This window comes from Carcharhinus amblyrhynchos, chromosome 14, assembly GCF_965287045.1.
Source record: "Carcharhinus amblyrhynchos chromosome 14, sCarAmb.v2.hapA, whole genome shotgun sequence".
NCBI lineage: Eukaryota > Metazoa > Chordata > Chondrichthyes > Carcharhiniformes > Carcharhinidae > Carcharhinus > Carcharhinus amblyrhynchos.
In genome coordinates this window covers 13,461,343-13,571,401 of record NC_137337.1, presented here as the reverse complement: position 1 = coordinate 13,571,401, position 110,059 = coordinate 13,461,343, and the positions used below count along the sequence as shown (strand labels likewise).

Genomic DNA, 110,059 nt, shown 5'->3' with positions numbered 1-110,059 from the left:
TGGCCATCAGTAGATTCTTAATTCCAGGTATTTTCTTTTATTGAATTCAAATTTTATCATCTGGCCTGGTGGCATTTGAACCCGGTTTCCGAGAGCATTATTTGAGTGTCTGGATTAATAGTCTAGGGATAACACCACAAGGCCATCACCTTACCCATTGTATTAAATGTCCCTTTGTGTGTTCTCAGATAATCAATAGAACCAGTATACATGCAATCTTAATTTATACTATTAATACTAATGAATATTAATCAATTGAATTATCTATGCTTAATCCATAGCAAGTTACCCCAAAGGCCCAGATTTCTTAGGAGCCTGAGCCATTCCAATGATGCAGCTAAGTGGTAGGGTTTTTTTTAACAAACCAAAAGAGAAAGTTATTGAGTAAATTGATTTGTACTGCTCCATATTTTCTAAGGACTCAACTGCAATGTTGCAACTATTGTTGTTGAAAATAGTGAATCATAGAATCTTATAGTGGAAAAGGAGGCCATTCGGTCCATTGAGTCTGCACTGATCACAATTCCGCCCAGGCCCTATCCACGTAACCGATCTAATCCCCTGACACTGAGGCCAATCCAACTAGCCCGCACATCTTTGTATTGTGGGAGGAAACCAGAGCATCCAGAGGAAACTCACGCAGACACGGGGAGAATGTGCAAACTCCACACAGATAGTGACCCGAGGCAGGAATTGAACCCAGGTCCCTGGCGCTGTGAGACAGCAGTGGTAGCCGCTGTGCCACCGTAGATAACTGCAGTAGCTTTTCCCCTATTAAAATCAATAATGGTCATGATTTTCCTGCATTTAAGTTGGTTTTCATGCTGTGGTCAATTAACCTTAGAATAATGGTCGAGATTTTCCAGCTCGGCCCACCATCAGGATCTTCTAGTCCCAGTGAACTTTTGGCTGGCCCATCGCATCTCCCACCACTGAGGGACCAGAATATCATGCCTACGGTGCTGGCTTGATCACAGCCTGACCTGTTACTCTAAGAATAACAGAGAAAACGGAGAGCCAAAATCCAAATGGATTCCAGGGCATTGCTTATCCATTAGCAATAATTGTTTTGATGATGACCTTCCTCAAGCATTTCCTCTACCTCAGTTCCCAAAGGAACAAAAACAGTTCTCACTCAATTGCTTATTTAGCAGCTATTCCCTGTCTTATGTTCTTGTACCACAGGATGCTGTGGAGGTTGAGTTCTTGAACTTTTTTTACTTATTATTGTCAAAGGTAGGCTTACATTAACACTGCAATGAAGTTACTATGAAAATCCACTAGTTGCCACACTCCAGCACCTGTTCGGATACAGTGAGGGAGAATTTAGCACGACCAATGCACCAAACCAGCATGTCCTTTGGATTGTGGGAGGAAACTGGAGCACCCAGAGGAAACCCACGTGGACACATGAGGACATGCAGTCTCTGCACAGACAGTAACCCGAGCTGGGAATCGAACCTGGGTCCCAGACACTGTGAAGCAGCAGTGCTAATCACTGTGCCAAAGTGCTGAGATTGACGTGTTTTGAGTCAATAGGGGAATTAAGGGTTAGAGAAAGAAGGTAAGAAAGGGGATTTATTGAGTGTTAGATCAGCCATGAACTTATTAATTAGCGGAGCAGGCTCAAAGGGCTAAATGGCCAGGGACCCGGGTTCGATTCCTGGCTTGGGTCACTGTCTGTGTGGAATCTGCTTGTTCTGCCCAAGTCCGCATGGGTTTCCACAGGTTGCATCATAAGGCCAGAAGAAATAGAAACAGGATTAGGCCATCCAGCCCTTTGAGCCTGCTCCGCCATTTCATAAGCTCCCTCCTCCTGTTCCTATTTCTTTTGGCCTTATGGTGCAATGTGTGGAGACAAAGTAAAATATTAATGGGGTCAAGTCTTTACATTCGGCCCAGAAGAAAGAGTTACAAATATTTGTTCATCAAATCAACCGCTTCAACCCAACCTATGGCAAGGAAGTTGAAGAATGGAGTGATTAGAATACCAAACAATTTCAGTGGGTTAGGAACAATGATTTTTAATTACTATCAGACTAATGTTCTACTGATATTGATTTTGCAATGCAGTTACTGCCAAAGTCAATTTTCTCCTGCTGTGGAGATAATTGAGGTACACGCCCATAATATGATGCTAACGATATGCTCCGAGATTGCAATTAAGCTGCCAGTGTAATTTACTGTGCATGTTGAGCAAAATAAACAGTGAGAGGAGTTTGTCAATAAGGCTGCAATTAAGGAACAGCTTTCTTCACTGAATGCCACCATACAGATGGATCCAGTATTTCTAGAGTGAACAATCTCTGGATTAGTCTGTGAGTTGGATGCTTTTCCTTGTCTTTCAGCTCCAATTATTTCTGTGCTGCCAACTGAACATTGATTATGTCACAGTGACCAACCTTTAGCACACAATGGGACAAATAATCCATCTCCTAACCAATGAATTTTAATAATAGGGAAAGAAACAGAGGAATAAAGGACAAGTAACAAAGGTATATTGGATACGGAAGAGAAAGAAAGATTGAATTAAGAGAGAGTATTAAGAGGAAGGATGTCACGGTGACACGGTGGGTAGTACTGCTGCCTCACAGTGCCTGGGACCCGGGTTGAATTGTGGCTAAGGGTGACTGCCTGCGTGGAGTTTGTACATTCTCCCTGTGTCCATGTGGGTTTCCTCCCACAATCTGAAGACATGAGGATTAGGTGGATTGGCCATGCTAAATTGCCCCTTCGTGTCCCAAGATATGTAATTTAGCTGCATTAGTCATGGTAAATGTGTGGGGTTAAAGGGATAGGGTGGGGGAGAGGGCCTGGGAAATGTATTTTGTCAGAGAGTTGGTACAGATTTAATGGGCTGAATGGCCTGTAGGGCTTCTGTGAAAAGAGACAAAAGTATGAAAAAGTATTAAAATGGTTACAATTTGAATTCTATGAACACCTCGAGGAACAATTCTTTACCTGTAGGAATGAAGCTTCACTGATTCAGTTCCTCACTTTCTGGAGCAGAGAGATTGAGTTTCCTGTGAGGAATGAGCGAATGGGAGCAGTCACTTTTTTGACAATCGAACTCTACAGTAAATATCGATGATCTTCTAACATTACTCATCATAGGGAGTGTAGGAAAAGTCATTGAATTGGCTGCATCTTTTCTCTGGTGAAACTTTGCCAATGATTAATGCGAAAGTAAGAGCAAGTTCACAGTGACTATCATTATCACTATGTAAAAATCTCATTGATTTGCAGCGAGGAAGAGATATGCCATGAACAGCAAATCACCACAATTTGCTGGATGATTGCACTATTCTGACATTAGCCTCACAATCAAGTTCACCCACAGGGAGGCAGTGGCCTCATGATATTATCACTGGACTATTAATCCAGAAACTCAACCAATGTTCTGAGGACCCGGGTTCAAATCTTGCCATGGTAGATGGTGGAATTTGAATTCATAGAACCCCACAGTGCAGAAAGAGGCCCTTTGGCCCATCGAGTCTGCACCGAACACAATCCCACCCAGGCCCTACCCCCATATCCCTACATATTATACCCACTAATCCCTCTAACCTCAGCTACCCTGGACACTAAGGGGCAATTTCTTAGCATGGCCAATCAACCTAACCCGCACATCTTTGGACTGTGGGAGGAAACCGGAGTACCTGGAGGGAACCCACGCAGACACGAGGAGAATGTGCAAACTCCACAGAGACAGTGACCTGAGTCAAGAATCGAACCCAGGACCCCGGAACTATGAAACAGCAGTGCTAGCCACTGTGCTACCGTGCCGCCCAAATAAAATATTCAATAAAAGAAAATATTAAGAATCTACTAATGATCATGAAATGATTGTTGATTGTTGGGAAAAAAACCATCTGGTTCACTAATGGGGAAGGAAATCTGCCGTCCTTACCTGGTCTGGCCTACATGTGATTCCAGAGCCACACCAATGCGTTGACTTGCAACTGCTCTCCAAGGGCAATTAGTGGTGGGCAATAAATGCTGGCCAGCCAGTGACACCCGTTTTCCATGAATGATTTAAAAACAATGTGTTTTGGGAAACTTGTGCCATAATTACAAATGAATCTTTCAAACTCTCTGGGTAGTGAATGCACCTGGCTTCAGCTCTTCAATCTAGCTGAGTGCCTTACTTGCACTATAATCACTGTGCGATATACCAATTAGAAAGCAGCAAATTTCAGAACCAGTTCGAAACAGTGAGGTCAATGTGTTAGATGGCCATGGATGATTGCCTGTATGCAGTTTGCACATTCTCCCCGTGTCTGCGTGAGTTTCCTCCCATAATCTGAAGATGTGCAGGGGTTAGGTGGATTGGCCATGCTAAATTGCCCCTTAGTGTTCCGGGATGTGTAGGTTAGCTGCATTAGTCAAAATTTCTCACATTTGTTAGCAATTCACCAACACCTGTGCAGGGGTAAATGGTGTGAGACAACTGAGCTGGGCAAAAAAAAGGCGGAATGTGGAAAGGTGTAAATGGAAAAGGGGGAGTCATAAGGAGGACACCAAAAATCTTCAAAGGGATATAGATAGGTTAAGCGAGTTGGCTGAAATTTGGGAAAATATGCGTCGACCGAATAGAAAAGTAGAATATTATTTAAAAAGGAGAGAGACTGCAGAATACTGCGGTATAGAGGGATCTGGGTGCCTTTGTACATGAATCACAAAAGGTTAACATGCAGGTACAGCAAGTAATTAGGAAGGCAAATGGATTATTGGCCTTTATGGGAGTATTAAAGAGAGGAAGCCTTGCTACAATTGTATAAGGCATGGTTGAGACTGCTGCTCGAACGCTGTGTGGAGTTTTGATCTCCTGACATAACTTCTAATATATTTGCAGTAGAAGCAATTCAGTGATTAATTAGGCTGATTCTCAGGTTGAAGCAGTTGTCTTATGAGGGAAGGTAGATTAGGGTGGGCTTGTAGTTACTGGAATTCAAAAAAATGAAACATGTAGGACTCTGAGGGGCTTGACATAGATGCTGAGAGGATGGAGAAATCTAGAATGAGGGGACACAGTATAAAAATAAGTGGTCACCCATTTAGAATGGAAACAAGGAACAATTTTTCCTCGGAGGGTCTTTAGTAATTCTCTTCCACTGAATATATTCAGGGCTGAGTTAGACAGATTTTTGTTTGACAAGAGTATCAATAGATATGGGGGCAAGCAGAGAGGTGGAATGGAGACCTAAATCAAATCAGCCATGATCTGATTGAATAGTGAAGTGAGGTCAAGAGGCCATTGAGCCTACTGCTACTCCTATTTCTTATGATCTGAAGACCTTATGTGTGAAGGGAGGGGACCTACAGCAGGAGGTCCCTTCACAGAATGTCTCTTCACAGCATTTGCCACATGCTGCTGAAGGACCATCAACTCAGTGAAAGATGTTCTTTGACCTGCCTGGAACTTGGTGGCCCTCCAATGCAAAGTGCTGTTGGTGACTGAGTGTTGCAATCTGACACATTGCAAGCTCCAGGGTTATACGCTGAAGGACACACTGAAGCTTGGGACGGCTTTCACAAAGGCACAGTGGGGAAAGTCCACTGTTCAGGCCTCCTGCCATGGTACACTGAGAGGCTGGAAATTGTAAATCTGCACAGGCTGTATGTTTGACGTTAATATATAAATATTAACTATAAATGAAGCAAGTGACATACTTGTACAATATTGAAAGAAATAGATACATTTTGAACTTTATGTCATGTCACTTTGAACGATTATGAAATGAACTGATAAATTTTATGAATAAAGTGTACTTTTAGAAAAAAATGTTTAACCTCCACATGCAGAGTTTGCCTAATCCTACTTGCTCGCTCTGTTACATTCCTTTATGATCACTTTATCTGCAACCACTAACCTAAGGGGGAAGTGGCACAATTAATGCTTAGTATGACGGATGGGGGTAGTTGCAGTCATTAGTAGTTTCAGCCAATTAGCATTGCCAACCTCTGGCATTGTTCTGAAATCTCCAGCAATTAAAGATTAATCTTTGTTATTACTGCAAGAAAAGCAGGAGAAAAAGGCATGAAACAAATGTGTTTTCCATCTCCTTTGTACATTTTTACTTATTATCTGTGAAAGTATTTGAGATGAGCGGAGGAGGACTGACTGGGTGAGGCAGTTGGAGGCAGGACATTGTGTAATGCTCCAGGAATGTGACCAAGTAGAACTGGTAACCCTACAACCTGTTGTTTGGAGATGTTGCTTTGGTTTTTGCCAGTTCAGTTACATTTTGCTGATTTTTTAAATGATTCTGCAGATGTTCACTTACTGTTTCAGTGAAAATATTCCATACATTTTGCTCGACACTTTTAGAGTTCCACTGCTTTTCCAGATCACCAACAACCCGTCCTGGGCCAACCCGTGCCCACATTATAGTTAAGAAGACTAGGGAAATTTGGCATGCCAGCCATGACTCTCACCAACTTCTATATATGCAACAGAGAAAGTATTCTTTCTGGATGTATCACAGCTTGATATGGCTCCTGCTCTGACCAAGACTGCAAGAAGCTACATAGTGTTATGAATGTAGCCCAGTTCATCACACAAACCAACCTTCCATCCATTGACTCTGTCTATGCTTCCGGCTGCCTCGGCAAAGCAGCCAGCATAATTAAGGTCCTTACGTATCCCAGACATTCTCTCTTCCACCTTTCTTTGTCAGGAAAAAAATACAAAAGTCTGAGGTCATGTACCAACCGATTCAAGAACAACTTCTTTCGTCCTGCCATCAGACTTTTGAATGGACCTCCAACACACTAAGTTGATCTTTCTCTACACCCTAGCTATGACTGTAACATTACATTCCATACTCACTCAGCTCCCTCTCTATGAACGGCATGCTTGTCTATATAGCACGCGAGAAACAATACTTTTCACTGCATATTAATACGTGACAATAATAAATCAAATCAAATCGAATCAAAGCTTTTATATTTCAGTCTCACAGTGTTTCTAAAGGTTTCTCTTAGTTGGCAACTTTCTGAGAGATGGCCAATGTGCATTTTTCTAGATAGGGAGCTGCCATATAACAGGACATCCCATCTGCTGTTTTCAACTTGTCACATAACATACATCTGCAAATCAACCCACTGCTGCAGTGCTCTCACATTTTAATATTAGGGGGGCAGCTGGGAGATTTGCCTGATCAACAATGAATAGGTTGTAAAATTTTCAAATATATTCATTTCCTTGAGAAACCCATTTCGTTCCCAATTTTTCACCTTGGTTATTCTCCTTGGCTTTCCCCTCATTGTTGAACTAAAGATGTGAATTTTGCAATTTCCTATCTTTGAATTGGATTGAAACTGAAAAACCAAGAAATTATATAGCAGGTCAGACAGCATCTCCAGAATTAAAACAATTCATGTTGATGACCATTCATGGAATTGAATCAGAATTGAACTGATTGACAGAATGTTTGGCCTTATAATGTTGAAAAATTATACTTATCCTTTTAATTTACATTTGCTAGGTATGTTGCAGATCTAGTTGGATTGGATTTAACATAACTTTCCAACTTAGGCAATTCAGATCTATATTTCTAATAACATTTTAAAGTTTATTTATTAGTCACAAGTAAGGCTTACGTTAACACTGCAATGAAGTTACAGTGAAATTCCCCTAGACGCCACACTCCGGCACCTGCTTGGGTCAATGCACCTAACCAGCATGTTTTTCAGACTGTGGGAGGAAACCGGAACACCCGAAGGATACCCACACTGACACAGGGAGAACGTGCAAACTCCACACAAGCCAGGAATCGAACCCAGGTTCCTGGCACTGTAAGGCAGTTGTGCTAACCACTGTGCCACCCCATTGGTTGCTGACTTGATTAACGTCTGCTCATCAGATTACAAAGCTGAAGTCAGGCTTGTCAAAACTTGCTTACTGAAGTAATACATTTGTCTATAATAAAATGGATATCTCTGCTGTTTGTATTTATGCTGCTCTCCTCTAGAATAAAAGAGACAGCTGGAGAATGGAGGTAATAATTATGGCAAGGAGACAGTGATGTGTATCATTATGTAATAGTGTTATCATCGGTCATGTGCAAAGAACTGAGAAGATGAGATAGAATAATCCATATAAGAAAAAGATGTACTTATCTAGAAGCTTAGAATAAAGTTTTGTGTCATGGTGATTTTGAAGAAACCTATGGAGTTAGACCTAAGTCACTAATAAGTGTTGGGAAATCTTCCCATTTCAGAACAATCCACAAGTGATCCTAAGAGAGATCCAGATAGTATTGAAAGTGGAAACTAAACCACAAATCAGCAATCACTCTGTTTTGATCTTAAGCATTATTTTTTTCCAACAGAAGTTTAAAAAGTCAATAAATCTAAGTTAATAAAGATTACGGCGTAAATATTTAAATAAAGTGAGAAAGATGTACCACTTTACTCAATAAATTCACTGTATACAAAAGACAATCATGGGAATTTGTATTGAATTTCTTTTAAATTTCACAATATAATGGCACAAGAATTATTCACTTGACGTGAAGATCCAGCAACTTGCACAGGTATTGATTTTATTTTCTACAGTTCTTTATAATACACACATCCCTCTATCTTCTGCCGTCCATCTCTGCCAAGACAATTTTGCTGGAAATGGCAATTTGAAAACTCCGTTTAAAAAAGATGTGTGTGTGCACATATTTCAAAAGTTCATTACTGGCTTACAAGTTTTTTCAACACATTCTGTTTTTATTTCAATTTCCAGCATACACAGTATCTTGCTTTTATTTCATTACAAGTTTATGATTCATGTTGGATGTTGAGAAGTCTGACACGCTGGGACTGTGAAGATTGTTGAGTATTGTGCACACTACAAATAATGCTACACAGAACCCCTACAGTGCAGAAGGAGGCCATTTGGCCCATTGAGTGTGCATCAACAACAATCCCACCCAGACACTATCCCTGAAAGACGACATATTTACTCTGTTAATCCCTCTAACATAAAACACCCCGGGACACTAAGGGGCAATTTAGCATGACCAAACAAACTAACCTGAATATCTTTGGATTGTGGGAGGAAACTGGAGCACCTGGAAGAAACCCAAGCAGACAAGGGGAGAATGTGCAAACTCCACATAGACAGTCACCCAAGTCGGGAATTGAACCTGGGTCCCTGGAGCTGTGAGGTAACAGTACTAATTATGGTGCCACCATCCCACCCATATATAATGCCATGACTTAAGATTCTGATTTTTTTTTGTTCCCTCTTTGTATGAATTGGGTTTTTACAATAGGAGAGAAATTTCTGGGTAGGGAATTTTTTGAAACATAGGAACTGGAATAGGCCATTCAGACCCTCAGTTAGATTATGGCTGATCTGTGGTCCACTCCGCGTACCTGCCCTATGCACATATCCCTTGATACTCCTGTTCAATTAAAAATTTGTCTAGCTAAACCTAACAATTGAACCAGCATCCACCACCCTTTGATGAAGAGAGTTCCAAATTTCTATCACCCGCTGGGTGTTGAACTGTTTTCTAACATAATAAAAAACAGAAAATCCTGGAAAAACTCAGCAAATCAGACAGTATCTGCGGAGAGACAATTAGAGCCAATGTTTCAAGTCTTCATGACCCTTCATCAGAACACTTTCTGTTTTTATTTCAGATCCCAGATGTGGAGGGGTTGAAAGGTTCAAAGAGTTCGGATTCAAAGATGTGCAGGTTAAGTTGATTGGACCTGCTCAATTGCCCTTTATTGTCAGGGAGATTAGCAGAGTAAATATGTGGGGTTATGTGGACACAGCCTGAGTGGTGCAGGTTGTTGGTGCAGGCTCAATGGGGCTGTGTGGCCCCTTTCTGCACTGTAGGGATTCTATGGTCCTATTCTAGCATCTGCAGTATTTTGCCTTTATCTTCATGTTTTCTAACATCTCCCCTGAATGCTTGGCCTTAGTTCTTATTTAAGTTGACAGCATAAAATGGTCCAATATTTTTTGAACAAAAACAAAAGGCGAATGGTGGCTGATTTTCACCAGGTTTCTGTCCCTCCATGCTTATGTTAAGAAAGTGCATCAATGACTCTACTTTCTCAGGAGGCTAAGGAACTTTGGCATATTCACTATGACTCCCACCAATTTTTACAGTTGCGCCATAGAAAGGATCATTTCAGGATGTTTCACAACTTGGTATGGCTCCTGCTCTGACCAAAACTAACTCTGTCTATACTTCCCATTGCCTTGGAAAAGCAGCCAGTATAATTAAGGCTCCACCTAACCCAAGCATGCTCTCTACCACCTTCTTCTGTCAGGAAGAAGGTCCAAAAGTCTTAAGTCACATACCAGCCAACTCAAGAACAGCTTCTTCCTTGCTGCCTTCAGACCTTTGAATGGACCTACCTTATATATTAAGCTGATCTTTCTCTACACCTTAGCTGTGACTATAACACCATATTCTGCACTCTCTCCTTTCCTTCTCCCCTATGTACTCTCTGAATGATATGCTTTGTCTGCAGAGCATGCAAGAGATGTTACATTTCACCGTATCCTAATATATGTAACAATAATAAATAAATCAAATAAATCAAATCAATAGAATCATAGAATCCCTCTGGGGCAGCATGATGGCTCAGTATTTAGCACTGCTGCCTCACAGCTCTAGGCACCCAGGTTCAATTCTTGCCTTGGGTCACTGTCTTGCGAGTCTGCACATTCTCCCTGTGTCTGCATGGGTTTCCTCTGGGTGTTCCAGTTTTCCCCCTCAGTCTAATGATGTGTTGATTTAGGTACATTGGACATGCTAAATTCTCCCTCAGTGGACCCAAACAGGCACAGGAGTGTGGCGATGAGGGGATATTCACACTAACTTCCTTGCAGTGCTAATGTAAGCCTACTTGTGATACTAATAAATAAACTTAAACTTGAAACTTAAAACTCTTCCTACAATTCCTGCTGCCTTGGAAAAGCAGCCAGCATAATCAAGGACCCCACACACCCTGGGCAAACTCTCTTCCATCTTTATCCATTAGGAAAGATACAAAAGTCTGAGATCACAGACCAACCAACTCAAGAACAGCTTCTTCCCTGCTGCCATCAGGGAATGGACCTACCCTATATTTAGTTGATCTTTCTCTACACCCTAGCTGTGATTGTAACACTACATCCTGCACCCTCTCCTTCGTTCTCCCTTATGTACTCTAGGAATAGTATGCTTTGTCTGTAAGTGTACAAGCAACAATACTTTTTGCTGTATACCAATACATGTGACAATAATAAACAAAGCAAATCAATAGAATCATAGAATCCCTACAGGGTAGCATGATGACACAATGGTTAGCACTTCCTCCTCATAGCGCCAAGGACCAGGATTCAATTCCCGGCTTGGGTCACTGTCTGTGTGGAGTCTGCACTTTCTCCACGTGTCTGCATGGGTTTCCTCTGGGTGTTCTGGTTTCTCCCCATAGTCCGAAAAATGTGCTGGTTAGGTGCATTGGATATACTAAATTCTCATTCATTGTACCTGAATGGACGCTGGACCATGGCAACTAGGGGATTTTCACAGTAGCCTGCAGTGTTAAGGTAAGTCTACTGTGACTAATATAAAAAAAATCAAGGACTTAGCTTCCACAGCTTCCTGGGGTAAAGAATCATAAGACCATAAGACAGGGAATAGGGTAGATATATTGGCCGTGCTAAATTCTCCCTCAGTGTACTCGAACAGGCGCCGGAACGTGACGATAAAGGGGGTTTTCACAGTAACTTCATTGCGCCGTTAATCTAAGCCGACTTGTGACACTAATAAATAAAATTTGACAATAATAAATAAAACCAAATCTCTCTTGAAATGCTTTGCCCTAATTTTTATTTGAGCTGAGCTGACAGGATGAATTGGTCCAATTTAAACACAACAAAAGGCGGACTGACAATGACTCTGTTCTCACCAGGTTGCTGTCAACCGAAAGAATTGTTGTTGCCCTCCCACAACGCTGCGCGCTAGCAAGCCCCAAGATGGCGGCGGTGAAAGTGGTCTATCTCCCGCTCTGTACCCAGGGTGCTGGGCGGCGCGCAGCTGCTGACGCTGACAATATGGCTGCCTTTGAGTTGGCAGAGCCGGAGCTGAGGAGGGGGGTGAGGCGGGAGTAAGTGAGGGACGGAGGGGGCAAGCAGAACAACAACCACAAACAAGCGGCTTGCGGCGGCGGCCCTGACACAGTGAGCCGGGTCTTCAGTCACTCCGTGCCTTGCGGTTGTCCCGGAGGCTGTGGGCCTGGAGCGGGGGGGGTGGCGGTTATAGAGGAAGCCAGGGACTCGGTTAACCCCATCGGCCGCCGCCGCCTCCAACAATTCCCGGTCTCCCCCACCCCACCGCTCTCAACCATGTCCTCTTGGTTCGGCGGCATCGGCACGGGCCTGGGCCATGTCGGGGGCAGCCTGTCCTCCCTGACCGGGCAGCTCTCCAGCTTCACCAAAGACATGTTGGCAGAAGGCGCCGAGGAAGTGCAAGGTGAGGAATCCGTCCCTTACACAGAAAATAAATGCTGCAGACCAGATGTGCCACAGTGGCATCTGCAAACTGTGGCATTACGTTTTATTATTAGTTTTCTGAATGCCTTTGAGCTCTCAGACATTTGTAGGCAATGCATTCTTCCATATGCTTCCACAACAGCTGTTTGGACAAGTGTCACTGCAAGCACTGTTTTTGCCTGCAGTTTTCCTGCTCTGGAGGAGACAGATGAATTTTTTTTAGGTGAATTATAAATTAGTGAGTTGGTGAAGTTAATCAAAGTCGGATTTTTAAAATTATTTTATTCATAAGTAAGACGTACATTAACACTACAATGATGTTGCTGTGAAATTTCCCCTAGTTGCCACACTCTGGCACCTGATCAGGTCAATGCACCTAACCAGCATGCCTTTCAAAGACAGGTTTGTGGGAGGAACCTGGATGAAACCCATGCAGACATGGGGAGAATGTCTGTGTGGAGTTTGCACAATGACCCAAACTGGGAATTGAACCTGGGTCCCTGGTGCTGTGAGGCAGCAGTGCTAACTGCTGTGCCATTCTGCTGCCCTATTATTGCCAATCTCTCATTGTCAAGACAACTGAGTGGGTGGCTCACTTGAAGAGGGCATCAGGGTTCATGGGGAGAATGTGCAAACTCTACACAGACAGTGACCCAAGCTGGGAATTGAACCTGGGTCCCTGGTGCTGTGAGGCAGCAGTGCGAACCACTGTGCCACTATGCTGTCCTATACGTCATTCCCTATTATGGGTGTTTTCTGTTCAGACGGGCATGACTTTGGTATATATTAGGTGTACCAGAAGATATTTACAAATATATACCTTGTCAATCTCAAGGAAAAACTGGAAAATGTGTTTGTATCCTTTTTATGTGGGGTTTGAGATTAGCAGTTATCTATAAAATTGTTTAGTACCTGGTAGTGTTTGATTGTTTCAGGTTTGTTTACCGATTATGAATTGCATTTTACAACGAGAACATGTTCGCTGTTGCCCTTGCCTCATTCAGCTCTTATTGAGAGTAATCTGTCTGCGTAGTGTTTTGCATATAAACATAAACACAATTTGAAACAATTTCTGGTGTAGAGTGATGCATCCTCAGATGTGATCAGACCGATGATACTAATAATACAAGCCATAGAATGCCTACAACACAGAAAGAGGCCCTTTGGCCCATCATTCAAATAAAAGTGTAAAGGTAAGCCCTGAAACTACAAGCTAGTCAGTTGAACCTCCATGGTATGGAAGCTTCTGGAAATGATAATGCAGGACAAAGCTGATAGTCACTTGGGCAAATGAAAGTTAATGATGGAAAGCCAGCACATAATTCTTAGGGGGACATTATGTTTAACTAATCTGCTGGAGAGATTTTTTGATGAGCCAACTGAGAGGATTGGTGAGGATAAGGTGTTGATGTGGTGTGCATGGACTTCCATAAGGCATTTGATCTACTGCCTCAGCAGAGTTGTGAGCAATGTTAGAGCTTGTGAAATAAAGAGGAACAGCAGAACCATGGGTATGAAATTGGCTGAGTGGCAGGAGATGAAGAGTATTGGTTAATGGATGTTTATTGGACTGGAAGAAGGTTTGCAAGAGTTCTCAGTGGCTGTATTAGATCCCCTGTTCTTCCTTATTTGTAATGATGACCAAGAACTTGGTGTAGAAGGCACAACTTCCAAATTTGCAGATGATACAGAGCTCAGAAATATTGTGGACTGTAAGGAGAATCAGTGTAGAACTTCAAAATAATGTATGTTGGTGGACAGTGTGGACAAGTAGCTGATGAAATTTAATGGAGAGCAGTGTGAAGCGATTCATTTCTGTAGATGGATTGCAGAGAGACAATATAGAATAAGAGTACAATTCTAAAGAACTGCAGGAGCAGAGGGACCATAGAATCACAGAAAAGTTATCGTGCAAGTTACAGCTTGTTCAGCACATTGTCTCTGCATTAGCCAAAAAAAGAGAAAAAAAGAAACCATTCATTTTAATTCCATTTCCCAGAATCAGGTTTGTAGTTTTGCAGGTTACAGGACTATAGATGCAGATCCAGGTACCTTTTAAATGGGTTGAGTGTTTCAGCCTCAACCACCAACCCAGACAATGAATTCTTGATGCCCATCACACTCTGGGTGTCAAAGGTTTCCTATATGTCTCCTCTATGGGGAGGCAAGGTCCAACACAGATGTCAGTGGGATGTATTTTACAGAGGGTGGTGGGGGCCTGGATTGCACTGCCAAGCAAGGTGGTTGAAGTGGACATGCTTGGGATCATTTAAGACTTAGCCAGATAGTCAAATGAACAGACTGGGAATAGAGGGATACAAACAAATGATCTAGCTGGGAGCATGAGCGGCACAGGCTTGGAGGGCCAAAGGGCATGATCCTATGCTGTATTGTTCTTTGTTCTAATCCTTCAACAACCACCTTAAATCTATCCCCCTGATAATTGACCTCTCAGCTCAGGGAAATAAGTCTTTCCTGTCTACTCTACCTCAGCCCTTCATAATTTTGTGCACTTCAATTAAGTCACCTCATCCTCCTCTGTTCTAAAGAAAACAATCATAGTCTTTCCAATCCAATAGTTCCCATAGCTGCAATTTCAAACCCTGACAACATTCTTGTAAATCTTCTCGGCATTCATTCCAGCGCAATTATGTGCTTCTTTAATGTGGTGACCAGAACTGTGTACACAGTTCCAGCTGTGACCTAACCAGTGTTTTTCCATCATTATGTCCCTGCTTTTGTATTCAATTCCTCATCCAATAAAGGAAAGTGTTCCATATTCTTTCTTGGCCACCTTCTGTCCTGCCATCTTCAAGGACCTGTGGACTCCAAGGTGTCTCATTTCCTCAAACCCCGTCAATAGTTTCCCTATTTCCTGAGCATTCCCTTCCTTTGTTTACCCCACCCCGACCCGACCCGCATTATCTCAGGACTTGGATGTACATGTGCTCAAGTTATTGACAGGACAGGTTGCAAGAGTGGTTAATTCTAAGCTTTATTATAGGAGCGTAGAGCACAAAAGCAAAAAACTTCTATTAAACTTGTATAGAGCAGGTGTTTGGCTTTGACTGGAGTGTTGCATTCAGTCCTGAGAGCAACATTTTAGAAGAGATGTGAAGGCATTAGAGAAAGTGGCTCCAGGAATGATGGACTTCAGTTGTGAAGATAGATTGGAAAAGTTAGAATTGCTCTACATGGAGAGGAAGAGGTTAAGAGGAGATTTTGTTATATCAAACAGATTCTATGCAGAAATGTAGATCCCAGTGGCTAAAGCACTTATTCATTTCCAACTGTGATGAGGTTGAAGTTTAGTGTGTACCAGGTATAAATTAAGACTTAAACATCTCTATTGTAGGCATTGATAAAATGTATTTCCTGATTGAAGTTGCCAGGAAAGGTTTAAAGCAGGCTTGTCCAATCTTTTCGCTCTGGGGCCACATGCATAATTTTTTTACTCAAAGGTCAGTTAGCAAATTTTGGACAGGTGGGGTTTGACAGTCACTGTCTTGTGGGCACATACCACATGCTATCTCTCTCACTTGCTCTCTTGCTCACAAAGGCACCCATTCAGTCACCATCTCCATCCTGATCCCACCTAAATGAAAAAGAATCTTGTTCCAATGTGAGTTTGCTCCCCAGGTCTGCCAAGACCTCACCTTCCCCAGCCTCCAATGTTCCTGTCTCCCAGGCTCCATTCCCAATGTGGCACTCGGTCCTCACCATTCTTTGGCTCTCTGGTCTGTCAGCAGCAAACGCAAGTGAGAAACTGTCTTGAATTGGTGGAGCAACTCCAACTGAAATTGGGGTCCAAGCAGAGAGGCTTTGTGGCCTGCATCTAGCTGGTTTAAAGACATCCAGTAGGTTCTTATCAATTCTACATGACCTTGTTTATACTTTCTGCCATTCAACCTGTTGCATCGGTGCAAACAGTTTTCCAAGGTACATGCAGAACCTTGTGCAATTTTGAAGCACGCGGATGTGTGTGCCAACAATCTCAGTGCATTTATATAAGCTCTGGATTTGTTTCTGAGGTGTGCAAGAGGTTTTAAGATTTTTGACTTGATTTATGTTGCCCAGAAGTGTTTACTGCTTGCTTGAGACTCCCATTTTCAGGTAGTGTCTCATAAATGCTTTGAGAGTTCGGGTGGTATTAAACTGTGGCAATGTTTCAACTGTTTATAACTTTCCAAAGTGGAAACTGCTTTGGAGTGGTTGCAGAATAAGTGAGGTTTAGTGGGAGATATTGAGGGCAATGATTCAAAAAAAAATCAAGAGCAAAGAAGCTCCTAGCATCTCGGGATGTTTGGCAGAACCAGATGTGATATTGAGAGATAATCTCAGACTAAACAATTGGTTCTCCACAATCATCAATTTAACTGATGCGATGAAGGAGCAGAAAATGCTCCCAAAGCTAGTGGTGTTTGCTGCCAAATAAACCTGTTGGACTTTAACCTGGTGTTGTAAGATTTCTTACTGCAATAAAAGGCTGACAGTGAGCATTCTTGAAATGAAGGTGATAACTCGCTAATTCAGAGAAGGACCAGGGAGAGTGGCTTTTGGGTACAGGCAGAAGTAGGATATAAATGGAAAAAAAGGTAAAGGTAGAGCACTTCGTGTAGGTGTGTGTGCTTGATCCTGGACCGGTAGACGGGCGCCGCAACAGCTCGGTGACTAGCACTGCTAGCTGTGCAGATACATGGATTTGGGCCTGTGTCTGTGGGAGTTTGCGCATTCTCCCTGTGGTTGCATGGGTTTCCTCCGGGCGCTCCGGTTTCCTCCCACACCCCAAAGATGTGCTGTTAGGCTGATTGGTTTTACCAAATTGACACTATTCTCCCCTGAATCTGGCTAAGTTAGGGGTTCCATTCATAGATATGCAGGGTAGAATAGGTGTAGGGTGATGCGGCGGCACGGGCTCGTTGGGCCGAAGGGCCTGTTTCCCGTGCTGGGTTGTTCTTTGTTCTTTTGTTCTTTGATCACCTTTGTTTATGTAGCCCAAAAATTTTTGTCCCAATGCAAAATCCATCCTTCCCCTCCCCCACCGGGCCATCTGTTACTTGTTGTTAAGTTGTACAACATCTTTGTTACCATTTTTCCCAGCTCCCTTTAATCTCTGTTCTAGTTGCTCCATCTGGTCTATTCACTTAAGTCTATTTCTGTGAGGGAGAATTCCACATTCTTATTACAGTTTGGATGAAGCTGTTTCCTCTGAATTCTGTTTGATTTGCTGGTGACTATCCTATATTGATGGTCTCTAGTTTCTCTTCTTTCACAAATGGAAACTCTGTGCCTGCTCTATTAAAGCCTTTCATGATTTTAAAGACTACTATTAAGCCATCCCTCAGCCTTCTCTTTTCAAGAGAAAAGAGACCCAAACCTATTCAGTGATTTTTACTTTTGCTTACAAAACTCTATTACCTGTGTTTTAATTCGAGCAAGTCCCATTTACCCATCATCCCTGTGCTCATTGACCTACATTGCCTCCTGGTAAAGAAGCTTCATCCTTGTTTTCAACTCCCTTCATGGTCTTGCGTTTCCTATCTCAGTAATCTACAACCCTCCCCTCTAGTCATGCTTAATTTATAATTGCTTCACCATTGGTGGCCGTACCGTCAGTTGTCTGGTCTGGGCCCTAAGCTCTAGAATTCCCACGTGACTCCCCTCTGCTTTGCTTTCCTCCTATAAGATGCTCCTTAAATCTTACCTCTTTGACCAAGCTTAATCTAATCGAATTGCTCATCCAACCTAATATTTCCTTACATGGTCCAGTGTCATTTTTATAATGCACCTGTGAAGCATCTTGGAGTGCTTTATAACGTTGAAGGCAATGTATTGTAAATTGTAGCCTGGATATGCGTCAGTTAATTTTTTTTGTTTCTGTTTGTATCTTCTATTCAAACCTTACTAATGGAGGTATGAAGCCTAGGTTATTTTGGAAATTATAATCAATGGAAATAATGCAGCAACGTGGAAACTTAATGCTAAAGTCAAAATTTAAAACCAAGCAGCATAAGGAGATTAAGTGATCAATAATGTTGTCATAGAAATACACTTTAAGAAATGTTTTAAAGGATGTGAGAGAGGGGGAGAGACTGAGGAGGATATTCTCTGGAATTAGGACCCAGGTAGCTGAAGGTCACTAATGATGTAATTCAAATTGGGAATGTGCAAGAGGCCAGGATTGGAGCAGCTCCGAGATTTTTGTGGATCATAAAGCTCAGGGAGGTTATTATGATAGTGAGGGGCAAGGCGATGGAAAGATTTGAAACGGATGAGAACTGTAAAATTGAGGCATTGCTAGACCCCGAGGCAGTGTAGGGCAACAGGTACAGGGCTGATCAGTAACCCATACTTGGTGAGAGTTAGGTCGGCCACAGCAGCAAAGTTTTTATTAAATTCTCAGGTTTATGGGTAATGCAAGATGGGTGGCTATCCAGGAGAGCATTGGGATAGTTAGGTCCATAGGTAACAAAGTCAGAGATAAATTGTCAAATAGGAGGCGGAGAGTGGGGGACAATGGATGCTATTCGGATTGGTGGATGGTGACTAGTGGAGTGCCCCAGGGGTCGGTGCTGGGGCCTCAGCTTTTTACCATTTATATAGATGATCTGGAGGAGGGAACCGAGTGTAGGGTGTTGAAATTTGCTGATGACACCAAGATTGGGGGAACGGCAAATTGTGCGGAGGGTGTGGAGAGTCTGCAGAAGGATCTAGATAGGCTGGGCGAATGGGCCAGGAAATGGCAAATGGAATTTAATGTTGGCAAGTGTGAGGTGGTCCACTTTGGTAGGAAGAATGGTAGGAAGGACTATTACTTACGTGGAGAAAAACTGCAGCAGGCGACGGTGCAGAGGGACCTCGGGGTCCTTGTGCATGAGTCGCAAAAACCCAGCTTGCAGGTGCAGCAGGTGGTCAGGAAGGCAAATGGGATTCTGGCCTTCATAGCGAGGGGGATTGAATATAAAAGTAGGGAGGTCTTGTTGCAGCTGTATAGGGCATCGGTGAGGCCGCAGCTGGAGTACTGTGTGCAGTTTTGGGCGCCGCACCTGCGCAAAGATATTTTGGCCTTGGAGGGAGTGCAGAGGAGGTTTACTAGGCTGATACCGGAGTTGAGGGGGTTGAGCTATGAGGAGAGGCTGAGTAAACTAGGCTTGTACTCGTTAGAGTTTAGAAGAATGAGGGGAGATCTCATTGAGACGTATAAGATGATGAATGGGATGGATAGGATAGAGGTGGAGAGACTCTTCCTGCTCAAAAAAGACAGTAGGACTAGGGGGCACAGCCTCAAGATAAAGGGGGGGCGGTTTAGAACAGAGTTGAGGAGGAACTTCTTCACTCAAAGGGTGGTGAATCTCTGGAATTCTCTGCCCGTTGAAGTGGTGGAGGCTGCCTCGCTAAATATTTTTAAGACACGGGTTGATGGGTTTTTGATAAGAGAGGGGATTAAGGGTTATGGGGAGAGGGCGGGAAAGTGGAACTGAGCCACGACAGATCAGCCATGATCTTATTGAATGGCGGGGCAGGCTCGAAGGGCTAGATGGCCTACTCCTGCTCCTATTTCTTATGTTCTTATAACGGTCTCCGTTGCGTGCGAGCTGAGACAGGAGCCGAAACAGGCAGTGTTACAGAAGTGGAAGTCAGTGTTGGTGATGGAACAGATTTGTGGTTAGAAGCTCATCTGAATGTCCTATAGGAGACCAAGGTTGTAAGTGGCTTGTTTGTGCAGCCCGACAGCAGTTTGTGAAAGTGCAGGAGATGGGTGTTATGAACAAGATGAGTTTACAGATTGTGTTAGAAGAGATTGTTGATAAAGATGTGAATTCAAGCCTTGGACAATAAAATAAAGCGGAGTCAACATCGTTTTGTGAAAAGGATATCATGTTTGACAAATTAACAAACATTCTTTGTGATGGCACAAGCAGGGTAGATATTGTGTATTTGAATTTTCAAAAGGCATTAGATAAGTTGCCACATAAAAGGTTACTGCACAAGATAAGAGCTGTGGTGTTGGAGAGAGATATCAGCACAGATAGAGGATTGGCTAACTAACAGGAAATACAGTCAGGATAAAAGGGTTAATTTCACCCTAGTAAACTATAACTAGTGGAGTGCTATAGGGAGCAGTGCTGGGCCTCAATTATTTGCAATTCAACAGGATGATTTGGATGAAGGGACATGTATTGTAACCAAATTTACTGATGATACAAAGGTAGCTAGGAAAGCAAGTTGTATAAAGGACAGAATGAGCCTGCAAAGGAATATATATGGATTCCTTTATATCCATATATAAAATCTTATATATGGATAAAATCTTGGCAGATGGAGGAAAATGTGGGAAGAAGGGGAGAAAATATTATTTAAGAGGAGAGAGATTGCAGAATGCAGTACAGAGGGATCAGGGTATTCTTATACATGAATCACATGCAAGTAATTAGATAGGCAGTTGAACTGTTGGCTTTATTGCAAAGGAGATGGAAGTCGTGCATCGGCATTGGTGAGACAGGTTGTGGAGTTCTGTATAATTTTGAACTCCTTATTTGATGAGGGGCATAGTTGCATTGCAAAAAGTTCAGAGAAGGCTGATTTCTGGGATGAAGGGGTTCCTGTGAGAAAGAAGAATGTGAGCTGATTTTTTTTATTCATTCGTGGGATGTGAGTGTTGCTGGCTGACAGGCATTTATTGTCCATTCCTAATTACCCTTGAACGAAGCAGCTTGCTATGGCATCGGGCATTTTTAGGAGTTAACCGCATTGTCATGGATCTGAAGTCACACTTAGACTGCACCAGGTAAGGATGGCAGATTTCCTTCTATAAAAGACATTTCTGAACCAGATGGGTTTTTATAACAATTGACAATTGGGTCATGATCACCATTAAATCCAGATCTCCCCCCTCCAGGTTGTTGAAACATACTAATGTTGAAGGGGCTTGACAGGCTTGGTGCTGAGGATGTTTTCTCTCCTGGGGGAATCTAGAACTTGGGGGCAAAATTTTAAAAATAAGAGATCTCCCATTTAAGAGAGCGATGAGGAGGAATTTCTTTCGGAGTCATGAGTGTTTGGAATTCTCCCTTCTAGAAAGCAGTAGAAGCTGGGTGATTGAATATATTCAGGGCTGAGTTAGACAGATTTTTGATTAACATGGGAGTGTGAGATATGGGAACAGACAGGAAAGTGGAGTCAAAGCCACAATCGGATCAGCCATTATTTTATTGAATGGCAGAGTAGTTTGCTCCTGCCCCTGTTTCTACTGGGGTACAAGAAGCTTGGCTTCGTGGGCTAGGGGAAGGGAGGAAAACAGCAGAGACAACTGAAGGGGTGAACTAGATCTTAGTAATCTAATGACAAAAAAATTTCAGGAGCTCTTCTGGCTGCTTTGAAGCTAAAGTAGAGGAGATAGGGAAGGTGGTTGCATTCCAAAATTGTGTAGTTTTGGATAAGGAAAATGGGACTTGATGTGTTATGATGGTGATCTTCAACCCAACAATCCACGATGCACTGATTTCACTGAGTTGATGATTGTAGCGTATATTGCAGTTTGAGCTCAGAGTTCAAAGGTGATAAAATCATCCAACTTAGTGTTTACGTGTTTGACGTTAGATGGAATGCTTACTGATGGTTGTAAAAGCTTTTGCTTTGGGGAGAAAAGTTGCTTCAATGACTGGTTTATTTTAGAGCCACGTAATATTTTAATACATTGGCTGGGTTTCCAAAGTGAGTTGTCATCTTGGAAATAAAGATTTATTTTTCAGTGTTAAGTAATAATATGTTCAGAATATTTGTCCTTTCAGTGTCTTAAAATGATTTGAGCAATGCAGCAACTGTTATGCAGGAAATGCACCAGATGTTCTGTGGCAAGGGCATCGTAACAAGCAACAAAGGAAAAGCACCAAATAGTTAGCTTCCCTTGGTGTAGAGATGAAAGTAGTGTGAGGACACCAGGATGACCCCCGACTCAATGTCATGGGATCTTTACATCCATATGAATTGCTGGAACAGAGAGATGGAACCTGCATTGGTTTTGGAGTTAAAAAGAATCAGGTGTTTCCATTGTGTTGTATTTGGGTTTTTTCAGTGCAATTTGCCTGAAATTGGCTAAGTCAGTGCAGAAGTTTGCATAATTTTAAGCACAAATTAAATTCAGTGCACATCAGGTTTTTGTGATCTATTTCACTAGTTTGACCAACATCACACTAGAAGTTGGTTCTGGCTACGAAACTGGCTATGCCCCCAGATCAACCTAATCACCATTGAGATTTTCTGTTACCCATGCCTATTTCCAGATATTAGAGGAGACTTCAAAAATTAAGCATAATTTAAATGGATGGACTTGAAAAGGTTATCTGCTGTTCACCAAAGTAGCTAGTAAACAATTCCATATCATTTTTACATTAATTTTCAGTTATTTATATTGCGCTACTCACAGGACACTTTGATTTAAAATGCTTAATTCTTGTGATAAATCTATTGACACCTGTATTAATCACACTGCACCTGGTTACCACTCCTAAATATAATCAAGGTATATTTTTAAATGCAAAATGAAAGCAAAGTATTACGTTCTGAAAAGCTGCATCAGTGTGATGGCTCAAGTTAGATTTCAGTGTTTGGTAGCAGCAAATGGAGCTAGAGGAAATAGTTCTCAAAACTAGGGCAATTTTCACTTGGATTACTGGTTGGACTGAAAGCTGAAATCCTTGACACTGTAATTTTTGTTTTGACTCGAAGCAGTAGTCCAATCAGGCTAAGGAGAGGATTTCTGGGAAGAAAGCAGGAAATATTGCCTGTGGCTTGTCAAATAATGGATAGCGACTAGAGTACGTTGGTGTATGTGTTGTGGATTTGTGGTTCTCTTGCTTGTTAAGTAGTTTACGCAGCTGAAAGCTCTTGTGTGCCTTTCTTGTTTGTTCATGTTGGTCTCACAGGAAATGTGCTGCATTTACATCCCCGAGCGGGAATCTTACGACTGTTATGCCAAGTTCTTGGTGCTGTTCCTTGCCTAGCATTTACTGCAGTGACTGTTTGATCCATTGTGATTCTGCCATACAGCATGATTAATTTTGTGATGCTTGATTTACCTAATGAGTGTAAACACATCAGCAGTTAACAGATGATCACTGCTGAAATCATTAACTGTAAACTGACAGTTTGCATTGCAGTCCCCCGTTAATCCCACGCAATTTGAATGTTTTTTTTAAAGCTCATCATTAGCGTTCAGAAACAAAACTATAAATCAAAAAACAGACTTGTTCGACCTGTTTGCTCGGGGAAGGGGGTGGTGCACATTTGCATATTTTCTTAATCAAGGGACGAAAGAGCAAATTTCAAAATGATGAGGTTTGGCACAAAAGTAAATTGAATTTAAAAACAAATTTGTGGCTTTAAGGAAAGAAACAACTGCTGACCGAAAGTACAGCAATGCCATAAATTGTTAAATTTAAAAAAAGTGAAAGAGGGTCATTGAATGTGGGTATGTGTTGGTGTATGGCAAGATACCCAAAACTGGGCATAAATTAGACTCCCACTCACCCCACAAACACAGTCTCTCACTCTCACCCAAGGTCAGTTCCATGACACTGAATTTCTACAGAATACTATTCTGTTGCAGGCATAGTATTAATCTGACTGCTCAGTTAAATTTCTGGTAAATGGTAACACCTAGGATTTTGATGGATGATAAATATTCAGCGTATTATTGTTGTACACTGTGGGAAGATTGTTAGATTTTCTCTGGTAGTAGGTGGTTTTTGCCTGGCACTTGTGTGATCTGAATGTTACTTGTTACTTGTCACTTCTCAACCCAAGCTTGAATGTGGTCCAGGTCTTGCTGGATTAAGGCATGGACTGCTTCAGTATCTGAGGGATCTCATATGGTACTAAACATTGCAATCAGCGAACGTTTGCTCTTATGATGGAGCGAAAGTCATTGATGAAGCAGCTGAAGATTTTTTTTTCGGAGGATTCTTTTAAAAAAGAGAGAAAATTACACAATACTGATCCTACGTAAGATGTGGTTATTGGAAACCTGAAAAGGAAGTAAAAAATACTCAGCTGGCTTGGCAGCATCTGTGGAGAGAGAAACAAAGTTAATGTTTCAGATCATGATCTTTTATCAGAGTTGATTCTTCTGTGGGTATTCTTCCTTCATCCTCCCCAAAAAAGTAATGAGTGTAATTCCCAACAAAAACATTTGAATTGAAGAGAAAATGGAGGCTGAATAAATAGCTCAGAATATGATAAGTGGCTACAGAGATAACCAGATAGTCAAATACTTCCTTGGAGATGTTTCCTGCACATGAGGAGAGTTGTTTGGATAACAGGAGACTAGGATTAACTCATGGGAATATGAAGATGGAAGAATATTTTGGAGTTCTTTTGTGATGATCCTTTGGGGAATAGTGAGTATTAATGCAGAACTTTCTCCCCCGAGGTGGTTGATGTACTGCATAGCAGGGTTTGCGAAAGGAAGAGGCTTGAAATGGCAGTATAACTATTCCTATGCATTATTTTTAAAATGAACCCTGGCATGATTCCAGTTGAGCTATGTTGATATTTTAATGTGGAGATGCCAGCATTAGACTGGAATATATTTTAAAACAAGTGTAGGTCATTTGTAAGTGGTAGGATTTTTTAGGAAATCATTAACGTTCACAAATTAAACTTCTTTAACGAATATAACAAAAGGATGACAGCAATGCAAATAGTCAGAGTTAATGCTTTTAACGTTGATCTCAGTTGAGTGCAATTATAAAAACGAAGGAATTGTGTAGTCCTGTGTCCACACAGGTGAATGAAGCCTGGTAAGTCTCGCCCTGTGGTTTTAGAACAAAGTTTCTCTTACCCTGCTGTTACTGATTATGAGCTGATCTCTCCTATAATGTGTGAAGTGCCTTTGCAGCACATTATCTGGGTGTATCGTAGTGTGATCTAGTGCTTTAGTCCTTTATTGTACAGACTGGATTCTCCAGTCTTTTAAATTATCTCTGTATGGTTCTTCCATCACATGGAAGGTAAACTGAGTGATCTAGTGAGACAGAGCTACGGTTAATCAGTGAGCTGGTTCAGTTTACATAAAATGTTTGATTGAGTGGACTGCAGGTTTGAGTGATATTCCAGATTGTCCTTTGTGATGCCAAAAATAATTCATTCTGCACACCTTTCCTCTGACATGGCTCAACCTTCACATCATAAATCAGCATTGCTGAACTGACAGGTTCTCACTTAGGAAGAGAGTTCCTCCACCCTCACATCCTGCATTCTCTGTTTCAAACTCAAATCTATCACAAATTAATGATTTCTCAACTTGAGATTCAATCAAAGAGCAAATTTGTGTTCTTCCTCCACCATTACCCCTAACTCAACCCACAGCCTGTGTAAATTGGCTCAAAGTTACGAAACCAGATATATTTTGGATTGGGGGAAACTGTTTGGCTAGGCATCCTGCTGCGTTCAGTGAGTGACACCAGTCTGACGTTCTGTGTGAACCTTTCTGGAATGTGCTAATGCCCTCTATTATATCTGAGAAACACATTTTTGTTTGTGACTTCCTTTAATGATGGACTGAACCTACATCCTGAACAATTTATAAGTTGTGCGATTTCATCCATTGTGTGCCCAAATTTAATTTAATTAGCACCATAATATGAATTTCAAGTCCCCTTTTTAGACAAAATTCTTGAAATTGAAATTGCCACTTATTCAAAATGTATACAGTATAAATAGTGTTGTGTGTTGCAGGCAACCATTTTGGGGATTCCACTTCTGATCTCGAAAGCGTAATTATGTTGGACTTAAGTGGAAGTGTATGTTTATAATTCAATTTGTTTATATCTTAGTCTTGAGTGCACAGGGCACCCAACTGTGATTGTGCAAGATGAGGCATATGTAGTCTAAGTGTAAAAGTCAGTTTTGAATAGTTGTAAATAATTGTGTGACTAATACAGGAATGCTGATACTGTGATGGCAAAGAATAACTGATTCATATTTGCAAACGTGGAGCGTTCACAGGTGATGTATAACCCTTGTGACTGGACTTAACTGAACTCACCTTGCGTGATATCTGTTCAATGTGAGTGATTCTTGTAATTCTGACAAGATTTGATTGAACCTTTGCAAAAAAAAGACATTTTTCTGAAATATTTGGATAAGCTGCCAGTCGGTAGCAAAAATTGGGTTAAATCCTCAATAATTCATCCCAGTTCTCAATTGTTAACCCACAAATTGTAGGCAAGACAATTTAATGATTATGCTGTAACGTAATGGATTGTATGTGAGGTGTTTTGAGGCATTTTTGAGAGGCATAATGAGGTGTTATATAGAAGAGTCTTTTATGTGTTAAACAGTCATTATCTATTTCAAACAGTCATTGAAGTATGCCCAGATTTAATTCTGGGGCTGGCTTTTGGCCTCCTTAGTAAAATGTGACTGAAATAACTTTTCAACCAGCTTCATTTGACCCTACAATACTTAATTTAGAAGTATATTGTGAACATCGAATCACCAATCAGTGCAGGAGAAGGGACAGAATTGGAAAATAACTAAAGTTTTGTCCTCCCCCTCTCCCCTCCCACCGCCCCCGTTTGCTTTATATTGTCCTTTATAAAGGAGGACTGAACACAATTGAACACAATTTATGTAACAGCTGCGTGTTCTCATTCCAGAATAGGTTACCGCTATTCGGATACTTTTGAATTACAAGCACTGGTGTTTTCTATAAAAATGCGGCATCTAATCTGCAAAGTTTCCATAATTGAGACAAATGGCCAGATTTGTGGTCGAGCGAGTTGAGGGAGAAATATTGGCCGGGACATCAGGAAAGCTCCCTGCTTTCCTTTGGTTTTCCATTTGATCACTTGGGAAGAATGGTTGGCTATGTCTTGTCTGAAAGACGGCACCTCTGAAGCACTCCCTGAATACTGTACTGACATATCAGCACGGATTACATGCCTGTTCCATAATGAGCCATGAACACACAATTTGATATGATAAATTTGAGGCTTTGGGAGCAGGAGCAAGGAACGAGCACATACTCTGCAGAGTAATATGGAGGAATTCAGATAAGAGGAAGGGTTATATAAGGAGGGGACTCATAAGAACATAAGGAATAGGAGCAGGAGTAGGCCATCTAGCCCTTCGAGCCTGCCCCGCCATTCAATAAGATCATGGCTGATCTGTCGTGGCTCAGTTCCACTTTCCCGCCCTCTCCCCATAACCCTTAATCCCCTCTCTTATCAAAAACCCATCAACCCGCGTCTTAAAAATATTTAGCGAGGCAGCCTCCACCACTTCAACGGGCAGAGAATTCCAGAGATTCACCACCCTTTGAGTGAAGAAGTTCCTCCTCAACTCCGTTCTAAACCGCCCCCCCTTTATCTTGAGGCTGTGCCCCCTAGTCCTACTGTCTTTTTTGAGCGGGAAGAGTCTCTCCACCTCTATCCTATCCATCCCATTCATCATCTTATACGTCTCAATGAGATCTCCCCTCATTCTTCTAAACTCTAACGAGTACAAGCCTAGTTTACTCAGCCTCTCCTCATAGCTCAACCCCCTCAACTCCGGTATCAGCCTAGTAAACCTCCTCTGTACTCCCTCCAAGGCCAAAATGTCTTTGCGCAGGTGCAGCGCCCAAAACTGCACACACTACTCCAGCTGCGGCCTCACCAATGCCCTATACAGCTGTAGCAAGACCTTCCTACTTTTATATTCAATCCCCCTCGCTATGAAGGCCAGAATCCCATTTGCCTTCCTGACCACCTGCTGCACCTGCAAGCTGGGTTTTTGCGACTCATGCACAAGGACCCCGAGGTCCCTCTGCACCGTCGCCTGCTGCAGTTTTTCTCCACGTAAGTAATAGTCCTTCCTACCATTCTTCCTACCAAAGTGGACCACCTCACACTTGCCAACATTAAATTCCATTTGCCATTTCCTGGCCCATTCGCCCAGCCTATCTAGATCCTTCTGCAGACTCTCCACACCCTCCGCACAATTTGCCGTTCCCCCAATTTTGGTGTCATCAGCAAATTTCGACACCCTACACTCGGTTCCCTCCTCCAGATCATCTATATAAATGGTAAAAAACTGAGGCCCCAGCACCGACCCCTGGGGCACTCCACTAGTCACCATCCGCCAATCCTGCTCTTTGAGAGATGCACTCCGGACTCAATGGGCTGAAGGAGCCATTCTGCACTATAAATATTCTGTGATTTTAAAAAATAAGAATATTTCATTTAAGCTGTAAAAGGAACAGCTGCATTTGGAGTTTTGGTTCCCACACATGATAAGCGAGCCCGCAGGTTGACGCATTGTGCTATTGTGACGTGCTGTCTGTGAGTACTGGGGTAAATTGGATTAAATTATAAATCTAACTAACTTATCAATTCTCTAGAACAACTCGCATCTGACCTTTTGAGAAATAATCTGGTGAGGTAAAGCCGCCATAGTACCTGATGACTATGGGCTGGTCTGACTGGTGGTGAATTAACCTGAGAATCACCTCACCACACCTCAGGGAAGGAGCAAGGCTGAGAAGGCAGGCCATTGTGAATAACCTCAGCCGGTATGTGAATTGAGCCTGCGCTGTTAGCATCGCTCTGCATCACAAACCAGCTGTCCAACCAACTGAGCAAACCAATCCCCAGAAATAATCCACACAGGCACAAGGGATTATTTTATATTCATTCATGGCATTTGTTGCCTATACCTAACTGCCTTTAAGTAGCCAAAGGGTGAGCCACCAATTTGAACTGGTGCAGTTCATGTGCTGCAGTCATACCCATTCATCTGATAGGGAGCGAGTTCCAGGATTATGAAGAAATGGTGACATTGTTTCAAGTCAGGATGATGTGTGGCTTAAAGGGGAACTTGTAACTGGTGGTGTTCTTATCTGAGTCCTGCTCATAACCTTAGAATCATAGAATTATACAGTGCAGAAATGGCCCTTCAGCCCATCAAGCCTGTACCGATACATTAGAAACACCTGAGCTCAGCCAGTACTTGGTCATAGCTGTAAATGTTATGATGTGCCAAGTGCTCATCCAGATACTTTTTAAAGGATGTGAGGCCACCCGCCTCCTCCATCTTCCCAGGCAGCGTCATCACCCTTTGGGTAAAAAGGTTTTTCCTCACGTCCCCTCTTAAACCTTCTGTCCCTCACCTTGAAGCTATGTTGTCTTGTGACTGATCCTTAAGGGGAATGGCTGCTCCTTATCCACTCTGTCCATGTCTCTCATAATCTTGTACGCCTTGATCAGTTTGCCCCTCAAGTCTTCTCTGCTCCAACAAAAACAACATAAGCTTATCCAACCTTTCTTCATAACTTAACTTAAATGTTCCATCCCAGGCAGCATCCTGATAAATCTCCTCTGAGCCCCGCAGCTTGTCTATTTCCTTGTCCATAACAAGCTGAAACTGTCCCATGTTGTGATTGCTATCATTAAAATGCTCCCCCACCACTACCTCGACCACTTATCCAGCTTTATTCCCCAGAATCAGGTCCAGCACAGCTCCCTCCCTTGTTGGGTCCTCCACATACTGATTTAAAATGTTCTCCAGTACGCATTTCAAGAAATTTACTCCAGCCAAGCCCTTAGCACTATGTATATCCCAGGTATTGTTGGGAAAGTTGAAATCACTTAATACAATAACCCTATTGTTATTGTTTTACACACCTCCACAAACTGAGCACATATTTGGTCCTCAATATCCCTCTGACTGGGGGTCTCTAATAAACATCTAACAATGTGGCTGCCCCTTCTTTATTACTAAGCTGTACCTACAAAGCTTTCATTTGATGGCCTCTCCTTACTGCAGTAACTGACCTCTCCTGTCTCCTCCCCTACCTCCTCCCCTGTCTCGCCTGAAGCTTCTATTAGCTTCCCCCCCCCCCCCGACCCAGTTTAACAAAACACATTTTTAGAATGAAGTATTTCTAATGTTGCATATTCTTGCTTTAATGTAATACTGTTCTATCAGCCAATGATAGCTTATTGTTAGGCCAACAATACAATCTCTTTGTGAAAATGAATGCCCATTGCTGTGCTGTGCTTGAATTTCAGATGCTGCCAGCGAATTACATGTATCAAATTCCAGACTGAAGGATATTGAAACAGCATACTCAGCACAAAAATCAGAGGTTGGTATGTCAATACTTTATGCTACAGACACTTAACCAATAAAACATTAAGAGGCACTATTTCAGCTACCATTTTGAATAAACTCCCAATTTTCCCTGTTTGTTATATTGACCATTCACTTTTGGTGCTTTGAGAACAGATTGATTTTGTATGTTAGATCCTGACTGAAATTAGTTTGGACTGTCTTATTTCAGATTGTCAGTACTTACAGGTGGATAGCCCTAATATTACACTGTTACACTGGAGCATCACCACTGACGTGCAGTAGCAGCATTGTCTACCATCTACAAGGTGCATTGCAGGAATTCATCAAGCACCTTATGCAGCACCTTCCAACCTATGACCACTACCACTTAGAAGGACGAGGGCAGCAGACACATGGAAATGTCAAGACCTGCAAGTTCCCCTCCAAGTCACTCACCTTCCTGACTTGGAAAAATATTGCCGTTCCTTCACTGTTGCTGGTACAAAATTCTAGAACTCCCTCCCTGGTAGCATTGTGGTTGTGCCAGTAGTCTATGGATTAGAGCTTTATTAGCACAGTAGGCAGCGTGTCAGTCTCATAATCTGAAGGTCGTGAGTTCGAGCCTCACACGGGGCACTCACTTTGCTGAATAGACTGGGCTTGTACTGATTAGAGTTTAGAAGGATGAGGGGAGATCTCATTGAGACGTATAAGGTGATGAAAGGGATGGATAGGGTAGAGGTGGAGAGGTTCTTCCCGCTCAAAGGACAGCAGGACTAGAGGGCACAGCCTCAAGATGGTGGGGGGGGGGAGCAGTTTAGTACGGAGTTGAGGAGGAACTTCTTCACTCAAAGGGTGGTGAATCTCTGGAATTCTCTGCCCATTGAAGTGGTTGAGGCTACCTCGCTAAGTATATTTAAGACGCGGGTAGATAGGTTTTTGGTAGGCAAGGGAATTCAGGGTTATGGGGAGAAAGCGGGAAAGTGGAACTGAGCCACTTCAGATCAGCCATGATCTTGTTGAATGGCGGGGCAGGCTCGAAGGGCTAGATGGCCTACTCCTGCTCCTATTATGTTCTTATGATTGCAGCCGTTCAAGAAAACAGCTCATTACCATCTTCTCAAGGGCGGTTTGAGATGGTCAGTAAATGCTGGCCTAGCCAGTGAAGCCCCATCCTTTGTTTCAAAAATTAGAAAATATCACATGATCAAGCTATAACTTTTGGGCTAAATCTAATGGTTAATTTTATTCACCAGCATGTTAATACAAAGGAAGAGAGAAGCACAGCAAACAAACTAAATGAATCCTCAACTTGTATCAAAACACGGCAAATCTGTAAAAGTTGATTCCAGAAATTTCCAGGCTATGGTTTGAGCTTTCAGCTGCGTTCCACTGGAATAGAGCGACCTTGTCCAGCCTGTTTTTTTTCTCCAGGGTGATTGCTGCTTAGACCTTTGAACTGTCATAAATGGTCTGCGATTGGTCCATGAAAAAAAATGGCATTGTATCACTTGTACATGTCATCTTCTTGAAGCTAATGAAGGAATATAAATCTCCACCCCCCAAACCTCTTAATGATTGTTTTAGTGAAGAAAGCTGTGGATGTGGATTTGAAGTCCCTTTACTTTTCTGCATGTGCTTCTTTTTAAGCATTTTATAATAGATTCATTTTTCCAATTTCAGTATGAACGGTTGAAGAAACTTTACTCAGACCTAGAAGAGAAAGAGGCAGCAGCAGAGCTCCAGATAAAGCACCTATCTTCAGAATACAGATGCCAGCTGCAGCAGAAAGAAGTAGGTCAAAGGCTTTATGCATTTTTCTGTGCCTTACAATGGAGCCTCTTGTTCCAAGGTCAAGGTAACTGTGCAGTGCATTGTGAGAAAAGGGCTACTGTAGCAAATTTAATTTTCTTTCTTTTTTTCCATTATTATTTTCCCTTTAGCCAATGATGTTGAAGTTTTTGTTTAGTGGGAGGAGCTTTTCCCTGTGATACTCGTCTGTCTTTGTTGCTTGTCAGAGTGATCATTTTTCGGGTGTGAACATAGACAAGAGAGTTCTGGCACGTTACCTGATGACGTGAAGCATTATGAATTTGACAGATCCTATGTTCACCCGGTGACTGGCTATCTCGGCTTTGGTTTGCTGACTGGTGATTGGTCTGGGCTGTTGCTTTTCCTTCCCCCAGTAAGCTGAATTGAGACTAGCTGCAGCATCCCTAACAGTTAATTAGCAAAAACTTCAGGTAAAACCTGGGACTTTTCAGGTTCTCTTGGACCTAATGCAGTTAGTTAATCAACAGCAAGGTAGCACGATGGTTAGCACCACTGCTTCACAGCGCCAAGGACCCGGGTTTAATTCCCGGCTTGGGTCACTGTGTGGAGTTTGTGTGGGTTTCCTCCGGGTGCTCCGATTTCCTCCCATATTTTGAAAGATGTATTGGTTAGGTGCATTGACCTGAATAGGCGCTGGACTGTGGCAACTAGGGGAATTTCACAGTAACTTCACTGCAGTGTTAATGCAAGCCTTACTTGTGACTAATAAATAAACTTTAGCTTTTTAATTGCTTTTGAGTTCCTACTTGTGGATTTTCTTTCTCTGGAATTGTATCAAAATCCAAATTCAAAGACACCTTTAGTTTTGTTTTCTTCTCTTTACCCCTGCCCTGAATAGCTCAGTCAGCCTGGTATGAATGAAGAAACAGTGAATTATTTCCTATTGCTATTTCTAAAGTAAAAAAAAATTCCCCAGCTTTTCAGAATTGTAGGTTTGTTTCCCATATAACAAGTGGCTTTATTTGCTTTTCTAAAAAATATGCTTTTTAAAGTGTACTTTTAAAAGAGACTACAATCCTATTATCTGGATCTGAACTGCTGAAGTGGATTGCATTGGAGACATGTGGTGAAATTCTCAAGAGGAAGGGTAATAGATTGTAAATGTTAGTTGAAACCCCATGTGTGTGTTCAGAGGATGAGCACACACAATCAGGAAATTGGACTGTATTCATAATTTATTGTGTTTGAATAGTTGATTTGTCACAGTCACTAGATTTTAATTACTAAAATCATTAGTTAATGAGCAGCCCCATGCCAGTTTAAAAACTCAACATTATCGCTGGCTATAATAGAACCTGAATTAACCAGGATTTAACCATTTTTTTGTTGTCTCAAGAGGGTATGTTTTGTAAGCACTGTTATGTAATTATGCTCTTGCATGGCAAGCAGCAGGTGTTTCAGAAAGTTAGTAACATTTTTTGATTTCTTCACCAATTTGTGCAGCTAGTAGTGCACAGAATGAAAGTAGGCCTTTTTAGATTTTTACATTCTTGTTGCATCTTTCAGTCCAAGATCATTGGAGCACATTGCCAACTCGATTGTTGATTAGGCTCAGTGAGGAGTCGCGACAAATGGAACCAGATAGTAAAGTGCAGTTTGTACTTTCCATCTATCAATCAGTTTTGCCTGTCCTGTCATTTGGACGTACCATGGAGAGTGATGTATTCAGGGACATAGACAGGAGGTCCTACTCCTGCTCTGAGTTTGTATGTACAGCTACGTATACACCTTTTAAAACTTGAAAGTGTCACTTGCAACCAAACCACCAAAGACTGTTACTAAATGTTTGGAAATATCAAAAAAAAACATTAATCCAGCGTAATATTCTAAAGATTAAATTTTGTACATGTTGGAGAGCTGCATAGGTTTCTTTGAGGTTGGCTTCCAAATGACAAACAGGCAATGAGGAATGAGAACCAAGTCAGTCCTCTTTGGCAGATTCAACAGTTTGGGAGCTAGGATAGGCAACTTTTGCTCTTGGATGCTGCTGTATTAATCTGGTTCATTAGCAGCAAGAGAGGCTTACCTGTTACTGAATGCTGGTACTTTTTAAAATTGGTTATCGATAATCTGCAAACTGCAATGCCTCTATCGGGTAGAGTGGTTGTGGCTGGAGAAGTAGTGAAGCTACCATGAGAGTAAACTCCATGATTTTAGTTAATTAAATTCCAGAAAGACTCCTGTGCATATTTGGAAGCAGGCAAGAGACATCCCTAACAGTTAGATTTGGAAAGTTGTAGGTCCCATTTACTCAACACTGACAAGGAACAAGGAACATTACAGCGCAGTACAGGCCCTTCGGCCCTCGATGTTGCGCCGACCAGTGGAATATATATATATTATACCACTGTAGTTATATTAATCTGGAGACGAGTGCAGATGATGGGAAAAGGGTGTTTTTGGCGGCAAAGTATTTTTTTAGTTGAAATTTATCAGTACAACTAGAGAACTGAAGAAACCAGCTTTATATACATCCCATACTAGGGCAGCACAGTGGTTAGCACTGCTGCCTCACAGCACCAGGGACCCGGGTTCAGTTCCTGCCTTGGATCACTCAGTGTGGAGTTTGCACGTTCTCCGTGTCTGCATGGGTTTCCTCCAGGTGCTCCAGTTTCCTTCCACAGTCCGAAAGACGTGCTGGTTAGGTGTATTGACCATAATAAATTCTCCCTCAGTGTACCCAGACAGGTGTCGGAGAGTGGCGGCCATGAAATTTTCACAGTAACTTTATTGCAGTATTAATGTAAGCTTACTTGTGATAGTAATAATAAATAAAATAAAGAAATAACATGAAATTTCTTAATTCTCATGTCAGTAGTCAGCTAATGTTGATCAGTTCTATCTTAGGCATGGTGATTCAGTTCAGATTTTGATTAAGGCAGTTTATAAATGTTGATAGTTGGCGACTGTAAAGGGAGTATTGTTGCCTCTGAAGGGGAAATGGCCGGGTTTTCTCTTGTTGACAATGATTGCTTTGAGACACTTCTCTGATCTGAATGTTACTTTCCTCTTGCAGTTTTGGTTTGGCTTTGAATTGATTTTTAATTCAGCCTATTGGATGTGACTGCCTGTCTGATTCACTTTTTTTTCAGGTTACGATAAGCCACTTGAAAGCCAGACAAAATTCCTTACAGGATCAAGTACAGAAGCTACAATCTGCTGCTCAGTCATCACAAGCTGGTGTTACCTCAAGTACAGCTTCTACTGCCTTCTTGCCTGTGGACATGTCTCACACGTCAACGTTTCACGGGGATACCATGGATTTCGGTGATGTCATCTGGTCCCAGCAAGAGATTAACAAGCTTTCCAAAGAAGTCTCCAGGTTGGAAGCTGATGTTGCCCATTGGAAAGCACTAGCACAGGTCAGTGAATACCATCGTGGAGGTAGCCCAGTAAGATGGAGTAATTGGATAATTATTGACGTTTTATGGGATTTTCCGTGCTGCTTTATTAATTCCTACAGTCAGTACATAACTGCCAATGCTCAACCAGCTTTGAGTTCTAAGTGATTTGTGTATTTTATATTCTCTCAGGTAAGCCTATTATTTGATATTTGGGAACAGTGGTAATAAGTGCTATTCCACACTGACCAACCGTAGTACAACTATACACAACAGATTTGGATGTAATTTTAATCCAAACATGTGACTTAATATAAAAATGATACAAAGAAATAAAAAGACAGGAAATAAATAGCCTCTGGAGACGCACTCTAGAAGTAAGGACAAACTTTAAAAACTCTTTGATGGGCAAGGCAATGCCTATCCCTAATTGTCTGTGAGCTGAGTGCCTGCTCAACCTTTTCAGAGAATGGTTAAGAGTCAACCAGATAGCTGTGGAGTAACAGACCAGACCAGGTAAGGGCCACAGATTTCCTTCCCTCAAGGACATTAGTGAACCAGACAATTGATAGTTTGATGATCACCATTACTGAGGCTAGCTTTGTTCCATATTTATGCTCCAAAGATGTGTGTGGATTGGTTGATTGGCCATGGTAAATTGCCCCTTAGTGTCAGGATTAGCAGGGTAAATGCATGGTGTTTTGGGAATAGGGCCTGGGTGGATTTGTAATTGGTGCAGGCTCAGTGGGCTGAATGGCCTCCTTCTGCACCGCAGGGATTCTATAAATTAGTTGCATGTAAATTCCACCATTAATCCACGTGATTTTACTAGCCTAGTGACATTGCCTTTACACCACTGACTCCCCGTGCAGTAAACATGGGGATATTTGACTGATTAGGTGGAATGATGTAGGATTTTGATGCCCTCTCCAAAATAGAAATGGTGTGTGATTTGACATTACTTTTTTTTATGATTGTTGTCTTTGGATGGTAACTGGTAGGGATAAATAATGAAGACTTTGGCATGAATAATCCAATGATTTTCTGTTCACTTGTGACATTCTGGAAGGATTTTATTTTTAGTTTTTCACTTCAATTTAAAATGGAATTCAAGAAGGTACAGTACACAAGCAAGACATTAAGCCATCATGTCTCTGCATTTATTGAAGCAAATAAAATCCAATATCACTGCTCCAGGCTCTCCCTTTAGCTCTGTATCTTCCGTCTCTTGAAGGATGGATGCTGTTTCAATCACTCGGTAGCAAAATACTCCATGTTCCAACAACCCTCAATGTGAGGACATTTCTTCTAACCACTCAATGATAACTTTAAATTGATAACCTCTTCTCAACCAAAATAAATGTTCTTTCATCCAGTCCAAATTATTCTCTGCTGTGATGGATATTTTCCCACCACTGTATATCTTAATTCTTAAGTTAGTGTATCATTCTGGAGTCTATGCTTTCTGTGGATTTAATGCACTGTCTATAGAGTTGCTGAGCTTGTGTCTGCTATGATGGAAAGAGCAGACTGAATGGTCACTGCTATATGTAATCCAGAACTTGTTGAATGCTTGTGCTGCAGACCACAATGTCATTTCAGGAAAAACGTTAACATCTTACAAACTTAATTTTCAGGCACCCAAGGGCCAAGGAGCAGTCAGCTCTGGTCAAGATGATAATTATAAATTGCAAAAGACAATTGAGGTAAGAACTTCTCAACAGCATTTCTCAGTAAGTTGTAAAGAATGGCCTAAGATCTAGCAGTCGTCATAATAAAACATCAAAGTACGAGTATGCCACTGTTGAAATCATCATGGTTCTTTTTGTGTCTCGGTATTTTTTTTCCTCCCTCTGTCTGGCACTGGTGTGCATGTGGGTGAAGTCATGGTTGCTGACTGTCACTTGGTACTTCACTCATGTGACTTTTCTCATTTTGATACTAATGAGAGCAACATCGCCAACAAATCCAATTTTATCCTCACCTGGCGCCCGCAGTTCCCAGTGATGGTCAGTGGCTGACACTGAGATGTGTGCTTCAGTTTACGTAGGTTTACAATCAGAATCCATTTAATATAAGAGAGCTGTTGATTTTGTCCATTGAAATGCATGCAGATGTCCCGTTGCATGAAAATGTAATGGTCTGTAAGCCTCGGCTCTTTGCTGAAGCTGTAGTATTGTGTATGGAATGCTGAATGAGACATTTAGCCCCACTTCCCAGTTAAATTGTAATCATTCAATTCATAATTGATGTTCTTCATAAGATATTTTGATTGCGGTAATAATTGGCTGATACAGCTCTAATGATATCCAGCTGGTTAATTATTATAGGAGGTGAAAAAGCAGCTTAGTCAGGAGATTGATGACCATCAGCACGAGCTGTCTGCTCTGCAGGACGCACATCGCCAGAAACTAACTAGTCTCACGCTCCGGCATAGGACTGAGCTTGCAGAATATGAAGAACGGATTGAGGAGTTGGAGCAGCAGTTGCAAGGTTAGAAGCAATCTAGAGCAGTGTACTTTTTAACTTGAGTTTAATTTTTCAGAGAAATGTTTGTGAATTAGAGCATTTTTCCTTATGTGAATGTTAAGTATTTTGCGTGATTGTGTGAATGCTGTAAATTATTTCTCCTCGTGACCCTGTTTTCTTTGAGCTACTTTATAATTGGCAATCGAGCTTCCAGTCGTGAAATTAGTGTATATTTCACTATGCTGATGGGTGGCACAGTGGTTAGCACTGCTGCCTCTCAGCACCAGAGACTGGATTCAGTTCCTGGCTTGGGTCACTAACTGTGTGGAGTCTGCATGGATTTCCTCCAGATGCTCCGGTTTCCTCCTACAGTTGAAAAGACATGCTGGTTAGGGACACTGACCGTGCTAAGTTCTCCCTCAGTGTACTCAAATAGGTGCCAGAGTGTGGCGACTAGGGGTTTTTCAAGGTAACTTCATTGCACTGTTAATATAACAGTAATAAATAAACTTTTAAACTTAAAAAAAATTATATTTTTAAGGTGGTAAAGATGAAATAGTTTAGTTTTGGGGCACAGCAGCTTTTAAAATTATAAGTTTTCCTTTTGGTGTAGTGAGACATTGGTAAATTCGTGTTTTCAGCATATACACTGTTTGCTAATGCCAACTGTTAAGCTTTTGCAGCCCGATAGAGACAGATTTGTGTTGCAATCGGTGCTTATTTAACTGACTTTAGTTGAATTAGATTAGTGAGAACACTTCAGTTTAGCCTCAGTTCTGAGGATTGCTCTTGCTCACCACCTGGAAGCTACGTGCTGCCAAGTGACCATATTAGAAAATTGGCTGAGGGCAGAACATAACGTAAGAAATAGGAGCAGGAGTAGGCCATCTAGCCCTTCGAGCCTGCCCCGCCATTCAATAAGATCATGGCTGATCTGAAGTGGATCAGCTCCACCTTCCCGCTTTCTCCCCATAACCCTTAATTCCCCTGTCTATCAGAAACCTACCTACCCGTGACTTAAATATATTCAGCAAGGTAGCCTCCACCACTTCAACGGGCAGAGAATTCCAGAGATTCACCACCCTTTGAGTGAAGAAGTTCCTCCTCAACTCCAATGTTCTTAGCTGTAATATTATTTTTACTCCACTTGCTATTTTGGGTCTCACTGTTCCAGATAACAGTTGGCAATCACCAATTTTAATAAATTGTCAAAGAATCAGTAGCTTCATTTATGGGAGCCTGTCTGTGATGACTTCAGCCAGGCTAATGAGGTTGGCTTGCTAGAGTATGAACCTTAAGTTAATTTGAGTTTGTTTTACTCGTTTGGCACATGAAAAGAACTACCTGATGAGTCTTGTTGGTACCTGAAAAGAACTGCCTGATGAGTCTTAATTGATGGTTAAATCAGGGTGCCTCATACTCCCTATTTAAAGCAGGTGTGTCAGACTCCCAGCCTGCGTTCAGCAGGGAATAACTGGAGAGCTGGCTGTGTACAGATGTATGGTGCAAATAAAGTAACTTGGTGACATGACTTTTGCCTCCATGAAGTTATTACACTGCCCTTTGGCTTAAAGCATTTACACTGCTAAATCTATTTTCCTTATCCCACACAAAAATGTAAAAGAATGATTCTTCAGCCTGTCTTTTACCAATGAAAGCTGAATAACAGTATGGACTGTTCCCTGTGGATTGAGGGGATGTCCTGCGTTGAATTTTCTTTCCTCAGACATCAACAGAACAACACTCTGCAGAGAGGGGATTTGCAGTTTAGGGTGCGAGAACAGAAATTTCAGGAAAAACCTTGCATTGATATAGTTCTGTTGGGGCATCCTCAAGTGTTTAATAGCCAATGAAGAGAAGTCACTTTTTTTTTGTAACCTAGGAAATTTAGCAACCAATTTTCACACAGCAATATTCTCAGAAAAGTGTTGTTAAAATATACATTACCTAATTTGTGGGGGAAGTGAAAATTACCTTCATGATTTTGTGTTGTGTGAGTTCATGCTAATGTAGACAGTTCCTATAGGAAATGTCTTTCATAGGCAACTGCAAGCCCCTGATACTGGTGATAATTTGCTAGATTTGGCAGCCCAGCAGATTCACAGAAGCTTCACTGAGTTACCAGTCTGAGTGAAGTGCCCTAGTTTTCCAATTGGCTTGTTGCTGACTGTGCAGAACTTAAGAGCTTGTTAAAGAAATGCATTTTTTTCCCCAAAAAAACACTTTTTGTATTGAAAAATGTTCCTTTCCGCTTTTGAAGTGTGGATGTGCTTTGGTCAAGTTAAAACAAAGTTTACATGGAATGTTTGCTGTGCACAAAGTCAAATTAGCATTACCTTCTTATGGACGGCACAGTGGTTAGCACTGCTGCTTCATAGCACCAGGGACCCAGGTTTGACTCCCAGTTTGGGTCACTGTCTGTGTGGAGTTTGCATGTTCTCCCAGTGTCTGTGTGGATTTCCTCCTGGAACTCAGGTTTCCTCCCACAGTCTGAAAGACGTGCTGGTTAGGTGGATTGACCCAAACAGGCACCAGAATGTGGTGATTAGAGGAATTTTACAGTAACTTCACTGCAGTGTTAATGTAAGCTTTACTTGTGACTAATAAATAAACTTTACTTCTTCCATGCAACTGTCACTTTTTTTAAAAAAAGTACACTGCATCTTTTAGCTGGAGCATGAGAAGTTCCAATCATCGTATCTACCAATAGAACAACAAGCAAACTTATCTAATTTTGTGATCTTAAGAACATAAGAACATAAGAAATAGGAGCAGGAGTAGGCCATCTAGCCCTTCGAGCCTGCCCCGCCATGCAATAAGATCATGGCTGATCTTGGCAATGCCTTTACTGCTGGATTAAGCAATCAAAGCAAAGATATGAAGTAGTAGTCCAGAAGAATGTCTGTCCAGATTCAGAAATTGTGTTTTGAATAAATTCACCGATTTTGTGCTTGTGGCTGAAGCAGGTGCTACATCCTCAGACCATTCAACACCCCCCGAGGAGAGAAGGACTCAACTGGTTGCCGGAGAGGAGCTGGAAAAGCAGATTAAGACCAAAAATGATGAACTGGCTCTTGGTTTGCTCCAAGAGAGGGAAAACGCTGAAGCAGAGATCAGTCGACTGAAGGAGGAGTGTGAGAGGCTGCAGGAGGAGTACGTGAAATCACAGCACTGTGTGATGGAGTTGCAGCAAACAGTGGAGGAACAGGAGAAACAACTGTCGGGGAAAGTGGCACTGGAGGAAGAAGTGCTCCGACTAAGGGAGGCTGCGACAGGTACAATATGCTATTCATTGTTGGTGCTTTGCTTTACACCCAAGAGCAGCATGCAACTGGAGGGGTAGGAAAGAATTCCTACAGCAGTTACTTTTTCCCTGCTGATCTCCCAGGTACACAAATGGAGCATATTTATTTGTGACAATACAGTGGCGTAGAACATTTTGATTTAAAAGACTGAGAGAAATCAGGGCAAGAGTTGGCCATGTAGCCCTGAAAATCAATTTGCCATTCAGAAAGATAGTTAATCTTCTATACACCACTTTCCTGCTCAATCCTTACAGTTCTTCATTCCTTGAGTGCCCAAAAATCTTACCAGTCTCAGTCCTGAATCAGTCCAACAACTGAACAAACACAGTTCTCTGGGATAGAAAGTTTCAAATATTCACAATATTTCTAAGAGAAGACATTTGTCCTTGTCTGTCCAAAATGGCTGACCTCTTATCCTGAGACTGACCTTTACTTTCCAGCCAAGGAAAATGGCCTTTCAGCATCTCGCCTGATGCAACCAGTTAAGAATTTTATCTGTTTCAATGAGATTATCTCAAGTTCTTCTTAATTTCAGACAATGTATGGGGGGGGACAGAGTTGTTCAGCTATGTTATATGCAGTGAATACTGTGTATCAATTTAGAAGAAGTGAATCAATACTTCACCTGAAATACTATAAAATCAAACTTTGGTGCAGAATGTAAAAGCACTTGACCAAGAGTAAGCCTCCATTATTTTCTGTTTTGCCAGCAAAGCATGTTTTAGTGATGTGTGTAATGGTCTCTCCCCACCACTTCAAACTCTGCCTCTCATGCCAGTGGAATAGGCAGCAGGATTTCAATTAAAGAGCCTAGGACTTGGGAGTATAGTCTAAAAATTAGAACTTAATCTTTCAGGAGTGAAATTTGGAAACACTTCTGTACTCAGGCTGGTAGGAGTAGCAAACTCTTACACAAATGGCAAATAACGCTTCATCACTTGTGAATTTTGAATCTAAGATTGATTAACAAAAAACAAAGATGATATACGGTAAAGGCGGGTTAATGGAGTTAGATCGGTGATCAGCAATGATCTCATTGAATGGCAGAATTGGCTGGAGGAGATGATGGTTGTCTTCTGTTCTTTTGGTGGTTCTTGTGCTCTGTGAGGGTATTGGCATCCATATTTCACCCCTTGAGAGGAAACCTGTAAAGTAAGTGGTCCCTTTGGATCATTTTTATCCTCTTCTCAATGTGCTGATTCATGAAGGGTATCATGAGACCTCTGGTACCTTGCTGTTCTTCTGTGGCTTTTTAGATCCATTACTGACTCATTGAGCTTGGGGAAAAATTACTATTACACTTAAATTTGATCTCACCAATATGAAGATATGTATTATTTCTGAAGGCTCACAACATAACAATCAGGAAAGGGAGCCCTGGGTCATTTTTCATTGACCTCTAAAGCTCTAAGAAGCTGAGATCAGTTATGCCATCTCTAACACCATTATCATTAATTAACTCATCATGGAATAGGGCTTCAGCCAGGACGCTTCTGGTCAGTAAACCTTTGTTCTGTGCAGCATCGCATCATCAAAAGGAACAATGGAAAGAATCCTGTCTTTTCTAATGCAGGTAGAAATTTCAAATGCTGCACTGGTTGGAGCAATGTGAGATGGTGCTTTGTTTCTTATTGCTATAAAGCTGACGAATGCTGGAGAATAGGACACAACCACTATAGGAACCAATGGCAGAATCTAACAAATTGACTGGTAAATAATGCTGTCAACATCACTTCAATGATGTGTCGTGAGGTTCACCTCAAACGAACATATATGTACTGCACCACTGCAGGTGTTTCTTATTGACTGAATGGATGAGATTTCAGCAGCAGGTGAGCTGAAGTAGCGATAGCCTGGTGATGTTATTCAGGCAGAAGTAGGCAGTGGGTAAGGAATAAATTTGTGGTCGGATATTCATCTTGTTGGGGGGGGGGGGGGGGGGGTGGCGGGGTGGCGGGGTGTCAAACACCAAACCAAGGCCCGACTCACTTCATGCTATTTCAGGGAGATTTTGGAAATAGTCATGTTTATGGCATGGACCAAAGACAATATTTAGTTGAAGGCCTGGGAAAGCTCTTTGGGAGACTCCAGAGGTAATAGTATAGGAGTGGGAAGAGAATCCATTGCAGATGATTCTCTAGTTATGATTCAATAGATAAGGGGGACCAGGTGATTTATATTTCACTCAGTTGGACATTGGAAGAAAAGCATTGGAGGAGGATGGTGTGGTTAACTATGTCGGAGGCATGGAGGTTAATCAAGAAAGTTGGGGTGAGGGAGTTTACCAAGGACATTGCATAAAAGTGTACATTAGAAACTGGATCCAGACTGCTTACTTTCTCAAGGATATTAACTTTCATTCCATTATTCTGGACCAGATTTAAACACAGCTCCAGAACTGAAAGGAAAATAAGCTAATCCAGTGGACATCACACCCAGTTCTTCACACTGTAGAATTCTAAAAGCTGTAGCTGGTAAATTATTCTTTTTCTAATAGTACCACAATGCTAATCTAAATAGCTGATTTACGTAAAACTGTAGCATCACTTTAGATGATACTTATATGGTACTTATTCAACTGAACTGGAACCACACTTTGCCCATCTGAATCCAGTACTTCTCTAACACTTGGAGTGTTTCATGGTTATGCACTATCAGATTCTTTTAAACTTCCTGTAAATCAGATAGCAAATTTTTGGTTAAATCTAAACCACTTGATTTATATTCCAATGACGGGCGAGATCAGTTAGGATTTCATTTTCCATGAAAAGGAAGAATTATAAAAAGAAAAGGTGGGCAAAGTATCTTAGATTAATCTTAAGTAATCTTGCAGATTACTGTTTGGATGAATTTAAATAGTTGTTTGAGCTTGGTCTTTTCATTGTGTCTAATTAAATGTGATTTTTGCTCAGGTAATTTTGAACATTCCATGAAGATGTGTTGATCTTCCAGGAAATTTGTAATAATGAATAAAGGTGGATTTTGTCCTTTATATCAGCGTTTTAACATATTTTCACGTTTCCTTTGACTACTGCAGGTGCAGAGAACGAATTGAAGAGACTGACGAACACGAGTGAAGTATGTATTGTATGCCTGCTGTCATCTTGAGTTTGTGTTGAATCTTTCTGACCTTTACTCAGTTTGTACGAAGATCTGAGAATTTATCAGGCTGTCTTGATAATTCCTGAGTAATATGTTCTGAATTATAGTTAGTATTATCTGTGGATGGGATACAGTGATGCACCATGAATCTATGTACCTTAATTAAAAATTAACTGTGAGGACTTCAAGTTGAATATAGACATCTAATAAAAAATGTTTTCAGTGGTTTATTCCTTTGTGATAAAGTGTGGCAAATGGAATTTAATGTTGGCAAGTGTGAGGTGGTCCACTTTGGTAGGAAGAATGGTAGGAAGGACTATTACTTACGTGGCGAAAAACTGCAGCAGGCGACGGTGCAGAGGGACCTCGGGGTCCTTGTGCATGAGTCGCAAAAACCCAGCTTGCAGGTGCAGCAGGTGGTCAGGAAGGCGAATGGGATGCTGGCCTTCATAGCGAGGGGGATTGAATATAAAAGTAGGGAGGTCTTGCTGCAGCTGTATAGGGCATTGGTGAGGCCGCAGCTGGAGTACTGTGTGCAGTTTTGGGCGCCGCACCTGCGCAAGGATATTTTGGCCCCGGAGGGAGTGCAGAGGAGGTTTACTAGGCTGATACCGGAGTTGAGGGGATTGAGCTATGAGGAGAGGCTGAATAAACTAGGCTTGTACTCGTTAGAGTTTAGAAGAATGAGGGGAGATCTCATTGAGACGTATAAGATGATGAATGGGATGGATAGGATAGAGGTGGAGAGACTCTTCCCGCTCAAAAAAGACAGTAGGACTAGGGGGCACAGCCTCAAGATAAAGGGGAGGCGGTTTAGAACGGAGTTGAGGAGGAACTTCTTCACTCAAAGGGTGGTGAATCTCTGGAATTCTCTGCCCGTTGAAGTGGTGGAGGCTGCCTCGCTAAATATTTTTAAGAAGCGGGTTGATGGGTTCTTGATAAGAGAGGGGATTAAGGGTTATGGGGAGAGGGCGGGAAAGTGGAACTGAGCCACAACAGATCAGCCATGATCTTATTGAATGGCGGGGCAGGCTCGAAGGGCTAGATGGCCTACTCCTGCTCCTATTTCTTATGTTGTTATGTTCTTATGTTCTTATGTATCAACGTAGACTAGCTGGGTTTAGTGATCACGCTTTGAGCATTCATTTGAAGAAATATTTCAATTGACAAACTCCAGTAATTAAAGCATATGAAATAATTAGTAAGTAAATCTTAAGCTGCACAATCATTTATAAGGAATGGTATGGGGAATGGTATCCTTGCTATTGTATTTGAGACACTGTATACTAATGCTATATTTCCCTTTATTGAGATGTAAATATAGAACTAAAATCTTGATTTTATAAGGTACCCAAAGAACTACTTTATTAGTTCCAAACCTGATACAGTAAATAAAAAACAGGCTTCCTTCAGTGAAGGGAGAAATGATGGATATCTGAAATATTATGCTAGTAATGTACTCATTCTTTGTATTCTTTATTCACACTACTTTCTCAGTTTGAGATAGATTTAATGTGAGTGCAGGCAAATGATCAGCAGTTCTGTCATTATGGTTTCATTTTTATGTATTAGAAGTATTAATACATGAAAAGATAATCTCCAAATATAAAAGCATGCAATAAACTTATTCGAATTTTCAGAATTATGTTCCAAATTTCTATGGAGTAGAAAATTTGCTGGTCTTTATTCTGGATGGATCATAGTTAGAGGAGCTTGTCTCACATGTTTTAATCCTGGATAAGGGTTACTATACACGTGGCACATTGTTTGTCAAAATAGAGTTCAGAAAGTAATGAAAAGAAGGGAGAAAATCAAAAACCGTTTAGAATTGATTGAAAAGTTGTTTATAGTTTAAAGCACTCTCATTTACAGTGTAACACTTGTCCAGGTTCTTAATTATTGTTTTGAATTCCTCTTAAGGATAAGAATAAAGATATTCAGGAGTTGAAAGCAAGCTTGCAGTTGCTGAACTATGAAAAGGAAGTGCTACAAAAAGAAAAGGTGGGGCATCGCATCTTGTTTTTTCATTTTGGAGGCTGCTATCTGGATGAATTTAAATAATTATTTGAGAGTAGTCTTTTCATTGGTAATATCTTATCCAGAAAATCAAGTTGACTAGGTGGTACACTGTAAGCCAGTCCTATCCAACCTTTCCACTTAAGGTTAGAGGCCACATTTCCATTTTTTCGTCACTAAAGGGCTCAATGAGCACATTTCAGAAAGACAAAGTTTGGCACCGTGTTAAATGTAAATTTCAAAATTACACACCTAACTTCCAATGGGTTCACTTCTCCCTCTTTTGCTGAGTTGTGGTGTCCTGTGCCGGTTGAAAATTACTTCTCTCAATTTTCAGAGAATGCTTGAACTGACTGTCAGCGATAATGCTCATTCTGGCAAATTCTCTTTCCAGCTTCACCAGCACAAATTTTCCAGAATCATTACATTGCCATGAGATTCATCTCTTTGACCAGAGACCATTCTCCCCCCTGCATTCTGCCTGGTAGCTTGCAGAAGATACCATATCTCTCTTTCTCTAGCTTCCTCTCTCAAACGACATGATGCTCTTCATTACTCCATTTCACTTTGAATTCAAGAGACCATCCAAAACACAATTATTTTGTAAAACCCGGCATCTGCCACTGGTAGCAACACCATTCTTTGGGCTTTGGACTGTGCCACCAACTTATTGGTCACAGTTTTAAACAATGAGTTTGCATGTCATGGTGATTTGTGTGGCTCATGGTGTCTATTATCTACCAATTCAGGCTAAAGCTCACCCTGTCAGTCGTCTAATAACCAGGCAGTGACCACCTTTTTTTTGGGAGGAAGCAAGTAATCCAGTTTTTTTGTTGAATCTGTGGTTTTGAGATAACATGGCTAACAATCAAAGATCAGAATTGTTAAACCTCTGCTAGATTGTTATCCTGTGCCTCAGTGAAATTAATTCAGAGCATTTAGGGTGGCACTTTGATTAGCACTGCTGCCTCACAGCTCCAGGGACAGAGCCTTGGGTGATTGTGTGGAGTTTGCACGTTCTTCCTTTGTGCAGGTTTCCTCCCACAGTCCAAAGATGCGGAAGTTAGGTTGATTGGACATGCTAAATTGCCACTTAGTGTCCAAGATGTGTAGGGTAGACAGACTAGCCATGGTAAATTTGTGGGATTGCGGGGGAGAGGGCCTGAATAAAATATTCTGTCAGCAAGTCAGTGCAGACTTGATGGGCAGAATGGCCTCTTCTGCACTGTAGCGATTCTATGATTCATTGTTATCAGTTAATTAGCTAAGCTGACACACTGATGGAACCTGGAAGGCGTTACCGGTACTTTGGAGTTGGAATGCTCCTCACTGGACTCCAGATAAACTTGCAAACCAGTACTGTAAATGGATTAACTGGTGCTGTCTGGATAAGCAGTATAAAATTTGCCGGTGCTCTGTCCTGGTACATAGACAATGGAATGCCATCAGTGTCCCTGTGTGCACTTTAGTGGCTTTCCAAGCCTTTATTGTCAAAAACCTGTAGCTAAATTTCCTGAGTTCACATAATTGCTTTTGGGACGCGAGTCCATATTTGTATATTAAGCAAACCAATTCTTGATGTGACTTGGTCTTTTGTGATCTGTAATGTATCTAATTTTTAGCACAGCACGTGTTTCTCCATTTCTTGAGCATGGAATATACAGAGACATGCAACCACATGAATCTTGTATGGCAAATGAATGGTCAGCATTCAACAGCACTGAGGCCTCCATTACATGTCTGCTGTTATACCATATTTACTTTTTTTATTCATTCAAGGGATGTAGGTATCGCTGGCTAGACCAGTATTTATTACCAATCCCTAATTACCCTTGAAGGTGGTGATGAGCTGACTTCTTGAACTGCTGCAGTCCATGTGCAGTAGGCACATCCACAGTGCTGTTAGGGAGAATTCCAGGATTTTGACCCAGTGACAGTGAAGGAATGGCGATATTTTTTCAATTTGAGATGGTGAGTGGCTTGGGGGGGGACATGTAGGTGGTGGTGTTCCCATGTGTCTGCTGCCCTTGTACTTGTAGATAGTAGTGGTCATGGGTTTGGAAGGTGCTGTCAAAGAGGCTTGGTGAGTTCCTGCAGTACATCTTGTAAATGATACATACTGCTACTGTGTGTCGGTGGTGGAGGGAGTGAATGTTTGTGGACAGGGTACTTGTCCTGGATTTGGGCAAGCTTCTTCAATGTTGTTGGAGCTGCACTCAAGGCAAGTGGGGAGTATTCCATTACACTGCTGACTTGTGCTTTGTAAATGGTGGACAGGCTTTGGGGAGTTGGGAGCTGAAATAGTCACCACAGGCTTCCTAGCCTCCAACCTTATTCACTGTGCTAATGAACTAAGATCAGTCTCATAAATTATGATGCTTCACGTGCATGTTATAGGTTGGTTGATTGAGATTAGTCTCTGGATAAAAACTTTATTGGAACTAGCTCTGTGCCCAGATAGTTATTTTTTCTTTCAGTACAAGCTGGCTAATATGTGATCAGTTCTGCATTAATAAGTGCCAATTGACAGAAGTTGTCTTTCTTTCCTCAATGCCAGGAGGCTATCCAAAAGGAACTTTCAGACCTGCAGCCTATTCAGGGGAATGACAATGCTCTTTTGGACCTGGGTAGCTTGACCATGGAATTGAATGAACTGAAGCATAATTTGTCGACTAAAGAAAGTGACTTGACAGAGGTCTCTAGGCAGAAAGACACATTAATGTCTGAGTTGGAAGAACTGGACAAGCAGAATCAAGAAGCTACTGAGGTTTGCATTGCACTATCAGTAGTACCTTCGTGATCGCTAGTTTATCCTTGTAGTTTCTAATTCCTTTAAATAAGAATTTAAAGCATTGCAGTTGTAACTTTCTAATTTCTAATAATTTCTACAAATGCTTCATTAAGTAGCTTTCCCTGCGTGATAGTTTTGAAAACAAAATTGGTCTCTTTTTGATTGGTTGCACTTTCCTCCAATCACCATTCTACATTGAACAAATGAGCAGATAAGCCACTCCAAACCACTTTTCAATGTTATAAAAAAAATGCAACCTACAGAAGAGTTGAATCTGTGTCTTTTTTTAAGTCATTATAGCACAGAAGTGAGCCATTAGGGCTATCAAAACCATCCGGCTGTCATGCAGCAATCCAGTCCATCATCTTATTTGCCTGCTCTAGCCCCAGGTTTATTTCCCTCAGGTGTTCTTCCAAAATTCTTTTTGAAATCATCCATCTTCTCCTGCTCCCACTGACTTTTGTAGTTGGTGTGTTTCAGGTCATTACCACCTGCTGCATTTTAAATAAAAACTTTCCTTGTGGATATCATAGAATCATAGAATCCTACAGTGAAGAAAGAGACTATTTGGACCATCGAGTCTGCACCGACAGCAATCCCACCAAGGCCCTACCCCCATAACCCTACTTATTTACCTACTAATCCCCAACACTAAGGGGTAATTTAGCATGACTAATCAATCTAGCCTGCATATCTTTGGTCTGTAAAGTATCCCCCCTAAATCAGAAAACCTTTACATCTGCATTTCTTGATCCTACCATCAGCTTAATGGAGCGGTTTTTTTCTGGCTACCTTGAAAAAAAACTTGTGATAACCTCACACCCCTCTATCAACTCTCCCCTCATCCACCTCTTGTGGGAAAAGGCCTTGCTTTTAGATTAACTGCTGAGATCTGAAAATCATTGTATGCTTGTTTGTGAAATATATTTTAAAACATTGAAATATGAATGTAAATGTGCACATTTTATCATTGAACATTTGTTTAAGAATTCACTTATTGAGAAAACATAAATGATTGTGTTTAAGATTATTTTGCGCAAGCCCTTATTTTGTAGTAATTGTCTTTGTTGCATTTTTCTGTCACCCAGTATTTTGTGGCTTGGGTGATTAGTCGCACAGACTTCTATTGGTTCTGCTCTTTATCCAAGCGCTGGGACGATGGAGCAATTTACACCAATGTTTTGGTTAATTCTGTCTATTTGCTCCATTTCTTTTCGTCCTTCCCCCACTCTGTAGAATTGTCTTCCTCCAGCTGGCACATACTTCATTTCATATGACCAAATGTTGGAAGCAATTTATACCATTGGCAAGTAGGTTTTTAACATGTTATGCATTAAACACATGCAACGGAAACATGCTCGTATAACATTGTACTTTCTTAACTTTCCCTGAAGCATCTGATCACATTGAAAGATTTGCTGGCGCAGCAGCGAAAAGATTCTGAAGGAAAGATCAAAGAATTGCAATTGGAATTGGAGACTGTTGCAGCTGATAAGGCACTGTTGGTACAGGAGGTGGAATCTCAAAGAGACAAGCTGAGTCAGAGTGCTTTTGCTCTTAATGAACTGCACATGAGCAAGCAGCAACTGGAAATGGAGGTCAAAGACCTCACGAAGAAACTAAACAAATCAAATTTGCAAAGCTCAGACTTGAAGGCTGAAAATATAAGTCTGTTGAACAAACTAGAGAATGCAGAATCTCAGCTGTCCGTTGGAGCCAAGGTGGAGTTAACACAAGCTGTTCAACAAGCTCCAAGCCATCGAGATCAGGAATTACTTCAAGGTAAAGAGAACGAAATTTCAGAACTCAGGAAACAGCTCTTGGAAACTAAGCATCTCAGTGATGAATTACAAACTAAACTTTATGATCTCAAAATCCAAAATAAACAGCTGGATGCTGAGAAGAGGGAAGCCGATGCAGCTCTAAATGAAGTTGAAGAACAACTTAAGGAAGCTATCACCAGCAAAAGTGAAATTTCCCAGGAGAACGCTGCTTTACTGGAGGCACTGCGAATGGAGAAAGCCCAGCTGGAGGCTGAATTGGACCAGGCTGAAAAACGGATAAGTGAAGAAGCAAAAAAATTTGAGCACACCATCAATGAACTAACAAAGGCCCGAAACTTAGATGCTACAGCTTTGCAGAAAGAGCATAACAGCCTGATCAAGTCAAATCAGGAGAAGGATTTCCAGATTGAGGAACTCAAGCGCAACGTACAACAGTTGGAAACCGACCATGAGGAGACCAGAGAAATGTTAAAATCTAGCCTGGAGGGTCAGCAACAGTTGACGGACCTTTTGAATGAAAAGGAGGTATTCATTGAAACGCTTAGGAAAAGAAGCTCAGAGTTACAACAAGAAATTGAAAAGAATGCCAAGGTTTTCAGAGAGTGTGAATCCTTGAAGCAAAATCTCGAGGAGAAAGACCGGCAATTAAGTACAATGAAGGAAGAAAATAACCATCTCAAGGAAGAAATGGATCGCTTCAGGGACCAGCAAAGCCGCCCTCAGGCTATTGCTGAACCCAAGACGCTTGATATAATAATAGAACTTGAGACAGAGATAACTGAGCTAAACAACAAAAAGAACATCCTTGAAGAGGAAATAAGACTTCACAAAAAGACAATTGAGGAGCAAAAGCAAAACGTTTTGCAGCTTCAGCGTTCTATACAGGCGCAAGGGAAAGAAGGGGATGAAGCAAAAACCCAGCGTGAAGAAATTACTTCAACATATGAAAAGTTAATTTCGGAGAAAGATCAGGAAATCCGCAGCCTCCAAGAATCCATTGATCAAATGAGAGCTCAGTTTCAGAGAGAACTCCAGGTTGCTCCTACAGATGCCCCTGTCATTCTGCAAGAAACCAAAGTACTAACAGTGAACGGAGAAAATGGAAATGAAAAGCATGATTTGTCCAAAGTGGAGATTAACAGATTGGTCAGTGGGTTAAAAGAGAAGGAAATGGAGATAAAAGTATTAAATGAAAAATATCTGTCTCTGAATAAGCAGTTGGATCAGCTACCCATTTTTAAAGATGAAGTGGGTCGACTAACTCAAATTATTCAACAGAAAAACTTGGAGATCCAAACTCTTCATGCGAGGGTGACACCTGGCTCGTATATGCAGGTTGGTGCAGATGTGGCCTATTTGCAGCAGCAATTGCAGGCTTACGCGAACGAGAGAGAGCAAATGTTAGCAGTATTAAATGAAAAGACGAGAGAGAACAGCCAACTGAAGACGGAATATCACAGAATAATGGACATTGTGGCTGCGAAGGAAGCTGCTCTTTTGAAATTGCAGGAAGAAAATCTGAAAATGGCCAATAACAATGAGAATGAAAGTCAAGACATGGTACGAGAAACTATCCAGAATTTGTCTCGGATTATCCGTGAGAAGGACATTGAAATAGATGCTCTTACTCAGAAGTGCCAAACTCTAGTAACCGTCCTGCAAACATCTGGAATGGGATCTGGTGGCGAGTCAGGCTTGGTGAGCAGTAACCAGTTTGAAGAGCTTTTGCAAGAACGTGACAAGCTAAAACAGCAGGTAAAGAAGATGGAGGAGTGGAAGCAACAAGTGATCACCACTGTTCAGAACATGCAGCACGAATCTGCACAGCTTCAGGACGAGCTCATTAAGCTTCAGGGCCGATTGTCGACTGATGGCGATTGCAACTCTCGGCTTCAAATAGACTACAACTGTCTAATTCACAGCTACGAGCAAAAGGAGAAGAGATTGAAAACCTTGAGTCAAGAACTAGCAGAGGTTCAGCAAAGCATTGGGCAGCTCAGCAGTACCAAGAACCTTATACTTGACAAGTTGGACGGAGTACCCCCAGAAGCTCAAGTGGTTGCAGCAACCACAGGAGTGTTGCACGCCCCAGTTCCTTCCAGTGGATGCTCATCAGATGGACACTTGGACCAAATTAAAAAGCTGCAACAAGAGGTAGAAAGTTTGAATAAAATATTGGAGGACAAGGAGGCCACAATAGTAGAACTTCAAAATAGCATTAAATTATCCAGCTCCCTGGCAGTGGTTGCTGAAATGGACAAGAAGAAGCAAGAGGATGCTGCTCTGGAAATCAAGCAAATGAGAGAAAGAAATGATGAATTGCAAAGATCGTTCCGGGAAAAAGATCTGCTCATCAAGTCTAAAGGTGATCAGTTGTCATCAGTGGCGGAAAGTTTGAGGAACAGGGACAGCGAGAATGAAGTCTTGAAGCAAGCTGTCACTAATCTGAAGGAGAGGATTTCATTTTTGGAAACGGACGTTCGTAAAGTCCAAGAGGAGAATGACCAAATAGTAGCTAAATCGAGAGAGAAGGAAACAGAATTCCGAGCCCTGCAGGAGACCAACATGCAGTTCTCTATGATGCTGAGAGAAAGAGAGTTTGAAACAAATTCCATGAGAGAAAAGGCTTCTGCATTAGAAAAGCTGCTAAAGGAGAAGGAAGCGGTGAGTTGAAAATCTTAATGAATGCCTGCAGTGTAGACTGAGCAGATGTTGAAAATTAATTTGCAGTGTGAGGTATGCTAAGTACAAATATATTGAGCCATTTCTATGTGCCTGGGCTGATTCTAATTTAGGCCAACATTGATAGCATAGAATAATTGTAACAAATTACATGATTAATAACTAACAAAGTTGATATTGTGACTCAATTTTTATTCTCAGCAATGCAAAGCCAAACTATATATCAATTGCAGACTAATGAGTCGTCAGACACAGACACTTTCTGGATAACTTAGAATTGATCTTTAAATTCTCATTGATGTTGTTTATTGGTTTTCTGCATTAGTAGTGGTAGCTGTTTCCATCCAGTCTTCAGGATTCTGTGGTGGGTTTATGAGAATTGTATGGAATCATAGAATCTCTATGCAGAATGAGGTCATTCGGCCCATCAAGTCCACACTGACTCTCTGACAACATCTTACCCAGGTCCCAGTAACCCCATTTAACCCCACTAATCCCCATTTAACCCCACTAATCCCCCTAATTTACAGCATTTTACCCAGGTCCATGCTCCCTCTATCCCAGTAATCCTATTTAACCCCACTAATCCCCCTTTCCTACACATCTTGGGACACTAATTGGCAATTTAGCGTAGCCAATTCACCTAATCCGCACACCTTTGGACTATGGGAAGAAACCGGAGCATCTGGAGGAAACCCACGTAGACATGGGGAGAATGTGCAGAGTCCACAAAGCCACCTGAGACCAGAATAGAACCCGGGTCCCTGGTGCTCTGAGGCAGCAGTGTTCACCACTGTGCCGTCATAACACTGAACATTCTTAACACTCTCGACATCCTTTGCTCCCAGTACGTACAAAGCTGCTCTTTTATCACCTTACATCTACCTGACTTAAATCACCTGACTCATAACTGCAAGAGTATGCGTTGGATATCTCTCTAATGACTTTTGTTACTTCATTCCAGTTACCCTTCAGCTCATGGCAAAAACACGTGATATGCAGAAGAGCTTGATATACACCTCCAACATGTCTAGTTCTTGGACCCAGGTAGCTGACAGGAAGCTGGCCTTGTCTGATGTGTGCAAAAACTAAACTGTACCAAGCATACATATAGCTTTGTTCACATGCCATTGCTAACCCAGATAGTTTTTTGCAAGAGATGTGTTAAATCTGTGAATGATATTTCTGAACCAAATCAACTAAGTCTTCTGCTGAAAGGTCACAGGCCAAAAACGTTTAAGTCCATTTATCTGTGCGCAAATGCTGCCTGACCTGCTGAGTATTTCCAGCATGTCTGTCATGTAAACACATATCCTGCTCTTGAGAAGTGTGCTCTTTGTTCCTTATGCCCAAGTAACCTGCTATGAAGCCAAAGGAAAATCTGGAATTTTTTTGTCAAAAATAAGGCATGTACTTCTTTATCATTTGAAAGAATTGCTGAATTTCTCACATGGCTTTCATTCTTGGAATTGTTTGTGCTCCCCTGCTGGGTAGCTCCAGTGATAACTAAAGGCACTGTCTATATTTTCTAACATTGACATAATTTCATTTTGGTCTAAAACTTGATCCAGGAATCATGTTACTCTTTGGGAAACCTGTATACTTATCCAGTAGAATGGTTTCCCTAGATTGGACATTTTCAGCTTGGCTGTTGATGTGGTTTCAAGTAGAGCCCTTTTTCTACCTCCCCCACATGCCACGTTGCCATTGAAGCTGTTCAGGGGTTTTTTTGTGATCATAGACCCAAAATGTTAAATGCTAGGGAAAAAGAAACCTTTGTTGCACCATAAGAGGGATATTTTAAAACATTGAAGAAATTTGAGAAGGGATATTGTCTTCTGTTGAAATACAGTACTTGAAACTAATCTCCCTTCTCTCCCATTAGGCCCCATCTTTCTCCTTAAAGTGTATTGTTACACATAAAAGAACGACATGAAATGTGGAAGTTCAATAATGATGTTAAAAAAAGTGAAACAACTCTTGAACTACAAAGTGGCTTTGTGCAAAATTACCACAGTTAGTTAAATGGTTTTTAAAGAGATTTGCCGGCTTCCATCTTGCTAGACTCGAGCTTCATTATAGAATTGATTAGTTCTGTTTCATAATTTGAAGGGGAAGACTGGTGAGTTAAATCAGCTGTTGAATGAAGTGAAATCAATGCAAGAGCAAGCTGGGACGTTTCAGCATGAGCGAGACCAAGTAATGCTGGCCCTCAAACAGAAACAGATGGAAAACTCTGCGTTAGTGAATGAGGTAAGATATTATTCAAATGGAGATTACATTTAAGTATTTTAAATGTTGTAAAACAAATTGGATACAGTGGAAAGGAATGAGCTGATTGCAACTCAGAAACTTGAGGTTAAATCTTGTCCAGATTGGTGGTTTTGAGTTGTGTTAATCTAGCGCAGATAAACACACGTTAACAGTGCAAAATTTAACTTTGAGTTTGACGCTAATCTGCCAGTGGTACTAACAGAATTAGCAATGTCTTACTTAAGCTCAAGCTACACAGCATCTGACGTGAACATGCTCGGTGCTTGCATTCCTTTCACATTTGAGTATTTTCTCATTGGGAGCCAGATTATGAACTGTCTACATTCTGACTCTCAACAAAGAAGCACAAACTTTTCATGTCTGAGATAGTCTTCCAGTAAAACAAAATATCCCATGGTCATTGAAGTAACATGCTGCAAAGACCCTAGTCCAGGTGATCTTTCATCCCTAGAGAGAGAGAATGGCAATCCTTCGAGCCAATTTGCTTTGTTTCAGTTTTGCTGTACGTCTGTGAGTTGTGCAACTGTGTTGTGCATGAAACTTAATGCCTTCTGGGCAAGAGCATTGACATTTCCCTGGACTCCAAATGACGTTGAGCATTTAGATCATTAGAATTTCCACTGACGTCAAATTTCTAACAGTGTACGTATGAAAGCTGACGATACTGCTTGATACACTAATGCTAAGAAAGAAGTGTCCAAGAATTGATCCTACAGAGACTTTAAAGTGATGGTGCACAGTGGGAGGAGAAGCCATTGCTGAAGATGATCTGGCTGCGATTTACTGGGTAAGAGTAGAATGAAGCATGGGCAGTGCCACTAAACCGGATAATGGTGGAGAGGTATTTGGGGGAAATTAGTAGTGGACCATGTCAATACTACTAAGAGATTGAGATGGGATAGTAACAGCGTTGGTTAGTGAAGATATTCATAACATCTCTGCTCAGGACTTTATTCGTAATGTGCAATGAGCAGAAGCCTCAGTGGGCGATGTGCCTGGGTCTTCGAGTGAAAATATCTTTTATATATTTTGGAGATGGCATGGTGGTTGACAGTGGGACAGTAGTTTGCAAGGTTTGGCACCTTGAACAGTGAAGTGATGATTGGAAAAGAAGGCAACGGTGCCTGACCAGAAGGAGCAAAGTACAACGGAAAAAGGGAAGGAAAATTGGGTGTTCAGCAATGTGAAATCTAGGAAGTTGGAGGTGAATCTTGAAAATAAAATATACTCCAGAAAGGGGATGGGTGGGGGAGCAGAAGAAGGGAGATTAAGATTGAAATTCAGGACTAGAATGGATGAGCAGGAGGCAGGTTTGGCTTATTTGGAAAGAGGATGGGGAGAATTTTGTTTCGGTCTTCACGGAGGAGGACGTGAATAATTTGCCGGATGTTAGAGATGGAAAGGTGGTAGGACTGGAGGGTCTCGATGACATTACTGTTACTAGAGAGGTGGTGCTCGACAGACTGGAGGGGCTGATTGTGGACAAGTCCCCAGGATCGGATGGAATGCATCCGAGGGTCCTGAAAGAAATGGCGGAGGTGATAGTGGATGCCTTGGTGGTTATTTTCCAGACGTAGCTGGATTCCGGGGAAGTGCCGGAAGATTGGAAAACGGCTAATGTTACGCCGTTGTTTAAGAAGGGTGCCAGGCAAAAGGCGGGGAATTATAGGCCTGTTAGTTTAACATCTGTTGTAGGTAAAATGTTAGAATCCGTCATCAAGGAGGAAATAGCGAGGCATCTTGAGGGGAACTGCTTGATAGAGCAGACGCAGCACGGTTTCGTTAAAGGGAAGTCGTGTCTGACAAATTTACTGGAGTTCTATGAGGATGTGTCTAGGGCGGTGGATAGAGGAGAGCCGGTGGATGTGGTCTTTCTTGATTTTCAGAAGGCGTTTGACAAGGTACCTCACAAGAGGTTATTGCAGAAGGTCAGGGGGCATGGAGTTGGGGGTAGGGTGTTAGCGTGGATAGAGGACTGGTTGTCAAATAGGAGGCAGAGAGTGGGGGTCAATGGGTGCTATTCGGATTGGCGGATGGTGACTAGTGGAGTGCCCCAGGGGTCGGTGCTGGGGCCTCAGCTATTTACCATTTATATAGATGATCTGGAGGAGGGAACCGAGTGTATGGTGTCGAAATTTGCTGATGACACCAAAATTGGGGGAAAGGCAAATTGTGCGGAGGGTGTGGAGAGTCTACAGAAGGATCTAGATAGGCTGGGCGAATGGGCCAGGAAATGGCAAATGGAATTTAATGTTGGCAAGTGCGAGGTGGTCCACTTTGGTAGGAATAATGGTAGGAAGGATTATTACTTACGTGGAGAAAAACTGCAGCAGGCGACGGTGCAGAGGGACCTCGGGGTCCTTGTGCATGAGTCGCAAAAACCCAGCTTGCAGGTGCAGCAGGTGGTCAGGAAGGCGAATGGGATGCTGGCCTTCATCGCGAGGGGGATTGAATATAAAAGTAGGGAGGTCTTGCTGCGGCTGTATAGGGCATTGGTGAGGCCGCAGCTGGAGTACTGTGTGCAGTTTTGGGCGCCGTACTTACGCAAGGATATTTTGGCCTTGGAGGGAGTGCAGAGGAGGTTTACTAGGCTGATGCCGGGGTTGAGCTATGAGGAGAGGCTGACTAAATTAGGCTTGTACTCGTTAGAGTTTAGAAGAATGAGGGGAGATCTCATTGAGACGTATAAGATGATGAATGGGATGGATAGGATAGAGGTGGAGAGACTCTTCCCGCTCAGAAAGGATAGCAGGACTAGGGGGCACAGCTTTAAGATAAAGGGGGGGTGGTTTAGAACAGAGTTGAGGAGGAACTTCTTCACTCAAAGGGTGGTGAATCTCTGGAATTCTCTGCTTCTTGAAGTGGTGGAGGCTACCTCGCTAAATATTTTTAAGACGCAGGTTGATGGGTTTTTGATAAGCGAGGGGATTAAGGGTCATGGGGAGAGGGTGGGAATGTGGAACTGAGCCACGACAGATCAGCCGTGATCTTATTGAATGGCGGGGCAGGCTCGAAGAGCTAGTTGGCCTACTCCTGCTCCTATTTCTTATGTTCTCATGTTCTTAGGACAGGAAACAATAGAGACATCTGCTTGGATTGCCCCTGTTTGGTGACAAAGCAACCTGTGAGCTTCAGGCACTTGTTTTTTATTTTCTTTTTATTAATGGCGATTTTATTATACAAGTGGCATGGTAGCACAGTGGTTAGCACTGCTGCTTCACGGCTCCAGGGACCTGGATTCGATTCCTGGCTTGGGTCACTGTGTGGAGTTTACACATTCTTCTCGTATCTGCGTGGGTTTCCTCCTGGTGTTCCGGTTTCCTCCCACAGTCCAAAGATGTGTGGGTTAGGTAGATTGGCCGTGCTAAAATTGCCCCTTAGTGTCCTGAGATGCGTAGGTTAGAGGGATATGGGATAGGGCTGGGTGGGATTGTGGTCGGTGCAGACTCGAGCTGAATGGCCTCTTTCTGTACTGTAGGGTTTCTATGATTTCTATGATAAGCGAAATACAGCACAGCAATAATAATCTCAATGTCATGCAGACAAGCAGAACTGATCCATGGGAATTAATATTGCGCAGTAAGTATGTCTTAAGACTAGTCGTTGATAAACTTTACATATGATATGAAGACTGGAAATCACTCTGGTAGTTAGGGTAGGCAATTCCTAAACCCCTTCCTGCACCAAATGTAATAGGCCAACTATGTTGCTTAAAAACCACAACAGAAAATACAATTCCTGAGAAAAGCCAACAGCTAATTTTATCAGTGTATCCACCATGCACATCTCCACCTTCTTAGCCATTTCGATCTCCGCCATCCTAGACTGGGGTAGATGGAGCGTGCTTTAACGAGGCAGCCGAGAAAAGAAACAATTAGTTATCTTTAAGTTAATTGAGATGGCTTGATAATGTTAGGCTTTGTAGGGAGCAGGCTGAAAATAATCACATCGTGATGCAGTTGTGCATTATCCAGCTAATGACTGCAGAAGATATAACAGTGGTTAGCATTGCATCTCACAGCTCGAGGGACCTGTATTCAATTCTGGTCTTGGGTGACTGTCTGTGTGGAGTTTGCACATTCTCCCTGCGTCTGTGTGGGTTTCCTCTGGGTGCTCCGGTTTCCTCCCACATCCAAAGATGTGAGAGTTAGCTGGATTGGCTTTCTAAATTGCCCCTTAGTAACGGGGGCTTAGTAATAGCCCCTGTTACTAAGGGGCAGAGTAAATAATTGGGGTTTCAGGGATAGTGCGTGGGTGGGAATATTGTCAGTGCAGGCCTGATGGGCTGAATGGCCTCCTTCTGCACTGGACATGCTCTAGGATTGTACCTGGGATGGATTCCACATCTTACAAGTAACATACCGTGCTTACTTTCTGTTCATTATTTGTTCATTATTGTACCTGGGATGGATTCTGTGTCAATTCAACGTGAGATCGAGGAAAACAAATAATGAACAGAAAATAAGCATGGTATGTTACTTGTAAGGCCCTTTCAGTCCCATAAGCCTGGCTAGTTGAGCACGAAACAACATGCAAAGTTTTGCATTGCACTGTAGCTGAAAATGTTTCAGGGTATCTTGCCCAATGAATTTGGTGAAGCAAGAGGCAGATTGTTAAATGAAAGATAACCTGGGTTCTCGCTAACCTCAGGACCAAGGAGTAAAAACAGAAAATGCTGCAAGCATTTGGGTCAGGCAGAGCCAGTGGAAAGAAACAGAAATGTTAACTTGGTTTTCCTCCACAGATGCTGCCAGACCTGCTGAGTGTTTCCAGCATTTTCTGTTTTTACTTCAGATTTCAGGAGCTGCAGCATTTTGATTTTGTATCAGGACAATAACGATTGGCTATTTAAGTTTGGTGAGTGCAGGCAAAAGAGTGGAGAACTAACTACATGTTTGCTATCACTTGCACTTTGTTAAAATAGAAACTTACTGTACTTAGTCTCGGTCTCCCCTAGCCTTGATGTTTTACTAAGTTCCCAATCTGTCTCGAATTCAATGCAGCCTGTTATCTTGGAGAGAGACCATTAGCAATCTTAATCCAATACAATGGAATGATGATGGTGACTTCTGTCCTTAATGCAGTTGCAGCACACACGTGATAAGGAGCAGCGCTTGAACCAGGATTTGCAGCGGTTGCGTCATCATTTAATTGAGATGGAAGAGTCCTACACCAAAGAGGCCTTGGCAGCCGAGGACCGAGAGGCCGAGCTGAGAAAGAGAACTAATTTCCTGGAGGAAAAGTTGGCATCATCATCATCTGCTGTGGAAAACGCCAGGTAAAAGCAAAGCCTTTTTTCTAAATAATAGATTCTGATGGTGATTATTAAAGATGTATGTGCACCACATGACATAAATTTGGGCTATGATTGGCTCCAAAATTAATCACTAATCTCAGTTATGGCATCATAGAATCATCATAGAAACCCTTCAGTGCAGAAAGAGGCCATCGAGCCTGGACCGACCACAATCCCACCCAGGCCCTACTCCCCCCACCCAGGCCCTACTCCCCCCCCCCCCCCCCCCCCCCCCCCCCCCCCCCATATCCCTACACATTTACCCGCTAATCCCTCTAACCTACGCATCTCAGGACACTAAGGGGCAATTTTAGTATGGCCAATCAACCTAACCTGCACATCTTTGGGAGGAAACTGGAGCACCCAGAGGAAACACATGCAGACACGGGGAGAATGTGCAAACTCCACACACAGTGAGCCAAGCCAGGCATTGAACCCAGGTCCCTGGAGCTGTGAAGCAGCAGTGCTAACCACTGTGCTACCGTGCCACCCTCATCTCATGTGAAAGACTGGGTTGACTAAAACCTTCTGCAAGGATGAAGATGATAAACCTGTTTGTCAGTCAGTCAGCAGCTGCCCAGTGTTCAGGACAGAGGGATAATTATTGTAATAAGTTTAAGGCAGGTAAATGATGTTGAGCTGCACAGGATTTCAGATTCAATTCTTGCTGTCCACTGAGTTAGCTGATTTTAGTGCACTTGTGAGTTCATTATAGTTGGCTCAATGGTCTCAGGCTAGGAAGAAGGGAAAGTTGAACTTCAGTTCGTAGCCCTGATCCTTAGGCGCTTAATCTCTGACAAATGGGTATGTAGAACAGAAAGAAATAAAGATTTTTGTATTCGTGATGGTGGCTAATCATGTCTGCCAGAAATGCCCAAGAGTGTTTTCACATGAAATGTGAAACCTGTCACTGTCTGTCCTCTCAAGAGGATATAGAGGGTCCCATGACGCTATAGTTGGGGAACGGGCCAATATTTATCATAGAAGCATAGAATCATGGAGGCCAATTGGTCCATCGCATCTGCACTGATCACAATCCCACTCAGGCCCAATGCCTGTGATTCCCAAGCATTTACCCTGCTAATCACCCTGACACTAAGAGGCAATTTAACATGGCCAGTTAAGTAACGTGCACATCTTTGGAGTGAGGAAGGAAACTGGAGCACCCGGCGGAAACCCACGCATCAGTCAACATCACTTAAAACAAATGATCTAGTCATATCTCATTGCTATTTTGGGAGCTAACACTGCGCACATTATCTGCCATGTTTCCTGCATCATAACAGTTCAAAGTCATTCAGTGGGTCTGAGACACTTTGGAACAACCCGTCGTTGTGAATAACATCGTATAAATGTTCATCTTTCATTTAAAATTTGTAATTAAGCACTGCATTAATCAACAATATTGGTAGTTGTGTTGGTCGCAGAAAGAACAACAGCAAAACTTGCATTTAACATCAAACATCAACAGCAATATTGGATATGAAAGGAGATTAGTGCTTGATGCCCAAAAGATTTGTCAAAGAGATAGGCTGAGCATAGGTCAAGACACGGAGAACTTCCTACTCTTCTTTCAGTAGCAATATTGATCTTTAACACCTGCCTACACTAGCTGGATAAGCTTCATAAACTTTTAACCACATTTCTGATAATGCAGCACTTCCTTTGTACTCAGATCCATGAGTTGAGCATGAACAAGCCCCTAGTTTGGTTCGATTGGTAACAAAATCATAAGGTGATAGAATTCAAGAATTGGATTCACCCAAGTGGGGAAAAAAGTCAAAATAATTTCAGTGTATATAAAATGGAAAAAGCTAACTGCCTTTATTTTACATTGGGAACTTGAATTAAATACATTGAAATATTGTCGATTGAGTGATTAAACACTGTCAGTATGAATGATGCTCCATTGAGTACACATCAGTCAAAGTCTGTGGGAATTAGCGCCATCAAGACTGTTGCGAACCTAGCTAAGGTACGGTGGCCAACTCTAGCCAATAAAAGGATACTTTGCTGTACCGATGTTGTTGAAGCTATGAGAGTGAAGGGAGGGTGGGTAGTGGACTGACGGGGTGGAGGTGAGGTCAAGGTCCTCAAACGTGCAACCTGCTGTCACCTGCCGGATTCACCCCCTGGGCATCTGCAGACCAGCCCCGATTGCAAGTCGCTAATGTGCCATGTTCAATGTATATGAAAAGAAAGGCCCTGCTGGGTACCAGCAATTCAATAAAGCCTGACTCAGGATGTGGGACACGAGGCGAATTGCAGGGCTATCCCGGGAAATCTGTGACAGTGAGTTACCCCTGAGCTAGGTTGTGTGTTTTGGTGATGACTGTCTCCAGGAAATAGGGAAAGAGTGGAGCTACTGTTACTAAATCCATTAAGTGAGAAATCCAACACAGTGAAGTTGGTAAGACCGTGAAATTGCATATGGACCACATTAAAGCGAGGAGTAACGTAAACGCATATCATCTTGTGAGCTAGGATTTGCTATATCTGCTGTTCCATGTGTAATTTATAATTTGTATGTACCATAATGTATGTTAATTCATGTTTGGTTTGTGTTAAGTTTTAAAGTTTATTTATTGTTGTTACAAGTGGACTTGCATTAACACTGCAAAGAGATTACTGTGAAAATCCCCGTCACCACACTCTGGCACCTGTTCGTGTACACTGAGGGAGAATTTAATATGGCCAATGCACCTAACCAACACATCTTTTCAGACTGTGGGAGGAAACTGGAGCACCTGGAGTAAACCCATGTAGACACGGGGAGAACGTGCAGACTCCGCACAGACAGTTACCCAAACTAGGAATCAAACCAAGGTCTCTGGCGCTGTGAAGCAGCAGTGCTAACTACTGTGCTATCATGCCGCAGTAATCCTGATTTTCTGTTAAAGTAAAAACTACAAAATGTGAAATCTTCTTGTTAATTTCTTCATTTGGTGGTTGTTTGGTAAATTTTAGTTATTTTGGTTTATGGTTCCTCCACGGGAACCGTCACACGTGTGACTGCAGTGTTGCCATTGTATAGACGTAAACAGCTTCTTCATGTGTGTTTCTGAACCAGTTTTTGAATCTTTGGAACTCACTTCCTCATAAGCCAGTGAAAAGAGGTGGGGGATGGTTTGCAGAGAAAGGGTTATCGGAGGGTGGGTGATCGGCAGGAGGTTCCACTAAGATTAGCCTTTAAAGGGCGAAACAGGCTATTCTGCTAAATAAAATGGCCGGTGGCAAAAGTTATATTTGGTGTATTAGAAAATCCGAATTACTTGAGCTGCATAGTTGTTCTCTCTTCCAGCCACCAAGCCAGCCTTCAAGTGGAATCCTTGCAGGAGCAACTTCAAACTGTCGCAAAACAGCGAGATGAGGCGATGATGCAATTGAATGTGTCTCAGGAACAAGTGAAGCAATATGCAATGTCCCTGACAAACCTGCAGATGGTGATAGAGCAGTTTCAACAGGGTAAGCAAATATCGAAAGTGACTTTTTTTTGGGGTGGATCTAGCCAGGCAGAAGTTTAATTAAGAAGTTTTACTTGATTACTTCCCAGCTTTCCTTTCCACTTTCCCATTTAATTATTTTAAGATCATCTCACACAGCAAACACTTTTTTTGTTTAAACGACTAAGACTGAAGTGCAAGATGCCTGTTGCACACTTAAATCTGACACTAGGGGGCAGAGGCAGTATGTACAGAGCGATTCTCCAATTTTATTATGTTCTCAAATTAAATAATCCTAACTCAGCATCTCCTATGATGACCTGGCCATAATGTGGAATTGCTGTGCCAGAGATGCAGATGTGACCCTGTTTCGTAGACTTGGAGTGCATTGGTACACTCTTTTAAACCAAAGATAGTTTACCAGCATATACAGAATAATCTATAAACTGCTGTTGTAAATAAATGCCTTATTAATCCCTTCACCGATGTAACCAGTGTTCAAAGTCCACTGACAATATTCAGTCCTTATACTGCCTTCTTGATAAGGGACATGAATGGTAAAATCATAAAAACTAATCGTGGAGCCAGAGTTGAAAAGCATTTGTTTCTGGCCACTGTTTCTGGAGACTAAAAAGTTTTCCAGAAAGAAATGCTTTTTAATGATATTTCCGAATGTAGACCATACAGCCAAGATCCAGCTCAGTAGTTGGAGTGGGTTGCTGAGAAGAACAGTTGAAGCCAGAACATGAGACTTCTTTTAGCCACAGTTTGATGTGGTAACAGGAAAAACAGATTTGGCACTTTGGAAGTGTAAGATCAAATAACCTGAAGAGAGCCTCCTTCAGCCCAAACTATTGCAGTGATTGGTATGGTTCAAATGCTGCATGTATATGGAGTTGTAAGGGAAACTGGAAGAGGGCAAGTAATGATAAAGAAGCAAAATACCTTTCAAAATAACTATCTGGTGATGTATTATGTGGAATTTGACCGAGCTATGGTATAAAACTACTAGTTGACACTAAATAAATACATCGACTTGTTTTATAAATGCTTTTATTGGAATGTAGCATTTCAGAATACCCTGATGTTTTAATGGACTATGAATTGAAAATGATCAAGCACCATTGCATGAGTAAACTGTGTCACTTCAGCTTGTCACACTTTATTCCTCACCACAAGGCCTCATCCAACACCTTTCTGTCCCTCCCTAATTTAGTGCCAGGTCATTGTCAGTTTAGATTTTATCGGGAATTGAGCCGAGTCATTTTGTTACAGTTTTGAGTGAAATTTATTTATTGCATTCTCTCCCCCCCCCCCCCCCCCCCCCCCCCAATCCCCGTAACCCCACGCATTTATCCCACTAACCTACACATCTTAGGACTCTAAGGGGCAATTTAGCATGGCCAATCCACCTAACCTGCACATCTTTGGATTGTGGGAGGAAACCCATGCAGACACAGGGAGAATGCGCAGATTCCGCACAGGCAGTGACCGAAAGCTGGAATTGAATCTGAGTCCCTGATGCTATGAGGCAGCAGCGCATGTGCATGCACACGCACACACCCCCCCCCACCCCAAAGATGTTGAGTGGGATGGGTAAACAGCAAGACTAAGTGCATAAAATCTATAAAGTGCAAGTTTAGATTGCTCAAACCATTTTAGACAAAAAAGAAAGCAAAGGATGACAAATTTATACAAATTATTGCTTAGGGCATATTTCTATATTGTAAAATGGGCCTTAAACTAATAAACAACTACTGACTAGGGAGAAAAAGCAGTGACTGCAGAAGCTCAGCAAATTAACATTTGCTATCTTTAAAAAGAGATGATAGAATAATCTTTTTTTAAAGAGGGTTTTAGGACTAGATATTGGCACGGCAAGTAGTTTGAGGCAGGAACGTTGGGTATCTTGCAAGACAAAATTGAATAACTGTATTAAATGTGGGGGGAATAAAGGACTGTGGAATGAGGGTATGAGAGTGAAATTTGTTTTGGATTGTTTAGAACAAAGGTGTGGTACCGATTTGAGTGCTGAATGATATCCATCATTTATTAAGCCTGTTACAGCCAGTTCACTTTACACTGAGAATCACTGCAAACAAGAACCTCGCTGGCTTTTTTCCGCCCTTTGCTTTACCCTCCATCACTAATTTATGGGATATTGAGGATAATGTAGCACATCCACTAACTCCCTAATTGTGATCAGATAACTCAAAGTAAACTAAAATTTGAATTTTTGATTTTCAATGCTTATAGTCAATCAGGCAGAAGTCATGCTGCATCTCATGCTACATTTGTGTGTCGTAACTTTACAGCTCATTTAACTTATCTATTTACATAAAGTCATAGGCAACGTGCCTCCACAGTGTGTGATTCACTGTGCAATTCCTTTTTATTTGTCTGCTGCACCCTGTATTACTGATTACTAAATCCTTTACATCTATAATTGTCTATTTTATTACTAATCATTGAATGCAAACAGGAACCTTTTGGTAACTAGTAGTACATATTGTAAATGCTTGTATTTATTGTTAGCTTATATTTGTTAAATTAATATTTAATTAAATGTCTGATAGAGCCAAGGTGAAAAGTCAACTTTTAAAAATTCCACCCAAGCCTATTTCTGCTTCTGAATTTGTGCTCAGTTACCCAATATGTCTTTCCATCCTCATCATTTTAGCACTGTTGATAAAATACAGTGGCCAAATTTTCCAGTCTTGTGCACCCCGCTACTGTTGCCAGCAGGACTGTAGAATCCCCGTTGTGGGTGAAGCTGGAGATTTCCAGCCAGTGTCTTTATTAAATAGCCCATTTGTCCCTCAAGGTTATTTTAAAATGATCCTTCATTACTTAATGGGTTTCCGTTACGATTTTTTTTCTCTCGCTGCCTGCTATAACAACTCACTTTGGATCTTTAATTTTATTTCAATAGTAGGCAAATGACCTTGATTAGGATGCAGTAACATGGTGGTCTTATTGCTCATAATCCAAAAACATGAGAACAAAGAAAATTACAGCACATGAAGAGGCTCTTTGGCCCTCAAAGCCTGCACTGATCATGCTGCCTGACTGAACTAAAATCCCCTACCCTTTTGGGGACCATAATCACTCTATTCCCATCCTATTCATGTATTTGTCCAGACACCCCTTGAAGTCACAAAGTGAGTTCAAATCCTACTACAGTAGTTGGGAATTTAAATTTAGTTAATTAATTAAATCTGTAATGAAATCAGTAATGGAGACCATTAAGCACTAGGTTGTTGTAAAAATCTAGCTGGTTCATTAATATCCATGATAGGGAGAAGTAAACCTAACATTCTTACCTGGTCTGGCCTATAGGTGACTCCAGATCCCACAGTAACCTGGTTTACTCTTAGCTGTTTTCTGACGTGGTCTTACAGGCTAGTCAGTTGTATTAAAAAGTTGAAATGGAAAGCTTTGAGCCACGTGAACGTCAGTGGTTCTACATCATGCTTCCCAAAGTCAAGTTTGAATGAACAATTAGTGTTGGCTGTTCCAGCAACCCCAATTTTGTGTGAATGAGTTTAAAAAAAATGAAGTAGTAAATTTCAGGTTACTTATGGAGACGAACATTATTAATTTTATTTGATTTAATTAGCACTTGTATTTTGTTTTGTGACAATTCATATGTCTGTGTAGAGGAGAAAGCAATGTATGCAACTGAGTTGGAGAAATATCAGAAGGACATTGCAGAGTGGAAGAAGAAAGCATCAAGTCTGGAGAAAACAGTCACAGAATTAGAGGTAAGGAGAACATTTCCTTTAGTTTTCTAGCCAGGGATGCAAGTCAGTGGATAGTGAATCTTTCTGTAATTTGCCAGTCAAAAAAACTCTTTACCACTGTGCGGTTTTACATCGGTGATATCCTAGGGTCCTATATTGTATTGGTTATTTTAAGAACATAAGAAATAGGAGCAGGAGTGGGCCATCTAGCCCTTCAAGCTTGCCCCGCCATTCAATAAGATCATGGCTGATCTGTCATGGCTGAGTTCCACTTTCCCGCCCTCTCCCCATAACCCTTAATCCCCTCTCTTATCAAAAACCCATCAACCCGCGTCTTAAAAATATTTAGCGAGGCAGCCTCCACCACTTCAACGGGCAGAGAATTCCAAAGATTCACCACCCTTTGAGTGAAGAAGTTCCTCCTCAACTCCGTTCTAAACTGCCCCCCCTTTATCTTGAGGCTGTGCCCCCTAGTCCTACTGTCTTTTTTTTTTGAGCGGGAAGAGTCTCTCCACCTCTATCCTATCCATCCCATTCATCATCTTATACATCTCAATGAGATCTCCCCTCATTCTTCTAAACTCTAACGAGTACAAGCCTAGTTTATTCAGCCTGTCCTCATAGCTCAACCCCCTCAACTCCAGTATCAGCCTAGTAAACCTCCTCTGCACTCCCTCCAAGGCCAAAATATCTTTGCGCAGGTGCGGCGCCCAAAACTGCACACAGTACTCCAGCTGCGGCCTCACCAATGCCCTATACAGCTGCAGCAAGACCTCTCTACTTTTATATTCAATCCCCCTCGCAATGAAGGCCAGCATCCCATTCGCCTTCCTGACCACCTGCTGCACCTGCAAGCTGGGTTTTTGCGACTCATGCACAAGGACCCCGAGGTCCCTCTGCACCGTCGCCTGCTGCAGTTTTTCTCCACGTAAGTAATAGTCCTTCCTACCATTATTCCTACCAAAGTGGACCACCTCACACTTGCCAATATTAAATTCCATTTGCCATTTCCTGGCCCATTCACCCAGCCTATCTAGATCCTTCTGCAGACTCTCCACACCCTCCGCGCAATTTGCCTTTCCCCCAATTTTGGTGTCATCAGCAAATTTCGACACCCTACACTCGGTTCCCTCCTCCAGATCATCTATATAAATGGTAAAAAGCTGAGGCCCCAGCACCGACCCCTGGGGTACTCCACTAGTCACCATCCGCCAATCCGAATAGCACCCGTTGACCCCCACTCTCTGCCTCCTATTTGACAACCAATCCTCTATCCACGCTAACACCCTACCCCCAACTCCATGTCCCCCGACCTTCTGCAATAACCTCTTGTGAGGTACTTTGTCAAACGCCTTCTGAAAATCCAGAAAGACCACATCCACCGGCTCCTCTATCCACTGCCCTCGACATATCCTCATAGAACTCCAGTAAATTTGTCAGACACGACTTCCCTTTAATTTTACTTTGCTTTGATAGCTTGGGGCCCTAATTTTACCATTTTGATTCTAAGCACTGGGTGGTTTTGAAACTGGAAGTATTTCAGAAGTGATATTTCAGCCCGCTCTGAGGCACCCCATACGCATTCAGCCTGCAAAAATATCAGCGAATCCAAATCACGTTGCAGAAGCCTGTGGGAGGGGCTTAACGTGCCCAAAATCCTGCAGCTCTGATCGTATCCTTCAATTGCACATGCCAAAAAAAAGGGATAGAGTGCTGCTCTCCGCCACATCCCTCCCCGGGCTGGATAATGTCTCCCCGTGGCCGCCACGGACGTTGCCCCACGCCCCAACGTTACTGACCCCCTTATTTTCACCCCCCTCCCCCCACCGATCTCCAGACAGAGTGGTAGCACCTCCCCCTCCCCTGATCTCAGGCAGAATGGCAATGGACCCTCCTTCCTGCTACCTAACCCACCAACCTGTGGCTTCTCTGCACTATGTGACAGCTTTTGAATTTTTGGGGCAGCTGAATTTAGTTCTCTGAAATATATGTATTTCGAAGATTTCAACAGCTTGGTTCTCTGCTTATTGCAGTTTTGCTGTTAAACTAGCTGAATGGTTTCCTGACTGCTGCTCTGATGCTACTTCTGAAAAGTATCTGTACTAAAAGTCTAGAATGTTTTTAATTAGCTTTAGATCTCTGGGATGAAGCCATCTATCTAAATAGGGTGAGAAGTCTTGACATCTGCTAAAAGCCTGAATTATCTCAATCAAGTTGACAGTAATCAGAAAAAGCAGCGTGCTTAGCATCAATTACTTGGAGACATAAAGTACCTGCATGAAATTTGGGCCAACTGTTATAGTAATAATAACTTAGAAAATATACAAACTCCATTAGAAAATGTTCAGCCAAAATGAACAAAAGTGATCCTGCATCATGCTTGTTTTCAATCACTTCCAGTATATTTTTTGGTTTTAAGTACCGTAAGTGTTCACTTAAAGTTGTTTCTGAACATTGTAACTTTAAGTGAAATATGGATTCCCTTAGGCGTTAACATTAAAAGTGGGATAGGTTGTGTAGGACTTCCTTTGTCAGAAAGAAAACATTTAAAACACCCTGCATTTAAGTTAAAATATTAACATTGTTACATTACTATGTTGGTGAGTGGAATAACTTTTAAAGCAAAATTAAATTTAAAAACTTAGGAATTATTTGAGGTTTATACTTGCACTACTTTCTGCTCGCCACCAATCCCACTTGCTGAACTTTTAATTTCCTGATCGTCCTGGTCGCTGTAGGTCCTTCCCCTCCCTGACTCTCTGACTTGCAGCCTCTCCCAATCCTGACCATCTGACTTGAGGTCATTCCCGTGATAATCCCACTCCCTGACTGGCCCTCTCCTTGTTTCATCTCCTGAACCTATGTCTCTGTTCAAAATCCGGATCTAATCTGGATTTCAGAAGTTGTTGTTGTGTGTCAAGGTGATGCAAAAATAGGGAGCTGGGATCTTATAATCCATATTTTTTTTTAAATGCACCTGCTTGCTCTTTCTCTGTCTTGAACCCTCGCTGCAGATGAATGGAGAAAGACAGGAAGAGCAACTTAAATGGCGATTTGCGAAAAAAGGATTATGAAAGACTCAGTTTAGCACCTCTGCACCATTGGGACTTTCACCTTAAAAACTAGAGCTCCGGCAGATCAGAGCTGGGGTTTGAACTAGAATACAGGTTCAGGAGTGAAAAAAGATAAGTTGAGGAGCAGGAAGGTGGGTCTGGCACAAATCGGAGATCCAGGAGGAGAAAAGGACACGAGTTTGAGGGTTAGGCATGGGGAGAAGCCTTAAGCTGAAGGATCGGGCGTGGGGAAAGCTCACATGTTGAAAGATCAAGCAGAGGCCACGAGTCTGAGGGTTGGACCTGGAGAAAATGACAGGGTCTGGTACAGGTAGAGGCCACAAGTCACATAGTCGAGCATAGAGAGGCCACAGGTTGGTGGGTTAGGTAGCAGGGGAGGCTGCTCCAAAGTGGCACCCATAGAGCATTGTGGGAACCAATGCGAAAACAAATCCCTCAATGCTCGACAAGCTGATTAGGCCACATCCTCCATTAAACTACCGACATTAAAACGAAACAACATTAAATGGGGACTTGGTAATATGTTGCAATTTTGTTTGCGTTTGGATTCCACGTAGAGGGAATTTAATTGATGATCATACAACTTTTCCTACCGACACTTCGGCATATCTGCAGCACCAATTCTCACACCCATGAGAAATTATTCTTTTCTTCCACCCGTGTTTTACGATTGATTATAAACTGCTTTTCTTTTGTTACAGGAACATTTAAAGGAAGCAAATGATGCTCTAGATTCTGCATCAAGACTAACTGAACAGTTGGATCTTAAAGAGGAGCAATTGGAAAATCTTAACAAACAAGGTAATGCATTGCTTTGTGAGTGTAACTGGTTCATTTAAAAGGTAATAACAAGAGTTTGGTATTTCACCATCTTCCCCTCAAACTCATATGTGATTTTAGCCATTTTGGTGCTGAGTGAACTCCAAGATGGTATTATAGGAAACGTGGGCATTGATTTGATTTATTATTGTCACATGTATTAGTATACAGTGAAAAATTTTGTTTGTTCTGCACTACACAGATGCAGCATACCGTACATAGAGAAGGAATTGAGACAGTGGAGAACATAGTGTTACAGTCATAGCTAGAGAAAAATCAACTTAATGTGACATGGTAACAACAACGCATTTACAGATTTTGAAGGGGGAAAGTGGAGGTTGGAAGGAGACAGTAGTTTGCAGAGGGATTCAGGATTGAGTTTTGAGGAGCTGGGTGGTGATAGCAAATTTGAAGGAAAATGAGACAAATTCTGAGAAAGCCATTAATGATATCAGCTTAAGTGGGAGTCTCATGTACAACATGAGTTTCATGTACAACAGAAATAATTATAATCTTAAATGAGGACTATGGAGGAGGAGGTCAAGGGGAATAATATTGTCTATAGCCTTACAGGGCCGTCAACTTTGTACCATTAACGAACATTTGAGTTACGTGGACTTGTACCCATCAGTATCTAAAGATACAGTTATCTGTGCGCATTTATATCTTGTAGCACTCTCTGACTTGGTAAATCCTAAGAAGAAATATTTGCTAGTTGAGTAAAACCGCACGCTGTATGCTTATTTTGTTACCTAAACTCATGAAAATATTTCATACGGATTCCTACGCAGGCTCGCGTAACACTCATTTCACTTACTGTTTTAGATTGTGTTTTACAAACAAAATCTGCATATGGATCTTTTAGACTGTTGGAGCAACTTGGGCAACATGCAATTAAAATGTGATTAGGCACATTGACCCAAACAGGGGTCAGAATGTGGCAACCAGGGGAATTTCACAGTAACATCATTGTAATATTGTAATGTAAGCTTACTTGTGACTAATAAATAAATTTTAACTTTTACTTTAAACGATCCTTTTTTTGATGATGAATAAACACTACGGTGCAGTTATTGGAAGAGTTCATTGGTGACTTGGAGTCAAATGATCAACAGATGAGGCCAGAATGATTTGAGTGCAGAAAGAAGTTTTTCTCCAATAGAATAATGAGTGAGAGGACTAGCCTCTGTTCAGGTGGTTCTTGCTGTGTCAGTTAACATTGAAAACAAAAATCTGGACACGTATCTGATTAGTAACAAGGTTTAAGATGAGGGTAACCGCTGATGCTGATAGTTAAGCGCTGTGTGGGTCATGATTGCAATCTAAGATGTAGGAGCCATAAGAATCCCATGCTAAGAAAGAATTAGTCTAAGATAGATAATGCAGTATAAAACTAAATAGCTATTCAGGATGTTGCTTCATTAATCTTGTTGACAGGGTGATGCTTTCTTTAGGTGACTGTGCTGGTTAGAGTCTGTGATGCAGCAAATTATTGCATGGTCTCTGAAAGGGATGTATTTGATGAGCCAATTGTTCTCTATACATTCAAAGCTTCTCTGTGCTCTTACAAAGAGTGATAAGGCTGACAAAGTGGTTAGCACTATTGCCTCACAGCACCAGGGACCCTGGTTCAATTGCCAGCTTGGGTCACTATCTGTGCAGAGTCTGCACGTTCTCCTCCTGTCTGTATAGGTTTCCTCCGGGTGCTCTGGTTTCCTCCATAGTCTGAAAGATGTGCTGGTTAGGTGCATTGGCTATGCTAAATTCTCCCTCAGTGTAACCAAATATGAGCTAGAATGTGGTGACTAGGAGACACAGGAACTTCATTGCAGTGTTAATGTAAGCCTGTTTGTGACACTAATAAATGAACTGAACTGAGGGGACTTAATGTAACCTTTCATGTACGCCAGTGTGTAAAAACTTCAACTACATTTGACTGCTATTGGAAAGTTAAATTGGTGTTATAAGTGATGTGGATTTGGTTTTGGATTGCTGGAAACAATCTGCTGTGCCGCAAGGTATCTGAAATGTTTTCAAATATTTAGAGGAGTTTTAATTGTAAGCATGTCTTTCCTGATTCAGTGCATAATTTAGAATGAAGTTAAGGATCCATCATAGAAGTCACTATTTTTTGATCTTTTGGATTACCTCTCTGCACCAAAATTTGGGTATTTTTTTTACCTGTGATCTGCAATGGTTGCATTAAGAGTTGATCTTCACTGGAGAGGGTGATGCAACAGCAGTGTGACAGTTCAAAGTTATGCTGCAGCAGAGGCAAAAGCTTTCCACATACAAGCTACAAATCACTTTCTGGTGTATGAATGAAGATAGAGGTAAGCACCATTAAAGGATGAACGGGAAGATAGTGGAACAAAACATGGTGAAATGCATTTATGACTGAGAACTTTACATGAGTTCCTAAAATAGGAAAAAGTTGATTTTGACTAGCACCAGCTGTTTTGCTGTTTAATACAATATTTTTTGGTACAAAAGTAGGTGAGCCAGCAAAGCTGAGTTCAAGATTGCAGCAAATTCTCCATGCTAAAATGATCCAAAGCTAAGTTAAAATGTATGGATACTTTAAGGGAATGACACAATTACTAGTTTTGTAATTTTGCAAAAACCAGCAACGTCTTGATCACATTAATGTCGAATGGGTCAATGGCATTTGTCCACATCTTTGAACATGATTGAATACATATAGCTTCACTTTTTTAGTGATAAATGTAGATGTTTTATGTGTTGAGGCACCCTATTTGCCAGCAATGTTTCCTGCATAACTTCATTCTTTCTTTCTACTTAATTTATTGGCTTATGTTCTGACCTTTGATTACTCAGTGGTAAAGTATTTGTTGAAACACAAACAGTTGACTAGCCAAAGAAAAGCTGAGCGGGTTTGGCGGGGTGGTCAGGCAGGAGAGGAAAATATCGATTGAGAGTCAGAGTCAAAGCCAAGCTAAATATGGAGCTCAGAATGGAGCTGCTTGTCTTGTTTAATTTGTATTGAACTAAGCCAGTCTAGTAAACTAAACCTTATCAAATATACTCCAAACAAAGTGGTATTTCTCCCTTACCCCTTGCTGTTTACGGTTGACATGCATTTTGGTTTTCAGCACAAGTGAGAGCCTTTCTATATTTTTCTCAATTTCTTACCTAACGTATATTCATTAATATTGCTGAAGCTTTGCATGCATTTTTGTTTTGGTTACTCAGACCAGCAAGTTCCTGTGGTTTATTTTTCTATTTTGGGGCATTGGTTTTTTACTTAAGGGTTGTGGGCATTGCTGGTGAGGTCAGCATTTGTTATTGAGCCTTAATTACCCTTGAGAACATAATGGTGGGCAGCTTAAAAAGTACCTGGATCTTCACCTTAAGTGCTGTCAGTTGCAGGGCTTTGGGCCATCTGCAGGAGGATGGGATTAGAAAGGGCACTTGGCTGTCTTTGGGTCAGCATGGACAAGATGGGCCAAATGGCCCCCTTCTATGCTGTATCATTTCTGTGGTTCTATGCCTTCTCGAATCACTGTTGTCCAGTTGGTGGAGGTTCAGTGTCAGTTCTCTAGAGGGAATTCCAGGATGTCTACCTAGCAGTGGTGAAGGAATGATGATTTTATCCCAATTCGGCATGGCCAGTGATTTGAAGGGGAAGTTGCAAGCAGTGATGTTCCCATGGGTCTCTTGTCCTAGATGGTGAAGATCACAGGTTTGGAACTTGTTGTCAAATGAAGGTTGGTAAGTTGCTGCAGTGCACTTTGTAGATGGTGTGGGAAGCGTACTCATCCATGCAAGAGGTGACTATTCTATTACACTCCTTATGCCTTGGAGATGGTGGACAAGCTTTGTGAAGTCCTTTAGGGAAGAAAATCTGCCATCCTAACCTGGTCTGACCTACGTGTGACTCCAGAGCTGCAGCAATGTTGTTGACTCTCAACTGCCCTCTAAAATGGCCTAGCAAGCCATTCAGTTCAAGGGTGACGAGGGATGGGCAATAAATGCCGGCCAGCCAGCGACATCCATGTCCCACAAATTAATTTTTAAAAAGCCAGGCATTGAGTTTAGCGCCACAGAATATCCAGCTTTTGACTTGTCTTTGAACCACAGTATTTGTAACTGATCAGGTTAAGTTTTTTAAGGTGATTAATATCAGCAGATAAAAAGCACTGAAGAAACTTAGAGGCTAAAAGAGACAGATCCTCAGAGCATTGCCACCTCTTTATGTAAACATGGACTATTCTTTGAATGGTGATGTTTTAGATGTATAACTTTTAGTTGTGTTAAAGCGATAAATGTCAGATAAGTGGAAAAATGTGTGTTTGAGAAATTGGGAAGCACCCCGAAGAAAATTACTATTCAAAGGATAGTCCACGGAAGTCAAAGTATGAAAATGCTAAATAATGGGCTACTTTTCCTGGGTTTCTTGTAAGTCCCTGATCAAAGGCGTTAAAAGCACCTTTATAACAAAATAATTTCTTGGTGGACTTGCCAGATCCAGAGAGGGCAGTTAATTATGCTTTGAATTCTTTATGTGCGTCTCAGAATCAGCAGGTGATAATCAATCTAGATTTGTGTTGGAAGCATCCCAAGGGTGCCATGTTACCATGGAGGTGAACATTATGGATTAGTTTTAATTTGCTTTTTAGTTTAATTTATCTGTGTGTGTCCACTCATAGAAACAAGCAGCTCAGCTTTGTGTAATTTGCTGTTCACTGAGTGTTGAGGGAGCAAAAGATTCGGGCTGGCACGTTGAGCAGAGAAAATACTAACTTTTACATATTTAAAAAAAAAAATTTATTACGTTGAATCTTTGACGGCTCCAGATGGCATCAAGCAGCTAGGTCGGGATGCATCTGTAACACTGGATTTCAGTTTCCGAGGCACATTGGTCTTCCGTGTAACTTGTGATTGCCAGATTTTCAGGCGTGTCAGTGTATAAATTAAATCAATTTAAATCTGTGCTTATATGCATGTTCTTTGAATAAAAATGAGGGTAGGTGATGCATTGAAACTTAACTGGGGAGGCTTTGAAAATCCCCATTACCCATTGCTTTTGAACATTACTTCCAAGTCCCACATGTCTTGATTTGAACCTTCTCCCACTGTTAAAACCCCAGAGGGCATTCCTCTGACTTTGGCTTTGTGCATATTTATTCTTTGCCCAACATTGGCAATCCTGTCTTCGTTCCAGAATCCCTTCCTAAATCTCTCTACCTTGCTGTTCTCCTTTTAAGACTCTTGTTTAAACCATTTCTGACTACACGTTGTCACTGTTCAAGATTTCCCTTCCTTAAACACTTTTTTTTTGTCGAATTATGTTGCTGTGAAGAGCCTCAGGATGTTTTTCTATGCTAAAGTTGCTATATGTGTACAAATTAATATTGCTAAAGTTACAGAAGCAGTACTACCAGGAGAGTTAGTGTATGCATAAGATGTAGATCAGTTTGATAAAGTTGCTATTAAAAAGTCGACTGATTCAGTAGTAATGCTAAAGCTTTATCAGTTAGTTTAGGAACCAGACAAATAATTAAATACCAGGGAAGTCCTTTGAGAAATTTAACTGGGCACATCAAGTATTAAGTGGGCCGGATAGACATGAGAATCAGAATATGGGCAAAGTGCATTGGTTTTCAATACTGAAGATAACAGCAAAGTGACAGTGATTCCAGATCAGAGTGCTGGCAAAACTGATTCCACAGGGATAAATGCAGTAATTGTCTTGGTTAGAATTAAAGCATTCAAGGCTCGTGGAATGACTGGACTCTTGCCATTTACTCCAGAGTGCTTAAGAAATGGGAGGTGAATTATGCAAACCACTAATAGTTTTTATAGGACCTGGACTAGTTCCAGTGTAATGAAGGAAGGCATGCATTGTGATCCTAATGTTTGAGGAGGGAACAAAACCAAACGCCTGGAGTTATAGGTTTGTAAGTTTCAAGGGAGTTTCTGGAATGCATTTATAGAGGTGTCATCTCTGTGATTATGGTAGAACTGACAGTTATTGGAGGATCCCAGCATAACTTGGATAAACAGAAGCAGCAGTAGAAAATGCTGAAAAATCTCAGCAGGTCTGACAGCATCTGTGGAGAAAGAATAGAGTTAATGGGCCTGATTGTTCCAAAAAAAACACTAAGCGCCAAATTGGTGAATCGTAAATCACGATTGTTTTTTCAGTGGGGGTTCAGACTCTAATCTCCCACAGAGGCCACAATTGAGAATATAATTTAAAATCTCAGGGCATACAGGGCTGAACTGAGTTAAAAAATGGAAGCTTTGCCTCCCTAACCTGATTGAATTCTTTCAGACTGAGGCCAAATTAGCAATGTTTATATTTTAAAATCCTCATTCCCATTGTCAGATCTATGGCCCAATCCTTGAAAAATTTCACTGGCACGCGACTGCATTGCTGGAAATGTTGAAACCAAACAAAGTGGAGTGGAGGAGATTTGGGTTACATGTAGGACTGGAGCACATGGGATGTTCTGGGCTGCTCTTTATTAAATGGCATTCCTTCTTCATAACAAATGACTATCTTCTAACCCAAAGGAAATCTCCCTCCATGATTCTTTTGTATTTCCTTTATAGTGTTGGCTCAGCAGGACATGTTGGACGACGCTCAGAAAAAACTATTGAACCTGGTCAACAACAGTGAAGGTAGAATTGACAAGTAAGCACTGATGTTCTTTTGATGTTCAATGTATGAACTTTTTTTATTGAAAGGAATAGATTGTTTGCAGTCCTAAGTCCCTGCAGTGCTCCAGCAGCATCGCAAATGAATAATTTTGAGTCACGTCATCCAATAAAAGGAGATTTCTAGTTATTCAGAATTGAATTAATTCAACAAGCTATCAGGAAACATTTGACGTTCAGTGATGCATATTTGAGCAGCAGTTACAGCCTATTCTATACCTTGTTTCCTGACCATTATGATCATCTTTTGCCTTTTCGTTGTGGCTCTTGATCTGTCTTGCCTTCCAGCCTGCCACAAACTGCCTCTATTTTTCTCCTTTCCTCCCCTTCTCTGCTTGAACTTATTACATCTCTAACTTCATTCCAGTACTGACAAAAGGTCATTGACCTGAAATGTTAGTTTTATTTTTCTCTCTCTGCAGATGCTGCTTGACTTGCTGGGTATTTCCTGCATTCTCAGTATTTAACTTTTGTAACATCTAGAGTTTTGCCTGCGCTTTTTGTCCTAGGAACATTTATTTATTTAATGAATGCGAAGTCCCTAAGCCAAGCAGTTTCTTCTGGTCCTGCGGTGTTCAGTGCGGATAGGCCTCTGCTGAGTCTCTGGATTGGATACTCTTCTATGATGTTGTGTATAGTCTGCTTTCTCCCACAGGCACATAGGGGGCTGGCAGTCATGCACCATCTGTGGAGGTTGGCCAAGTAGGGACTGTGGGCAGTCCTGAATCTGTTCAGGGTGGATCACTCTTTCCTTGGAACCAGACAACTGTGGGGTTGGGTTTGAGACCAGGTACTTGTTTCTTGTGTTCAATGATTCCCATTCATTTGTCCAGGTGGAATTTGCATTGCAGTCCTGTGAGGGAGAGTTTTTCTGGATGGGCCTCCTTGAAGGGAATTGTACCTGGGGGCAAGACGTGAACTGAACAGATCAGCACGAAGTGGCAGATAGAGCCGTTGCAAACTTCTATCATTTTGTGGGTTTTGTAAGTCGGTGGATATGTGGAGAAGTGATGTTTGCCACAACAGAGAGCTAAGCGAGTGGTGTTGAGCGTAGTGTTCCAGTAATGATACATGTGGTAGAATTCAGCTGGATGTCAACTGTGTGTGCGTGCGTGTTCTCTTGGAAAGGTCAGTCCCCTGTCTGAGGTCAATTTGAGGTATGGTGGATGTGGATGGTGCTTTGCCCTGGAACATATGAATTTGTTAGCTAATCTTCTGTTCAATTTTAGTTTGAAACTCTCATTTTGGTGGGGCCCTTCACTCATGTCAAGCTTTTTTAGATGATTAAAGCCGAACACTGAACTCTGAAATCATCTGAACCCTACTGACCCCACCATGGTATTTTTTGTGCTTCCAACACAATCTATAACCCTCAGCTTGACTAAAAGCACATATTATGGTGACCAGTAACTCTTTGCTAAGTAGCAATTCTCAATGAATGAGTTTGGCCATGTTTTTTCAGTGGAATGGTTCACTAGAGATCGTCAGACCCAAGCCCAAATCTGTGCCTGTTGGATGTCTGCATGCACATATTTTTCAGTAATCCATTGAATGGTACTCATGTAAAGGATCCTTAACTGTTCCCTTCAATCTCTCTCTAATCTGTGGGTTATCAAGCCATTTTAGTTTATCTTAGCTAAACCAGGCCTGGGCCAGAGGAGTGAACTTAAGATTAACTTGATTTGCATTGCTCAGTCCCACATCGTTTGGTGCATGTTCTCATTGAAACAAGATCGCTTTACAATATGAGCAAATTAGTGATCTGATAAAAAAACATTATTTTGCTGCTTTTCCAGTATCCTGATGGTCCTGACTTACTGACATGTGATTTTGTAGTTAACTGCCCTCTGTGTTATCTGATTCAAGCAGCCAGTCTCTCAGTGATTGCCAATTACGATTAACCTATGGGGATCAGTACATTCAAGCTAAATTCTGATGTCACCCAATATTTGCGCATTCATATTTTAAAGCAAAGATCAAGAGTAGTCATTATGTGTGAATTCAGGCTCATTTCTAGATTGGACACTCTTCCCACCATTGCACACCCTACATTTCACACTGGTGATTGTGAGGCCAGTTGTGCCTCCTGTTGTTGCCTCATTTGAGATCAGTTAACTCCTAACAACTTGCAGAGATGTTAAAATGGTCAGCAGTTAGCCTCACATTCTACATAACTGGAGAATATCTGCTATAAGTTGATTCTCTGTGTTCAAAAGCAAATATTGAAGAGTGAATGAAGCAGATAATCATTAAACAACATTTTGATCACTTTAATTAGAAACTTTCAATGTTCTTGCCCTGAATTCATCAATTCAATTTACAGTGTCTTGGAATGTGTTTTTTAAGAAGTCCCATTTTAGGTCTTGCTACTCTGCATGCCAACCAATCCAAGTATAGTAATTTATTGTGTTCACACTACTAAGCCATTCCTTTTTTTGAAGGGTCCTGATGCGAAATTTGTTCGTGGGTTACTTCCATACTCCAAAGAACAAACGTAATGAAGCAATGCGGCTGCTGGGAAGTGTTCTGGGGCTAAAGAGAGAAGAGATTAGTCAGGTATGACAAAATGGTCACCGCTATTTCCACAGCAGTTAGTACAATTGCAAGGACTTTCTAATAATTTGCTTTTTTGAAGCTAAAAATCCCATCTCGGTTACTGTCCTCTCCATGTTTTCTTGTAAAATGTTTCCTGCTAAAATAATGCAAACTGTGACCTTTTTAACTTTAATTTTCATTGTATTCCAAGTCTTCAGTACTTCAGTATTTTCTATTTTTCTCCTCTTCCTATGAATGTCAAGTTTGTGAAAAGTCTGATTCATTTTACTTCTCTTTGAATTTGGAATTATCCATAAACCAACCTAAGCAGGTACTAAAAATACTATCAGCAACACCATAACTACATTTCAATTTGGCAAACAGAGGAGCTGTGGCTTCAGTCTTTGCTGAGAATCAGGCGGCAGTTCTTGAGCAGTATGTACTGATATTGTGTCAGAATTTAAAAGGATTTAAACAACAAAACTTTTTTTTTCTTTTCCACACAGCAGAAATCAAGACATTACAATGCCTAGGCAGTAATACACAGTTCCAAACAAATCACATTTCATTGGAGAGAGTAGCATCCATTGTCTTCCTTTTCTCCAGTTCTTTTAGCCAAATATGCGTTTCACTCCTGCCGCCAAATCACAGGACGGCATGGTGGCACAGTAGTTAGCACTGCTGCCTTAGTGCCAGGGACCCAGGTTCGATTCCCAGCTTGGGTTACTGTCTGTATAGAGTCTGCACATTCTCTCCATGTCTGTGTAGGTTTTCTCCCACAGTCCAAAAGACATGCTGGTTAGATGCATTGGTCGTGCTAAATTTTCCCTCAGCACACCCGAACAGGTGCCGGAGTGTGATGACAAGAGGATTTTAACAGTAGCTTCATTGTGGTGTTAATGTAAGCCTATTTGTGACAGTGATAAATAAACTTTTAAAAAAAAGTTCATAAGAACATAAGAGATAGGAGCAGGAGTAGGCCATCTAGCCCTTCGAGCCTGCTCCGCCATTCAATAAGGTCATGGCTGATTTGAAGTGGATCAGTTCCACTTCCCCGCTCTCTCCCCATAACCCTTAATTCTCTTGTCTGTCAAAAACTTATCTACCCGTGACTTAAATATATTTAGCGAGGTCGCCTCCACCACTTCAACAAGCAGAGAATTCCAGAGATTCACCACCCTTTGAGTGAAGAAGTTCCTCCTCAACTCCGATCTAAACTGCCCCCCCTTATCTTGAGGCTGTGCCCTCTAGTCCTGCTATCCTTTCTAAGCGGGAAGAATCTCTCTACCTCTACCCTATCCATCCCTTTCATTATCTTATACGTCTCTATAAGATCCCCCCTCATCCTTCCAAACTCCAACGAGTACAGACCCAGTCTATTTAGTCTCTCTTCATAGTCCAACCCCCTCGTCTCTGGTATCAGCCTAGTGAACCTCCTCTGCACTCCCTCCAAGGCCAAAATATCCTTGCGCAAGTACGGCGACCAAAACTGCACACAGTACTCCAGCTGCGGCCTCACCAGTGCCCTGTACAGTTGCAGCAAGACCTCCCTGCTTTTATATTCTATCCCCCTCACTATAAAGGCCAGCATTCCATTCGCCTTCTTGATCACCTGCTGCACCTGCAGACTAGGTTTTTGCGACTCATGCACAAGGACCCCCAGGTCCCTCTGCACTGTAGCATGCTGCAGCTTTTTGCCCTTTAAATAGTAATCCCTCCTTCTATTATTTCTGCCAAAGTGGATAACCTCACACTTGCTAACATTATACTCCATCTGCCAGGTCCTCGCCCACTCGCTTAGCCTATCCAGATCCCTCTGCAGACTCCACACCCTCCGTGCAATTTGCTTTTTCACTCATCTTCGTGTCATCAGCAAATTTCGTCACCCTACACTCAGCCCCATCCTTCAGATCATCTGTATAAATGGTAAATAGCTGAGGCCCCAGCACAGATCCCTGTGGCACTCCACTAGTCACCAACCGCCAATCAGAATAGCACCCATTGATATCAACTCTCTGCCTCCTATTAGACAACCAATCCTCTATCCACACTAACACCTTACCCCCAACTCCATGCACCCTAACCTTCTGAAGCAACCTTTTGTGAGGCACCTTATCTAAACGCCTTTTGAAAATCTAGAAACACCACATCCACCGGTTCCCCTCTGTCTACCACACTAGTCACATCCTCATAGAAATCCAATAAATTCGTCAAACACGACTTCCCCTTAACGAATCCGTGCTGCATTAAACTTTTTTAAAAAGTTCATTAAACTTTTTTTAAAAAAATGTTTATAATTGCTGATGTAGCTCATAAGTTTGTTGTTAATCACCAGCCCTTCCTTGAGACTCTGTTCGTATCGTGGTTCTGCTCACACATGCAATCTACACTTCAGAATTACTGTGTTTCCAGAACTGCCTTGAGTTACCGCAACTTTAAAATTACTCAGATTACTGCATTCTCAAAAAAAAGTTCTATCCCCTCAACAATATTTTAACAAATAAATCTGTAAAATCAGAGTTATCCAACATAGTAAGGAGGCAAAACTCTTCACACTGATTCCTCGATAACAGGATGTATTAGTGCTATGACCAGATCTTATAATTCTTGGGCAAACCAAATCCCTGGGATAACCTGGCTTCTGGGCTGTATCTGTTTTTGGTATTCTGAAAATGAAAAGAAAAGACACTGATCTCAACAGCAAGAAACTCGGTAACATGTTTGGGATTTTAAAAACTAAACTTAAAAGATGTTTTAATGAGAAGAAAGGAAAACTTAAGCACACAAGATTATTGCTACACTGTTAAAATTAGTCTTAAAAAACACTCCCTTACTATTTGGTCAGACTCACAAGTATACACCATCCAGGCAAAAATCTCTTGGGTAATATTACTCCTGTAGCTTTAATAAGATAAACCATATAACCTCTCAGGCTCACTTTCACTCTGCGGTGGAAATCCAAGAAATCTTAAGAAACAAGACTGCATCCAAAACCTTTCTGGCATGTTTGGATGACTGATTTGAACTTGCCTTCTTTCAGTCCTGAGTTGTTTCCTCACACAGGCAACCCCAAATCCTCTCAACACCTCTTAAATATTCTTGTCCCCTTGTATCCACAATTCCATTGTCCACAGCACTACTTTGAATTCAACTTTTCCGGTATAAATCAAAATCTTCCATATCCTTTCTATTGCCCTCCTTTTTGAGACCAAATAAAATTCAATAACCTTCCCTTGTTTATTTATGAAACCGTTGCCAGCTGTAGAGGTATTTTACTTCCCTTTGAAACTTAACAACTGAAAACAACACATCTTATATCTCCTAATGCAAATTTCAAAGCCTAGCCTAATTACTTATAAACCACTTTATAAAACAGGAAAGCCTCATTACAAATGCATGTTCTAGTGACTTTACTTCTTTTCCATCAACTCCTCCAGACAAATAGTTTTCATCTTTTTCCAGCTTAACTAAAACATTTACACCAACGCATAGCCTTCTTTAAAGAATAACACAGTATTCCCCAAACATCTGTTTAAAAATAACATCCATTCTCACATCAATCCACAGCTCCACATTTTGTAGTCATCCACATTGGATATATCCTCTCTCATTCCTCAATAATTTAAGTGTAATTTATTCATATACACGTTACTAAATACTTGTTTAAAATAAGGAGAGAACTTCTTCCATGCTCCTACAATTGACAATGAGATAAATTAAAAGTTAAGCCTTGCATCAGGTAAAGTTGATGGTTACATTTTCTGTAGTTCAGCTGTGAAAGTTTTACGTTAAAAATATAACTTGTGTGCTATGTCTTTGCTAGCTCTTGGATGGTGAGCATCGTGGTGTTACTGGATGGGTAACCAGTTGGCTTGGTGTTAACCGAGCTAGTGGAACCCAAAGTTTCCCAAGCACACCCCAGAGGCCAAACCAGCGTACAATCTTCAACAGTGTAAGTTCAGCCCTCTTTTCATACGTTCTCGTTCATTGCTAATTTAAAAAATGCACAATATAGGAACCAAAGGATTCACTAGATCAATTCAGCCTAATCTGGAGAACGAAATCCAGTTCTGGACACTGTGCTTTAGAAAGGATGTGACGTTGTTGGAGAAGGTGCAGAAAAGATTCACGTGGCTCCAGGAATGAGGAACTTCAATTAAGTAGAAAGATTTGAGAAGTTGGGTCCGTTTGCTTTCTTGCGCTCTTGGAGTTAGACATAGCCTGTGACCATTCCTCATTCAGAATTTTCCTTTTTATAGGACAGTATGAAATTCATATGAGTCATATTATTGTGTTTATGGGGGTTTCATGTTATATGACAATCAAGGTGGTGCATTCAGCTAATACAAGGGAACAATTTTAATAAGTGTCACATGTTTGCACACCGCATTATTTTCCAGTACCTATTCAATTATGAAGTGTCAACTTGACTTGGTGACAAGCTTTAAGTCTAATTTCAGACACTTGAACAGAAAATCCAGACTGATACTGCAGCATGCAGTGCAGAGGCAGTCTGTTGTTGAAGCTGCAATAATCAGGTAAGAAGTGACCCTCACAGGTGGATCACAATAGATCTCCCTGCATTTTCTACTTTGGAGATGTTATACAGTTGCAGGTCATTGTAGTAGTGCATTCCATATTGTAATAAATCTTAACTTTCTTGGCACTCTCCAAAGAACAGTAAGAATCTTTGCCACGGTGTCCTGGCCGACATTTATCCCGCATGGAATATCGCTAAAAGTAGGATTATTATTTTGTTACTACCTTACTTGCTGGGAGTGCGAATTTGTGCCTATTCATCTCCAGTGACTACACTTTGGAAGTATTTAGCTGTGAAAGCACTTTGGAATATCTAAATTGATTAAACACTCGATATAAACGCAAGTCTTTTCATTTCTATAACATAGAGAGTCACAGAATCCCTGCAGTGCAGAAGGAGGCCATTTGGCCCATCGAGTCTGCACTGACCACAAACCCACCCGGGCCTGATTCCCATAACCCCACATATTTACCCTGCTAATCTCCTGACACTTGGGTCAATTTAGCATGGCTAACCAACCTAACCCATACAACTTTGGCCTGTGGGAGGAAACCAGAGCACCTGGAGGAAACCCACGTAAACGCGGGGAGAATGTGCGAACTCCACACGGTGACCTGAGGCTGGAATTGAACCCGGGTCCCTGGCACTGTGAGACAGCAATGCCAATCACTGTGCCACCATGCTGCCCAAATTGTATAAGCACAAATTTTTTGTTGAACTTTCCACCATTGTAGTTTGATTGTATTTATCTGTGACACTCAGATCCACTTGTTTATTTTTCTGGACTCTTTGACTGCATTTTTCAAGATTAGCATTTTCCCACAGCTGATGAAGTAGTTACTCATTTATCTCCGAATCCTTATAGCTGGATCTTCAAGATAAGTGACAGTGTTCCTCATTGAAAACCCATCTTGGATCCACTGGAATTTCTTTTTAGCATCTGCAGTAATCACCAGTCCAAGCAATAGATTCCACGATGACTTGATGGAGCCCTCTGCTGAATGTTGTCAGGGGCAGTCTTCAATGATGTGCGTCATTGATTTGAGTTCACCACAACTGAAGTCCGAGTTCCCTGTAATACCCCACATGTGCCAATACTGGAAATGGACCACTAACCTAATGCTGCTCCCTTTTTCTGAGTTGTTGCATCTCTTTTCTTCTCTTTTTATCCCTTGTTTCATCTCTTCACTTACCTCCTGCTCTTCTCCCTACTACCACAGATCTGCTGCTCAGGAAATTCCAGGGAAATGTTGTGTGCATCTGGCTGAATTTTTTTTAAAGCTAAGACTTAGTACAATTTAGAATGCGCTGCCATAATGAATTGGGATTGTATAATGACTCTTAACAGAAAATGCAGAAAACCAATGGAAAGAGCTGGTGCTGAGCCATTGTTGGGTGAAATAGGAGAGCTGATTATCAATCTGGTTAAAAGGATGGATCTTAAGTTTTTCAAGGGAAAGAGAGAGAGATGTGCAAGAGTATCAGAGAATTCACAAAAGTAAGACAAAGGCAAAATTACAAGTATGGAAAGAGTTTAAATTTATGTGATGTCTTTCTTAGCATGACAATGTCCCAGGATTATTTGCTACCATTGAATCATAGGATCCCTACAGTGCAGGAGGCAATTTGGCCCATCGAACCTGCATCACAACAATCTCACCCAGGCCCTATCCCCATAACCCCAAGTATTGACTCTGCTAATCCCCCTGTCATTAAGGGCCAATTTAGCATGGCCAATCCTCCTAACCAGCACATCCTTGGAGTGAAATACTTTTTATAATTTACTCATTATTATGTGGATATCCAAGTCAAACCTGATGTTTAGGAAGGAATTATGTTAATGCATCAAGAAAAATATTAAGCGACGCAGGGACAGAACGAAAATTGGATTAAAGTAGATAACTGAGATTTGAAGTTAATGCACAAATATAGTGGGCCAGATGGCCTCCTGCATAATCCAATTCTCCGGTTGTTGTGATTCTGATATGTGGCCCTCTGTTACAAATCAAAGTAAGTCTTCAGGTGGGCAAACTGGTTAAAAGTGATCGGCATTGTATGTTTTATTGGAGGTTTTAGTGATGATGAAGTACGTTATCATATCAGGTAATTCGCTGCGATTTTCCTGACAGTCTTTCTCAGAAATGTTTGTGAAGTTCCTGGAAGTGGAATCTCGACCTTCCCTGCCTCCTCCAAAGCTTCCAGTTTACGATATGCACTCAGTTGGAGCCACCTCTGGAAGCAGCCAACCATCCAGTAGCTTTTCTGGACATTCTGCAGGTACAGGTCTCCATAGTGTTACATTTTGTATTTCTTCTACATTTTAATATTAATTGCAGAAGGGTATAGATCCTCCAGTAACTGCAAGTATCAATGTTGGGTAATACTTGGACTTTGTTTCGTATGGGACTGGAGGAACAATGAGAATCAAGACTCCTCCGTCGGCCCTAGTCCATCTTCTTTTGCCGCAGCCCAGCAGGTGTCCCATTCTTATAAGTCCAAGTTCCAATGTACTTCGGATGTGGAGATGCTGACGTTGGGCTGGGGTAAACGCAGTAAGAAGTCTCTCAACACCAGGTTAAAGTCTAACAGGTTTGTTTGGTAGCAAACGCCGTTAGCTTTCGGGGCTTTGCCCCTTCGTCAGGTGAGCGGGGAGTTCTGATCACAAACAGGGTATATCAAGGCACACACTCAGTTTACAGAATATTGATTAGAATGCAAGTCTTTACAGCTGATCAAGTCTTAAAGCTGGGGACAAGCTAAGTGGAGATAGCATTAAGCATAGGTCAAAGAGATGTGTATTGTCTCCAGACAGGACAATAAGTGAGATGTTGCAAGCCCAGGCAAGTCATGGGGGTTACAAATAGTGTGACATGAATCTAAGATCCCGATTTGAGGCTGTCCTCGTGTGCAGAACTTGGCTATCAATTTCTGCTCAGCGCCTGCGCTGTAATATGTTGTGAAGGCCACCTTGGAGAACGTTTACCTGAAGATCAGAGGCCGAATGCCCGTGACTGCTGAAGTGTTTGCCAACGGGAAGAGAACAGTCTTGCCTGGTGATTGTCGAGCAGTGTTCATTCATCCATTGTCGTAGCATTTGCATGGTCTCACCAGTGTATCATGCCTTGGGACATCCTTTCCTGCAGTGTGTCAGATAGACAACATTGGTTGAGTTGCAAGAGTATGTACTGTGTACCTGGTGGATGGCGTTGACATGATGGCATCCGTGTTGATGATCCGGCATGTCTTGCAGAGGTTGCTGAGGCAGGGTTGTGTGGTGTTGTGGTCAGTGTTCTCCTGAAGGCCGCATAGTTTTTTGCGGACAATGGTCTGCTTGAGGTTGTGTGGTTGTTTGAAGACAAGAAGTGGGAGTATGGGGGTGGCCTTGGCGAGATGTTCATCTTCATCAATGACATGTTGAAGACTCCGGAGAAGATGTTGTAGCTTCCCTGCACCGGGGAAGTACTGGACGACGAAGGATACTCTGTCCACCGTGTCCTGTGTTTGTCTTCTGAGGAGGTCGGTGCAGTTTTTCACTGTGGCGCGTCGGAACTGTCGATCGATGAGTTGAGCGCCACATCCTGTTCTTATGTTCATATCATATTATTTGTAACCCCCATGACTGGCCTGCAACATCTTACTTACTGTCCTGCCTGGAGACAATACACATCTCTTTAACCTATGCTTAATGATATCTCCACTTACATCGTCTGTACCTTTAAAACTTGATTAACTGTAAAGACTCGCATTCTAATCTGTATTCTGTAAACTGAGTGTGTGCCTTTATATGCCCTGTTTGTGATCAGAACTCCCCACTCACCTGATGAAGGGGCAAAGCCCCAAAAGCGTTTGCTACCAAATAAACCTGTTGGACTTTAAACTGATGTTGAGACTTCTTCCAATGTATTTCAGCAGGATGTCTTTGACCAGTCCCATAAACATCTTTAGCCCGATTTTAAACATACAAAATAAACAGCACTGGTGTCCTCTAGAGAAGAAGAATTTCTATGCTTCTCAATTCTCTTAAAGTTTTATTAAACCTTGGTTAGATTGCAATGGGTACCTTGAATAATTTTGATCTCTATTATAAAAATGGGGTGGAGGGGCACTGGGGAAAACTAAGGATTTACAGGCATGACACCATAACTGAGAGATTATACTTAGTGGGAAGAAATGCCTCTTTCCTAGAAAAGGGAAGTCTAAAGAGTGATATGATAGAGGTTTTATAAATTGAGGGAATTTGATGTTGCATGGAAGAGGTAGATCCAAAGAAAAAGTTTCCACTTGTGGGAGAGATCTGAACTAGGAGCATGAGTATAAAATAATCAACCATCAATCCACTCGAATTCAGGAGATTCTTCTAGTAGGAATTTGGAACTCACCACTTCGTGGAGTGGTTGAAGCAAATAATGCAGATGCATCTAAGGGGAAGCTAAGCAATTATGAGAGTGAAAAGAATAGAATAGATAGGATTTGGTGAAGAGAGGTGGAAGGAGGCTCCTGTGAGCTGAATGTCAGTTTCTGTACTCTGTATCCTATGCAATATGGGCACGCTCTGAAACAAGCCCTTGAAATTCATCAGCGTTCATTATAGCATGCATGTATATTTGAGAAGGAAAGATTTCCAGGTATTGGGGAAAAGAGCAGGGACTCTTACAAAGAACTGGCACAGACAGTAAGTGGGATTTTCCCATCCTGCCAGCCACAGGAATCGTAGCAGGCAGGGCACGGACCATGCAAAGGTCCGTTGACCTCAGGCGGGATTTTCCGGTCTTGGAGCGAGCGCGGCCAGAAAATCCCACCCAGTGAGTTTGAATGGCCGTCTCTGCCATTTCATTCTGTGCTTTCTTTCAAATGATTGAATTCCTCCTCTATTCAGTTGAACAACTGTTACAGCGAAATGACTTGCCATGTAAATCCAGATGTTATTGTGTCCTTACAGTGCAGAAGATGAATGCAGAGAACTTTGTTTTTAACTTTGTGTATATGGATGATATCTGCTGATAAAACGCAGCCATTTATTAGAATGTTTAATTCCTAAACAGAAAGTTTTTAGACAAGCCCTGGGAGCTTTCACTTTGACCTTTTCCTTGTTATATTGGCCAGCCTGCATTAACTGGACTTGTGCCACTTCGGAGCGCAGAGTTCAGAGTCAGTATACAGTCACTTAAGTGTTTGAAAATATTTGTAGAGTAATGAATGTTCATATTACTGTAATCCCAATTAGTGAATAGCAGCAGCTGAATAGACAGTACAAATTATTTCTGCATTCAGTATCTTATTTAATTGGCATAGTAATTATTATCATGAATAATGTTTTGAATTTTATTTGCAGGTCTGTCAGGAGAAGGGCCAGTGAAAAAATCTGACTCCAATCCTTTCTTGGCTCCACGATCTGCCGCCATCCCTCTCATCACATCGACAGCCACTAGTGGCGCTGGGACCCCCCATCTTCTCATGAAACCAATCTCCAACGCCCTTCCCACCTTCACTCCTCTGCCAGTATCCCAAGATTCCAGTGCTGGGGCTGTACTTAAAGACCTCCTGAAGCAGTGAAAAAAAAACTGGAGCAACCTACTACAGCACTTTAAAGTGAAATGACACTATAGACTACTCTAGCACAGAGAGGCCTTCTGCAGTGTGCGCAAAGTCTCCCAAGCGTTATTTATATCTTGTAAATGCGCTTCTTTCAGTTAGACAAGCTAAGCCCATGAAGGTTGCAAGGACGCCAGCCGACAACCCACTTGGGGAAGGATTGGCTCAAAATGTAGAACGTTTGCCAACTCTCAAAAAACATAATTCTAGTACTAAGCACACAAGGTGAGCTTAGGATATCTGGCACTTAACAGTGATCGAAGTTGGGTAATCACAGTTCAAAATAAATGTACAGATGCTGCTGAGTTTCAGTATCCCTTCACAATCCTAATGGGATTTCTATAATTGCAAGCTGTACACACGAATAGATTTCCATATAATCCTCTCTTGGGGGGAGAAAATAAAATCTCTTCAATAGAGTTCCAAAGAAATACAATTGCAGTGTTGCATACTTGAAGCCTACTATAACTGGACTGCCTCTTGTAAGTTGTTGTACTATTGTATGTGGTACCTGCCATGGTAGTAAATGGTTTCTCTTGCTCTTTGTTGCTGCATTTAATCACATGACCAGACTAGTACCAGTGGTGGCCAAGTTTCACTATCATTCATTTTTTTGCCTTTATTTAGGGACGAGAATGAAGTGATTAACTCTACCTCCCTCACCCCTTACAAACTCCAGGAGGATCGAGAGATTTGGAGACAAAGCCCCTTAATTAAAACACAAGTCTGCTAAGCAGTTGTGAATCTAAATATAAATTAAAACATTGGCTTAATAAGGCAGTTTTTACTCTTCCTTGTTGTGAATGAATGAATTCCTTCCAAAATCCTTAGACGTATCCCACAATTATAAAGCCTTGTAGCCCATTAGCATTTTTTTGTTATAGTTTTGAATTGTCAGGAATTTGGCTGCAAGATACTTGTTTGAAATTAACGTTCTTATGTGATGGTGGAGTCATCTCAGCCCAAGATGTGCCTCCAAGGTTGCTCTTTTCTTCATTTGCTGAGTGGGTATGTTTTGAGCATTTCTAGTGGCCCGATGTTCAGAAGCACAAGAGATTTTTCAGTTGAAACCCAGAGGTACAAAAGATTTCGCTGAGCACTAAAATTGGAATAAATAACTTGGGTGGATACTTCAGCTGCATGAATAAACAGTAGCAATCTTAAATCATGCCTGGAGAGTATAACCTTAATGTGCTTGATGCAGGTTAGTGCCAAGAGATCTATAATTTGTGTGCAGATGATGTTGGTCTGATGATCTATCACATTTTGTATTATGTTTCTATTGAAATAATTTGTACGTTTCTGGACCTCAGACTGTGGAGTCACTCCAGGTCATTCTGTTGTACATTATCCGAGTTGCATCTCGCTGTATCAGTGAGAGAGACCACAATCACCAGCTTACAACAGAATCCTTTATATAAATTATTTGCTGTTTTCACAACTTATGTTCCATCTGAGATGCATCAACTGTTTGAGTTCTAAGTTATCCGTTGTTGAATTAATGGATCGGGTGTGTAATGTGGTTAGCCTAAACAGTACTGTCTCTTGGACACATTAAAGTTCAATACAGAAACTTAATTTTGTCAACAACATTCAGGTTTTTTAATTAACATGGGAGTTTGTATGTATGCGTCAAAATGCAAAACATGATCAAAACTGGAATCCTCACCCTTGGGGTTGGTTATTTTTTTCTGTATTTTGCAGCTGAGTTATTTAACATTTAAAAAAAGACCCTGATTTGAGAACATACATGATAAACTTCTCAGACTTCTGAAGAGCAATGAAGCTAAAGTAGAAATCTGCAAACTCAACTTCTCCCAAACTTATTTGTGACTCAAATAATGCAAACTAATTTTATTTTCCTTTTTGAGGTTCTAAGTTTATTTTTCTTCACTTTTCCTGAAATTGGTGACTTGTTTTTCTGGGTGTTATTCCATGGCTGTGAGAGGCTTTCTCTTATCTGGGTCACGTGTCTGTTGTATTATTATAAGTGAAGAACGTGACTTTGTAGGGTGGTTACACACCAGCAGTACCACAGCTCTCCCAGAACTGTTCACACATTCCACCTGAGGTTAGAATCCTGGTTGGGTTTGTAGATTGGAATTTTAAATCAAACTAGTGCAAGTGAAGAGCATCATCGGCCCCACAAAATTTGCACTACTTTTCTTAGATTAGATCATTGAAGATAAGACAAAATTAAATAAATGATTAAATGGTTAAAACTATTGTTTTAGAAATGTTAGTGTCAATGCAGCTACCCAGAAGGGTGATGTGATGCTTGATTTTATGTATAAGCCCAATTTGTTTGAGGTGGTGTCAACTTTGCATTGCATCTTAAGTCAGAAGAAAGATTTGCATTTCTAAAACACCTTGTATGACTTCAGGGCTTCCCATGAGATTTTACAGCCAATGTAATACTTTTCAACTGTACTCACTGTTGAATTTCAGAAAACAACTGTGGCTAATTTGTGCTCAGCAAGCTCCCACAAACAACAAATGATAAAGACTAGAGAATCTATTATTTGAGTTATTGATCAAAGGTTGTATGGTGGCCAGAACAGAGGGAATGATGATTCCCAGTTCTTTAAAATAGTGTCAATTTTATGTTCACTTTAGAAAGCAGACGGAACCTTGACTTGATGTTTCATCTGCACCTCTGGCAATGCTGCACTCCCTCACTAGTGCACTAGAATATCAGCCCAGATTTTTGTATTCCCAACATTTGGAGTGGAACTTGAATCCACAGCCTTCAGGTGAGAGACCTACTAACTGAATGTTGGCTAACACTTTGAAGATTTAAACTCCACTCCAGCATTTAATCTAAGCTAACTTTTCAGGGCATTGCTGGAAGAGTACTGTACTGTAGGAAGTGACATCTTTCAGATAAGATGTTAAACTTCTATTCTCTTGTTCATAGTTCTATTCAAAATAGTCAGAGGAGTTTTCAAGGTGTTCTAGCCAATATATATCCCTCATCCAAGCTGTGCACCCAAATCCTTTATCTCATTACTGTTTTTGGTGCACTGCTGTGTAAGCATTGGCTGTTGGATTTTCTACATTACCACAGTGAATCCAATTCAGAAAAGTATCCCATTGACTTAACACTTGAGATGTGCATAGATCATGAAAGGTGTTTTTCAGTGAATGTTGTTTAATTTCTTAGCTGCCAATGTTGATGTAACATATCCATCATTGAGCCTGTACACTTGAACTCTAAAATCTGTAAAGTTGAAACACTCAATCAGTGACCCATCCAGAAACTCTCTGGTAATTTTTGTTGAAGATGAGATGGTAAGCATGCTGGATGTTGCAACACTATTCTGTATTTTCATATAAAGCATTGCATTAGATGCTTTTAATTCCAGTGTAGCATAGGTCATGCTCAGAATAAATCTGTGTCTCAACAATGGAACTTAATTTCAGAAGGCTAGTTATATTATTTGATCTGTTTCTGCTCCAACTATTCTAGCAACTTCTCTGAGATTGCCATTGCTTTCGCTACACCTTCTGATCAGAAAGCATTGCATCTCATCTTGAAAGTTAGACATGCAGAAACTTGGACAGTGTATTCATGTTTGTCTGCGAGGCTGGAGAATTTAGATAAAGGATGACTTGTCAAGAATGTGCATGATGCAAAGAATATCTCCCTTGCTGGATCCACATTAGAAACCAGTGCTAACTCTCGAGACTGAAGTTACCTGTCTATTGACTGAGTGACTTCAGTTTAATATACGTGCTTTTTTACTCAAAAATACCCATCCTTTCTTTCTCATAATTTAGTATTATCTTCACTCTTAATGACCAACAAGAATAGCTGAGGCTTTAGAGAAACGAATGCTTCAGTTAAAATAAGGTACTGGATGCTTTAATGAAGGTGGGCATGGGAAGAATCCTCACAAAGCCAGCTTAAAGTCCAAAGGTTTATTTGGAATCACGAGCTTTTCTGAGTGCTGCTCCTTCATCAGGTGAGTGGAGCAGCGGTCCGAAAGCTCGTGATTCCAAGTAAACCTTTTGGAGTGGTGTTGTGAGACTTCTTACTGTGTCTACCCTAGTCCAACGCCGGCATCTCCACGTCATTTCTGAAGGGGGGAATTGAGGCGTGTTATTGAACAGAATTGAAACAGCTTTAGCAATGTGTAACTAAACTCTCAGGGCTGTATAGTGAAGTGAGTGAAGTTGGACCAGTGTTCAAATAATAGGCTGGGATGCTGCTTGAATTGAGTATTTACACTATGTTGAGTGCAATGCTGTTGTCAAGCCTTACAGCTGGGCATTTTTTTGAATGGATCAATGAATAAATTGCACTAAATAATGTAGTGCTGAGCCATGCAGAACCAAAAGACCCAGATTTAATTGGTGCCGGGTTGCACTTGGCCTCAATATTTCTGACCCTTAGTGAAAGTGTGCACGTTGGTCAGGTCATGATTGGGTTTAACTTGAAATTCCACTCTAGCCCCACATAATCTACTCATCTGCTGACATTGGTGCCAGTGCTGATACAAGAACAATGCCCACTCAGATATCTGAGACAATAACAGGGCATCAAAACGTTGATCAAGATTGAGCTGCAGTCATAATAGATAAGAGGAGGGTCAGTCAGAGTGTAAATCTCAAATATACAATTGTTTTGTTTTTCAGTGCATTTAGTAGGAAGGTGAATGTGTCTCTCAATTCTATTCTTTACACCTTTACATGTCACTATACTTTGTCTTTTCAGTTTCCCTGTTACAAATTAATATAGTTTTGTTCTTTGTAGTTTCTTTATGAATATGTTTGCAATACCTGTCATTGTCAGTAGTAAGCTGTTTTTATTATCCCTGATGATTGTACTTTACAGCAGAGTTTGTGCTTCCAGCAAATTAGAAAAACATTCATTTTGCCTCATCGATACAAAGGAATGTGAGACAACTACTTTGTGATTTTTTTTTAAAAAAACGTATATTTACTCTTCAACTGTTGAGCTATGTTTAATATTGTTACAATACAAGTTGTTGGAAATAAGTGTTAAAACGTTTGCTATGTTCATTCAAGTCAACCCTTCTCAATTTCTGTCTCTCAATTCTATTAAGCTCTATAATGTCAGTTTTGTTTTTACCCTGAGGTGCCTCTGTCTACATAGAGTGCGTATCAAACTAGCTAGTGTAAAAAGTCCAAAGAAATGTGTGCAATACCATGAATGCAGTGTTGCAGTTGCGGTGGGCATTGACTGGGGCACATGCTAAGCCAAATAATGTAATTGTTATGTGTAAGTTGAAGGCCAAATGATTGATGATGATTGGATTGAATTCAGGCAAAGACTGAGTAGGTAGAACACCCCTCTCACAATTGGCACAACTTGTATTTATATAGCACCTTTAATGCAGTAAAACATCCTAAGCCATTTCATAGGAGTGTTATTAAACACGATTTAATCCCAAACTTCATAAGGAAATATTGGGACTGGTGAGAAAATCCTTGGCCCAAGAGTTACATTTTAAGGAGCATCTAGAAGGAGAGAGAAGTGGAGGGGTGTAAAATGAGAATTTCAGAGCTTCAGGTTTGAAACAACTGAAGATAAGGATGCTACTGGTGGAGTGCTTAAAGTTGGTGATGTGGCAGAGGCCAGAATTAGAGGAAAGCAGAGGTCTCAGGGCTGTAGTTGTGGATACAATTTGAAAGTCTCATCTCAGGCAAATGTTGGGTTCAATTTCTATAGCCTGCATGCCCACAGCACAAGAGGCTTCGTATGGGAAATGGAAATCATCAGTGGTGTGGTAGAGGGATTTTTCTGAACTTTGTATTTAAAAGGGAAGGAAACTAGGGAATAATTAACAATGCAAAATAATTCCCACTTGTGCACTTTAATCGTAAAGCTCAAATGGCAGAAGCACTATGTTGAATCATCACAGCAGAGGGTCAATGGATTTAATCAAACACTAGTCATTTTAGCTGTTCAACAGATAGATGTACAGATTCATTTGGGTCCTGGGTGTTGAATTGAAGCAACCCGACATTTTAAAAGGTACTTACTACCTGAGTAACACCCAAACACATGAATTATTGCTTGTATTAATTTGACTGAGACCAGTTGGGCAGCTGTTTTTAAAAAAAAAAGCCTTGCTTTTAATGTTAATAAGACATCAATCACCTTTTACCTTGCTTCCACATTGAGCTTCCAGCAAACTTAGAAAGGAAAGGGCCAGTGACTATTTCGTACAAAAATACACGTATAGGACAGCGAGATTTTAAAATATTTATCATTTGATGTGCAGGTCAGGTATCCTGTATCCAAAACCCTCGGGGCCGAATGCATTTTGGATTTCAGATACTCCTGATTTTCAGATACTGCATAAGAACTTATATTGCCGTAACCCAAACTTAGACTTACTATAGTCTAAAAGTAAAGAAAATGGCCAGAAAAGTTAGATGTATCACTGAATAATAAATGCAGGATACTTGTGCATACAAACAACTAAACTTTCCCCACTAAAGATTGATGAGGTTCAAAAAAATGTTTTTTTGGATGCATTCAGTGTTCGGATTACAGATCATACTGACTTGACCTCGAATTGCACCTGGCTTCTGTGTAGCATTTCCAGCAGTTTAAGTTCAATGTTGATCCATATAAATGAAATTGTGGGAAGGTTACTTTTTTAAATTGTTTATACAAGTATATTTAACTCCACCTCCAAAGCTTGTTCAGCACTCAGCCATTACAGCGTATATCATACTTACAAAGACTGTTTGTGTTAAAATTTATTCAATATGTTAATTCCTCTTTAGCTCTTTCTCGCAGAGCAACCTCTGTTTTGATACAAATTAGCCAGTATACCAATAGGCGTCTCCACGGTAGAAAAGTCTAGCAACAGCCTAATTGAAAGTGGTAGGTTTCCACTGGGAATGAGCACCTCAGACATCTGTTCAATAGTTAATAAGTTAATATAAAAATTAATTTAAAAGTTAATGAAATTGTGAAATGATTGAAGTTCGTAAGTGGGTTGTACTTCATTGTGCACCCTTCTGCTTCAGTGCATGTTGTTGGGACTTGAGAATGTGAAAGAGACACTGGTGGACGTTGGTGTTCAGGTTGACTTTGGAGAACTTTGTTCCCACAGTGACAGAACTCTTCCATTTTCCCAAGCAAATGCCTTGTTTCAACAAGCACAAAAAATTACCTTGTTAATTTGTGCTTCTGCAATACTAACCATCTTGACATATGCAAGCCATTGTATTTTGACCAGCTTACATACAGTATTAAATCTTAATTTAATGCTTTAAAAGGGATTAGACTTTATGCTTTTTTTGATCCGGTGGGCAAGGAATGCATTACCGTTGTAATCTTATGCACTGATAGCATAGTGCGATGAAACGTGAAACATTAAATTAGCTTGAGTGTTAGTGGTTTTATCACCGGATTGGATTGGAATTCCAGTGCTATTGTTTAATGCTAACATGCTAATCATTCATATTGGGGGATTGCGGGACGTGGACATTGATATTTTCAATAAATGATGTTTGTACATTACTGCCCCTTTTGTTGTTTTGCCCACTGTTTGACAAGTTCTTGGTGTGTGGTGCCATGGGCTATTTCTGATCATTGTGTTCTTGGAATGATGCATAATCTGTTCTAAGTGGTACCTAAAGCAACGTTTGTTGCCATTCTATGAAGAATGTATATAATATATTAAATATTAATTTGCATAGTATTGCCTGTATCTGCCTCTGTTTTCTGAATATTTTGATGCTGACAATATTTTTGTATAGAGCTGGAAGTTGGCTGTAGATACAGAATGACTGGGAGCTCTAATGGGCTAGTAGTGACATTTTAAAATGCAAATACAACAATGAAAACTTTAAAAAAAAATCGTTTGCTTTCTATCTTTTTATAGATCTTTTTCACTAAATTAAAATAATGAATGAAGTATTGTCTGTCCCTCGCTTTTCAGTTATTTCGAAAGCCTGTGATGGTGAGATGTCCTTTTATGGGAATAGCTTTTATCTGATTTAGAACCTGGCAAAGAAATACGGTGACCTAACTCGTCAGTCTGCAATTCTTTTGGGGGAAACAAACACTATATTTAGGAGACCAGGAATGTGTAAGACTGGGAAAGACCACCACGGCCCATCTCGCCAGCTGAAGATAAGCCTAGTCTTATGTAAATGTGCAGGAATGTCTCAAAATGATTGTGCATGTCACTAAACTCCCCCACCAAAGAACTAATACGTAGCATATGGTGGTGACAGGCTGTGTCAGGGTTGCTCAATGACGTATAAAATTAAATGCTTTTCACACACTCAATTAGACTTGTCTTACAATGTATAGTAATGAAAGATACCAGATGTGTTTTGATAAACTACCTGGAAAATTTTTTTTTTTAGTGTATATTCACACCCACACTTTTACTGTTTTGGGGAATTATGAGGGGGGAAATGGTGGAAGAATTCCTGAGCTGAATATCAGCCCATTGAACCACATTCACTGCTCCTCTAGCCAGCAAGTCTTGGCATTGAACTTGAACCTGGAGCTTCTGGCCCAGTAATAGGAGCGCTATTATTGTGCCATGAAGCCTGCTAGAAATTTGGTGAACCGCAGCGATAATCCTTTTGCTAAATATTTAGGATAGTCTATACTTTGAATGCATTTTGCTTCTCCTCACACATATGGTCCTTCCCCATGGGATTGTGGAACATGTTTAAGTCAGAAAATGTTGGCTGTTGTATATGGCATACAAGTAATGCACTGAAAACATGAATAATGCTTGCCGGAAATCATGTTGCTCCAGACACTATTTCGAGGTGTTCCGCACTTATTTGGTATTGAAAAATGATTACTTCCTTTAAATAACACAACTTCATATTTTATTTATTATTGGTACATGTATTACTATACAGTGAAAAGTATTATTTCTTGCATGTTATACAGACAAGGCTGTTGATAGAGAAGGAAAGGAGAGAGTGCATAATGTAGTGTTACAGTCATAGCTAGGGTACAGAGAAAGATCAACTTAGTGTGAGGTGGGTCCATTCAAAAATCTGATGACAGCAGGGAAGAAGCTGTTCTTGAGTCAGTTGGTACATGACCTCAGACTTTTGTATCTTTTTCCCGTTGGAAGAATGTGGAAGAGAGAATGTGTGGGGTCCTTGATTATGCTGGCTGCTTTTCCAAGGCAGCGGGAAGAAAATACAGACTCAGTGGATGGGAGGCTGGTTTGCGTGATGGACTGGTCTTCATTCATGGTTTCTTGCGGTCTTGAGCAGAGGAGGAGCCATACCAAGTTGTGATACAACCAGAAAATATGTTTTCTATTTACATCTCTCAGGTTTATTGTTGTGATTTTTTTCCCCATGATTTATGCTTATACCAGGGTTAGACAGCAAAATGCAGATCTATATGTTCATTTAAATCCATTTTGTCATTTTCTTTCCTTCAATGATGTGTAACTTTAAACAAGTATTTTGTCCCTGTCCTCACAGAAAACACACGGATTTCCAAGAATATTGAAAAAACCGATGTCAGAGCTTTGCAAGAACTTAAAACAGTCATGATCAAGAAAAAATACAAGTAACACTGATGGAACGAATACAGCGCTTGTGCTGTGGGTCTAGAGTGAAAATTGGGGGAAGTACGAGAGATGTTAGCAAGATTGGGTTGGCCTTTAGTTGTTCAGTGGGTGCCAGAATAAGCAAAACAGTGTGATAGTAGCTTTTACTTACTGAAGTGCACACGAATACATGGAAGTCATGTGTTTTTAAATTTAACATTTTCACAAATTTTTTTATCTTGCTTACTGGTCCTAATGGCACAGCATGACCCCCTTCATCATTTTCTGATCTTCCTATGGGGATTCCTGTTGATAGATGTGACCCTGTCCAGTGTCGGGTCACTTGAGTGTTCACTTCAATCACCCTCCCAGCAATCTTTAAGCCTGTTGTATACGAAAGTGGTCAACTCACTGAATGAAAAAGTTACCACACAGTGGATTGTTTAACCAATTTGTGGAGCTTCATTAAATAGGTACAAGAAAGAGATAGAAAATCTGGTGAACTGTTGCCATGACAATCTCTCCCTTCGATGTCAGTAAAAAGGAGATAGTCATGGACTACAGGAAGCATACTGGAGCCCCGTCTACATCAATGAAAATGAAGTGGAAATGGTCGAGAGCTTCAAGTATGAGTTGTCCAGGTCACCACTGATCTGTCCTGATTCTTCCATGCTGACATAATTGAGAAAGCCCACCAATGCCTCTACTTAGGATGCTAAGGAAATTTGGCATGTCTACCATGATTCTCTAATTTTTACAGCTACACCATAGAAAGCATCCTTCCAGGATGCATCACAGCTCCTGCCCTGAACAAGACTGCAAGAAACTGCAAAGGGTTATGAGTGAAGCCTAGTCCACTGCGCAAACCTTTGACTGTTTCCATTTTCTGCTGCCTCAGAAAAGTAGCCAACATAATCAAGGACTCCACGCACCCTGGGTATACTCTGTTCTACCAGGAAAAAGATTTTAAAAAGTCTTGATTGCATACCAACCGACTCAAGAACAGCTTCTTCCCTGCTGCCATCAGACTTTTGTTTGGACCTACCTTATATTAAGTTGATCTTTCTCAACACACTGACTATAATGTAAAACTACAGTTTACACCCTCTTCTTCCCCATGTACTCTACAAATGGAATGCTTTGTCTGTACAGCGTGCGAGAAGCACTATTTTTCATTATACCAATATAAGTGAAATTAATAAATCAAATGCAAGGCATTGCTTGCTTATGGTCCAGGATGGAAGAGGTTGAAAATCTCCCAAATGTCTCTGATTATATCACGTGTAGTCATTGGGGCACCCTACTCCGAGATGCATTGGTTTTCAATACATAACGGGGCCAAAAAAAATTGGATGTGTGTATCGTGGGACCTAGAGCTGGTCCCAGATTTTTCTGACAGTCTTGCAGCTGACATTGCAGCCTCAGACCTTGCAATGCCAAAATATTGCCCAGGGCTTATGACCCATGGTGTGACAACCCCTGGAATACAAACTGCTGTCCTGGACCTGATGACATGCATCCTAGAATCTCAACAGAAATGGCTGTCACGATGGTGGATGCATTAATTGTAATCTTCCAAAGTTCCCTATATTCTGGAAAGGTCTCAGCAATTTGGCAAATAAATGAAACACAGCTATTCAAGAAAGGAGAAAGACAGAATGTAGGAAACTATAGGCCAATTTTCATAGCAGGTCATTTAGAAAATCATAAATTCAGGCAGAGTTGCCATGGTTTTCTGAAAGGGAAATAGTGTTTAACAAATTTATTAGGGTTCTTTGAGGATGTAATAAGCAGGTGGATAAAGGGGAACCAGTAGATGTAGTGTATTTGGATTTCCAAAAGGCATTTGATAAGGTGCCATCTAAGTTACTGCACAAGAGCTCACAGTTATGGGGTGATATATTAGCATAGGTAGAGGATTCGCTAACTAAAAGGAGTCCAAATAAATGGGTCACTTCCAGGTTGGCAAACTTAACTAATGGAGTGTCACACGGATCAGACCTGGCGCCTCAACAATTTATGATTTGCTTTAATGACTGCATGAAAGGATAGACTGTATATTAGCCACATTTGCTGATGATACAAAGATGGGTAGGAAAATGAAATGCAAGGGGGATACAATGAGTCTGCAAAGAGATATAGATAGCTTAAGTGTGTGGGAATTTAATGTAGAAAATGTGAGGTTGTCTACTTTTTGCAGAAGAGTAGAAAAGCTGAATATTTAACTGGGAGAGATTGCAGAATAGTGCTGTACGAAAGGATCTGGGTGTCTTTGTACATGAATCACAAAGTTACCATGGAGGTACAGCAAGCAATGAAGAAGGCAAATGGAATGTTGTCCTTCGTTGCAAGGAGGGATGGAGTATAAAAGTCGGGAAGTCTTGCTATCACTGTACAGGGCATTGGTGAGAACTCACCTAGAGAACTATGTACAGTTTTGGTCTCCTAACCTGAGGGGGGTCTATGCTTTCATTGGAAGCATTCCAGAGAAGATTCACTAGTCCAATTCCTGGGATGAAGAAGTTATGTTGAAGTTTAGGAGAATGAGGGGTGATCTCACTGAAATATATAAGATGGTGAGGAGGCTTGACAGGTTAGATCAGGCTTCCAACAGAAGCTGTGTAGATGGGGCCAGGTGCTCAATCTTGGGACAGCTCTTTTCGGTGTGGGTTGCTAGGCAGATGTTAGAGGCAGACTTTGTTTTGTTGAATTGCAAAGCTATGTTACTTGTTCCAAAAGTCAGAGGTCTAAGTCACATGGTCCTCACCTCTCCACCTGCTCTTCAAAGGATGTTTCTTCATCTGGAATTCCACTGGGTCTCTGGTTAAACGTTCCAGCCAAAGGAATGCTCGAGGGGCCTTGTGTCTTAGTAGGTCCTCTGTTTCCTTGTCAGCCTGGGTTATCAAATGCAAATGACCTTTAAAGAAGCAAATTACTGTGGATGCTGGAATCTGAAACCAACAGAGAAAATTCTGGAAAATCTCAGCAGGTCTGGAAGTATGTGTAAGGAGAAAAAAGCTGATGTTTCGAGTCCAGACGAAGCTTTGACAAAGGGTCACCTGAACTTGAAACATCAGCAAATTATCTTTATTTGGTTCTCTTTGAAGTTGGACTGTGTGGTCTCCAGGCAATCATTAGTGACTCTTCAGAGATAACGAGATTGAGTTTTCCTGAAGCTGCAAAGTGGCTTCTTTTGTTCTGGAGTCACAGGTAGATATTATGTTCGCTATTTTAAGGATCATATTCAGCCAAAGTCCTGTTATAAAACTTAGAAATAACATTGAATATGTAGATAGGGTTATCCACTCATGCCACACCCCTATCAGGGGTTGCAAAATCCAAATCCTTGCATGATAGACACCAAGCACTGACAAGTAGCTGCCTCTGGTTCTGCACTCTGGCAGCCCTGCCCTGCTCCATCCTGATGGTTACATTAACACAATCTTGTGCTCTATCCCTGTGGCCTTACACCCTGTGCCAGCTCCCTTCCTTTAAAAGTGCTGAATCCCCTGCCAGCTGACACCACACTCAGCCCAACTGAGAGAAACAGGCAGAGGGACAAGCAGCGATGCCCGTGAACTCTATAGGCAGTTCAGTGATTCCACCACCCCTCCCCCATGCGTGGCTTTCCTGGCAGCAGAGACAGCTCGCCACTGGCCAGTGGCTGCATCCTGCCAAAGTCAATGGCCAGAAGTATTGCTTGCTGGCCCCACCACGAGAGGTCACCTTAGGTGAGACTGGGAGATCCATCATGTGGGAAAGGCTGGAAAAGTCCTTAAGTAACACCTTCCAAACACAACAGCTGGAAGTACAAGGATAGCAGATACATTGGAATGCCACCACCTGTAAGTTCCCCTCCAAGACACTCACCACCCAGACTTGGGAATATATCACTTACTTCACTGTCTCTGGTTAAAATCCTGAAATTCCCTCACAGCACTGTAGGTGTGCCTATATCGCATGGACTGCAGCAGTTTAAGAAGGAAGCTCACCACCACCTTCTCAAGGGCAATTAAGGACTGGTAATAAATGCTGGCCTAGGTACTGACACCAACTTCCCATAAATGAATTTTAAAAGATAGTGTATAGTGGTAAGTGAGCATGGAAGTACCATTTGATGGGTGAGTGGCAGTGTACCTTTGCATAGGGGCAAGAGGGACCTGAGATCATTCAGGGATAGGAGGAGACAATGGAGTTTGTTGGGATGGCGGTGATGGTAACTCATCTTAGAATGGGAGGGGCATGAGGAGAACCTTTTGAACTTGATTTCCCTCGTGCAGACTATGGCTTATGACATTGCTCAGATACCGTGAACTTAACTCTTAAAAGCTGCCCTGTCACCATGATAATCGCAGAGACCTCGGACATGTCCATCCCTGTAACAGGGCAGGAATGATGGAGTGGTCTGGTGACCTGAATCAACCCGAGTCCTTAAAAGGTACCCGGAAAAATTGGAAACCCCAGGAATGGTGGTCAGGAATCCTGGAATTGGGATATGTCTTATTCAAAAAGGGCTCCTGAGTCACCCTGACTTGACAGAAATCCAGCTCGATGTCTCCATTGCGGAGCTGGGGTTAGCAGAAGCTCAGAGGGACGAATGGCATTGCTTTGCTTTGGAATTTCTTCGCTCCTTCTTCAAAAGAAAACCCATAATATTCCATCAAGAACATTGGCCAAGAAACTGTAACCAGCTCCCTCTAGCAGCAAGCAATTCTCACTGGAAGGCAGTCCTGGGACCATAATCCCTGTGAGCAGTTGTTTTTATGGGAGCCAGATAATCCACCAGCTGTGTTACCCAAAAGAGCTTTCGGCACAGCTTCCAAAACCACGAAGAAACCTTTTTGCAGCAACTTCCAGCAGCTCTTGCACCTAATCAGTAGCATCCGCCTTCAAACCAAATCAGGATGAACGGACAGGTCCAAGCACAATTTTGACACGTGGCCTGAACTCTTAGCGCATGCTTCATTTTCCAGTCAGTCCCATGTTACAGAAACTCCAATCCAAGCAGGCTACGTCCGTGCCTTTAATTCTATTTTAATTTGAAACTTCATGTTAAGGCTAAGCTTTGCAATATTTGCTGTTACGACTGTTGCAGGGGATGAACACACTGTTACCATTAATAAGAGTTTACCAGTCTGTACTGTAGTTAATGCACAATAAGGTGTTTTTGTGTGTTATTGCAAAGCGTGTAAAATATTTAATGTACAGAGAAAGATCCTTATCTGGCCATGACTTTGAATTTCCTGGCAAGTCAGTTTTTGGATTAACAGGCTCCAGCTGGATAAATTGTTGCATTGAGACACTATCCAAGGCGTCATTGCTGGAAATTGGCTGCCTATCAGTTCCCACATTGTGTTAAAATCAAATGTTACTGACTTTTCCTATTCTGACAAATTTCATCTGGCGTTGCTAATACATCTGAGAGACTCTTGCAGTTGTGAATGCCAAGGTTGATTCTCATGTAGTATGTATAAGAAAGAAAGCACTTACATTTACATAGTGCCTGTCAGGACCTGGGAACGTCCCAAAGCACTCGACACTCTTTGGGGTGTAGTCGCTGTTGTTGTGACGCAGCAGCCAATAGGTGCACTGCAGGGCTGAAATTTGTTGGGGTACTTGGCCCCTGCAGGCCAGGGACAAGCCTGCCTCAGCCCTTTCAGAAAGCCCTGAGTTTATTCATTCTTCAGGGATGTGAGCGTCGCTGACTGGGCCAGCATTTATTGCCCATCCCTAACTACCCCCCCCATTCCAGAGGGCATTTGAGTTGATGGGCCTAATGGCCTCCTTCTATGTCCTCCATTCTCCTTGTGTCTGCGTGAGTTTCCTCCAGATGTTCCGGTTTCCACCCACAGTCCAAAGATATGCAGGTTAGGTTGATTGGCTGTGGTAAATTGCCCCTTAGTGTCAAGGGGACTAGCTAGGGTAAATACATGGGGCTACAGGGCTGGGTGGGATTGTGGTCAGTGCAGAGTCAATGGGCCGAATAGCCTCCTTCTGCACTTCAATGAAAAGGGACAACTAAATTGTGTCAAAGAGCTAGAAGGGAGGAATACAAAAAACAGAGATTCAAATGATCCTACCAAACTTAGAAAAAAAAATAAGCAGGAAAACAGTTGATGGTGGTGGTGTAATTGAAAATTAGCAAGTAGCAAAATCAGCAGTTATATTCAATAATTACTTTGTGTCATTATTTAGATTAGATTAGCATGCTGTACCTCCCAAGGAAGCTAAAACTGAATCCAGGGAAAGCAAAATAACAGGAATGAACAAAATAATGCCAAGTTAAAAAGTGACAAGTAACCAGGACCAGACAGTTTTCATTCCAAGATTTTGGAGCACGTGTGAAGTGGAGGATTCTTTATGATGGTGCCAACTTATTGCAAAACTTAAAATTGCTTAAAAAACTCACATAGGCAAGGCTTAAAAGACCCACAACTTATTTAAAACACAAAAATCATATATGACAAACATTAACCTTCGGGTGTGGGAGGCCTTTGGATGATCAAATAGCTCTGGTTCAGCGCTAGAAGACCCCTCCAAAGAGCCGAAATACAGAACAATTGTTATCCAAGACATACCTTCTAACTAGCTTAGATTCAATTTCATTCCATGTTAACGTGTCAGTCCAGTACAAGGCAGATTACCTCAGCCAATTGCTATGGGTACTTTACATAATGGTATTCTATTTGCCTGTTTAATACTGGACATCTCCCCTATGGCAAAACCCACTTCCTGCTATGTTGTTAAGGATACTTCTACTGCTATTCCTTTCCCATAGACACATTGCTGAGACAATCAGATAAGTGCCTTCTCTGTAAGAAAGACCTTTCTTCACGTCTGGACAATAGATGTCTCTGTTCAATACATTATGTTTAAATAACTGTCCCAGGCTTTTGAAACTTCTAATGTTTACTCTGCTGATTAATGGATTCTAACTGCCGAACTCCATCATTATTCCTGCCACATTTGCATTTTTGACCGAGGCAAACAAATACGTTTATATATTAAAAATACATTTTAATATATTAAAATGCAGAAACGCTAAACATTCCAATGTATACTTTAAATCATGTCTCAGTCTTGTTAATACTGTTATTGCATTCACATATGGGCAAACTGTTAACACTATCCTGTTGGGTGGAATCATTTAACCCTTTCCCATGACACTGTCACTAAAACTAAAGATCTGCCTGTGGATCTACTAGCTGATCTCATCCACAAAGTGGGTGAGAGCTTTGCCAATGCCTTACCTATAATTCTTCCAAAGTTCTCTACATTCAAGAGCTGATCCTTGAAATGGAAAATTGTGCCTGTCTCAGCTATTTAAGGAAGGTGAGACAAGGAAGCCAGAGTTAGCCTCACGTAAGCTGCCAGGAAATTGAGTCCATGATTAAGGGTGGAGGAAAAGTAAAGTTTATTTATTTATCAGTCACAAGTAAGGCTTACATTAACACTGCAATGAAGTTACTGTGGAATCCCCCAAATCGCCGCACTCCGGCACCTGTTCAGGTCAATATACCTAACCAACACCCCTTTAAGACTGTGGGAGGAAACCGGAGCACCCGGAGCAGACATAGGGAGAATGTGCAAACTCCACACAGACAGTGACCCAAGCCAGGAATCGAACCCAGGTCACGAGCGCTGTGAGGCAGCAGTGTTAACCACTCTACCACCGTGTCACCCAGGAACTGAGTACCCTGAAAATTTCAGCTCATCGGGATTAGTCAGGATGGACAAACCTGACTGAAGTGCTTGAAGAGGTGACTAATGTAGTAAAAAATGGAGGATGTCAATGGACTGTATCTACATGGACTTCCAGACTGTTAACTGAAGTTGAAGTGCATGGAATTGAAGACAAATGATTGGACTGGTTGGGAGAATGGCTGAGGGTCAGGAAACAAACGATGGATAGGCTCTCTAATTGTAACTGATGGTGTCCCTTAAAGATCTGTGAAAGAGACCCAACTGTTTGTGTCATGAACAATTCAGATGAAGAGATAGACTGACACCTATCCAAGTTTACAGGGGCACAAATAAAGATGTCATTGAAAGCAGCGTAGATGGACGTATAAAATTCCAATGAGATTATCTGAAAGGGCAAAGCTGTAATATGTGGTTGTACAAATTTGTGGTCTTTACTGTAGGTAAATGTGAGGTCATCCACTTTGGCCTTAAAAGCAACAGATCCTGGTACTCACTAAACGGTGAAGAGTTAAAACAATGGAGGCCCAAAGAAAGTTTGGGAGCGCGTGTATGTGAATCATTAAGATGTCAAGAACAGTTACAGAAAATTATTTAAAATAGAAGCTAGCATAACGTTGACCTTTTATAGAGAGAGGATTTGAATACAAGAGAGTGAAAGTTATGTTTCAACTACATAAAGCACCAGGTAGACCACACCTGGATAATGTGAGCTTTCTAAAGGAGAGGAATCTCAGGCAGTTCAGATTTGCCAGAATGAGATCTGGGATCCAAGAGGTGAATTACCAGGAGAAGTTACAGAAACTGGGCTTGGATTTCCTGGACTTTAGAAGGCCAATCTGACTGAAATTTTTAAGATAGGAAGGGAGCAGAATAAACTTGAGGGAAATTATTTTGGCTGGATGGAAGATATCAATCT

General features: G+C 41.4%; 1 protein-coding gene across 2 annotated transcripts; it reads left to right on the top strand.

The window, feature by feature from the left end:
- The first annotated feature begins 12,280 nt into the window (after nt 1–12,280).
- trip11 (thyroid hormone receptor interactor 11) lies at nt 12,281–96,840 on the top strand. Of its 2 annotated transcripts, none has more exons than XM_080202320.1 (21): nt 12,281–12,479; nt 30,553–30,629; nt 32,279–32,389; nt 35,521–35,790; nt 37,407–37,475; nt 38,100–38,262; nt 41,205–41,513; nt 44,581–44,621; nt 46,566–46,646; nt 49,219–49,428; nt 50,847–53,900; nt 56,031–56,171; nt 61,277–61,470; nt 64,790–64,953; nt 68,592–68,695; nt 72,450–72,549; nt 79,147–79,228; nt 81,693–81,807; nt 85,610–85,738; nt 88,456–88,603; nt 91,659–96,840. In XM_080202320.1, exons 1-21 carry the CDS (start codon nt 12,353–12,355, stop codon nt 91,877–91,879), a joined length of 5,910 nt encoding a protein of 1,969 aa, XP_080058446.1. In that variant the 5' UTR covers nt 12,281–12,352; the 3' UTR covers nt 91,880–96,840. The 2 variants fall into 2 exon arrangements, with proteins under 2 accessions (XP_080058446.1, XP_080058444.1); XM_080202318.1 differs by having other exon boundaries at nt 41,202–41,513.
- The last annotated feature ends 13,219 nt before the right edge of the window (nt 96,841–110,059 follow it).

Excerpts from the sequence above, each read along its gene's own strand:
- trip11 (XM_080202318.1), top strand. The coding sequence starts at position 12,353 with ATGTCCTCTTGGTTCGGCGGCATCGGCACGGGCCTGGGCCATGTCGGG. Across the intron at positions 41,514-44,580 it reads ACTAAGGGAGGCTGCGACAG|GTGCAGAGAACGAATTGAAG; the intron begins GTACAATATGCT and ends TGACTACTGCAG. Across the intron at positions 88,604-91,658 it reads CTTTTCTGGACATTCTGCAG|GTCTGTCAGGAGAAGGGCCA; the intron begins GTACAGGTCTCC and ends TTTTATTTGCAG.